This window comes from Tyto alba, unplaced genomic scaffold (genome assembly GCF_018691265.1).
Source record: "Tyto alba isolate M040663 unplaced genomic scaffold, T.alba_DEE_v4.0 Super-Scaffold_23, whole genome shotgun sequence".
In the NCBI taxonomy this organism is placed as follows: Eukaryota; Metazoa; Chordata; class Aves; order Strigiformes; family Tytonidae; genus Tyto; species Tyto alba.
Genome location: NW_024881297.1, coordinates 18,185,250 through 18,329,428, shown reverse-complemented (window position 1 = coordinate 18,329,428; position 144,179 = coordinate 18,185,250). Strand labels below are relative to the sequence as shown.

At 38.6% G+C, this 144,179-nt stretch overlaps 1 protein-coding gene across 2 annotated transcripts; it reads right to left on the bottom strand.

Moving 5' to 3' along the window:
- Window positions 1-28,221: 28,221 nt before the first annotated feature.
- ANKRD50 (ankyrin repeat domain 50) lies at window positions 28,222-71,937 on the bottom strand. Of its 2 annotated transcripts, none has more exons than XM_032997613.2 (5): window positions 71,786-71,937; window positions 69,450-70,724; window positions 45,901-46,130; window positions 33,668-37,215; window positions 28,222-31,251 (listed from the first exon to the last, which is right to left on the bottom strand). In XM_032997613.2, the coding sequence occupies exons 2-4, from the start codon at window positions 69,926-69,928 to the stop codon at window positions 33,671-33,673; spliced, it is 4,254 nt and encodes a 1,417-aa protein (XP_032853504.1). In that variant the 5' UTR covers window positions 69,929-70,724; window positions 71,786-71,937; the 3' UTR covers window positions 28,222-31,251; window positions 33,668-33,670. The 2 variants fall into 2 exon arrangements, with proteins under 2 accessions (XP_032853504.1, XP_032853505.1); XM_032997614.2 differs by having other exon boundaries at window positions 71,722-71,796.
- Between the last annotated feature and the right edge of the window lie 72,242 nt (window positions 71,938-144,179).

The following is a 144,179-nucleotide window of genomic DNA, read 5'->3' as shown; positions in this document are numbered from 1 at the left end:
GCCAAAAATGCTTTCAAGAAAACAAATGCAAACATTATCTGTTTTATTTTCACCCTTCCACAGAGCGCAACCACCTCTCTAAGGAGCAAACCTCCTTTTGGGACTAGAGATATTAGAGAAACATTAGGCTGCCTGGCTCAAGCAGAAAAGCAGACAGACCTTTAATTTCTCCTCCCTGGAAGAGGAATCAGTGAGAGAGGGAACCCTTGAGAGGCAGAGCTGTGTGCATCAGAGTGGCTGAGGGGTTTTAGTTGGAGCAACATTACCACCTTTATGCAGCTGCCTTTTGTTGGATCTTGCTGGGTATCAGGGAAAGCTGCCAAGCGGATACAGGGCTTGAAGGGCACCGAAAATAAGGCAGCTTTCACAGCAACCTCATAGTTTGCTACGTGAGGAGATAGGGATGAGTGATGGCATTCCTAGGAGGTGTATGAGGGTCTTAAAATCAACTGCTGCAATGTAAAAAGCGGAGCTCAAGAGTTCAACATAATCATGGTGTGATGAGGCAGAGAAAGCATGCTCAGAGCAGTGGTGGGAGTCAGAGAATTCAAGATTAGATTTTGCCAAAGTAGCAATTAATATACCATCATTAATTTTCCTCTAAGTGCAATGGTGTCATTTGTTGAGTTGTTTGTATTTTACTGGTCCTGAGCCACCCTTACCTGTCTCTTGAGTGAGACGCTTCCCTAGAAATTAAGTGCAGCATTTGTAATTGCAGTAAATGAGGGCCTGTGAGATTGCACAGGCACCGCGGCCTCCCATGGACAGTACAAATCACCTACCATTCACAATCCCAGCTTCTCCATCTGAAAAAATGTGGATAAAGTCTCAGGCACATTTCAATCCACTGCCAAAAAATTACCTTTAAATCCTAGACACTTTTATTTTTAATTACTCTCAGGATAATCCGGGGCCCCGCCTTCTTTCTGATTTTTTGAAGAGATTCCCATTTCCCTGAAGTATGTAACCTTCCAGCTGCCTTAAGATATTTGGTCCATTTCTATTCCTTACTAAATCTGCCCTACAACCCAGCACAGCTCCAAGGTACTCTTGTAGAGCTGATGACTCACTTGTTACATGTAGCTGTATGAGGCAGCTGCCAAGTGGTATATCCTAAAAATTAACATAAATTAAAAAAAAAAAAAAACAACCAAAAAAAACCAAACCCAAAACCAACACAACCCCCCCCCCCCCAAACAAACAAACAAAAAAAACCCACCCCAAAACAACAAACCAACCCTCAAAAAAACACTTCAGACCTCCCTTAGGATCTCACTGAACCTTGGAAAATGGTGTCTTGTACTCAGTATCTTGTCTGATTGTCTTTAGGCAGACAACTGAGGGACCTTCTGTGGTATAACGATCAGGGTCAGTGCTAGATTAAAACTAAGAATTTTCATACAATAAATTGCATTTAGTTTCTGCTCTGTATATGCCTGTAGGAGGTTATTTACACTATTTGATTGTATTATATTTTGAGATTACTTAGTCCAGACACTGTGTTGCTGTTACCCCTGCCCTCTATAACTTCTGATAAGAGCAAAGATGAGATAAATTCACACTTCCAAGAGCATACACTCAGTGATTAAATAGTCTGCTTGGGTTTTCCAGCATGTATTTTTGCACTTTAATAGAAAAAAAAATATGCTGAGGTTTCTAAACCCAGTTATTTAATGATACTTGTTATCAGATGAAAACATCTAATGTGAGCCTATATCCCTTCATAAATAAGAGAGTTTCTCACTTTCTAAAGTTTCTCACCTTGTGACCTCAGAAAAAAATTCAGTTTCTCTGACAGGAACTCTAAGTCATAACAGCATATTTCCACAGTATAACACAGCTCTTGCTACCATACTCTCTCAATATTTCCTGGCTAGTACGGATTAAGAAGCAGTGAAACAAAACTATTTTTACAGGTTTGGTTGTCTGGCACATTCACTATTTACTTAAGCTGGCAATTTATGAGAAAGCAGTCTCTCACACCACCTTGAACAGCATTACTCCCACCATCCCACACTGTTAAAAATGTGCATTTTTAGGTCAGGAGAACCATGCTAGATTAAACTCTAAGCACAAGTTAATATCTATATCATAATGTAACGACGATAAACCAAAGCCCTTTTCCTGAGGCACCCCCTTTCAGCCCCTTAAGCTATTGGAAATTCAGCAGTTCTCATGAGGAAGAATGTCACCCTTCGAACCCGATCTAATCACCCACAGTTCTCCCATCCTATAAAGTCCAGAAACCTTGCTCTACATCAGGAAGATATCACTACCTAAGTAAAGAAATGCTTGCCTCTTGTGAACTCTTACCAAAGCTGAGCTGCATGTGAGAAACATGAACGGAGAGTGGGATGAAAGCTCTCAAGGTCTTTCCATCCCACTTCGAGTTCTGGAGGGGCTGGTTGGTTTTATTTTTGTTTTGTTTCTGCAGGAACAGACTGCAATATCCATGGAGATTACATTAGAACGCCAGGAAATCCTAACAAAGATGACTGTTGTGGCTTGCTCTGAAAAAAGCAGATGTTTATTAAAATGTCAGCCAAATTACTTATGTGTCACTGACTCTGAGGACAGTACAGCAGGCCTGCAATGTTTAAAAAGTAATAATAATGAAAAATGGTCACTAATTGATATTGAATGATAACTGGGATGCTTACCAAAATGGTCATTTTTGTTCAAGTCTAAACAGTGGGGAGATGGTTGGCATCTCAGTGGCTCAAGACTCCTATTTATTTTCAGTATTTAGAACCATAGGTCAAACTGGTTATTTGGAAGGGACTGAAATTGATATAGGCTACTTTATAGTTCTGACATTTCTATTTCTCCAGTGGATTGCATTAAAGGTTATTGACCTGTTTTGGGCTGAGAAAGCCCATAGAGAATGTGCTCTGGGAGACTTTGGCACTACAAGCTGTAACATTTCTTCACTTTAGTAACATTTATCAGATAATTCCAATTACTGGTTACTTTTGCACTTTCATACAGAGGGAGAAAGGGATTTATACTTACAATTCAATTCCCAGCATGCTTTACAATATATGCACCATCTCTATTATTTATTATGTGTCCTTCGTTTTCTCCCTCTACTCCATCAGAATGATACTATTTGATCAACCATAGTTTTGCAGCCTGACTTCATCAATTTCAGCCACTCTGAATTCGTCCAAATGTGACAGAAGAGCTGAGAGTGCTTTCTGAACTGTGAAGAATCAATGTTTAAGCCATAGACTGATGTGATGATGCATTTAGTAAACAAAACTAGACTAGAATACACCAGTAAACTCAGGCCCCTGATGTCAAGAGCTGCAAGCACTTGGATTCATGACTCATGACTTGTGAATTAAGTGTGTGTATATGGTCTGGAGGACAAATGGGAAGATCACATACAAAAGTAGCTTTTTCTCTGATAATAAGTGAGTAGAGGCAGCAGCTAGGGAGCCCTCCTGCCACAACATACTACTGGAGGAGAGTGCCTCAACAGAAATATTATATTGCTTACAAAATACTTCAAATTTCTTAGATTTGAACTGAAGGAATTAGATTACCAACAGTGTATTGGCTGTTAATTTCAGATACCTTCTCTGAATGTTTCTCAAGTTTCATATAAATACATTCATAAAGATGCAAGTTCCACCTGTAAATTATCTGGAAATTGATACTCCCATTGAATAAGTTAATACTCCTATTATTAACTAAAACAACAGTATAACAATCTCAAAGTTTTCTTGAGAGGTTCATAAGCAGCAGATAGAATCCTCCATTAATTCTTCCCTGGACACAGCAATTTGGAAGATCAGTAAATTAAGTGTGTTTTTTTCACAGGCAATGAAGTTTATAGTTGGATACCTTACTTTCATGTCTCAGTGATTTGGATTTGGTTAGAAACCCCAATAGACAATAATGCAACAAATATTTTTTTATACCTGGGAGAAACAAATCAGTGGTTATTGAAAGGTAAATCTATTCAGATGTGTTTATCAGGCATTCGTTTGAGTATTCAAGTGTAAATAACTAATTTGTTTTAAGTTACATTTCTGACTTTTGCCAGGAATCACACTGGCAAGCTAAGGAAGTTTAACAGTTTTGGAATGGTCACAGGAGATTGCATTTGCTTATGTTGAATATTCAAGTGGGTACATAAAATTGTGCTTTGCTTTTGTATTCTTACCAATCAGTGCCTAAAAACACGAGAGAATCCCAATGAACAACTATAAGAGCATAGAGAAAACCAGGTATGACTCTGGATAAAGGCACTGTGGCATTTTCAATATAATTAGTTGACACTGGGAACTGCAAGGTGGTCAATGTATTTGCACACGTGATTCAGTAGGAATAATTCCAACCCATTCACCCCTTCCTGGTAACAAATACTTAATTTCCTACAACTAAATGATTGAAAACTGCATTGTCACCAGAATTTCACAACACAAAGTGTTAAAATTTCTGGTTTACTACATTTGTACAGATTAAAATTACTTTAATAAGATATCCACATCTGCTGAGCTGTCTCCAAAGCTCAGGCTGATGATTAAAAATATTAACTAGAATCTTCACAAACAAACAAAAATGAAACTGTTAAAACAATGTCTGTCTTTTTCCTTTTCTTCCTCCTCTGCCCAATGAAATGGAAAGCTCTATTCTCAAGGTTTTTTCAGTTCAGTTAGAAATAGCATAAACTGCAATGGAAAGGCTGAGTTCTTGATTTTTTTTTTAGACAAAAATCCCCATTTTGAAATTGGTTATAGTTGCACAGACACCCAATTATGTGAATACCTTTGACACTCAACATTTGGTGGAGAAAAATCCAACTCTGAAAAGGTGTGCTTCAGATATATTCAAAACCAATGTCCTTATCAAAGTTACCCTGATCTCGAACAAGTCATATTTAAGCAAAGGAAAAAGACACTACAATGAGATTTACATTGAATTTTGAGAGTCTAAAAAGTATAACAAATAAAAGCTGCTAGATCCATACACTTACAAACAATCATGAGTGCAGCTATTATGGTGTGAATGGCTTTTCCTTGGGTGGATGTTTGGTTGTTTTAAGATTCCATCTAGGAGGATATTTTAAGATGCCAAGTAGGTGTCATGAGGACAAATAAGAAGCATAGTTCACAGCAAGACCTGCAATTCATATTTCTGTCTGGAAGAAATCTCAGTTAATGAGAAGTTCTTGATTACTTTTTATCTGTAAATCATTTGGAATACCTCAGGCTCCCTCCAGAATCAAACATCAAGGCAAAAGTCTGTGGTTACTGCCATCAGTCCCAAACTATTCCTAATCCTTTGGCCAGTGACTGACTAGATGTTTTGTGCTTGGGCTGTACCAGGGAAGCTGTTCTGCTTTACACAATTGGTGGGACCAAAGGCTAGGGCATGGCATCAAGCCAGTAGCCTAAATAAATTAAAAAAAAAAAAAAAAAAAAAAAGGTTAAAACAACTATTCTCTTTCTTTTACACCTATTATAAAGGAGAACAGCTTCACTAGGATAAATAGGAAGAGTGGAGTACAAGAATTGGACATCATATTTCTTGGGAAAAGGGCTCATGTCCAATGACCAAGGAGAATTTTAGCCACAATCTGTCACAACCCTAGTGAGCACCCTTGAACAGGGAGTACCTCCCTCCTAGTATTTTGATATGGATGTTGAGAAAAATCATCTCAGTTGCAGTGATTAACTCCAGAGAAGGGTTCACAACTGTAATTTCATTTTGGGGTTAAATGCATCTGTCTAGGCTGGAATTAGGTTTCTAACTCTCTTTGAAAGATGGACTGCAAGCAAAAACTTTCCTCTTGGCTTTCCTGATACTACTTAAGAGACTCCTGGATTAATGCACAACCTTTTTTCAATTTACTTCTCAGATATATAACTCTTCCTATCCACCACAGGCCATATATAGGCACCTACTTAGTCCATGAGTTGGGAGCTCTAGGTGTTCCTGCTGCTGATGCAAGGTGTATTGCAGCCCTGAGCCTACAGCCTGATTTATAAACCATGTGAATTTAATGACTTCTCTTTGAGTGGATTGAACCTATTTAGGTAAAAGTTTCTTGGTAAAACAACTGGCTCCAGCAACCTAAATGCTGTGCGAATCTGGGCTCACAGTGTGACTGCTCAAAGCTTCTATGTTTTATTTGAGTCACTAAGCTCCTAATATTCTTCATGGGAATCAAGGCACTATTCCTGTAACTTGTGCTGTTTTCCTTTGAAAAAAGTCAGCATAAGCTCCCTCAGCAATCAATAGAAACTTTTTAAGTAGGATGGACAACACCTACTCAGCTAATCTTGTTTTAATCTCTACTCAGGGAACAGAACTACTGCTCCTCCTCGTCTCTGTTTTCCCTGAATTAAGCACATCAGATTCATTCCTAAGCTGCTTCATCAGCCTTAGAATACAGATGAGTAAAGCCTAAACATAAATTTTTTTAAAACCTCATTTTAGGTTCACATAAATATGCAAAAGCTTATCCATAGACAATATTTCTGTGGAAAAAGTGAATTTCAATTCTCCTTGTTATTTTATGTGATTTAAAATATAAGAAAAATATGCCAAAAAAAAATCTATTTCTATCAAAAGAATAATACTTATTTATTCAGGTCTCCACATATGCCTCATACCTAAATGAAACTGCATTACTCTTAACTGAGAATTACACTTACAGAACCTACATTTAAAAGAGAGATTATGGTGTTTAGATTGAAATTTGCTATAAGGCTCAGAAGCAATGTTTTTGATCCCAGATCTAAAAAAAGCCCCAAAACCAACCAACCAAATTTATTTAATTTCTAAAAGCTGTGATTTGTTAAGGAGGTGCATGACAATTTCACTGGAGGAGATAAATGAAGTTGCCTGTCTTCAGCAGCTCATCGCTTCAGACATACATTTTGATTCCTTTTCAACTTGTCCTTGACACCAAATATCCAACACCCTTCTTCGGAAGGGAAAACTACAGCCTAATATTTATATAAATATTCAATCTTAAAACCAGTTTGTTTTAGTAAAATATTCCTTTATAAATAAGAGTTTCAAATTAAAGAAAACTTCAAAACCACCGATGTACACTTTGCATTTTAGGAATTTAATCTGCGCATTTTAGTTTGATTTGAAACAACTTTTCAATCCCCCAGATAATGCAAAGATTTTCAAACTGTTTTCTGGCCTTTAAGATTGCTAAATTTTGCACAGTGCACTCATAACTGTTACATGCAACATGATGCCAGCAAAAACAATAGCAGTATTTATGAAATACATTATTGTAGTTTCCAGCTCACAATTCAGACTTCATGGCTGGAATCTAAATTATGTGCCAGCATGCATTCAGTTATTATTAATCCACAGTTTGAAATATAAACCAGTTTTTAGCATGATATATTCTTTTTTTTTGTGAACTACTGAACTATTTTTGTAGATACAAATAATCCTAATACTTTACCCATCCACCGATTTCCTTTGGCAAATGAGCACTGATAAATTGGTTAGTCTTAGAGCTTATAAAAGGTTACTTCAGGTAAGTTTTTACCAGTACATGTGTATACTGGTCTAAGAATTTTTTTTTTCCTCTGTCTTATAATTAATCTTTCAGCGACGCATTGTCTTCCAAAATTTCCTGACACTTACTAGAAAACAATTCTCAGCCTGTCTTACAGGCTACAACATTTCTTTCACTTGCACACAGATTGTACCGGTTTTCTTTCTTTAAAGGTTATGATATAATTATATTGCTCAGTAAGCCGTCATTTCTCTAGTGAATGACAGCTTTCTGGCATGAACTAGTACTTGCTCACTTGAAGTGGTGCTGAATTGCCCATGCCCAACATGGACTGGACAAAGATCTTACAGGGATGAGAGGATGATTATGAAGCCAAACCTCCAACCAATCCTTCATTAGGTCAAGATTTTACAGAAATACCATAGAATAATTTAGGCTGGAAGGGACTTCTGGAGGGCATTTGGTCAACCCTTCCTCTCTCATATCCATGCAACCACAACAGCCAAGCCCAGAAGCATGATGTGGTGCTGCTGCCAGAGGTGCTCTCCTTCAAAACACTCCTGAAACGTGATTCTTAGGTGTCCTGTATGAGATACCTCAGGAGGAGCAGCTTGAGAATACTCTAGATGACAACAGCAAGACTTGATGTCAGAAATAAACCTGTTATCCCTCTGCTGTCAGTAAACTATTCTCTGCCAGTAAGGCCACCAAACCCTGGAAGGCTTCTGACCTATTCCAAGTCCTCAGACCCTTCTTCTATGGGAATCATCGAAATTAAGTGGTTCCTTCTAACCAAATAATCACCCACAGCTCAGCAATCATGAGGATAATGATTTCTCATCTCCAAAACCATTTCAGTAGCAGCATCAACATACTTCGATGCCACTAGAAGACCATCATTACACTCTTCACTACAAGGAGAACTGTCTAAGAAAAAGCCACTAAGTACTGCTGCCTCTCAGATCTACCACGCTAGTGGTTCACATCAAGAAAACCAAATTCCCTGAGTATTGCTAATGACTGCTTTCTTTTTCCATCTCCTTATTATTATGGTAGAAGTCTCTGTAAGAAAGCCTCAAGCTTGGTGAATGGCAAACTTAATTGGATATGCCCTGCTCAATATTTCTATTTTTGATTGTCTAATTAGAGCGGGCAAAGAAAAAACATTTTTATATTCATCTGGCTTTATGGACTGCAGTGTTTTTCTTTTATTTCTCAAAATCATATGTGTCTATTTTAAGCTCTTCTTAAAATACTCTGTCCTGGAACCTGACAGAAGCTTCCTGAAGAAAAATACATAAATGGTAATTTGAGAATTTAGGTCATTTATAATCAACAATTCAAAACAAGACACTGGAGACAGCTGAAACAATAGGAGAAGTACGGAGGAGAAGGGCAGGAAAGGATATTCTTGCTCAGATTTCAATGGAGCAATGCAATGGTACTTCTACATTCAAAATGGGTGTCCATAAAAAGCTGGTGTGCATGAAATCGAGCACTTCCATCTGCCTGACCCAAACTATACATGCAATATTCTCCTTTGCCATTTGAGACAATGAGAGATTTTTCCGACTAATTGTGTATAAAGATAGCATCAGGTAATTCTTGCTCCAACCTTCTCTGATCTGGGGCAGAAAGATACCTCTTTAGTATGTTAATGAAATCTCCATCCCATTATATGTAAACTAACTGCAGATAACAAGCAGATGCTGTCTTGGAATTTCTTGAGGTTTTGTCAGCCTGTTGTAGTTTGAGAATTTGATATGCTGCCTACTCCTTTAGTTTGTGTATATTTGCTATTTTTTGTCCAGGTAAGGCAAAAATGCACAGCAAATGTATTTTGCTTCTTTCTCTCAACTGAGCTATGACTTTAAAAGTAAGTAGGTGTGTTGTGAAAAAAGGAATTTGAACCTGAAATTAATTTGTAACAGGATGTCAAGAATAAATTTTAAAATGGTTTATCCCAAAGAAGAAAAGAGTCTATGTGTTTTTGTTTTGTTTTTTGTTTTTTTTTTTTTTTTTTTAAAGAGTCGTATCTCCTACAGAGCAACAAAGACATTGATAGGCTTTGAAGTTTCTCTTTTTGCATTGGATAACTAAATTTAAAACACAAATGTTTGCAGAAAAAATGTCTTCAACTTTTTTTACAAAAACAATTGAAAACATTTGTAGTTCTGACCAAACCACTACAGGCTGATGAGCACTCTGGCTGCTCTCAGCGCAAAACCAAAATATATCCTCTATGGCACTGGTCTGGCTTTCTCACCCTCCCTTGGCGACTGAGATGATGTGGGAGGGAAGGGGATGCCATCAGTTCCCTGAGGGGACACCGCTGGCCCTGGTGTTTCCCGATGAGGAGCTCCTGTGCTTTCCTGAGGCTGGCAGCAAGCAAACACCCAAGTTCCATGTGCATTTTCCACCACTGCCAGCGGCGACAGGGCCAGACCGAGCGGCACGGAGAAGGTTTGGAGCCACCTGCAGAGGTTACGGCCATCTCCATGGGAAGTGGTGCTAGAGGGGGAACAGTGTAGAACCTCTTGGCCCCAAAGGCCAACTCGATCCTAATGAGGAAGACCAAACACATGTGCTTTCCAGTGTTCCCTAGGCAGGCCGATTTGTCACTGCCCTTCCTTACAAGCAGTCGTTTGCATTTGCACAGTCAGTTATGCCTCCATATGGCCAGTGGTCGCTGGAGAGGACAGCCTTGTGTGCACACTTACTGATGGCATAGGAAGGATTTTGAGAAGTACAGCCTAAAGGAATACTATCACTTCACCAAGACTTCACCATCCCTGATGGTGCCAGGACCTGAGCACAAAATGCTGCATTTGCCCTGAAAAGCATCACGATGTCTCAAACACCAAGAGCTACAGCTGGATCTTTCCTTTGTAATTCAGGTACACGTCGTGCCTCCAGCTGCTGCAGGAGGAACAAAGGACAAGGGAGGGCGAGGGATTTGGGACCAGGCTTTTGCCTTCCTCCGTTAAACTAATTGATATTTTGACACAGCTGACACCTCTTCAGATCTGATTTTAAGTTACTTGCCTATACAGTGAGCTAATTTAATAGATAATTACTGCTGGAGAACACGATTAATTATTTTTTTTATTCCATGAAGCCCTTGGTCTCTGAAAAGCATCTTTGTATTTGACTACTTATTCTGAGAAGATAATAATAAAAATATTGGTCATATTTAATGAACCCAAAACTGTTTTATGCCAGCAAAAGCATAAACATTGGTAAGAAAAATACTATCCTCGTCTGGCCCATAATGTTTAGTTTTCCTTTAAAATATTTTGGGTGAAATCCTGTATTATCACACCCAGAGTGAGCCTGGAAAAACACCAGGAATTTTTAAACGGCTGTAATAAAATGTGATAGTACTCTTGGATGGGAAATATTAGACAGATGGAAGGAATCCTACTAATGCCCAACAATGCAACAAGCAATGTAATTGCATGCTGTAGCCAGGATCCAGTTACTAATGCTTTGCAAGGCATAAAGGTATATGGAATCAACTATTTTTACAGCTGTCATAAAATTGCACTATTCTTAATATTCCTGTACCTTTCTTAAGATGCTCTGTGCATTATGGTAAGTAAAAATTCTAGGTATTAGCAAAGAAAAATCAGAGATTACAACAGGACAAAGTCTGTTTTAAACCTACAGCACAACAGATAGCTCTGTAACAGCATGGTATGATAGTTACAGAAATCCCCTGACTTAACCAAGTAAACCATGTTTATACAGGCCCATCTAAAAAGCTAGAGGCAGTCTTTCCCTAGTAAATCAGCATCATGCCAGCAGAAATCCCACATAAACACACATCACTTGGCACTGCCAGGCTGGTGCATCCCTGGGTTTGTAGGAAAGTGCTGCTGCCCACGTTGGTGCAGGATTCCTCGAGGAATAACCTCCATTTCTATTCTTACATCTGTGTACTGCATAGACCTAAACCATAGATATACGTACACACCTACCTGTAAGTCTATATTGGTACTGCTTGTATAGATATAACTGGCATTTTCCAAAAAACTGTTGTACTCCACTTGGCTGAGGAATCGAAGCTGGCAGTTGAGCACTGCTACTGAAGACTGTGTGGGTCTTGCTGACACATGGCAATCCCTAACCGAGTCAGCCATTTAGAGAGAGAGTATTCATCGGGAATAATACTTGATGCACATAGCCAGGAAAATTGGAACCAGATTCAGAGGTCATGTGCTGGAAAAATAACTGCATTGTGGAAAAAATACTCTTATAGGCTACATCGTTGACTCCAGATTACAGATATGGATTTGCTGCGCACAAAGCTCCAGGGCTGTGATTGCTCGGTTAAGAAAGTGAACTGTATAGCTGGCATTTTAACCAGTTGTACCTCCATATGCAAATATAAGCTTACTACAGCTGCATCTGTTTTGCAAAGCGTATTGAATTATAATTTTTCTGTTTTTTTTTCATCTTTTTATATATCACATATATATAAATCACTTTAAAAGAAGATTTTCTCTTGCAGTTCTCTTTTGCTTACCATTTTAATTTCATTAATTCACTTAGCAAAAGATCTGCTTCAGATATGAGGAAGCCAAGGAAGAGATTGGAAGCTAAAGGCTCAGTACTCTTTATTGCACGTAATAGCATTATTTTCTGGAAGATTTCACATTCTTCTCTTAATAGTTTTTCCATTAATTTCAATCTCATTACAGCTAAGTTATAAACTGGTACTTGCCAGAGTCACAGTTACTCTATATCTGAAGTATATAATGATTCATTATATAAATTTAACAAATAATTACGTATCAAATATACTGTTAGATTTTAAAATCATTGTAGCCTTCCTACATTTCAGTATGCTGCTGTTCTAATTCAGTTCTTAGTGATATAAATGATATTGTCTAATTACTATTGCTAATGAGGTCATGGAACTTGTTTAGATAGTTTTTCTTGGCCATGTTAATGAAAAACTCAAGTTCAGAGGTGAACAAGTGTCATTCCTAACTTTATTATTTTAAATGTATTCTGGCTGACATTGTCTTCCAGCTTATTCACACAACAGTTTTCGTCATTCCTGTTTTGCCTACCTATATAGCTAGAGTTCTTGTTTTGAGCAAGTTAAAAGATACAACTGACATGATTGTTTTATATGATGTGATACTGAAAAGAAATATCTGAACCCTTCAGGCTTCTCCTTGCACTGAACTCTAGCAATATTTTTATTAAATAATTTTCTAGTTGAATCCATGCAGCATTTGTTCCCTTTTAAGAGAAGGGAAGATGTCAGCTAATTGTATGCTTCATACCAGGATGGAAGTGATTAGATAATTACATATTTTCAATAGCAGAATCTTCTAGAGGAGTTTTTTTTTTTTTAATGTGGAGGTACTTTACAAGTCGTCCCTTTCTTTTCAGAGATTTTGCTTAGTAGAAATATATCTCTGGGCTTTTCTTTAACAGGCTGACTGAATATTGGCATTAGAAAGTTGTGTTCCACACGTATCAAGGAGAAATTAAATATAAACAAAAACAGTAGGAAAAAATATAGAAAAAGATTGCATATGATGATAAACCAGTAGCACTTTTGCATATATAGTACAAAGTACACCCTGCACTAATGCAAATGCCAAATAGAGCAATTTCTATAATCCTTCAGGCATATTTATCTCATATTTTTTTGGACCTAGAATTATCTTGGATAGTAACAAAAATCAGAGGTTTTAAGTCAATTTCATTTGCAGAGATTAAAGCAAAAAGATTAAATGAATAGCAAACATTGCTGAAATTGAAGTTTGGATATCAACATTGTCATTCTTGCAAATTTTCCAGTGCTATAAATCTTCCCACATTATGCTCAAAGAATTTTTTGCAGTGACTTGATGAAAGGTAGCAGTACTTTATAGATATTATAAGTTGTGTAAAATAATTGCTAGCCTTGGGAATTCTCCTCTCTTTGAATGACATTTAAAATCCATGAAATTTAATTAAAAATACATATATCATAATTGCTGTGCCTAATTTTCTTCAACACTTTGCTTTCCCATCTAAACCATCTAATTTTCTATTTTTCCTACACAATGACCCTCAACAGGCTGGCATGAACTATTGTGTCTATGTCAAAAGTAGTTGGTGCAATGCCAAAGCTTTTTTCCTCTGCTAAACCAAGTCACAAGCAATTTAGCACGATACAGCTGGGAGTTCATAATTCCTAACACAGAGCACTGTAAGCCTTAAACTACTGACCAGAATTCTCTTCAGAGATAGTCAACGTATATAATCTTGAAGATAGTTGAAGCCTGAAGGCTTGAAATCTGTTTCCTAGCAGACCAGAAATCCCCCTTGAAGTGTATTTATGAATTTTTTTTTTTTTTCACCTTGTAGTTGTAACAATGTGGATCACATTTTATAATCCTACAAATAAAGATGTTTTCTAAAAAAGCCTGTGTTTTTGCACAAGAACGTATCTCCATTACAAGGATGAGTGTGTTTTGGAGAAAGCATGTGATATTAACCCTTTTCTTTTTCCATCCAAGGAATACTGTATGCACAATAGCAGAAATAGAGAGATTGCAATATTGTTGAGCAGCATCAATAAAATAAATCTGAAAACTTTTCCTGGATATTGGTTTCCATACCATAAATCTCACATCTTTCCTTGTTCTACACCCAAAAACTTTCGTAGAAACACTAAATGTAATCCATTTTATAAGATTGCTGCAAAATCTCTTGCTATGTGTCAGAATCCCTGATAATCCTCACTGGTATAACAAGTCCATGGATTTAAAATAGATGGAGATCACACTGATATCTTTTCCTTCGTATTGACACAGTGAGAACTTGCTCATTTGTTCTTACCTTAGCATCTGGACGGGATGACTTTGGTAGCACCATCATCACTGTAGGGCAGCAGTGCACCCAAAGCTTTGTTGTTTCTGGGCTTAATATCTTTGTACCAGTATAGGTGAGGGGAGGGAGTCTGGACTGGGGCACGGGAGGCCTGGTGTCTGCTCCTGGGTGTCCTGATGGTTGCTGGGGCAATCTCACCCCTCACCTCCACACTTTAATTTTCCTTTCTGTAAAACAAGAAACACGTTACTGACCTCCTCTGTGGTTTGTGTTGAAATCTACTGATACAGTTACTGCTATCCTCAAAACCACTTTAAATCTGAAACTATTACCTCATTTAGTTAATTTTTAAAAGAGTTCTTGAAAATAAGATTTAAAAAAAAAAAAAAAAAAAAAAACCAAACCAACAGTCCATTTAAATTCATATTTTATGAGTTCCTTTAGCTTGAATTACCAGAGATATTGCTTCTCTTTCTTAGCAATTCTTGAAGTGGTAAAGATATTGGGTAAGTATTACAAAATAACTAATTAGACCTTCAATTACCATTAAAATTGTTTTTTAAACAGCTGTCTAATGAAATGAGAACCTTTTGATCCTATAGTAGGGCATGAAATATCTCACTGTTCAAAATACACAATCAGGTTACTCTTACAATAAATGGGTCTATTTATATATAAACTACTTCTAACTAAATACTACAAAGGAGTTTGTTTTATCACAAGCAATTATTTTAGAAATAATCAAAAGACTTTTTCTCTTCAGAATGAAATTTGAGCCTAGTTATAATCAAAACACTTCCCAACTTTGTTTTTGTTACATTAGGAAAGACTTGTTAAGAAGTCACCTTCAATAAGAATATCTGTAGAATACCTTGTATATATTTAAAAGGAAGGTTATTTTCTTGTGGAAAAAAAGCTCTGGGAGGTGTCCTAATTAAAAATATCCCCTCAAAACAACTTAACAAGGAGGAGGTCTCCTGTTCTTTAAAAAGATACTGCTGTTGGTTGATTGCATTTAAAAAAAAAAAAAACCCAACCCTAAATGGCTGCCTTAATTACAGTCTGCAGTAGCTTCTCCCCAAATTAAAGGTTATTGTCAAACATTCTCTGCAAGACAATGCAAACTGAAAGATATAAAAATACATCCCAGAGTTTATGCAGTTGAGACCTGGAGGCAATAGGCCTAGTTTTATGGTGAAGAAAAAAACATAGTTCTCATTAACACTCATTGTGTCTGCCACTTTCTGAATGGAGCCAGTAATTGCACAGGAGTCTATATAATTAGCTTTAACACTACCTTTAGTAAAAAAAAGGAATCAGAAACAGAAGGATGTGAACTATCATCTTCTGTAGGTTTTAGACACACAAGAAGCCTCTAAATTCCTTACACTAGAAAGAAGGACACATTTGTGTCCTTAACTAAAATGACCGTAATAAATAATAATAATGTCATTAGTGACTAGGTTTGCATTGGCAGTGAAATTTGTGTCTCTCTCTCTGTCAAAAAGCTGGTGGTGAGCAACCCAGAAATGCCAGCAGGGAGCAAGGTGCATGCCTTCTCCTTTCTGGGGGGCGGGTCTGCACTCACAGGGCATGGGGAGGACAGACAGACAACCTCCCCTACCAGAGGGGGAACTGGGAGCTGCTGCTTCCCTTCGTGTTGCAGTGCTGAGCGGTGCCAGCTGCACTCGTACTGATCCCTCTGTTTTCAGCCCACTCCTCTGTTTTGTTTTGTTTTTTGCTTTTTTTGGGGGGAGGTTGTTTTTTGGTTTTGTTTTTGTTTTGTTGTTGTTGTTGTTTTGTTGTTTTTTTTTTTTAATTCTTGGACATAAGTCTGAGGAGATTCAAACCAACAGCTCCTGTCTATGGGGAAGAGAGCCCTAGCTACAAAGGTAAAAGGAGATTAAAAGGACAGAAAAGAGAGGGAGCATTCCCTGTACCCTGCTTACTGCAGCTGTACTGTGTGAAGAAAATAATTGTTCATCCATCTAGAGAGACCCCCAAGAAGCAGCATAACTGTCTAGCTGAGACTCAGACGTTTTTGCCTGCAGCACTAGATGTATTTTTAAGGACTTCCATCCACACACAAATCTGGTGCGACTGTTTAACTTGTGAAATCTGATCACAGCATAAGGTGATATGACTTAAGGCAGAGTTCTGGCTTTAAGTAAGAGAGAAAAATTATTGTAATGCAGTAAATAACAGCACTAGAAAGTCTGTACAACATAACTTTCAGTCAGATTAAAGCTACCTTAGATTCCAAATTTGTATGATCTTCTACCAGTTACATTAACTGTTTGGAAGCTGCTAATGACGGAGTCTTTAGGACAAATGTAACTCCTGAACATTATCTCCAGACTACTGAGATTATAAGAATGGATAATTAGGTTTATTTTAGAGGAACAAAGACATTATTTTCATTATTATAAATCAAGTCAGCAGTTTACTGTAACAAATTCTTAGAAATAGAGATTTCCTTTCTTTTCCTGACCACTGATTTTGAATGGTGGTTCTAATCATGCATCAACCTAAAGTTAACTTCAGTGAACTAGTCTAGATGTACAGTAGTGTAAAGGAAATTTGGTTATACTCGAGGATTATAACACTGGTGAGTTTTCCTGGCAATTCCAGACGATCTCCCCCTGTACCATTGTCCCCGGTCAAGGCATCAGCCATTATACTCTCTGCCAGTTGGACATGCCAGCTTCCAGGCTAACATATTTTTATGGCCATGAAACTGACTCTCCTCGGCTTGACCAAGGAGGATAGGAAATGCTAAAGGAAATATGAACTAATATATTCTGGGAAAGTACACATGCTTCAATTTGTTTATGCTGAGCAGAAGCTCTGAAACCTTATACATGAGCAGATAAGACACCCATGCTCAGATTTTATATGTATAGGGTCCTTGGAATGATAAAATCAAGATAAAAACATGCAAGAGGAGGAAATGAGTTTCCTCCCCCACACTCTTTGGTCCTGTCTCACTTGCTTCTGAAACCTCACCACAGCTTCCCATAAAGCCAAGTCGTATCTGTGCCTCTTTACCTCTCTGTAATGGATGCTGGCCAGAGGGAAGTCAGAGTGCAGAGCAATGAGAGACTAGAATATGCTTGTTCATACTTCCAAGCAATTTGGACAAAAAAAAAAAAAAACAAACTAAAAGGAGGCAAAAACCTGCACTGTGTAAAACCTGGCACACTGTAGATTTAAGAAGTCCATATGGTGAAAAGACATTAAAATTAAAGTGGGGTGCAGATTAAACTTTTGGTCTTTGAAGACTTTGGGATCAATATCTGAAAGCTATCCTGACCCTGAAATCTAAAGTGGAGGAAGCTGCATCAGATCAGCTAAAAAATTCTGATTGCCCATCTTAAGTTCTAGATTTTTATGTCTTTTACTTCTTACTTTTTACTGTAAGTTTGATTTAAAAAAAAATAAGTAACAAAATTACAAAAGAAAATGTTTTGATGATTTAAAACTCTGCATAAAAGTAAGCTAGGAGTTCTCTCAATCTGTGCTTTCCACTGAACAGTCACTTCCAAGAGAATCATGTAAACAAACTAAATCTTCCCTGGGTTTTCCAGGAACCCCAGTGTTTTCAGCAACAAAACCTGTCTGAGATGTGCAGCTTTTCAAGTCTTTCTGACTGTACTTGAATCAAGATATAATTTCAGGAACTAATCAGTTTTACCTAGAGGCATTGTTTTAATTGTCAGCGTAACACTCTGTTACCTTAACATAGTCTATTGCTAGTTATATTAATAAAACAGACCACAAGGACAAATGACACTCATCTTTGCTGGTCCCAAATGCCTCCTCGGAGCAGTTAGAAAAGAAGTGTTTTCTAGTTTGGAGGTAAAGGTAGAGTGAAGAAAGCTTCACAGAGCTCTGCAGTGGGATTGGTACTGCATTTTTCAGTCAGCACTGCAGCAGGGAGGATGGATTCATACTGCAGTGTGGCAGTGGCTGCACTGGATGCTCACAGAGCTAATGGGGAACATGTTCAGAAACAAGCTTGCACCACAACAAAGAAATTAAATGCAATTTGTTGTCATGAGTCTGAAAACAATTTCTCTGGGCCTGTATTGACTGTATTATATTTGGCTTTGAGTCCCATCAGCATTTATATCTCTCGAGGTACTGTAATATAAACATTATTTCAGTGGGCCAAACTTCCATTAGATTTAAGGTCCATGAAAAGAGAGAGTATTTATCTTTGAAACAGAATCTAGTAGTAAAAAGCAGTAGCAATTTGCCAGGGCAATCTCTGATACCATGTGGTTAAGAAAGCCTGCAAAGCCAGTGGAGCAAAACCAGAGTAAAAACGGGATGGAGCGAAGACTCAGGGGTTTGCTCTGTAATCATGCCTCAGGATTGGGATACACCACAAATTTAGCACAGTGCCACAGCCGGGGCTAACTAATGATTACAGTCTGAACATATTTGATCTCTTAGACACAAGCATCTTTTCTTCTCCTTAAACTCAGCTTGAGTACAGGATGGGCCGAACAGCATGAAAGGATAGCAGTGAGAGAGCCTGCAATCAGTTTTTCATCTGTCCCCTAGGATGAAAGAGGAATATGTGAGTCATTTTCTCGTACAATGGAGAAGCCCGAATCCCACTGCATCTGGTTAATACCAAGGACCGTCCAAACAGTATTCCATTGTAATTTGTCACAGACTAAAATACGATCATAAATGTTTCTCAATGTATTTTTTCATGCTTTTTGAACTCAGCAATAAAATACTGCTCTTTCTGTTGAATTTCAGTTACAGAACTCCCATACTAATGCTCAGTAATAAAGTAATTTCACCTATAAGTTATAAATGAGTGTCATTATTTCTGTACCTATACTTTGAACAACAGAATACTGAAGCACAGTGACAGAGTCATTCATATGGGCTTGAGTTTACTGTTTTTTGTGTCTTTTCAGACTCATGTTTTGAGTGTTTTTACACTAATATTTCATATGCTGCTATTGCAGCAATAAAAACAAAGATAGGGAGAACATTCAGGATTTACGCCTGTGTTCTTACAGATGATATTGCATTGTTCTTTTATGTGTGCAGTCAGGTGGGAGGAAAGGGGCTTGGGTTTTGCTTCCTTTTTTTTTTTTTTTTTTTTTTTTTTAAACCCATATGGACATTCTTGCTGTATAAAGGTTTTAAAGGTTTTTCAGTCAGCCTGTTCCATGTTTGTAAATATCCTTCCCCCCTGCCAGCTGATGACAAGTTGATGTAGTAACAGTTAGCTAAGCAATATTTAAGCAATATTCAATCACGATCCATTTGGATTGCTTTAAAGTAAACTGATTCTCAACTTACAGTAAACTCAAGTCTGAACAGATATTTGGGGATTTAAGTGGTGTGTAAAATGAGCAGATACCTTGTTCTGGTATCTTCTAAACAACCTAATGATAGAGGGGAAGTTCTGCCAAGAAGCTGGTAACTACCTACCTTGAAAAGAAAGCGGAGACAGGCACCGGGCTAATCACAGCACTTACCTCCCACTGGAAACTAATTTTACTTGTGAACAACAAAAACATGGGTGAAACTGAGACAAAAGACCTGGTGTAAAGCCTATGTGAGATGGAGGCAGTGGGTCTTCACTCTACATCAGGCCACCGGGGTCCGAAAGGGGCTCAGCAGTGATGGGGCCACTCCGGGCACCCCATGCTGCTCCACCACCCCGAGATCAGTGCAGCCAAGGCCTCATTGCTTAAACCTGGTCACATAAACAGGGCTGGCAGGCACAGAGTGCGTGTAGATGTGACAGGGGGTGTTGGCCCAGGCAAGGAGCCGCACCAACAGGTCTCCACCACTTCAAAGGCCAGCTTTGGAGCACTGCCCAGCACCACCTTCATCCAACGGCAGGCAGGCTGTCTCCCTTTTCAGGAGAGGGAGTGCAAGGCATTAGCATATAGAGAAACACCTGAGGTCCACGGGCTCGCTAGCCCTGACCCGGCACTGGCACCACACTGCTGCTTTCCCATCTGCTCCGCAGCAATTCTGGGAGCTTCTCAGCTCTTGTGCAGGGACCTACAAAATCCGTCCAGGCAAGGCAGCACGAAGGCACCCAAATGCCTTTGCATGGTGGTGATGTTGAGCTGGAGCAGAGAGGCACTGGGGATGGGCCAAGAGACATGTGGTGTCCCCGCTTGGTCTTCTCTCAGAGGACAATCTGTGAGTTGAGGAGCAGCCCTGGCCTCAGCTTCCTCCTCCTGCCTGCTTGGTGTTGCCTCGGGGCTAATAAACTTGCTGACCCTATATGTGCATGTTTACGCACTGCGCTCCCATGCACATCCCGCAGTATTAACGTTTGAGGGAGTGCACCTGGAGAGTCCCAGTCTTTTATTAATCTCAACTAGCAGAAAATAAACTGTATCACAAGCTGGCTGCATTTCATATTGAGAAAGAGACTCTCTTCGAATAGCCCTGAACGACGGGGCGCATTGCCAGAGAGCCAACCCTCCCCTCAGCCTGCAAGGCGGGAGCTGGCCTGGGAGTCACTTGCAGACTGACTGCCTACCTGCAAGGCTGCTTGCTCTGGCTGCTGCCAGCACCAGCTGCAGCAATCACACTGCAGTCCCAGCCATGCAACACATGACAAGCTCTTGCTGGTCTTAGTTGCACAATAGACTTAGGTAAACATCCCTGAAACAGAAGAAACCCACTTAGATAACCTTATTTAATTTCAAACTAATGAATGCGCAGATTAAAGTCCACATCTCAAGGGAGTGGTCACAGTGTGATAGCCTACTTTCTACCCTAATGCTATGGCAGCACCCTGATATCCAAACAATGTCCTCAGACCAGCCGTTCCCAAACAGGGGACAGCCCAGACTACATTAGTAGCAAGGTGTACACTCCTGTCACTGACTTGGCCTTTAACTCAGACCGTTTCACGACTTCTTCTGTCAGTCTCAGCAATCTCTTGGAGAGATGAGCACTTCTCTCTTCTCACAAGGTAAAACTCCCATTTCTCACATCCTGTGATATATCCATCCTCAGCCAATGTTCAAGGACAATTTTTCTGGTATGGCTCTTGCTATGTCACCTTTCTCTGAATTGGCATCCCCTCTTCTGCCATATTAAAAATGAGCCATTTGTGTTTGTTTTTGAAGGCTTTGATTCCCACTCTCATAATTTGTTAGTAGGACAGCTCGCACTCTGAACAGCCTTGTGCTGCCTGCCGGGGAGCTGGATGTTCAAACAACATGTTCTGCACTTCCTCCTGGACTACCCGGGACAGCAATAAACATTCACGTAAAAACCAAAGCTCTTTCTTCCACATCCATTCTTAAAACTCTTTTGTATCTCGAAGCACTCAAAATTTGAGAAAACTTCAGCTGTTAGGAAAAAATATAATTAAATACTGTTATCGATTCTGCTCCTTCAATGTTGCCTTGTCTAGGGGCTGCCTACATGCTGCCCAAGGTTGGTACATACTGCTGCGGCAAGAAACAGCATGTTGTTCAGTTTGTCCAGCTCCATGCTCAGCAGAACTTTGCCCCATAATTAGGATGCCTAAATGAAGGCCAGAACAGGTCTAATTGAGACTGTGGTTTTGCTGTTTAAGGAACAGTGCCCACAGCCTAGCGGTCCTGCTGGAGTGGGAAAGCTGGAGGAGACATGGAATACTTTGACCGTGGTGTTATCTAAGTTGTGGAAACTTGTTTTATTTCTAAAGGAGTAGATTAGGAGTGTGGGGAACATCAAGTCTAAACCAGCTTGAAGTTACTTGGCAACTTCTAGTCATTGTCCACATGATCTATGAAAATCATAGAGTAAAATTAAAACAGCTGAAAAGACAGTCATTATTTCTGCAGGGTAAGAGCCTGGTCCTAGGAACACAGTTTGGCAAACTGGGAATCTAGGAAATGCAGGAGGGAGTAAATCTGCTAGATTAATTTTCCTTTTCACCCAGGTATTATCATGCTGCATGGCAGTACTGATGAGAAGTGAAGGTAATAGTTTCTTACACCTGTGCTCCCCTTTGTGCATACTTTTAATTTTGAAAACACTAATTTTTGAGAGTATGCATTCCTTATTACTGACATCTGATGGCTTTGACTAACAGTTGAAGAGATGGTGAATCAATATTCAAGTTTGTTCATGTTGTTAACTGGTAATAAAAAAAAACAACTCTGATGTTTTCACTCTTGGGGCTGCTTGTCTCTATGCAAAAAGACCTACTAGCTTCTCTACAAGGATCTGGGGTAGTGCAGTGTTTTTTCTTGCTTGTTGCAAAACAGGTTTTTAGCAGATGTGAGGAAGTTATTTTGTCTCAAGTAACATCTTTACTTTCTGCATTGTATAATGTTAATATCAAGTGCTCCATGTTTATTCCATACCAAACAAGATTTCTTTGACATATAGTGTTCTGGTATAAATCTACTTAGGGGTTAAAACTTGTGTTTGGTAGCTGATTGCCCAGTGGTCTTACCCTTAAAGAATAAATATTAAATATGTTCTAAAAATTACAATGTGCTTTTCCAACTCAGCCACTTGTTCTTGGCTGATTTAGTTAATATTGACCAACATATAAAATACTAAAGACAAAGTCTCTGGGTTTGGAAATCCTTGAACCACAAACTGCTGGAGAGAATTGAGGAAAAAATCATTAAATGTTTACCCTGTTCTCATAGTCTTCTCTTCACATCGGATATTGATCATTTCTAATGACAGATTGGTGGGCTTGATGAATATCTGATGTGTCCTGAAATGGCTGTTCTTAAATTCATCATCCCATCTTGGCAAAGGGGAAAGACTTACCCTTTATAAAAGCAGGTTTCATGTAAATGAGCTGGCAGTGTGAGCCAAAAAGCACTGCAATATCATTTTAGGTGCAGATTCTGCTACCTTTCCTTCAAGTGAAGGGAACTGCACTCTTGAAGCACTGCTATGGAAATCAGTGTAACTGCTCAAGGGAGGAGTCTCTACCCCATGTAAATAAGAATGTCCCTGAATAATTTTGTTCATTCATTTCACATGTTAAAAAAGTAATTAGCAAAACCATTTCAAGGACAACTTAATCCAGTCCTCTTGTGGGAAATCTCAACAGAATACAAGTAGACTGAATTAAGTACAGTGTTACAAGGGCGAACATCGCAACAGAGCCAGAGCAAAGGCACTTCTGCTTTGTCCATGGTCTGCAATGAGCACCTCCTGCAGACAAATAAGGACTCTTGCTCTTAATTATGCACCCACTAATAATCTCAAGGTTTGTTCTAGTAATAAAGTTTTTTAGAAGTGGCAATTAGTGAATTGTGTTTTGAAGACATGAGATGACACGAACCTTTCCCCCGCTGCCATGTTTTCTCTCACACAACAAATCTTTTATGTGAATGTTTCTTGTGCTTTTGCTCCTGCCTTTCAAAAAATTATAACTGGAAAGATACGTAGCCAGCTTGGTCCTATCCAGCTTTTGAAAAATATCTACGCTTTGCACATTGTGCCTCTAAAAAGATCTTGCCTCTCAATACCATGAATACCATCAAATGACAGCCTTCAGAAACAGGCAGCCCCGTTAATTTGTCAAAAGACGGTCAGTTAACCAAGGCACAAGGGAGACATGAAATCTTACCAGAGATAGAAACATTCATGTTGCTTTATTTTCCATTCAATTCAGAGTATTACATTAGGAGAAAACTGGCACCAGAACATGAAGGGTGGGATGCGTGATCAATATTGCTTCTCACAAAGTTTGGAGAACTCTGGGGTCTTTCCATATCTGTCAAACAGGTTCCTGAATAATCCTTTTTTTTTTTTTTTTTTTTTTGCTTTCCACTAGGGGTTTTTGAAAGATCTGATTGTAGTAGCAGAAATGGATGTGTAAGCTCTATACACAGATCTTAGCGAGCTCTGCCACGTGCTGTGCTCCTCAGGCACACGCCAGATGCAGTGAGGAAGTCCTCTGCCCAACCTAACACAAATCTGCCAGCTCAGAGGCCTCCGAATCGGAGCTGACTCATCTCCTACGGAGCTCAAACGGATGGCCAAAGAGCTTGAGCTGGCGGCACCCAGCTGCATGGATAGCCTCCAGTGAGTTATACTGCAAATGCAGAAAAAGCAACTAAAAAAAGCAGGATATGAGTTAATGCCAGACAACAGGTTATTTAAGGCGGCAGAATTGCCTAGTGCTGGGAGAGACCCAGCGGCTTTTCCCGACTTTGTTTTTGGCCTGTTAAGTGACTGACAGGGCAAACACTTATTTATCTCAATATTTCTCTTGTATTTTCTGTAAAGTGTTTTGGATTTACTGGTAATAAATAACCCCTTCTAGAAGAGCAATATGAAAAAACAGCAATGTAATTATTACATTATTATTATTATTAAAGCAATCTCAAGCATTGCAGCATTGCAATTTGTCCAGACATACTGCTGAATAAGACTGGATTGTTTTGTACTTGGGGAAAATACCATGGTAAACCGAATCACCAGTATAATGGAAGAAGACAGAATAAATTGTAACAAAGGTCCATTCTGTCTTTGTCATCTATGAATAAAGCTTTGAATTTTAAAGAGTCTCCCTATGAGGTTGCTTAATTTTCACCAAGACATAGCAAGTACACAACAGCTGTGCTCACAGCCTTACCTCGTAACGGAAAGAAAATAATTTTATTACTTACCTGATTTTTTAAAAAAAACCCAAACCCTTTCCCCTATGAGACCAAAAACAAGTTACATAAAAGAAATTAAAAGGAGGAAAAAAACTAAACCAAAACAAAACACCAAGAGCTTATTCTATTCTACCCCACAAACTCTCCTCTCTAGAATATTAGAATTTTCAGAGTATCAACTTCACCAAGAAATCTGTAATGTCAACGGAAATTGGGAGGTTCCTTTGCTGGCAAGCTCCTTTAATAAAGGCACTAAGCATCCTGCAAAGGATTCTTTAAAAACTTCCTGCCCTCTCTAGCAGTTCCAAATAAAACAGACCTTCACATTACAGATCTGGCAATGTACATTATCATCACTATTCTAGCAGTAAAGAAAATAGAAAGTCTTCAATATGATCAAATCAAGTATTATGAATACCTACTTTAACTTATCATGGTTTTGCCTTTCCATTAAACCCCTCACCTGCTAATCTGACCAACATTTTTCTGTATACTTTCTTCTCTTTTGGAAATACTAGCTTTGCATGCAGAAAAAAAAAAACAAACCAAAACAAAACAAAAAAACCAACAGCCCATGTACAGGTTCTGTTCCCCAGCAGGAAGTGTTTATGATTTGTCCTAGGTCTGTAGTGAAGAAAACAATTAGAAATACAACCATATCTTTAGCATTGACTGGAGAAACTGCAATAGGTGCTTGGGACAGCTTTCAAACTGCTTGTGCTTTTATTTGCTCCCAAACCAACTTGTGAATCAAAAATTTCTAGCCTTAAACCCACTTACTTATTTAGCTGAAATTTTAGAGTTGTGGCTTTTCAGGCTTTTTGATCTGCAAATGCCTCAGGAACCCTTATGTATTCAAGTTGTCTGATAATAGGTTTGCTTTTTTTGTTACCGTTTTATGAAGCCCTTAAAATTCATTCATGAATCATAAGGGTTTTGCAGACCACAGTTGGAAAACCAGTTTAATGGGCAGCAGCTTGCCCACATTATGTGAGTCAGACTTATCATCTTAACTCTGTGACCTATCATCATTTAAAAAACTAAACAGTAATAGTAAAATTTAGGAATAATAAACAGAGATGAGCATTTCTGGAACCCAGGCTATTTAACACAGGCCAACAGCAAGTAAAACAGAAGAACCTCTGTAGCAGACTAACATGCAGGAAGAACAATTCTGAACAGTTATAGACTTGGAAGCTAAAGATTTTAGTCCCCTCCAAACAGACTAGTCAACTGAACTGCATACTACTTCTTTAGAAAACAATTTTCTTCAAAAAGTTTCTCACAAAGAATTGATTTCCCCACCGAAACAACAGGTGTTCTGAATGAATACAGTCCTTCAGCAAAGACTTTTACTTGAAATGCACGTCTACCCAATACAGGCTGTGGCACTGGGTCGCCTGCCCTCTGGCCAGAGATCCAATGCCCTCCTGCCAGGGATTCAGGCAGAAAGCCTGAGTTAGTGCTTCAACTGAAAGAAAGCGTTAAACCAGAGATAACTGCTTGAAACCTTCCAGATTTGAAGACATGGCCATGATTTTTCTGATGAGCTCTATCTGGCATAGCCATTTCCTGCATCATCCATGTCCCAGGTTTTTTGAGGATACACAAGAACAATGGTGGAAGCTACCGTAGCTCTGGCAGTCCCTACACAGACGCTGGAGCATACCCCAAAAGGCAGCTTCAGAACAGACTGGGGACTCCAAAATGAACTGATGAGGCACAGAAATGGAAAAAAAAGTCCCTAACCAAATAACAGAATCCCTTACTATGTTCTTAATCCATCAGAAATGGTTACAGGATGCAGACTAAATTCCCAGAGACACAAGATTTTATCTCAGGAGTCTGTTAGATGTTATTTTTCTCTAGCTTAAAATCTACCTGTAATTATAGTTCTGTGACTCAGATGGTCTAATACAAACTTACAAGAATAAAAGTGAAAACAGTAGGTCTTCCTGGGACACCAGCGAATTAGATTTTCATTCTAAAGGTCAATTTGTTTATATTACCTACATATCCATTTGGAGACTTCTTTAATAAAATGATTTGCCAAGTAGGTTTCTCAGTCCCGTAGACTATTTCTGTGACTTTTTGTAGCATGAAATGATTAGGATTTAGGTCAATGCCAAATTCGCACTGCTGTCTCTCAAAGGGCCTCCAACTGAAAAGCTTTAGTTCATTGTGCCAACAAGTCCCAGATTTCTTCTGGAAAATACATGTAATACACATGCCAAATTGTTGTAAAGGTCTCACAGAAGATGTGAAGCATTATTCAATGTGACTGTATTCCACAGAATAAGAGATTAAAAACAGGTATTGAATAATTTTATTTAAATATTATTACAGTGATTATCTGAAGAAAATGTGTGTCTCTGGAACACAATATAACTTACTCCAAGATTAATTCAGTGAAAATGATTCTCTGCTTCAATAAAAAATAACCACTGAACTAATGCATCTTGTACTTTGATATTTCAGACATAAAGAACTTAACAGTAAGAGGGACAATAATTATTGTGAGAAACCACAGAAATATACAGAAAACAAGTCAACAGTTACCGACAACTTTGTAATTCTCCTAATCTTAGAAATCAGGTGACCCATGAGCACCAACAGCTGGAACAGTGTGAACCAGAATACACGGAGGTAAACCTGAACCATCATTTGCAGAAGGCACAGTCAAACTCCTCCTTCACACTCAACTCTCTGCAGAGAAACCACAATGGATTTATAATCTAAAGGAGAAGCGAGACAAAAATCACAGGGGCAAATGGAATTATTGCAAAGACTGAAAACTTCTCTGTTCTACTTTTTTAATAACAAGTTCGAGAAAAATGAGTAGCCACCATCAGCAAGCGAGTCTTTACTTAAACTGAAAATACTACAGAGAAACACTGATCAAAGAGATAATTAATAAATACCATCTGAAGTGGTAAAGAACTTACAGCAACTGAAATATTGAATTTATTGGCCCTCCTGGTATATATATGGTATATAGTGGTTATTTTAAACAAAAAAAAAATGCAGTGAATTTTCTCTTGCAAATGCTTAGGGTTGACTCGCATTAATGTGAAAAAGGTCAGTTGAGTGATAAGCAGGTTCATAGGAATTAATGTTGGGGTCTGAGTTTTGCTAGCCTAGACTGCCTACTGCACACATACATCGTGTTTCATTAAGTACTACACAAATGTTAATCAAATTTAATAACCTTTTCCTGGGATGTCCCAGGAAATGAGGTAGTAAAATTAAAACAGTTAGATGTCTGCTGAAAAGCAAATATATTTATTATGCACTTTCATATACACAGGGATTTTCGCTTAATATAATACAAGGAATAAAATAAAAATTTTACAATGTGAAATTCATTCAATGTACATTAAAGGCTATTTACAACCCACTCCAGGAAAAACAGTCTATCTGCAAACCAAGTTAACTGAGGAGTTCAGATGGGGAATATTAAGCATAACAGACATTTGCATAGCAGAGTAACTGATGAGGGAAAATAACTTTTCATTTTTAAATAGTAAATGGTAATGTTTTCAATACTGATCACAGAGAAGACAACAAAAATGCATCAATTGTGCCTCTGTATCTCTTAATGCATTTCTCTTCTGAAGAGTTTTTCCACATGCATATGGTATTGATATCTGTGTCCACAAAACAGTCTTTTTCCCTAGCTCTCCCAACAACAATTTTAGATGTCTTGTGGAGATGACCTCGGAAGGACCAGTGAAATGGGATGTAGAGAAACAAGATTCATGTTTTATTTGGGTTTTTTAGGTTGTGAGAACTGTTACGTTGCCAGAAGAAACCTTGCCGAGTCACAGCTACCCAACTCCATTCACCTCCGCTTGACTGTACAGATGTGAAAGAGCAGAACAGAGCAAACAACAGGGGGGAACAGCAACTTTTCTTTGTATGCAAAACCCTCACAAATTATATTTAAAAAAAATCACACACAACAGCAACGTGGAATTACATAGACCTTCTGAGAAAGATGTTCTAAAGCAATTCATGCTCTGTTCCATAGTGATACTCAAAATCTGTAAGAATTGTCATTCTGAAAACATTTTCAACAGGTTTACTTTCTTCCGAGTTGGATATAAGATTCCCCCAGCAATTGTTTCAAACGTAAATATTATTCACACAAAAACCATCAGGCTATCTATAAGTTGTGGCCCCTTGTGAAACTGGCCATATTTTTACGTTCTCTGTCCACAAGGTGCAATTAATAACAACACAATAAAATTAAATAAATATAATCCCAATGACAGTCAAGGTCAGTAGAAAAATGTCAGCATTCAGGGACCCCTTTCTACAGAACAAAACGTACATCTAGTAACTAAAAAAAGGTGTATTCTTGCACAGTATTGCAAATGTACTATACATGAGGTTCAGAACAAGTTTGCTGAGAACATTTTGGTACTTTCTCTTTACTGAGTCACTAACCCTCTTAAGGCCATTCTGCCAGACTCCTGTTATGTTTATTTCATAATTGTCCCACGGGGACAAGAAATTCAATACGTGAAACATTCAGAATAATCAATATTGCCGTGTGTCAACTTTTAACATCTAATTTTACTATGTGCTGAATGCCTGACTATAAAAGATTGTTTTTACATTTAATAGCAAGCAAATAAGAATGGAGGTGCAAGATACTAAAAAAAAAACCAAAAAAACAAAACAGTTCTGATGACTGTTAATCATACAAGACATGGAGCCCTTTGGTGCCTCAGAATATGCACTACATATATATCCAGGGGCCATTTATTGAAGTTTAAGGATAGCCATACATCTAATTAATCTTCTATGAAAAATACCCTCAGCTTTCTATCATCTTATTTGTGGAATGATCAGAATTAGAGTATGAAAAAGATGAAACTCAAGCCTTTAGAAGAAAAACTCACATACAAAAATAGGCTTATTTTCTAAAGAGCAAGGCCGTGTAATGGTGAATAGTCGAATATAGCTTGCATTTGTAGGAGAAAATAACCCACTTCTTTCATTTCATCACTCAGAGCTGTGCAAGTATAAGATGTGCACATTCAAAGGAAAAATTCTTACAGTTCACTTTCACAACAATGGCCTTGATTTTGCTCTCTTTCATATAAGTAAAATTCTTCTGCTGTAAGAGTGGGCAACCAGCTTTTGGTTATCTGCAGATGGACTATCCAGACTGCCCATTACCCATGCTCCAGGTACAGAGATACTCACACTGGCTCTGCCTAATCCATCTGAATCAGTAACTGCATTCATACAAGTTTGTGCTTTAACGAGTTATTGTCTCCGGACAGGGCTAACTCAGTAATCTCTGTACTCCCCAGACAACGGTATGACTAACTGTTTGCTTCTCCACTGTTACTCTCACTGTATATTCATTCTCTCAGCCTCATTAACGAAGCATCTGTAATTTCCATGGTTCTTTTTACTGACATTCTCAATACAGTCTTTTACCTTGGAAAAAAGAAAGAGCTGTTTCTAACATATAAAGATATACATAAAAGCAGGATCAGACCTTTTACTTTAGCACCTAAAACATACCCATATTCAGTTACCTCATTACCATAACAATAACGGAGGCTATTTAAGATCAAGTGTCCAAGAGCAAATTTGCCTATTGCTTTCAGTGGTCACAGTCTGCCATCCAGATTTGGTGCTGTAGTACCAGATAGTGGATTTTGCCTCCTGAAAATCCCAAAGATGCTTGCAGTCCAACTCCTTTGCTACCACTGAACAGCTATTACACAGACAGAACACACAAGTACAGTATTTATAAAATACTGTTACAAGACTTGTATTTCTGGAGAGAACTTTTTGAATTACACAGGGAACTGACCATACATTACAACAATGCAAATGTGACAAACTGTTTGCTTATTTTCTTTAGCCACAGGAAAATAAATACAAAAAGCACTGCCTTTCCATTCACAGTTCACTGTGGCACATGCACCTTTACCAAGCGTTCTGGAATACGAAATCAGAATTCCTTGTTCTTACCATTTTCAGCTGTTGTCAGGGAAATACAGCATATATCTTTCTGCAATTAGAAAAAGTGCTCATTCTGTGTATTAAATACAAAGTACACAAAATAAATTTTTGAAGCACAGAGGGTTATACTGAGAAGGCAGCCTGAAAATGTAGGCACGTTACAGTAATTAAGGTAACTGTATTGTAGTAATCACATTCTTGAATTTCTAGGTGGACTAAACAAGCATTGTATGCTTTCATCCCAGCCAGCTGATAAATCATTCGGAGCAGAAGCGCTTCTGTTCATAGCATCATGGAATTGGCCTAAAAGTACAAAATAAAAACATTAAGTTTTGAAATACTCTGTAACACGAACAGAGTTGCCAGAAAAAGAGCTGTATCATTTCTAATTAAAGTTAAAAGCACACACCAACATGCCGATGATGAAAAGTATTTCCTGCCTAACTCCAATCCCATGATTGATTCCCTGTGCTCTCCGGCATCCACAGCAGCTACGAGGTCCTCGCAGCAGGAAAGCTTCCCCAGCAGAGCTCAGAGGCGGCAGCCAGGGAAGGAAAGCTGTTCCTCAGGTGCTCCGCTACAGTATTTCAGATGTGATTCTCCACAGGTGACTAATTTATTCACTGGTCAGGGAAATTACTGTTTTTGTGCTCAAGACTTGGCAGAAGAGGAGGTAAATTATAGCCTGCGCCAAGCAACACATAATCCACACAAAATTGTTTTAAACTTCCATATTTAAAATGAAGCTATGAAAAATTGTTAGAGAAAAAGCAAAAGGAACCATTTAGCTATCCACCACTTCATATACTTAGCCATTTGCATAACTAAGTACCTCGCAGAGAAAACTCCTGAATTTTCAATAAAGCACTATTTGTGCCAGATAAAGCAAAGCCCAATTTGAGTTTTAAAATTGTATGTGGAATGTTCAAATTTTTTTACATGCTTTGTTTATATTTTTAAATGAACAAAGAAGCAAAGCCCAATTTGAGTTTTAAAATTGTATGTGGAATGTTCAAATTTTTTTACATGCTTTGTTTATATTTTAAAATGAACAAAGATGGAAAATTCATCAAAACTAGTCTTTTGGTGACAGCTCAGGTCAAATCAATACATCCTAGGTCAGAACCATACAATTTATTTATAATAAAGTGTAACACGAAAGCAATCAATGAACATCTGGCACAGGTACATAGGAGTTAGGAAATACAGTTCTTAATTAGACATAATATTTTCTATGGAGGCAGGAAAAAAATTACAAACAAATTTAAATCCTGTTTGGACATGATGTAGAACTATGAGAATCTAAAGTCCTTTTGACTTTTACGATGATTTAGGGCCCATTCCCTCTCACCTGCTTATTCCTCCCTATGCCTGCTCCTGTTGTCCTGCCTCTTCACTTCTGCCTGCCCCACAGCTCACATGAACCTTTGCTAGTATTTGCATTTTACGAATGTGCAGCCACTATTATATAGCTTTTTGAAACACTGTATTGTTTCAAATATTTTAATTTAACCAAAATACCAACCCCAAGGAAACATCTTAAGAGTCCTGCACCATATTCTAATGCTCTGCAATCCACAGGAGACCTCAGCTCCACCTAGAGCGATGTATTCCATTAAAGTGAAATCCATTTCCAGGACATTGCAGGAAAAATCCTCTCTATGTGTTTTTGACAGCTGAAAACTTCCCATTTGTGGATTCTGTACCACATGCAATTGTTCTAGAAACACGCAGTCTTTGATGACTTGCAGCGGAATCGAGTCAGCTAGCAAAAACATTCTTGTTCTAAAGAGCAGCAGTCTGATCTGCCAAAAATGCAGCACACAAACAAAAAATAATGCTTTCAAAAATAAGCAAATCAGTAAGAGATGCATACGTTTCATAAAGAATGTGCTTCTTTGAAATTCAAATAGAAAAATTAACACATTTTCAATACCTAAAAAAGATGAACCTCATCAGGAAGAAGAAAAAAAATAGTTCTATTTTAGCTAAAAGAGACACTGACAATTCAGGTCTGAAAAAGTTACATAAAATTCCTTTTTCAGCTTAAAATTCAGTATGGGAGAGAAGGTGAGAAATCTAAATGAACTCCACTGATTAAGAACTGCAGAATGGTCATAAAATTGGTACCATAACATAGGTTCCAATCTTGCTCTAAAGAACACCATTTCTTTTATAGGACGGTTACCTTCACAGTAACAGAAATGTGAAATCAAAGCTTTAGTATTTAACTTCTTACTTTGTAGATAATGATGCCAGTGAGATTTCACATTTAAAATACAAATTCACTAAAGTGGTTGCCTGTAACTTACAAGAATCTTCAGAAGCTTCCCAAAAAGTATTTATGTAAGTAATGAAATAATTACTGTATCTGAAAATATCATATATTAAAATTCCCAGCTGCCTGTATGTTTGAAAAGAAAATTCCAAATCAATGCTACATGAAACTTGCTGTTTTATTCAGTCACGTATCAGACAGTGGGGTATGATCTGAGCAATTTGAATTCAACAAAAAATATGATGGTGATCCAATTCTTCTACGGATGATGCTTTTAAACAACAGCAAAACAAATACTTGCCAGGTTAAGATTTTAACATTCATGGCTTTCATTAAGAAAGTAATTATGACGATAAATGGCAATGAAATGTAATTCTAGTGTATTTAAATTGCACATAATGAAATACATGCATTTGCTTCCTTTGTGACTGGATAGGTTACCTTTTATAATGGTGTTTCCTTCTTGTAGTTGAAACTTGGGTCACTACCTTCAATCTGAAGTTTTAAGGCTTGCTTAAGGCTGAGTTCTGTCTCTGCAGGGGGATAGCCTTCCAGAACTTCCTGATGACCTCTTTCCTGCACTGTTCGTGGGACAGAAACCCTACCGAGAAAAACCTGATTGCTCTGAAGATGGTAATTTGGATTTGTCATAATTCCATTTCTCTTCTTCTGCTCTCCACTCTGTTGGTGAATTAGGAACTGTTGCTGAGATCGACCGACTTCTTGCTGAGCTGGTGGGACCAAAATTTTGCACTGTGGTTCTGCTGACATTGATTTAAGTGGCACACTCGTCCCAGATTTGGCAATAGGTACTCGTTTATCAAACTGAGTCATTTCATACTCTAACACTTTTGGCTGGGAGGAATTACTTTGTTTTATTTTTTTTCCAGCTGACCCAGATTTGCTGGAGTTGTCCGTTTTCCCCCCTTTGTTAGCTTTAGTTGATTTCAAACTAGGTTTTACTTGGCTCCATTCAAATTCACTACTTGGTGAATTATGATTTTGACTTAAGGAGTGAGTGGTAGAAGAAGGAGAAACAATAGACTGCCTACTTCTGCTGCGTGGCAGGGAATGCTGCTGTATTTGCTCTGTGAACGTCAGGCTGTGGAAACTATCAATGGGCACGGTCTGAGCAGTCGCGGTTGACGACGTGGTACGGAGAGAAGAATTTTTGGAACTTTTCAGGGAATTATTTGATAAAGATGACTTCTGACGGTCAACCGTAGAATCAGGCGACTCTGAAGGAGAACTGAAGGCATGAGCAGGCCCATTAGATAAGCCACGCATACTAGGCTGCATATCTCCACCAGTACTCCCTGAACTATTTGACTTCATTGTTAATGACTGCATTTTAGAGGAGACTGACTGTAAGGGTTTTTGCTCCATTGTGTGGACTGGAGATGGTGTGCAACCGTTCAGAGTAGACGCACCGTATTTTTCCAGTAATTTAATAATCTGAGAGTGTCCGTTTTTAGCCGCAACACGCATAGCAGTGCGCCCGAACTGGTCAGCATGATTTGGATCAGCACCGTGCTCCAGTAATATCTGGACAACGTCAATGTGCCCTTCTTGGGCTGCAATGCAGAGTCCAGTAGCACCTTGATTACATGTATGGTCAACCAGAGCTCCATGCTCAATGAGAAGCTGCACTACCTTCACATGACCTTGCCATGCAGCAGACTGCAAAGCAGATCTCTTCTCATTATCTGCAGCATTCACATCAGCATGGTATGTTATCAGCACCTGTACCATCTCCAAATGGCCCTGCCAGCAGGAAACATGGAGTGCTGTTCTGCCTTCGGCATCACTTGCTTCTACGTTTGCACCATTTTCTAAAAAATACTCAGCCATTGTAAGCTGGTTTTCTAATGCTAAGATATAAAGTGTTGGCCGGCCATCAGCATCTTTGTAGTTTACATCTGCTCCATGGCTGAGCAGTAGTTCAACTATATCTCTGTGACCTTCTAAAGCAGCAACCCGGAGAGCATTTCTCCCATCATAGCCTCTCTGATCAATATTGGATTTATTTTCCAGTAATATCTGCACACAATCATAGTGGCCTTCTTGTGCAGCTAATATGAAAGGTATACGTCCATCGTTATCAATTTCATTTGTTCTAGCACCTTGTTCTATAAGAGCTTCACATATCAACCTATGACCTTCAAAAGCTGCCATATGCAAAGGCGTCCAGCCTGCATCATCTCTATGGTTTTCATCTAGACCCCTGTCCAGCAGAGTCCTTACTACTTCAACATTGCCTTGTGCAGAGGCTATGCTCAGAACTGTTCTCCCTTCACTGTCAATGCTGTCAACAGCTGCACCCCAAAATAAGAGAGTATTTACAACTGAAGCGTGGCCCATGGAGGCTGCTGCCAGAAGTGGTGTACGGCCATTGTTGTCTGTGTGATCAACATCAGCTCCTCCTTCTAGAAGTAGATCAACAACATCTACATGTCCTTCATAAGCAGCTACCAGCAGTGGAGTCATGCCGTCTTTGTCACAATGGTCAACTTCAGCACCACGGTCAATTAGAAGACTAACCACTGAGGCATGTCCCTTACTGGCTGGTACACAAAGCGCAGCAACAGACAGAGCAGTCCTTCCATCCACATCCTCGTGGTTTACCTCTGCACCATGATCCAGCAGGTGCTCTACAATCTCTTTATGCCCCATGTACGCGGCTGCAATCAAAGCTGTTCTGCCCTCATTATCAGCCTTATTAACTTCAGCACCATGTTGAAGCAGATTCAGCACAATATCTTCGTGTCCTCCCCAAGCTGCTGCTCTCAGCGCTGTTCGACTATCAGCATCTGCACAGTCCACTTTGACTCCAGCGTAAAGGAGCGCAGAAACCACCTCCGTGTGCCCGCCCCACGCTGCAGATCGCAGTGCTGTCCAGCCGTCATGATCAGTGTGATTAACATTAGCCCCACATCCGATCAAGCAGTTTACAACCTTGGTATGTCCCTGCCGAGCAGCTAAGGTAAGTGCTGTTTGCCCATGAGTATCTTCTATCTCTAAATCTGCTCCCCTTGAAACCAGTAAGTTAACGACATCGAGGTTGCCGCTGTACGCGGCGTTGGCCAAGAGCGTTCTCCCATTGGAATCGCACTGGTTTACCGACGCTCCGTTGTCTAACAAAGTGCGAATGGAATCTTCTCTCTCCAGGGCCTGCCGAACAATGCAAGATGTGCGGTCATCTTCACTGTTGACATGAGCACCAGCTTTTACCAGCAGCTGTAATACTTCTTGTTCTTTAGGGATTAAGGTTGACAGGGAGTCTTTGACAGGTGTGCCATTCCATATCATCCATAAAGCCAGCTCTGAAGTCTCTAACTGTAAATTTGAATTAATTAGATGCAATGCAAATTCTTGAGCTTCTAATGGTGTTAGATCCTTTGCTCGGCAAGTGTAACTCATTGCCAGCATTCTGTGCCCCTCTGCTGCATTACACAAATATTTCTGCGTGCAGTGCTTTACATCTAGCAACCACTCTGCAAAACTGTAATGAAACAAGATTTTTGTATTTCCGAGTCCATCAATAAGGACTTTTGACAGGACATCCAATTTGCGTTGGAAGTCTTCCATCGTCAGCGTCATATTTTTGGTCCACACTGCATGATACAATTCCGTTGTGGTTAACGGCCTACAGGCTGCAAGAATTACATTAAGAATAGGCTGGACTTTTGCAAATTGTTTTCTCACAAAAAGTCTCTGGCAGAGCCAAAGGTATAGGCCATTTAATGTTCCTGGAATATCACGGATCTCTCGTAACATAATGAAGTTCTCCACAACTCCATCTAGGACACGTTCAAGATATAAAAAGCAACCGCTGCTTTTGATGTGAAGCTGATTCAGCATTTCTGCAGTTTCTTTTGTGAGATGTTGTCTCAGTGCTTCTTCCTGATCTAAACGATGCAGAATATATTGTTGCACATCTTTCACAATGTAAGCCTTTCGTAGATCATCCAGACTTATTTTTCGGAAACCTGTTAAAAGGGAAGAAAGTTATTATTATTTCTGATCTAGTTTGACTTAACTCAATGTTAAAAAAGAGAAAAAAGTAAAACAAAACAACCAAAAAAAAAAACCCAACCAAAAAACCCCACCAGAAAACAAAAACAAACCAGACAGATATTTCTGGGTAGGGAATACCCATAATAATATATTCTGTATGTGCACATAGTGAATGTAAATTGATAATAATAGCAGAGAAGTTTGAAAATAAGCACATTTTTATCATCATCTATTATACGAAGAAATACATGCTACTAACGAAGATGATTTTAAAAATCACTTTGAATTGGGCATTGTGTGTCTACCTTGGACAATACTAAACATCTATGCAAAACCACAAGAACTGCAACCAAAATGAGATTATTAAGTATTATTAAATTAAAGGAATAATCCCTTCTACCATGTGGTTAACAATTCCGAATAATTTTCAGCTATTCAGATTAAGACAACTATTATATGACTATAATTACAGAAGAGGTTATTCATACACTGTGCATATGCATGATGAAACACATAAATCATTAACTTGATCACTTTAGTTTCTTTTAAAAGCTTTTATGATATAGGAGAGACACTCAAAAATAGTTTTTAATATTTTTACACTTCTGTGCACTGAAAATTACCCACTTTTTTTCAAGAAAGGACTGAGTTTTAGACAAACACCCTGGTTCTTTGGTAGGTATTTCATTGTATAAGGAAAGAGGTTTTCTCATAGTCATATGATCTCATTGTTTTTCCAACCTGTTTACTCTTTAGAGGAAAAAGGGAAATTATTTCATACATGCATACTGTGTACATCTCCTCCCTACATGTGCACACGCACACCCCCCACTCCCCCCAGGCAAAGTTCACTATTCTTGGCAGCATGTGCACAGAAGTACCTAGCACAATCTCGGTGGCTGTAAGGCTCTCAAGAATAAGGCAGAATGAAGATATAGTTGTATGGACTGCAAACTATCTCTGTTGTTTAAAACATTTGCTTTAGTAGTGACAAGTTAAGCATTTGATGAAGACCTACCCGCTTTGATTAATGACACATTATGTTGTCTGAACACTACTTTTCCTGAAGCTATGGGAAAACCACATACAACTACTGTGTTTTAGGCCAGAACTGTACCTCATTTCTCCAGGGACGGGCTGTAATCTCCCCTTCCAGTGTAGCAGATTGCACGTATTTCCTTACAGTCAGCTTAACTAGTCATAAAAAAAAAAAACCTCCAACTTTGCTTTTCAAATCAAAGCAGTTACTAACCTCCAAATTATCCTGATGGAAAAGCAACCATAGAGCAGTGCATTCAATGTGATTTTGGCCTTGTCTCCACAGAACAAATAATTTTGAGACTCTGAAGAATGTTACTTTCAGATCTGTTTTTATTGTATTTAAAAATTCTGTGGATCAACTGTTCAGTCTGTGAGCTTGTTCTAACTGAACATTCAGCCTGATAACAGAGCTGTGTTTTCTGTTCCCAAGTGTCTTCAGCAGAGGCTCTGAATGTCATATCAAGCTCACTCTGTTAATTATTTAGTCTACATGAGCACTGGACAAACACAACAGATTAGAACTGAGAGGCAAACTACGGCAGTATTACTAAAATATTTCTGCTTCCCTTATTAATTGTTGTAGCATTACAGATCTAACAGGACTAAATCAACAGAAGACCTAAAACAAAATGATGCCTCTCCTCCAAATAAAATCACTGGATAGGACACTTTTGCACAGTCACTTCTCAGGCTAAGACCACACTCATAAGATTGTCTACTTGAAGATTTTTGAATGAGAAGGCCAAGAGGCAGAAAATTATTATTTTGGGGGTATCTTTCCCCATTCCACAGTGGCTTTTTTTTTTTTTTCTCTCAAAAGAAACAGAACCATCTTTATCCACAGTCATTTGCCAAAACTTCCCAGTAATGTCCTAACCTGACCTGCAGAATGGCATACCTCATCGATTTACTATGTATTTGACTAAAATATTATGTATGTAATTTTGTAAAGCCCTTAATTCTTGCATATCAGCACATAAAAAACTTTGCTGAGTAAGAACAGCCAGTGCCCTGAGATTCTGCAAATCCAAAGCTTCCACTTCAAGTGAAAGGCTGTTTCTAAGTTATGATCCTTCAGAAGATACAGAAGTAAAAACAGAGGCATTAAAACGAGGGCACTGCTTGGTTCACGCATTCACAGTTGTATGCATAGAGAGAGCTGTAACCAGACACAAGTGTCCTTTTGGTTGTCTCGTGTGTGCAGGGAACAGCTCTGTTTTGCTCAATTCGAAGCAAATGCAACCACTGCATTCACTCACCTCCCACTTCTTTGAACCTCTCTGCTTCTCTCAGTACAGATTTGTACCTGTCACTTGCCTGAATGAGAACAGGTACAGAACTCTGCAAATTCCTTCTCAATGTGATTAGTCATAAGTGACTCTGCTCACAACACCCTCAGTCTCTCACATTATTCCCATGCCCACATCCTTCCTTCCAATATGTAACTGCATATGCAAGTTATTTTTATTTTTAAATGACTCAAATGTTTTTTCAGTTTTTTACAGTCATTGACTCCATTTCTCCCCCGATGAGAAAACCCCTGTTTGACTCACATGACAGCAATCCTGAGTTTTCAGCTAATGTTCAGTGTTGCCTGATTAATGACTACACTTCACCTCCCCTGACTCCCAGCCTTCGGAGGAAAGCTTGCAGAGTGATAACTGTTTAAGAGTCTCAGTCCCTGTATGTGTGCTTCAAAAGCAAAACACTTTGTTTAACTTGAAATGTTCTTTGAATATCAATGTTCATCTTGCTTACCCAAAATGGGTAGGAAAGTGACCAAAACCATGTTGGGTGTGACAAAACCCCCAAGCTCGCTAAAAAAAGTAAAAAAGGAAGGGTTTGTGTGTTTGGCTAGGTGGTTTTGTTCTCTCTAAATAAGGCTGTATGACTACTTTGTTCCATATTAGGGTTAAAATATATTGCCCTACTTTGTACTTATCTGAGACATACCAAATGTCTAAGCACTTCAGCCAAACAAATAAACTTCAGAATATTTCAGAGCAGAGAATATTCCAGAAGTCAATAATTTAAACAACTTGATTGGCTGTATGTTGGCAGAAGCTAAAAATGGTTTCTTTCCTTTTGCAATATTTCCAAATATTCTTTGTTAATGAGATCCTGTATACCCTATCTGAAGACAAGTTTGTAAAGCAAGAAGCATGCTACACTCGTACAGATCACACATCCCAGGGGCAATATGCTCTCTAGGGGCTGGCATTAACAAACTGCCATTGTAACAGACTTTCAAACAGAAATAGGTTGTTAATTTTAAACACTGCACCATGCTATTCTATAAGAAGCAAATAATTCAAAAAAGGCCTTATAGATAGAACTATTTTTTCTCTTTTTAAATCTCAAATTCTCATTGCTAGCTTGAAGGAGGAAAACAAAGCTGTGTTTTTTTTTCCCAAACATCTATCTAAATGAGGTCATTTTACATTTCCAAACAAAGATCCTGCAAACTTGCTTTTCAACCCTACCAGATACAATAACTCATTTTCATGGACAAGAAGCACCAAAACATTAAGAGAAAGCTCATTTTGTTTCAGATGCATTCCCATGAACTACTTAAGCTCAGCAAAACAGGAGTGCAATACACAGATATTGCAGTCCCACGACCCTGCTTTTTGCATTGTTAAAATTTTTCATACAATCACTTTTAACCCAATGGGAGCTCCAATATGGATTTTCCTGATTTATTAAATTCCTGGCAGTTCTGTAAACAAATCAGTTCCAAATGTATTTCTTGGCAAGACCTAGGGTCATTCAAAGGAGGAAAAAAAAAAAAAAAAAAGTAGTATCTTTGCTATATAAATAGTTTTACAGTATGTCAAACTTTTCAAACTTTAATAATAAAAAATAAGCTATTAACTACAGTTTCCAGTAATTACTTTAAAATATCCTTCTACTTTCATATCTTTAAATACATTTACATAAGTAAATTACAGAAGTTTTAAATACATTTTAATATATTTAACTGAATTGTTAACTTTTAAGTAATCTAAATTATTAAAAATATGGCAGTGTTTTGGCATTAATAACGTACACTGCTGATCTAGGCATATATCAAATTAGGTTCCTTCTATGGCCATTTATGCACACCTGCTCAAAAAGAGTAACACATCCAACAGAGTAAAATGCACCTGAAAACTCAAGCAGCACACTTAGCTCTTGGTGCATTTGCAGTATACTATGAATTACAAATTTCACTGCATCTACCCCAGATGTTAAGAGACATTAAAGCTGAAAACTGCTGCTCACACTGGTCTGTGTCACTGCAGAGATATTTATTCAGTTAGATTTACAGGTAACAGTCCATTTAAAACAATTTAGTCTTCCCTCTTTAATTACAAAGCAAATAAGTTCAAAATTCATACACAAATTTTTACTAGGAAATATGAAATTCCCTAGCATCATGGTTTCAAACTGGCAATCGGAATAAAGCAATAATAAGAAACGAAACAGTAATTAAAAGCTCCCAGTTTATTTCCCATGCCTTCTAAAGATTTTTTTTTTTTCCAAAAAACCAAAACAACAAATACTTTTCCAAAGCTTTAACACTGTAGAAGTAAATTTTACAACTACATAAATATATAAAAATTATCTTTTATAGTGAAAAACCCAACTCCCATAGAACTTCAAAGTAACATGAAACCACTCAAATTCCAACCTACAATGAAAAATTAAAGGCCAACTTAGATTTTCTTTTTTGAGGCAATCTCTCCTGATGTGCTCTCATGCCATTTACTTTCTGGAATGACAGCTAATGAGAAAAGGTTCAGTTCCAAATCAGGGAACTGATTTGATTTGGGGATTCAGCAACACAACTACCTGAGCAGCTTCAATTACCAAACAGTATGAGTTTTCTGAGTGCAGAGAAGGTAGGTTGTAATATATTTCGCTACAGTTTTCACATTTTTGCTTATTTTCTAATTTTGGGAAAGCCTACAAGAAAAACAACCCTCCGTATCTATTCAGACCAGAACCAGCAAACAGCAGAAATTTGAGACAGGCTTATGCTCCAAAGTTTCTAATCCAGAATAAGTTTGGATAAATATCAGCTCTTAATAATATCTGGCTGTCTGGAACTGAATGACATATAAAAGAGAGAGTGAAAAACGAATGATAGATTGTCTGCTTTTGCCTACAGATAAGTGGGTGAATGGAGTTTAAACTGCCGTTGAGGCTAAACTGAACCCTTTTACATCCACTTATGATTCTTTTTACTGTAGTTTCCAGTATCTTTCTGGTATCTAACATGAACTTCATGGAAACTGCAGCTCCCCGAGATGTGACATCTGCATGGGTTGTACCACACCGGTGCACTCATGCCTCACACATGAGAAGGAATTCTTTGGATGAAGAATGTCAGTGTTTAATTGAGGGGTATAATCAAGCCAGATGCCACAGATATTTGTGTGTGCAGCAAAAAAGAAGAAATTAAGTAAAGGCCTATTAAAAAAAGATTCTTTAAACCAATAAGTAGAGCATTTGTACATATGCATTTTTGTCTATTTACTTTTATGCTGTTAATGAGAAATTAACTGCTTTTCACTCAAACTTATCTAAATAAAATTGCCCGATTTTAAAATGCCTGAAGTTTTTAAACTAATATGATGGATCTTTAAAAGAGGAATTTAGTTTTGAAAGAACAACTCCTATGCTTTCAAGATTTAGTCTCATTTTAGAAAAAGCGTTTTTATAAGCTAAATAGCTGAAGCATAAAAAAATAAATGTATGATCTGTGACACTTTCAAGTTAGAGGGCTTTTTCAGTTATTTAGAAATACAAGGAAACTTTTTCTAACATTATAATACAAAGACTGGAACGACTATGTTTAATGCAGCTGCTTTACTGTCCATACTTGTAGCCAAATAAGAACAAATGATGATGTGGGAGATAATGTGGATAATTATGGGTGCAAGACAGAGAATTGTTAAATCTAGGGAAAAAGTCTGTAAGGAAAACCAAACAGGAATGATGTGGCAGTTGGTGACAGTGCACATGCAAGAGAAGGCAGGAGGACATGCATTATCTGTTCCCCTTTGTTACTCAGTTGGCTGGCTTTTGTTCACTGTGGAGGGTGACCACAGACTCATGCAGGCAGCATTTTACATTTGGTTCATATTTTTGAGGTTGTCTCTGCAGCCACAAGAGGCAAAACTTTTTTTTTTTTTTAATTAATGAAAGCTGAGAATCTGAGTAAGGGGAAAAATCTGTAGCACAGTGTGCTACTACTACAGAATCTGGGAATGCAGAAGGGCCCAGAACACAAGATGCAGCATATGAAGGCACAACTATTCAACTTTCATAAGTCACCAACAAAAGTGAAGAAACAAAGAGAACCAGAATAAACACCCCTCCTCCTTTTCTCATTCTTAGAGTGGTAGGGATGATGTATTCACCACTGGCAGTGGCAAGGTGACAGTGGATGAGAAAGATTCAACTCTCTCCTCCACATCATCACTATTTTTGGTGAGGGAGGTGCTTGCAGAATGCTTATTTGTACTGGACACTCAAAAAAAGAGCACCATCAGGACCAGGCCACTGCAGCAATCCTGATCCCACTCATTGATAACACTGTGACAAACAGGTTTAGCTCTCCTTTCAGGAGGTAACTGGAGAAAGTTTTCACTGCATGAAAATTTCAAGTGAAAATGGATATAAACTGACTGTAAACTAATTGATACTAGTAAATGTATATTTTGTATTGTACTCTAAAATTTTTAGCAGAAAAAAACACAGATGGGATATGTTTTCCTAAAATAAACCTAAAAGGATTCCAATCTATTTTACTAAGTTACAGCGAGACTGGTTTGTTGTTTTTTTTTTGGGTTTTTTTTTTTTTTTGGTTCCAAATTTAAGAAACACATTTGAAGAAAATGTACAGTGATTATATTATCATTATGGTTGCAAACATTTTCTGGGAAATTGGAAGTATCAGAAATTCAGTACAATAGTGTCCCAGAGTGCAGCGCATGTTATACACCATTTATTTCTTCAGTCACAATTGCAAAAATACTTATTGTTGAGCTTGAATTCTGCCTGCCCACTAATGAAACAGCTTTATAAACTGGCTTGGCTAAAAGTAAACATTCAAATACCACAAAGAAGGAGAAGACCTTGCCCCAGTAGAAGTGTTAATGACCATCTATCCTTTTTGGGCTAGAACCAGAAAAGAAATCAACATTATCATGTATCTGAAGCTAACAGAAGCTTCAGTCATGCTCCTCACATCCTCACTACAGCTTTCCCAAGCCTGAATATTAGCTCTAAACAGGAAAATCATCCAACAGTGTATTAAGCAGGCAGCCATCACACTGGCTGTAATGTCACAATTTTCTTTCATAGTGGATAAAACACCACTTCCTCCATATAGACTCTAAAATGTCTTCTCAATTTCTATCCAATTATTTTGGGATTCATTCTTTCTTTGCTGTACCTTTTCCACAGTGAAGATGGGATTATAGTATAACAAACCAACTTCCTTTATGTCATTCATCAAGTCATTCTCTGTGGAAATGAGAAATTAACTCATTCAAATTAAATTTATTTTAAAGGCATATCCATTAGTTCTGCTGATTTTTCCTGTCAGGAATTCCATCTGGAAACATACTTAGAAGACAACAGCGATTTTTTAGGACTAGTCTGAAACATTATATGATTCAATGGAAAGGAAATAAAACTGCTCTGAAGAAAGTTTTGTCTGTTTTTTTGGCAATGACAATGTATCTGATCAGCCAAGCTTTGACAAAACTATTCCCATATGAATGTCCAAAGGAGTCCTGTGAAGCTACCCCAAAGTCTCCTTTAGTTCTTACATACTCCCAAATACCAATCCTCATGTCTGCCACTGATTAATACAGTACTTCATTCCACAATGCAATTATCCCATTGACCTTTTGCTACTGTGAAAATGAGCAAGCCTATGGGTCTATGTTCTATAATCACATTTTTGTCCTAATTGTGTTCTCACTACACACAGGCTTTATACATAGGCCTGGAATCCAGTCTAGATATTGCCCTTTATTAAATTTCAGAGAACTTCCAGTAACAATGTCATTATAGTGAAGAAATGTTCTCATGACACAGTAAAGCCTGGATGAAGAAGCTGTAAAGAATTTTTTTACTATGCAACCTTTGCCAAAAGTATGCCTCAAGAATCCCCATCTATATTGTTCCCCTTTCAAGTTCCATTTTCAAAGATTACTCCTCACTTTCTGAAAATAGGGGGTGAGATTTTAAAGGGAGATAAAAAAAATCTTCTGAGGTTGTAAGGAATGGGTGTATGCAGCTGACATACTCACATACTTACACATCACTCACACTGTTTCAAAGCTTATTAAAACTAGCAAAGCAAGAGAAAAACTCAAAGCAGCCATGTTCTTTGCAGATGTATTGCAAAGACATAATTTACCTCTACAATAGGTGGCGATTTTAAAATTTCTATAGTCCTCAGTAAACTGGAATGTGTTTTTCAGAATTACCATTTTTGTGACTGTCATTTTTAAGAAGTAAGCACACATCAGTATGTTTAACCACCACTGCGGGTCTTGTAAATAAGTGCTAGTTACAGCTAGAGGTAACAAATACTTCCTATGCTCAGTACTCACCTGTAAACATTTTTGTAACAGCTTTACTTTGCTTGCGGGCAGAACACAGGAGGAGCAGCCAGGGAGGGAAGAACTCAAAGTGGCCTGCTAAAAGCTCTGCTATCGTTCCAGATAAACTTGTAGAAGTCTGTTCACCCTCAGAAACGTTACAGCCCTCGTCAACCGAATCTATGAGCAGGAAGAGGCTCTGCTGAGGGGGCTTCATTCCCAAGAGAGGGAGCAGAACGCACCTGTAAGGAACACAAAACAAAATCTGTATTTTAAATACATTTAACAATACACTGACTATCATATAGTCATTCAAGTTGAACCTATGATCACCTTAAAATGCAAAGTTATCTTTTAAACAGTGTAAGGAATTTTAAATAATAACCACAGAAAATGCTGAGGTATACTGAACTAACAAGTAGTTTGAACAGTGATGTAATTCTTGCTTAGGCAATATTACTTTTAATGACCTCATAATTTATAACAATACTTTAAAACAATGTAAAGTTGTTCGAGGCTGATTAGAAGACTTGGAAAAATGTTGCTTCACGAAGGAAGAAATTACTTGGCCTAAATATTAAGAACTTCATTACTGTTGTCTCTGCGAAAGCTGCTGCTATTGCTCATCAGAAACTAATAGCAAACAATAGCTGGTCATGAAACAAAAGTCTAAATAAAACTCATGTGAAATATCAAAGCTCAAAGAGTTCAAGTCTGAATGAGTAACCGTTTTACAATGAACAGAGTTTCTGCCATACCTTCACAAATGAAATGCAAATTAATTTAGTAGCAGACTGAGGCATTTGGTAGTGATTTTTATGTATTAATTTTTATTTATATTGAAGTTGCCAAGTTCCTATTACTGGAAGAGGATTATCTGCATCCTCAGGATGCTAGCATCTACACCAGTGAACCTGGCTGCACAGCTAAAAAAATCTCAACTCTGCACACGTTTTTGCCAACCTTAACGGTAGTCCTTAAAATTATATCCAATTGCACTTACATGTATCTTTAAATAGCTACTACATAACTGTCATGCATCTATCCAGTATTTCCACACTACATGTTTTGGGAAACTGCATAATGATTTAGACCGGTAAGTTTCACTGACTAAATTATCTTTACATACATTTGGCAAATAAACTTTGACTTTATAGTAAAAAGATTCAGAAAATAAAACAAGGTGAGAAAAATATGTATCTATCAGTTTACTATCTTTTGTAGATTAGTTATTTGCACATGTCCAGAAGATATGTACATCATAAGTATTTTCTGTTATACTCAAGACCATAGTAAGTTTTTGCATTTGTTTTACTGAAAAAATTCATCTTCAAAAGACTTTGGTCAACACATTATTACCTACCAAGCATTCAAATTGGAATATAGACAAATCTTGCCTGTTAGTGGAAGAACGCAACCCACTTCAGAAATGATTCGTAAGCCCCATTAGTGAAAGGCTTGTTATTTTCTGACTGAGAAAAATGCAAAATGGAAACAGTGGTGCACCTTTCATGTCTGATAGTAACAGCAGAATCTAGCAGAGCAGAAGAGATAACATATTACATTGGAGAAATTTCCCCAAAAGTATAAAAAGGCAGTACAAAATATTTGTGTTCTGAAAGTATTCCATATTAGATAGATTTTAAATCCCTAACACTCCCCCCGCCCACTCCTTTTTTTTTTTTTTTTTTTCCAGATGCACAAGACTACTGAGAATTCTCTGGTACTTCCACAGCTAGTTACTCTTTCAGAAGATGCCCGAAGTACAGCTAAAATCACAGTTAACTAAGCTGGGAAGTTAAGCAGCTACCAATTTACAGAACAGGAAATTAAAGTAGCCATAAGGTTAAAATTACTCTCCTAAATGATGCCAATTCCACAATGAAAGGACGCAGTTGGAAATAACCACATTTTCCATCCCTTCCCACACCAGAATGCTGTCTTGCCCCTCAGCTATTTATGCCAAGGCATTTTCCCTGCAACATTTCTTTTTCTATCAAAATCAATTTTCTTTTCACACAGTTCTCAATATGAAATTATTTTTTAAGTATGAATGTTACTACGAGATATGAAGAAATGGTCATGGTATCTTAAATTAAAATCTCACTTAAGATCTGTGTGACTCTAGTGAAATGCCTACAAAATATCTCCAGAGCATCCAACAACGTTCTTGTGTCAGTATTTACCTGTTTGGAATATCACCAAGAAAAGCTAACCGTCATGTCTGGGAAAGAGTCCCAAATCATTCTGCTTAATTCCTGTATTATGTAGCAGTTGGCTGTAGTAGGTCAAATCAAAAGGTTCTCTCTGGCTCCAAACAGGGTTGAAAGCAGATGTCTACGGAATAATATAAGCACTGGGCAAGCACTAAACTATGTTTTCCCCAGAACTCTCAGGGCCTGCAGCAACCGTGCTTCCAGGGTCTTCCTGAAACAAGGATTCAGTCTTTGCATTTACCATCCCTTAACTGACCACGCTTCTACGGGATTGTCCAAATATTCTATGAATTGATTTAAACCTCCACCATCCACAGCATCCCACAGCAAGGCCTTCTGCAGCCTAGTTACACACTGCATGTAAAAAACCCCTACTGTTCATAGTTTAAAAGCCAGAATGTCCCTGTTTCATTTGATAGCCTCCAGCTTCTGTACTGGAAGGGAAGGTGAGCGATTATGTCATATTTGCCTTCTCCATGCCATTTGTTAACTTCTGACTTGTACCACCGCCCCTCTGAGCCATTCCTTTCCAGGCAGAAGAGTCCTAGAGTATTGATGGTACTTCATAAAAAGCTATTCCACACACCCTTGTCTCCCTGTACTCCATTTTTTTCCACTTCACAGTACTTATATTTCTGAATCTTAGCATAACTTTATTTCTCCTAGTGGAATTTTACATGCGTATACATATATATACATGCATATAAGAAACAAGGCACAACGACTTCTCCCAGCTTACAGCAATATTATTAGGAGTGTGGCACTGACAAGACATTGATGAAGCTTTCTCTTAAAGTGTCCTCAGAAACGGTTTGGTAAACTTCCATTCTTCCTAGCCATTTTGTATCTCTTGAGTTCAAAGTAGATGCCAAGTAACATAACTGGCTAACTTGCCAGAAGTCACTCCACTCCCCTACAATTTCTTGCTTGCATAGGAAAATTACATAAATCAACACGGAATTAGCAATGTCTTGAAGTACTTCCGTAAACGGTGATTCATCTACAGATTGTTGTACAGATTGTTTAATTTGCAGAGCGCCTCTCAGAAGATCACCTTCTGAAAGCATAACGGCTTTATTTTTATAACTTTTACATTCAATATAGATATAAAAGTGGTTATCATTACAGAAAATTTCTGAAATAGAACTTATAATTTAAAACAACAAAATTAATTAGACAGTAAAAACACAGAATCTCTAGAGAAAACCACACAATTAGGTATTTTAAATGACAGAATTCATATAACATAATTGAATTCAATGTAATATAATAACTTATTTATGCAGAGTGAGGATGTTTTACATGCTCTCTAGCAAATAAGGAGTCCTCAGAACAATGAACCATCCCACAAAATTCTTTAGGATTGCTACTGCGTTGACTGAACCCACGCAAACACAATTTTCCACATATGGAAGGAATATATACAAGCTATGCTGAAGTTCTGCTTATGATTATCCTTGAGATTTTTAGATTGGATCCACAAAAATACCAAGACACAACAGAACAAAGTAGAAAGATAGTGACATTGTCCACAATGGCTAAAAAAAAGTCAGTGGAATGCACACACTTGTTAATTAAAAAAAAAAAAAAGGCAGACACACATGTCAAATAACAATAAGTGGTTCTAGGAGCAAAAGAAGTTATAAATTCCTAGCCTCTTCTGAATGTATTCCTCATATTTGTTTGTCTCTGCTATCTACGAGATTCAGTTATGTCCCCACATAAATCGTTTGATGCTGGCTACAGCATGAACGTAGCTTATCCTTAAAAGGGCTCCTTTCTCTACCTGCTAGGATTCACTACTGACAAACACACAGAACAAGTGTGTAAAACTCATCTCCTAAGCACGCCAAAATAAGCAAGGAAAAAAGGAAGGAAAAAAACCCAACCGCACCCCACCCCCATTTATTAGAGTCCAACCTCGGTTACTTTTAGCAAAACATAAAATACTTTGCATTTCATGACAGAAATTACTGATTTGGAAATCTGCTTAACTACTACTACAGCTCTTATGTTTTTCTACATCAGTATGATAGCTCTTTAACGAACTGCCTTTTGAGTCATCTTCTCACCAAACAGTTGTAGTTTAGCACTTTTTCAGTTACAGCTACTGACGCCAAGAACGGTCCCAGAGGTCTGTGTCAGGAATTTACAAATTCTGCTCTTTTCAAATAAAGTTCATAAAAAAAGCAGACAATACCAATATCCCACACATAGCTTTCTTTGCTTTCTCCTCATGCTTTTTTGCAAATGCTTCTACACCAGATTCTTTGAGCAAATTCACTAGCTATTAGATGTATTTCTAATCCCTATGTATTCAATTAGACTCTTCCCCCTGCCCCCTTCCTTCCTTAGTTATTGAGAGGGTTAACAATTCCTTTTCATTTTAAACTATTAGATGCCTCCAAATATTTCTATTCAGAGGAAACAATACCTGCAAGCTACAGCTAGGGAGCCAGCTTCTGGATTCATGCCGATAGTGGGCACGCACCCTGCACTCTCACAAAGCTAGCACGCAGAACTGATTTTGCATGTGCTAACCAAAACCATCACGTTTTCAACCGTGTTACAGAGTGAAGCCCACTGTCCTCTTCTAAGTTTCGCTGGTACTTTTGCCAAGCCTGTGGTGAGCCTCCAAAACTGTGTAAATGCAGTCAGAGTGGTACGGTGCTTCAGACAGCCCATGGATCAGGTCCCTGCTGCAGCCCGGCAGCCCCTCCAGCCCGGGGAGCAGAGGCTTTTCTACACCGGGCCAACACTGCTGGATGGGTCAGGGATGATATACTTCTGCCCACACACAAGTTACACGAGTTGCTTTGGGCTGGCTAGCAAGAAAGAACCTCTGTTGCTCCCAAGACTGCAAGACGCAATCACTTCATGCTCAGACTTTGCACATGTTGTCCTCCTCGCCTGCTCTGCCTGCTGAAGTTTTTCTCATGTACCAAGAGAACGACACTGTGCTGTGTGCTTGTTCTGGTCTGGGCCCTGTGCAATGTTATCACTCTGAATGTGGCTGGATCCACTGTTTGGGTTGTGGGGTTTTTTTACAGTTGAATTTTGTCAGGTTGGAAATAACAATCTCCCATTGGCAGCATTGCAAGTCAAAAATACTTCTACAGGACAGGAGCACAAGAAAAGGAAGGCAAACATCCCAAACTGATTTTTAAAAACAGTGCCAGATGCTCCAAGTGATGTCTACTGCCGTCAGGTAAGGTTGCCCTTATGCTCTACTTCAGCTCATCTGCCTGTTTTGGGGAGTTGAGAAATGTGAGGAAGCTGGCATTCTCCTGCCTGAGTTCACCAGCACCTCCCTGCTGAGATTCCGTCAGAACATCTTTCCTAAAGACTATTTGTATTTCAAAAAGGAAAGCAATATTCACTGCCAGTGAGACAGTTCATATACAATATTTACAATTAAGTTAATATTAATGCCACTATTTTTGAGTCATAAGAAATGGTAGCAGGCAATCTCATGGAATAACAGAAAATAGCTGCAAACTCCACGAGGATTATAATACCTCGGAATTGAAGAAATTCCTTGATGATTGTAAACATACACTGAAAAATGTATTCATAAACACCTTGGATGAATAGCCTTGGCAAGAACTAGCAACATGATGGAGCTGATCAAACTGCTATCTGCAAATGAGTTTACATAGAGTTCTACCTGAATTTATTATTCTATTGGCTAAAATTTGCCCACAGAACTTCATAAATTGTTCACGTTACAGGAGAGAGACAACAGTGCTGTCCTCTGTATGAGATCTGAATATCTTGTAGAGTTTACAAGGAAATTGCTCACTTGCACAGTTGATCTAAAGAATTATCGAAGAGTAAAGTAACAGAGGAATATACCTGTGTATATATATAGGATGGATAAGTGCATATAAAGAGATTAACAATCCTAAACCTACTGTGTAACAAAATAGACAATTCTTCAAACACTAGTCTCAATCTTCAGAAAAGCAAACAAGCATCCTCATTCTTATGGGTGGTTTCCAACATGATATATCATAACAGTTTACCATGTAATTTTTAAGACGCTCATCTCCATTTCTGTTGTATCAGAAAATACAGAAAATGAAGTACATAGTGAAACTAAAAATAAGCCAACTATATTTACATAACATTGTAGAAATTTCTGCTAGCAACTTAAGTAGTAGTCGGATTTTTTTATCTAAAAAAATCACACACAGAGATCTAACAAAAATCCTAACCAGTATGTGGAAGCTCAATGCTGCCTCTGCCAGCTCTGAATGCGGTGCAGCAGAAGCTCCATCCTTCCCAGCCCACTGCTGGGGGGACAAACAGGGAAGGAGGCAGCTCTCTAGGGCAGTTAAGACTTGGAGCTGCTGCATGACAGAAAAAGGGGAAGAAATTATGTTATACAGGCATTACAGAGGGGAGCCCAGGCCACTGCAAGATACCAAAGGACAGAAATCTATACACAGTTGGGTTTTCACTACTTCTGCTGCACAAGAAATAAACGTAACAGCTTTTGTATAACAATAAAAACCAAAATGTGAAAACCCAGATTTTTTTATCATCTGTACTTTAAAAATTCTCACAAATGACAGTTAATACCCCACCTTGCTCCCCACTGACTCACAAATTTACAGACACATGTTCATTTGTATATTCTAATAATCCCGGGGTTGGTTAGCAGAGTATAATCCATTCAGGTTGTCTCCCTGCCAGTTTCCAATTTGCATTTAAAAGAACGAAGCCAGTGGAGATAAAGCTGTTAAAGACTATTAGAAGCTTCAGCAGACAGACCCATACCAGTTGCTTAATTTTTCTCTTTTGTTTTCCAAACTGCATCTGGGCAGAGGTCACAATAAAAGAGGAACAGGTAAATTTCACTTCTGATAAAATTGACAATTCCTGATGCTCAGCTGATGAAATATTATCTTCTTTCCAAAAAGACTTCCAGCATCTGTATTCACACAGAAAATAAAACCAGAATATCTTTATGATTTACTTGCAGTACTGTTTGTAGATAAGTGAGTTTTACTTTGTCCTATGACAAGGCATTTATGTCTTATGGATGACTGATAGCAAACAGTTTATTCATCTGTCTCATAATGCATTCTGGCTAATGATTAAAAGGGAATTCTAATCCAATAGCTGCTTTCGGTACAAAATCACCCCAATTCTTAGCACTATATACATGCACAATACAGGCCTTTGCTTCTTACTTATTTCTCAGCTGCTCATACTAGTAATAACATCCTGAAAAACATACACACAGGACCCTTAACAGTGGAAATACTTGAGAAATACAAAGGCTGTGAAGCATATAACACCTCTACACTTAAAAAGCTGCAAAATAAAACATATGGCAAAGTATGGCGAAAGTGAAGTGACCCAGTTTGATGTCTGCACACCTGTGTACATACTGACAGATTCGATCAGGTTATCGAGGTACCTGTTCTGTAATTTTTGAACATGATAAAGCATACTGCAACTGATTACAACTTTCTGCAATACTGGAATTATACACACTGATGGACTACGTTCTAATATATTCTTTCTAGTAAATTATTTATTTACAGCCTGCACAGAAAGACAAACTGGCTCCAGCAGTTCTACCCAACTACTGTCAGTCTTATGAAGGAAGAGGCAGAAAGGAGAAAAGAAGAAAACTCCCTGAAAATCACCTATTGGAAAAGCTCTGGGTATAGTACATGGATGTAAATCTAGGGGGTCTGCTCTTTTCAGCAGCAGTGAATTACAAACAGGAGGCAAGTCTTGTGCAATTCAGTACCTGATTTTGCAATGTCTTGTATCAATCTGAATTTTATCTGTAATTGTAAAGCAGACTTGCAGTCCCACAAGGAGAGCACAAAAGCTAGCTCTAGGACATCAGGCCAGACAAAAGCAGAGTTTATCGTAGAACCTGTGCCATGGTTCACACATTAACAGAGCATGTTGGACCCCTGTGTACTGATTAGAGATCTCATACTGTCTCATACAAATATATAGGTGATTTTTGTCTATAAAGAACTGCCAGTGAATCTACTGGTGGATTTACTTGAAATCTCAGAAAATAAAAACCTTAAGAGCAAATATTTTGGTGTAATAGTTGGACTGCCTAGAACAGTTTGCAAACAACTCTGCTATTATAAAGGACAGACAACTGTAGCTGAAAACCATTCACACCTGCTACCATGAACAGGTTGACTCCCTCTCTATTTTTAAATTGAATATATCTGCCATATGTGCTAACATATACAATATGTTCTAAACTACTCAGAGCCTGACATAGAAAAATATGCATCCCTACCAAAGGCAAAGAGGAGGAGAGTACAGGAAACAATGCAAGCCTTTTCCTGAAGATGTAATGTAAAATAGTAATTTATTCTACACAAACTCTCCCAGATTTGTTCTTTAGTGATGGAGAGGTCATCTAGTACACTTCCCTGCCTACAGTCGGGTCAGCTCCACATCCGTCATCCCTAAGAGATACTAGTCTAGGCATTCCTAAAGATTTCCACTCCTCAATACTCTGTCTCCCCAAGTAATCTATTCCACCCATTGCTTCAATATTCTTGCAATTGGGAAGCTTTCCTCACCCCGTCATGTGCCTAACCTTAACCTGTTTTCTTGCAATTTAAACCTTGCACTTCTTGCCCTATTACTTGTGTCCCATGGGTAACACATCGTTCATTATAAGGAAGCCAGTACTGTCCAAAATTTATAACCATTTCCCTCTGATTAGTCAGCCAAACCATTAAGGAACAAATGAAAAGAGAAAGACACTGGACAGACCTCTGTGAAACCCAATGTGATGTGCTGTGTCAGTTTAGAAATGAACTACTAGATAATCAGTCTTTAAGTACAGTTACTCAACTCATTTTATGTGTAGCCAAATATAGTTCTACCTTGCACATAGCCTGTTTACACAAGTCTCATGTAAGCATCAAAGACTTCCTGGAGTCAAAATTACATTTACGGTTATCCCTTATCCACAAGTACTACTACTCTGTCTCTTAGAAAAAGAAGTTAGATTAGGCCTGTCAAAACCAAACTATGTCATATCATGTTAGCTGTTTTTCAACTCTGTTATCTTCCAGCTGCTTACAAATAGTTTGTATGATTATTTTTTTCTGGCACTTTTTTTTTTTTTAATTTTAATTGACATGCTTCTAGTTCCCCATGCCTTTTTATCCCTTTTTAAACAAGACACTTGCTTTAGAAGATAATTAGTAACTGTTCATAGGCTGAACAGTTTGCAAACATCTCACCTATTCTATTTATTTTTTATTTCTTTTGTTGTGGGTTATGTTTTTCTGTAATCTTCTCTGTTGCTAGTTTTAATTGTTAGCTGACTGCAAAATGATTTTTTAAGAAAGGGCAATATACCCAAGCACTGAATATTTTAACTTTCCCAGTGCTTTCAGTTCTTCCTCCCCAATGAACAGCAGATCAACACTTGGTGGATATTGTCTTATTTCTGCTAACATATGTATGGAATTATTTATTACCAAACAAAACACACCTCGTAGGAAACATGAACAATGCACCTTGAACTTTCAGTTTTGCCCTCATTTTCATTTTACACTTTTACTTTCATATTCAGTAGTTGATCTAGATTTTTCTGCAGTCTTCCTCCTAGTGTTTAACACATGAATGATGAGGAGCTAAGTTTCACTGAATTGCACATTCAGTACACTGCCTTGAGACCTCACCATTCTTTCCAGATAATTTCTTTCATTACACCCGTCTTCATGAGATTTTACCCACAAATTATCTGAGGTCACTAGTATCTCCTCCTCTTCTAAACATCATGCATTTAAGATCATTTCATAGTCACTATTTCCAAAAGCTGTCTTTTATTTTCTCAGCTGGTTCTTTCCAATCTGATTGAAGCAAATTTATGTTTTCCCCACTAGCTATTTTCTCCTCTTTGACACGAGAAATATGGTCACTGACAGACTCCTGCTTGTATCATGTTTTCCCAGCTGATGTTCATCTCCTAGCTGTTTTGTTATTCAAATTTTTCAAGAATGTAGACATCATCATCATCATCATCAAAATTCTATGCCTTGGATAATCCCATTTGATAACTTAAAGAATCTGAGCTTACTTTATCTTGCTGGTTTGGTAGAGCAAAACATTTGGATTTTAGGAAAGACATGGTTTAGAGGTGTGGGAATCTCTCTTAGTTACTGACAACTACTATACTTTGCCAAAGCAGGTAAACTTTTAAATACACAAGATGGTCTAATAAGGTAGTTGGCAGGTAGTTTTATTTACAGTCCATAAAAGGTAACACTTTTACCAACAAACCTTTAAGTAGATATCACACGTGTAAAACTACCACCACATGTAGTGTGTATCTTTTAGCCACAGATTTCTCAGTGGCTTTAACTACTTTTGTTTTTTTCTAGAACTACAAGCAAGCATAGAATACACAAAGTAACTCCTAAACAAGCTACTTTTTTTTTTTTTAAAGATACCAGTTATACAAGTTATCCTGACTGATCTTTTAGAGCATTTAAATCAATCTCAACAGTGTAGTAATATTTCCAGTTCTGCTTGTTTACCCCATATCTTTTTTCCATTAGTATAAAGACACCTAAGGCATTTGATTATTACCTCACTTATCTTCCTCTCTGTCCATCCCATGACCCTATATGAATAACCCCATTTCCTCTCCTCCTCCACCCCCAGTTTTTGAGCTGTTGTTTAAGTTGCTGTTATTTATATTTACCCCTGGGATTTGTCATCCATCAGGTGTTGTTTAAAAGCTGTTTTATTAGGGTAAAAAAAACCCCAAACCACTCCTTAGCTTCTTATTAAACATCAATTAAATATTCATTGTTTGTTTCCACAATTCAATTTATTTCTTATAAAAAAAGGTAGAGGGTTTCAAAGAAAGTACACTTTACATCAAATGCATGAGATGAAAGCATCAAATCAGACTCACTGAAAACTACTGTTAGTTGAAATGAGAGAATTATCTATACCTCACCTGACTTTACATGCGTGTACAGTTAGGATAATAACTTACATTGTATACTATTCAGAAGTCTGTGGTTGAAATGCAACATGTAGGAGTGGGGTACCACAATAAGAGAACTAACAAGTTCATATATGCAACAGAATGTATTGAAATTATAAAGTTAGTTTTAAATCAGTTATGAAACCAAAGGTATAGCGAAGTGAAATATATAGTCTTTTCAGCCTTCGTTATTAACTACCTGGTTCTTGAGCCATATAAAAGCCAGTATTTATTTGTTAAACAAAAAAAATACCTTCTTCCATGAGCAGTGTTATCTGAACAAAGTAGTATACAACTGAATTGAAATTCTTGTAGCTTTACCGGCATTTTAATTTGTTGGCATTCTATGCCTTGGAGATAGAAGAAATCCATTTCTTCTGTCCCAATTTATGCAGAGCTTAAACAAAACTGAAGAAACAGATATCGCTTTCTGTGTATTCAGATATATTTGTTGACATGAGTTAAATGCTAGCCATGAAAAAAAGAAACAAAAAACCCTCAGATGAGACAGGTAGAAAACTGCACTGAGTACATTCAATTGTGTGGCTTTTGTCAGCCTATATTCGAGTTTACTATCCAGCCAGCCCCATGTTCTATTGTTACATGACCTTGTAAAAGACAATAGCATAATGCACATGATACAAAAACAGTCACCGTTATTACTGCAGTTCACTCTGACAATCCCCAAATTAATTACATTTTTCCTATGCATTTGATTCCAAAGGAAAAAACAAACAAACATACATTACTGATGGGGAAGCACAAAGAAGAGCTGCTGCAAAGGCTATTTCAGCAGTGAACTGTTTCTTCAGAACAGGGAGTTCTTAAGTTGCCTGCTTGGATGAACCAGGATAAACAACAATATACATTTTCAAATCTTGATCATTCCCTAATCAAGTTGCTCTATACCTGTCTTTCTCATTCCTTGCACATCAGCATAAAGCACCCCACACTCCAACGGTTGAACTGATTGCAGGATTATACTGTCCGAGCTCATTTTCAGAAAATCCTCTGCACAAATACCAGATGAAAAGCTGTTAAGATTTTACCTTACTAGTCAAGCACTTAAGACAGCTTTCCTACTATGTTTGCATTACTACGTATCTTTTCTCATCTTATTTCCTCAAGTAAAAGGGGCTACCCCAACCTTTAATTGCACTGTCTTAGTTGAAGAGGCAACAGATGGAGCAGCTTCGTGTGTCCCATTCAGAATTATTCTCCCATACTCCCCAAAGTAGAATCCACAGCATATGTTCCTCATGCATCACTCAGGGTCCATATTAGTTACCTTGTGGTTTGGTTTTTTAATTTTTCCTCCCCTGGTCCCAAGCCAATACAGTTTCTCTTAATTTGACGGTAAATCTCCTATTGATCCTTTCTGTATATTCTCTGTAATTTACTTTAAAAAACATTGTCAGGTTAGCACCTTGTGAACCCGATTCTATTATCTTACAGCAGTGATGCATTTAACTTTGGAACAGATTCTATAGCTTTATATTTAGTAAGATCTATTTTTAGCCTTAACTACGATAGAACAAGTGACAGAAACTATATCATTCTCTCTTTTCCCTGCCCCCCACCCCCAGAACAATTTATACACAGAATGTTTACTGTGGATGGCAACTTTATTATAATTTGAAATAGGAGATACTAAGGAAAAAAGTATACCTGAAGTCATAAAAATCAAACTCCATGCGCAATTGCTGCTGCAAGTCTTCTGGGGAAAAAAAGGGGGTTTTCTTCATTTTTTCAAAGAGAAAGTAAGTGGAACGAAGCTGAAGCAATGGAAGTGGCAACACTCTCCAATACAAAATAAAGCAACTGAAACTGAACTGATGCATACAGTTGTCAATGGAGTGCAGTAAAATTTTGGAAGTGTTTCTAGACTAGTCAAAACTAAGGTGGGTTGGTACCACTACCATCAGGTACACCCCTGCAACAGGGACTCAATGTAACAGAGGAGTTCCTCACGTTCCTCTTCAACTCTGACTACTTCAGTTTCCATCTGTTAGAGAAGGCTGAGTTGATACGCCTTTGCTAACTTAGGGTAATTTAAAACCATATAGGACACAATTTCCCTTTATTGTGGATCAGCTGTGCTTTACCTACAAACAGAGATTTTCTCCAATGTCCTATATCATGAAGCGCAGAAAAAGGACAGACAGCTTAGTGATTGTATCATGCTCAACATCACTGCAGGAGAGCTAATGTAGTTAAACCAAGATTTGTTAATTAACTACTTTAAGATGCAAATCAAGTTGTAATCCCATTCTTATCAGCTTTTCCTCATGAGGTTCATTCATATCTGCCTGTTGCTGTCATCTCTATACTGATATTTTCCTTAACCAACCTAGAGCTTCTGAACAGTTTTCTGTTTCTTCTAGGACAATTCCATGAGACTTCAAAGAGCCCTAAATAAGATGCTGCCATGCCCCCTTCCTCTTATCTCTTTTGGCTACTAGGATATCATGGATCTTCAGAGCACAAACTTGCATCTGTGCAGCCAGATGCTCATCTCCCCTTCTTTGCACACACACCAGTATTACAAACTCTTATTAATACGTGATAAAAGGAAAAAAAAAAAAAAAAAACAAAAAACCAACACATAAAGAAAAGACATCATTGATGGGACAAGAACCGAAAATCCACTCACATATAATCTTTTATTCTTATTCTTCCTCTCACTCCCATCAATTTAAACAGAAGCATCCAAAACTGAGCCAAGAATTGTGATCACCCTCTATCAACAAAGACTTTTTGGTCCTTGCTTTGTGTGAAGGTATCTGCAAACATACAAGACAGAGAAGGCTTTTGATTGCAACTGGTTTGCCTCTTTCACTTTATCAGCTATGTAAATTTCCCTATCTGCCGCCTTCTCTCGATCTCATTTTTAGTTCCTTTTTCATGCCATCCCATAACATGTTCAGGTCATCAAGTGTACCAGGAACCTACCCACCTACATTCTTTTCAGCACCTCTGCAATACCTGTGAACACCTATATACAATTCAACCCTGATTTCAACACATTTTTTGCCATCACACATGCCTTTTTCCTAATGATTTCTTATTGAGCTGTACTTCAATCATAAAGTGTTCCTGCATTAACTGTTCAAAACTTTCCCACTCCTAGACGAAGACAGAAGATTTCTCACCATTCCCAGTGTATTGTACACACCATCATGCAGAAGAAAGTGAAACCTCTTCAATGCATTTCTTCACTAACATTTTCAGGAGGCGATATTTCAATACTAACTTTTCCCAGTATACTAGACACACTAAGTCCTTTCTACTTCACAATCCAGTAAATCCTTTTCATTTTTTCATTAAAAAGGAAGAAAAGAAAAGAAACTTAAACCCTTGCCCAAGCTATGAACATGTGCATAGAAAACTGGAGGGAAGGGAAATAATTAACAAGTGAGAATTGCTATGAAGGTCCATCTAACTAAACAGCTTATAGGAAAACCTGTAAGATTTAAGTCTGAGCCACATAGATTAAAGGCAAAATGTTAATGCCTATAGAAGTAGAAGACAAAAAGGTCTATGTAAGTTGTCATTATTAAAACGCCTTAGGGAAACTTTCTTATGGTAATTTAAACTGAAAAGGTTAAAACCTTAAATAGTATTATGTTCAGCCTGTATGTAGTGCTTCCATACAATGAAAAATGAACATACAACTTGCTCTTGCAGAAATACTAACTTGCTATGTGACCCATTAACTCCACAGATTTAAGAGAAAACCCTAAAGAGAAACATGCCACAAAGTACTTAAGCTTCAGGCGATGCTCAACTTTCTAATGGCCTAAAGAGCACCAGAACACAGCATTTTCTACGAAACCCAGCAGTGGTTAAAAGCCTAAAGCATCAGTTACACATTACATATCAGAAGCTCCATCAGAGTCAAGATGCTCTCAAAAGAGTGAGTTTATGAAACAACAATTTACCTCCTGCAACTTCACTTTTGCTGGGCTGGAAATACAAGCGAAGTTGGCAGATTCTTTTTAACCTCTTGTGCACGCTCTTACAAAAAACAGTTTCTCATCTCAACCATGAATTGGTAAGATTTTCAATCTGTGTCCTGCCTCTATCATTTTTTAGTACAAAAAATCATGCTACTGAGTAATTAAAATGTAGACAAATGTTGTATTTACTAGAAATCTCTACAATATACATGAAAAATATGTAAATGCTTATAAACTAAGGCTCGTGCCACATAAAAGTGAGAGTCAGTCCAGAAACTGTATTCATAATTACTTGAACTGTTGTAACTAGTAAGCTACATTGAAGACAAGTAGCATTCTACCTCACATTTACCGTTAATACACTGCAGTTGTTCACACCTTCACGATATACCATCACACAGAAGACAGTATTGAGGTTCAGCACAATACATCTTTTTTGTGCTGTTCCTTCTTTCATACAGACTGTTTTGTTTACCATTTTTCTTCATTACATCTCAAAAGATTGTTTGATCTTGCAGATTTCAGCTTATATATAGCTGCTTCCTCTAAAGAGTCATAAAAGGCTTTGTGCTGTTTCTGCTATTTTTTAATACTTTATGTCTCTCGCTACACAAAGTACAAGCCTCCGCAGTATGAAGATCAACCTACTAGGGAGCTGAAGACTGTAAAACTGTCCAGTCCTTCTGATGAAATCCATAGGAGTAAACTTTAAATTAAGAAACTATCTCAGCCACTTGATGGTGGAGATACGTATTTTTGACACAAACTTTCTTCACCAGAAATGACATTAAAGTCAAACTGTAATTATTCCATCATGATTGAGTACGTAGTACTGTCAGTGATCAAGAGAGACACGTGCTCCTTATGTTTTGGCATGACTATGTATGACAGTTAAGCTTTTCAAGAAGCAAAGAGACTTAAATCCTTTCATGAATCTAACCTTAACTCACACAGAATTGAGCGCTTGTCATTCAACATCTAACTTCTGTTGGAATCTCAAGCTGAGACTAGAAACAGGCAGAAGACTACATCGGAGAGACCACTGAGACCCTCTTTTGCTAGAGCACTGCTTGCACTTTGTCATGCTGTAGGCGCTGAGACCTTGAGCGCATTGATGCGCCATAGGAAGTCTACAAAAAGGTACCTAACACAAAACAACTTGCTTTTAACTGAAATGAGCTTGCTTTTAACTGAAAATTGTTATGGCTCCTACTAAAAGCAGAATTCAATCTTGTACCAGATCAAGCTCCTCTGGGCTAGGATCCAACTGGCTTCAAGATGCTAGTCAAGCATAAGTGAAAGATGTAGGAATGGACAAAATTCAGGGAAAGTACAGAAGCAGTGTTGCATATTTACACATCTAAAGTGTTGCTAAGAAAAATTCCCTTTAGATACAGAAAATTTTATTTAGCTAAGGGAATTTTTTAATGTCACATTCTTAGGTATGACCTCTGAGGAAAGACTAACAAGGTGGAATACTTTAATTTAAAGATGACATGAAAGAGAATAAAGCAGTATTCAAACACATAAAAGGCTGTCCCAAAAGGGAAAGAAAGAATCTGTTCCCCATGTCTCTGGAGAATAGTCTAACTGTAACAATCTTAGATTATAGCAAGAAAAATAAAAACTTCAGGTTAGACATATAGAAATTTTTTTCTGATAAGAATTATAAAGCGTAAGAGCAGATGAAACAAGCATCTTTCAGAAGCAGGCTTGGTTTCTTCCGCCTGGGGAAGGAGATGGTAGACTTGATTTTCTGAGGTCCCCTTCCAACCTTCTCTCTCGAGGTCAAAATCAGTCACTTGCATGTTTGAACTGTACATGTGGTAAATGAATAAACACACTAGAAGTTTAACAGCTTTCTTCTTTAAAGGGTCTTGTAAATTAATTCATTATGCATTCAGATCTTTCTTCACATGAAATAGGATACAGTTAGTCCTTGGCTTTGTTTCTACCATTTATAGCTCAGAGAAATTAGAGAGTCTGACAAGATCTATGTTCACACCCTCCTTGTAACAGTTGCAAAGCTACAGCTACCAAGATTGTACTGGAGCTGCAGAAGCAGAGCAAAAGGCTGTGTAGCAGCCCCTTCCAGAAGAAAGAAGACTAGAGAAAAAGATGTAGATTACTTCCAGACAGTCTTTGAGACTTGGGTGAGAAAAGTGAAGGCATTTCTTTTATATAAAAAGATGAATACTGAGTTACTAATGTCTTATAGAAAAAATTGATAGAAATCCCAGCAGCTTTCAAGTTTCCAGTAGCCCAAACTCAGGCATCTATAACTGCCTCCAATGTGCTGCTTCTAAGTGTATCTTATTTCAATCCCTCCTAAATTCATAAACAGACTTTTACTAAATGCATTTCATTAAAAACAAACAAAAAAAAAAAAAAAAAAAAAGAGAAAAGCAGCCCAAATATCACATGCTACCACCTTAACCACCTCCAGAGCAAAATTAATACTGCTTATTTTCACAGCAGTGACAGAACTCTGGGTGCTGCAATCAGCAGCAGAAGCATGTACAATGGTTAATTCACCAGCAAGAAAAACTCAGTTTGTACTGTAAAGTATTAAAGACTAACCCCATGAAAGTCAGGATACTCTAATTAATCTCTGGCCTCAGTCATTAAAGTGGATTTGAAACTTTCTGTTAGCTAAAGACAATGTGAATGTAAACAGTTGAAAGGAGCTAAAAAAAAAGGAGAAAGAAAATGAAAGAACTAAAGAGGAACTAGCTTTCAGCTTACCAGATTTACTCCAAAACCCACTTAATTTTTTGCAATTAAGAATAAAATACTCCAACACAGTTAAAAACTTCATTAATTAACTGTTCAATAAAGCCTACACAATCCATGATAATTTTAATTATATTACTGGCTTCAGAGATCATATAAGAAGTTTTAAAAAGAACAGCTTCATCACACTTCATCTGCTACGACATACAACTCAATTTCTAAAGAAAAGTGGCATTACAGTACTGCAGATTTAAAGTCTCTGGACAACAGTCACAGAACATCACTGAACATGTGCTGACCAAGCTTGTGACTGTGGATTTTTTTTTTTTTTTTAAACGCTGTCAGATAAACAATCCAGAACTTGAACTAAAACTTGTTTCCCCTTCCTATTTAGATAAAGGTAAAAACTCTCAATCACCTGCGATTTGCAACTTTCTGATGATACACCACTCTTGAGGGAAACAGGGAAGAAAAAAGAAAAATAAATTAGTAGCATGAAAAGCCAATACAGGTAAAGGGCTGTTGGGGAGGAAATGCTTGTTAGCATTGGTTGACAATCCTAGTTTTTTCACGGCTATTTATGAGATTTCCATCATATTGCCAAACATGAAACACCAGAGGCTCGATCCTTTGGAGTTCTTCTCCAAACACGTAGAAGTAACTTTACACAGATAACAGCTATTGGCACAAGATTTGTTGTACTTCAATGCTGTCCAAATGAATGACTCATATAAGAACGCTTTCAATTTTAATCAACATAAACCCCTGCTTCAAACTTGCAGTCAGCATAAAACCTTACCTGACCCCTCACACTTTTTACAGTCAACTCTACAGATATTAGCATATTTGGAGAACTATAAAACTGGTTTTCTTTTTACATCGCTTAACATTATTGGTCATATTCCATTACAATGCAAATCTGTTTTACACACAGACACATAGAACTATACCACAGTTACTTAGTGAAGCTTTGCAGAGCACTAGGGTATGGAGAAACTGCAACACCCCACAGTTCTTCACTGACATTATTTCAAATGTTTGGTGTGGATGCCTCTTGTTCCCTGTCCAGCTTCCAGCTTAGTTAACTCTCTGGGGTTTTGCTTTTCAAATATGAGTAGCAGAGATCAGGAGTTAGAAATACAAGAACTGTGATTGTCTGGGAACCTGCAAAAGGAACCATGACACTGAATGTAGCACCAGCATGCATAGAAAAAAAAAAATAAAAAATCAATAAATCTGGTGTCCTTTCTGAAAAAAGGATACTTAAGTTCTAGCATATAGTTTCCACTATATTCATTTTTAGTAAAGAAGATGTAACATCAGCTTTAGAAAATTCCTATGAAGTTCTTCTACAATCACAAATTTGCTCAGCAGCTTTTTTTTTTTTTTACCTCCTCTTGTAAATTGTTCTTTTTGTGGGTCCCTACTGATCAGGGACAGCTACTTGTAAAGGAATGCAATTTCAGCAATGTAAATAAGTGGAAATCTGAATTCATAGCTTCATTTTCCCCAAATAAAAATCTTTTTGATCAGACCATCTTACATGAAAGTAACTGTATTAGAAACACTTTAGTAATGAAATTTTAGGACACTTCACAAGTAAAAAACACTTTAACATTGTTGACTCAAATACAATATGTAAAAAATAAGTATGTGAAAAGCCTCACAAGATTTTAAGTTTTTTAAAAAGACATGCAGAAGACAACAAGAAACCTGTGAGTGACAGCAAAGCAGCTCCATCTGCACCAACCTGCTGGGAGATATGGCAATTCACCATCCTTGGGGGGTTTATTAATTTCAGCAACTCACCTGAGCAAAATTCAAATCTTGCTTTAAGTTTGTACAAGACCAATGCACACTAAGCATGACTTTAGTGCAGGCTTAAAAACTTCAAGTTATTTAACACACATGTTCTATCTCTAAATTCTCCGAAACTGACTCAGGAGCTCCGGTCACGAATGTCTTTCAAACTCAGAGCAATGGCTGAAGAAGAAAAACTCTGAAGGGTAAACTACGTCTACACAGGTAGTAATGTTCTCTTCCTGGGCTGTGAATTAACCGAGCTCAGCCTTCCACCACTCATCCTAACTGTAGCACAACACATGGGAATTAGGTACCTTCCCCTCCTGTCTGAAGGTGTTCAATATCATCTCCTTTGTCTGAAAAACATAAACCAGTATCAGAAGGGTAAACGTCCTTTTGCAGGCTAGTTTGCACAAATTTCAGTATTATCCATGGTTTATATTAGAGTTCCTCTACATCTTTATGGCCTTGGATAACTGATAGCTGCCTGTATTCCTACCAATCACTGGAAATATAAACTTGCTGCAGCAAAACCAAAATCAACCCCTATTCATAATCCTAGAGATAGTATTGCAAAATTTGGGTTATTCTGATTTTGACTTTTCTATTTAAAAGGGGAAGAATAGTTTAATAGACCTTTTCAATTAAATTCTTTCAGTTTAACATATCATTCCTTCTTACTTTTGTAGTCTGTAACACTCTTTGCTATTTCCTTTATATTTTCTGCTTCACCTTCACCTAAAATTTCAGTGTGAGGCTTCAGCATCCTCCCTAAGACTGCCTTCTCCTCTAGTACTGCATGCGCGAAAAGCGAATGCCTCAGAAGTGGTGCTGTAAACAGCAGTTCTTTCTCTCAGCTGTCAGAGCAGCAACAAATTCTTGTTAAATACATTTGTATAGATCAGCCTTTCCAGCTCCTCAAATCTGCAAGATCTGTCCCTGAAAGAATTTTTAGGGCATGTTAAGATTATAAATACGTGAAAAATTTTTAGGCGGAGACATTCAAACAGGTGGAGAAAAGTCTTAACTCTCCAGGTCATCCCTTGCACATGTATCACTATGACCATCAAGGTTGCTGAAAAATCTACTTCAAAACATTCTTCAGAAAAAGATTCGCTATTTTAACTAATGCACTTTATATTGTTTATAAACTGCCACTTTACAAGGCATTTGAAAATTTTTCTTTCTTACTATTTCTAGGACAATTAGCACAAAAATAGAATGATGTAATCTTAGCACTTATGAAGAGAAGTCTTTCCATTTTAGGCCATGAATACATAGCTGGGTCTGGAGCAGCTGTGCAAAGCAGAGCAAAAATTTGATAGTGTCTTTAAAGAAAGATCTTTCCCTTCTACTGAATAGACTAAAATAAGGTAAAAATCAATGGAGCATTGAGCTGGGAGCTTTATGCTGGTTTAGTGCCTTTACACAATGCAAAAGGCAACCAGCTGACTTAAATCTTCCTAGAACTCATTTCACATTACAACAAAATTTCACTTAAGAGAAGGCATATATAAACACAGCAGACCAGAATACTGAAGTGCTCAGTGATAAGTCTTAGAAACCATGAAAAAGTACTAACTTATATTTTTGTTAAACATTTCTTGCGTGCTTTATATCTGTTAACTGAACTTCTGTTAATGTGATGGAGGCATTGATGGTAGGAAGGGGGTTACCAAGTTCCTCTCGTTTGCGGACAATGATTATGTCATACAGGCAGCAGAACAAGCTCACAGTACTGCTGTCAACAGCCATCTCGTGGTCCCCCGCCACAGTGCTGAAAACTTATATTCCCAGTACAGCACCTTGTTGCTAACACCTCATCTCCCTTAAATCTGAAATATGAGAATGAAGGCTATCTACCACAGCTGCTTTTGAGAGCAGGAAGTCAGGGTAAGTGGGCAGCAAGGGAATACATGAAGGGGGAAAAAAAAAAAAAAAAAAAAAAAAAAAAAGAAAATCTCCTTAATTGATGCTGTTGTACTACAACATAAGTATTTTTAGCATAACTGTAAGAATGCATAATCACTGCTGCAAAACTTGAGAAAGGAAAGACTAGTACCAGATGTCGGGTCATATTTTCTTTTCCCAGTACAAACCCAAGAACCCTCTATATTGACCTAATACTCACAACAGCCCATCATTAAACCCCACATTAATAAAGCAGTCTTAACTAAAAAGCTGAGTAACTTGCAAGTATCATTTATAGTTCTATACTGCACTCTTCTCTAAAGACATTTACCTAACTTTTCTTCTTTGGAGTAAGGCAATCATGTTTATAACCGAGAAGGATTCCAGCTCTGAGAGAAAATATGCCTGTACTAAACTAGTAAGATTTCCTTATAATAGACTTTTAAACATAAATGGGCTCTCTTTCACCAGATTAATCCATTTCCATGATTTTGAGACTGCCTAAAGCTAGATTGCCATTCTGCTATTCCATTTATAGACACTTATTTTCACCCAATTTTTAGTCATTTGAAATTGAGAGGGCTTAATACTTCTGAAATTGGGACCTTAATAGCTGCTAGAAGTTCCATCTTCACTTAGCAACACACAAAAAAAATCCAGAATTAGTCTTCATGTAGACTATTTGTTTTAAGATACTACACTGAGAACAATATAGACATGCATCCTGTTTATTCAGTGGGCAAGGACGTAACAGCCATCAGAACTGGAAGACTCTTTTACACCACCATGACAATATGAGCAACCACTACAGTTCACTCTCAGTACTTGTTTACCCAGTCTCAGTAGTCAGGAAAAATGACAAAAAAAAAAAAAGATAAGAGACAGGAATTTTTTTTGTATTTCAAACATCATCCAATAAAACCTTAAGTACCACAAAAAGTTCCATCACTACACAATACTAAAGAACTTCAGTTTAACTAATATTCCAGACAAGTTCTATACTGGCAACACAATCAATTGAAGCTCTGTTGCTAGAAACAAGCCTTATCCTTTCTCAATTTTCCTTCATTGGGATCCAAAGGAATAAAGAGCAGTAGACACATGCTTGTGAAGACTGTGCTCAAGATAGCACATTGTTCTAAGTGATCTATGGATATACATGCTTACATACAGACTAGTATTCTTACAGAAACAAAATTCTCAGTGACATGCTGAAGGGACTTGGGTTTGATAGGGAACACAGAGTAAAAACAATAAATATTTTCACGCATCTTAGTTGAAAAGCCTTCTAAGGAGCAGGGTAAGCCCTCTTGATAAATTTCTGATCCGCTTAACACTTTGGAGTACTTCTAAGTAGCAATAAAGATGTGACATAATCTGTGCATGTTGTGAGAAGTAACATAAGGAGTTAATTGACATTTTCCTACCACATATTTTTAGACAAACATAAAACCAATGTGCTGGATCAGACCCAGAGATCCATTAGTCCAGTTTCCTTTCAGACAGAGCACGATACTGGAAGCTTTTGCAAGTGTTCTATAAGGTCTGTTTCAGATCTATGAAGGACAACTGCCCTATCTTTATGACACACGAAGGCCACCGACTGGTATCTTCCACTCTGAAGTCAATTACTTTAAAGTCTTTCCAAAACACCAGTTACAACTGAGGGTATTAATACACAGATGTAAATAAATTCACCATTAATAATAAATTTTGTTTAAAAGGTAAATATTTATTTATGTCAGCTATAAGGACAAATTTAGGTTTTTCCATGGTAGGTCTGCAAGCTCTAACAGAGGTAACAAGCCATGAAACAAACATGCTTTAAACTGTCTACATCATAGACTCTTCTGAAGGAAGACCTAAACAGAAGGCAGCATTGTTTTTATTTGGGTTTTATTATGGATAGGGTTTTTTTAATTTGTTTTTTACCTTTTAAATGCTTCAGCAGGGTTCCTCTCACATTCCCCAGGTTGCAAGAGACTTTGAATAGCCGGATCTCTTAGTTTGTCCTCATATCCCTGGATCAGTCCACTGCGGCAGATTTGTGTAACTAAACCTCTAATAAACCCTCCAACACACAGTGTGTCAGAGTCTTGGGCCCTGCAGAAATGGAAGGCTAGAGCCTGACGATGTAAGCCTCTCTGCAGGTTTGCAGGTGAGCTTGGCCACAGTAACTCAGTACAGAGAGCCGTCTTCCCACTACCGGGCCCTCCTACCAACAATACACCCCAGGCAGCTCCTTTCCCAGAGACAACACCGGTATTATTCCCAGAATTTGCTACAAGAGATGGTTTGTTGGCAGCACTGCTGCTGCAGTTAGCTTTCTCCTGGAGGCAGTGCTGAAGCTTGTGGAAAACCCACTCCCTACAGTAAAACTGTTTTCCCTGCAGCAAGCTGGTTTGAGCCATTTTGTAAAGCTTCTTTTCTTGGATTTGTCATAAGCAGCAGTACACCTTCAACATCTCAGAGTGGGGAGATACGCATTCATCTTGCACAGAAAAAGTCTTCTGCATGGAACTTGAAGGGTTATGGTCATCAGTTAACCTTTCTCGTAAAACTTAACAGCCTCTTCCCAGGAAGGGTGTCACTCCATTTGTATGCGTTATTATGATTAGCATAGCACAATCACAGTTCAGCTGACATCATGAAGTGGTGTCTGGTACCAACTCTCAACAATACTTCTCATATGGCTCAAAAGTTCATACAGCTCCATGGCTGCATCTGTAGTTTACTCAGTTGTGTGTGATCCCAGTATACAGGAGAGACAATACATCTGGAAAAACTGAGGGGAAGCCAGCTTTTCAGTGTATACTAAACGCCTTTCAACTCTAGGCATTAATCTCTCTGGATATACATCCAGAAAAAGCTGTCCATAATAAAGTGTTCCTTCTGGGAATTTTATAGGGAAAGCAATTTTTCTTCACAGTACTATATACATACCACAAATGGGGATAAGTACCACTTGCTAAGGAACAGTCAGTTTGGACACCAAGCTTTGCAGTCTTCATACATCTGGGCAAGTGTTTGAGAAGTGCTTCAGATTATGCTTTCTTATGCAGTACAGACAGGGAAAAAAAATGTTTACAGCTTCTTATTTCAATACATTCGTAAGCGTCTTCTTCAGGAACTTGGATTCTTACTGAACCTGTTCTCAGGTATCTCAATCGCAAGATGTCAGAAGAGACAACATCTTCCCCTAGAGCTCTGAAATAAAGTAGACAGTACTTTTAACCCTACATGCAAGTCATAATTCAGTCAATTGCAAATGCAGACAACAAAGAGCAAAGACAAGGGCTCTTATTCTTTATTTGTGCTTATGCTATTAAATCAATCTAAAAAGCCGCTTCAAAGAAATTTGTTGTTACAAGGTACGATTAGCCTCATATAAAAAAAACATCACAAATCCCAACAAACAGACATGACAGTGGCCTCAGAACACCAGGAGCCCTAAGTCTTGAGTTTTCTCCCGAGGAGAACCGACTATACCCCTTCATCATCGAAACACGCTTCCTAACAAGGCTTCACCACCGAATTCTCTCTTCACCCAATTTTTCTACCGCCGGCCGCGGGCTGTTTTCGGTTTGGGTTTTGGGGGAAGTTTATATCACACGGGAGAGCAGCCGCCGGCTCTTTGCACACTTCTTTGTTCACGCTCGCCGGCAGCGGGGCGCCCGGCGGGCTCCGGGGTCACGGTTTAACACCCCCGCCGCCTCCTCGCCGCCCCTGTCACCGCTCCCCTCCCCTCCGCCGCCACCGGGACCCCCTCGCCCCAAACAAAACCCCTTTTATCCCGGGCTTTAACCCCACGCTCGGGTTTCTTTTCAGCCGAGGCGCACACACACACACACACGGCTGGAAAGTCACTTTGGCAGCGCCCAGGCAGCCCCAGCAGCTCCCTCTGAACCCCCCCCACCTCTCCCCACCCCGAGTCAAGCGAGCAGCTGGGCAGCTCCCCCGTCGCCGCCCGCCCTTCATCTGCTTCTCATCCCCCCGGCGCGGAGCACACACGCCCTGTCCCCGCTCCCCTCCCCCTGCGCGCACACACACACACACACACACACACACACCCCGGGCTCCGCACAAAGATCCCGGGCACCGCACCCCCACCCCGGCACTCCGCAACCAGACAAACGCCCCCCGCCCCCAACACCACCGCCTCACCCCCTCCAGCCCCGCACCGCGGTGTCAGCCCCCTGCCCACCTCGGGCGGCAGGTACAGCCCAGCCGCCGCCGGCCGAGGGGCCTCCCCGCCGCTGCTCGCTCACCTCCGCCGTCGCCCCGCCGGCTGCCGCTCCGGTCCCTGCCCGCGGCGGCGCGGCACGGCGCGGCACGGCGCGGCACGGCGCGCCCCACCTCTTCCTCCAGGCGCCGCCGTGCCAGGGCCGCAGCTGCCTCAGCCCGTTTGGCACCGGCCGCCGCGCCGCCCTCGCCCCCCTCCGCCCGGCCACGCCCCGCCACGCCCCCTCCGGCTCCCGCCACGCCCCCTTCCTCCCCAGCGCGTGCGGCGGCGGCGGGGGTGGGGGCCGATGCCGCCCGACATCTGGAGCGAAGTAGTCCTAAGGCGGAGGGAGACGGGGCGGCGCGGAGCCGGGTGAAACGACACCCCCCCACACCTCCCGCTCCGCCACCCCGCCCGGTCCCCGCCGCCGCCCCCGGCTTTGTCCCGGTCCCCGCCGCCCGCCCTCAGCGCCCGGCGGCCCCTTCCCCGCCCTCAGCGCCTCCCGGCGCGGCCCTGCAGGGGGCGGCAGCGCGGCTCGGCCGCACCGAGCGCCTCGGGGGGCGGCGGGCCGGGCCCGGGCCCGCGGCCGGGGCGGAAGGGGGGGCCCGGGCCTTCCTTCCTTCCTGGCTCGGCCCGAGAGCAGCAGAACTTGAAAAGTAAAGGTTCTGGTCAGAGAAAAAGCAGCCGTTTAATCCGCCCCGGGACGCCTTGTGTCAGAGCCCAACTCCGGGGGAGAAACCGTGCGCGGGCCCTCTAACGAAAGACCTTGTTGTCTTCTTTTTTAACCAAGCACAGGCCTAATAGCTTTCCTCCCCTTTATTTTATTTTCCACACCGTTGCATTTTCTCATTTTGCCTCGAACTGGCCCATTTCGGACAGAATTTCACTACACGACAGAGGAAGCGCGGCCTCACAAAATAATGTGCATCAATTTTAAGCGTTCTGCCCTCCCCCCTCCACTCTTCTGGTGATGGATGCAAGCAAAAATCATTTTTCCAAGGCTGCAGAGAGCACCAGGGCTCAGCTATAGCCAGGGGCAAACGGAGCAGCCCGCACCCATCTCGTACACCACGCCATTATAGTGACCCTCGAGCTTTACAATGTGTGGATCCCTACAAATCGTTGGAAAGGTGGACCAGAATACGGAAAAAATCGGGGTAGAACTTGTTCCTGGACACTTCTTGGAGGTCCCTGTGAAGCCCCTTCCACCCATGACAAGAAATGGAGAGCTCTCCTTTATTTGGGCTGTGTGATGTCAAGGAAGGATTTTCATTAAAATTTGCTCCCCTTGGAGCTGAGTGCATTATTTATGATAAGGCACTTTTCCATTAACTGTTGGATCAAGGTCTTTATGATTACTAAATACTGCCTTCGTTTTAGCACGGCTCTGTATGGTTTCATATACCAGGTAATTAAAGTATTGTGGAGTACACACTGAATATATCCATATGATACAAGAGTGATTTAGGGCCCTTCAAGGAGCGTCCTGAGATTCTTTGTAGAGAGCAAAATGAAAAATTAAATAAATTCAGTTGGTATACTGAAGAGCTTAGAAAAACAAGTCTGCCTGCTTTGAAAACCAGTAGAACAAGTTTGAAGAACCTTTGGAAGCAGTGAATTACAAATTTGCAAAGCAATTGGGAGTGGGGGAGAAAGAGAAATAAGATTAGTAGTAAGAAAAAGTTACGTGGTTGTTTTGTTTTGCTTTTTTTTTTTTTTTTTTAAGCTTTCTTATTTGGATGGGATTTTTTAACCATACACTTTAGGCAAATAGTCTTCTCTAGGCTTTTTTTTTTTATTCCCCAGCGGTACCTCCCTTCCATTTTTGAAATGCAGAAACTCAAGACTTCCAAAACTGATGCTAATACAGGTTCCAAGAGACTGAACCGTAAAATCTTTTTTTTTTTTTTTTTTTTTTTTTTTTTAAACAGTAAAGGAATAGAGATAATATTTGGAGTGATGGAATTGCAGGTCTGGTCAGCTTAGTCAGCTGGAGACAAAACAGAGGGTGACAGAGGGAAAAAAAGTGTAAAAATCCTACAAGTAATAATTGCAGCTTCAACACCTTAAGAGACACATCTTAAACATTAGACTAGTGAATGACCCAGGGGGTGAAAAAAACCAACAACAACAAAACCAAAAAAAAACAGAAAAACACAAAGGGTGAAATTGGACAATGGTGAGACACAGGGGAAGGTTCAGCTTCTGCTTTTCTGAGGACCAAGACACAAATGAAAACCCAATTTACATGAAAAGGTGCTGTCAGATTTCACAATATCCGATATGAATATACCACAACAGGAGAAATAATAGCATGGTTTGCTAAAATCAGAGATATTTAAGTGTAATCATGATGGATTTCTAGATAATTGTGAAAATATTAATCTTTCCATGCTAATACATACATCCTTTACCCAGATGACAATAATTTGATTTTAGCATGGGACAGAGGACACAGAATAACGACCCCCACAAAACTAACTTGTGGGTACTGCACCTGAACAAAGCTTCCTTCAGGATATCACTTCTACAGCTAACATGAGGAGTATTAAATACTTGTGGGAATGACAAGGGGAAGAAGGAAAAGGAAAGGTCGGGGGGAGTAGAAGTAGGAGAAAATTGCAGCAGGCCTACAATATAATCATACCCTTATCACTGGTAGGATTTTTAGTCTTTTGTTCAAAAGAAGGCAAAATATTGCAAGATCCAAAATATGACCTGCGCACTTCTTTCTACAAGGATGTATGTATGACCTAAAGGTGAAGGTTGATAGTGGCCTTGGTTTGACCCCCCCGAACTACTATTAGGAAGCAAAAGTATATAGACACTTTCAATGATAAATTATTCTTTCTAAAAAAAAAAAAAAAGAAAAATCCTTTAAAAAGTTCAAAGGGTTAAAAAAATGAGATTGTCATGAAGTAAGAGGCACAGCCGCTTAGGCTGGGATCTTTCATCTGTACACAAAAAACTAAGACCCTGAAGTCAACCTTCAAAAGCAAGGAAGGCATTTTGTTATCAAGTTTATTTGCATAGTACCTCCTATATATAACATGACAGCTTAGATGACATCATCCTGGTGAATTATTATAGCTAAGGGTCAGATATTACTGATACAATTGTGCAATGTTGTAGTTAATGAGACAATATCAGGATAAGAACCAAACCTTATTTTGTGGTTTTGTATAAGTTAGTTGGACATAGCAAACCAACCACGATATAATTGGATGAAACCTTGCAGGCTACAAGACTGACAGATAAAACCTGAAAGAGACAAAAAGAAGATGAAAGAGATCAAAATTTCCTACCTGAATAAGCCCTCTCTCTTCGTTTAGCTTCAGTGGTCTGAAGCTGTGGTAACCTTCCTGTTTAACCTGAGCCATGTTGCAGCACCTGGTTTTAAAATGCGATGGGAGGTTTGTGTCATGCATGGTTTTATGTGCAGTGTTATACTACTTAAGGCCAAGAAAATCAGAATAAACATTTAGCACGAAAAGTTGTAACGTTACAAAGTCTGTGGTGACATTGAAAAACCTGAGCGGGTGCGCTAAACAAAAATCTGTTATGCTTTCTAAATGATTTGCTGCATCTTCTTCAGAATACTAGAAAATACTATTATGTCTTTTCCAATTATCTTAACAGTTTCAATATGATGTTATTTGGATATGAAAGTAGTCAATCCTGATGGGCAAGAGAACGTAATTGATTACAATGAGAAAAGCAGCAGCAGGAGGCTGATACTTAAAGTCATCAAAACCTGAGCCGTCCTATGCATATGTAAACTTTTGTTTGCTTTGTATGCAGTTTGGAGCCCTGTTCTCCATTCCTCTCTCTTCTGTTTCGTGCATGACTCAGGCCTGCTGCAGGTCCCACCATCCAGGTGCACGCACGTTCCATCCCGTTCGGAGCCGGCTCTGCGTGCGAAGGGAGGGGAGCTGCAAATCCTTGCGAGCTTGTGATGTCTTTGGTAAAGCCTCTGGTAGGCAGTGACTCACATTCAAAAACTAAATGTTTTGCAAGGGTGGGCCTGAGGCGTCATTATCTACTTAAACACGTAGTAGTCATTTTTCTAACTTTAAGTTACTGATTTTCATGCATAATTGTGTATTAATTCAGATACTTTCATTCTCTGAGAGGTAAAATTAGTGAAGTTGATAGTAAATAAAGATAGTGTAAACTTAGTATAACGTAAGAACATCAGCATAAACGTTTTATAATTTCTCAGGCAAATAGTGGAAGTATTATCACATGAAATATTTAGGCAAAGGCGTATCTCTGATACTGGTGTTTCAGGTCTCAGTCCCAAAAAATCTGTCTAGGGCGATTTCATCTTGGGCCCTTCAGAATCATGTAAGATGTCTCCACAAAATCATCTGGAAGTCCTGGACGTGGGCAGCCCGTGTTCGGCCTGGCACGCCCTGCAGTGTTTGTGGTCCCTTTCGGCAGGGCTGCTGCTCCACTGGTTGCCTCCCAGCCTGGGGAGATGCCTGGGGTTGCTCAGTCCCACGCAGAGCTCTGCACCACTCCTCATGGAACTTCAGGTTGCTGCAGGCCCGGTTTTGAAATTCAGCAAGCTCCCTCTGGACTGAAGCTTGCTGTTTGCCATGCCAGTGACTTCTGCTGTGTAGTGCAAGTTGCACTGTGTCGTCATCCAGGCTAGCAATAAACGTGCTGGAAAATGTCAGCCCCCAGTATTGATCTTGGAGCCCCTCCACACAAGTGGCTGGTTGCCACAGGGACGTTGCGCCACTAGTTGCCGTTCTCTGAACCAAAATGTGCAGCACCTTTGCAACCCACCTGATCATCCATTCCTCCAGGCCACGATTCCTCAGCTCCTAAATGAGAATGCTACAGGGGATGTCAAAAGCCGTGCTAGGGTCTGGTTAGGTCACATTCACCACTTGCTCATCATCTGCACAGTCAGTCAACCTGATGACTGTGTCACATACTTGGGAATGGGCTACAGGAGGATGTGCTTCATGAGCTCCTCAGAAACTGAGGTGAAGCTGACCATCTAGTTCCCCGCATGCTCCTTTTTGCCTTTTTTAAAAAGAAACATAATGCTATTTTTTTTTTTTCCCTAGTTATCAGGCACTTCCCCTCATCATTGTGATTTTCAATAGATGAAGGCAATAGTGTTCTTTTACATAAGAATATAGCTAGGAAGTATAATAGTTCCTTTCAGCTCCTTCCTCAAGCCTTCCTCATTACCCAGTAATTTGGGTAGGTGTACTATCTATCCCATCTATTGAAACTGGATCTCTGTGAACAAAGGACACAAGAATGATTGAGCTGAAGCAAAATTAAACAAAAGATCCTGGATAGGATAATGTGGTAGCTGGAACACTTGGCCAGGAGAAGAGGGAGCTGTATTCTCATTCGCCCTGAAAAGGAAATTGTTCCCATTTCCAGGCTGACAGCATTAATTTCTAGGTCATTACAGAACTGCCACCACAACATATTCTAGTTGCACTTTGGTAGAAAAATGGCTACTGGGCTTTGGGCTAGAAAAGGCAATTATCTGCTCCTTGATAATCAAGGGCCAGGATCTGTGCCCTCTTTCAAATAACGGCATCTGTCCCGTAGCCATAGAAAAGGGAAGGGAGGGGGGGTTTGCATCCACATAGCCTCGTCCTTTGTACAGATACATAGGGGCATCAAATACCCTAGAAATGGTGGATGGTCATTTTGTAACTTAGAAACGGAGTAGAGACAAACTCAAAAGACCTGCTGCCCATGCCTGGAAGAGATCGTGGGTGGGAAGAGGCACTTCCCGGCTGGCAGCTCACCCTCCTCCACAGCACAGGAGCAAAGAGGCAGGGCTGGTAGGTCCACGCGAGCTGGAGCACCAGCAAGAAGTAATACATCAAAGTACAGCCAAGCTGAGCTGCCAAAACCAGTGAAACACAGCAGCAGTATTGCAGATACCATAATTATATGAATGACTGGTATCTTTTGTATCATGTGTAGTTATAACTGTGATTATATCTACTATATCATACTATCACCCTAGTAGTACAATTGCTTATCACCACTACACTGTCAAGAAAAACACTTCTCCAGATGGCTATTCAAAATAGGATGCAGGTTTAAATGCTCTGAGTTGCTTCTGGAGTAGCCTTTTTCTTCCTCTTGACACGAGAGCACCATCCTCCCAATGCAGGCACTGGGATTGCACACTAAATTTAGCCAGGAGACTAGGAGACACTTTTATGCCTTTTGGGCAAAACCCCAGGCACTGGCGCTCAAGATTTGCTGCAGCATCTTTTTCTTACTACATATATGCACAAATATGCATCTGCACAGAACTGGAAAGAGATGAATCTTCTATTTAATAATTGATGCTCAACCACTGATACTTACTGGGCATGGGTTTAGCTGGGTATCTGGAAAATGCATTACAATTTTTAGGCAGCTAAACAAACAAAAAAAAATTCAAAACTACTGGTTTTAGTGTCTAAGAAATGCGTGTTGATGCAGCGCTCTGGAGTCCTATAGTCTGTCCAGCCTATGTCATTCTAACCTTGAATATTGCTGCATATACAGGAACATGAATATACTTCAGCTTCCTCCTATCTTGAGGTAACATGTTACCCAGTATTTGCGCAATATGATTTATGGTATAACATTACCATTCTGTTTCATAATAGTTGACAATGCAGATGGCCAGTCAAAATTAATAGTAAAGTATAATATTCTGGAAAACAGACACTGCAGTTGATAACTAGTTCTGTTGGAGGAAAACGTATGAGGAACTAGGAGGACTTTAAATGTCATTAAATGATGGCATGAAAACATCTATGGAGTGGAAAGAAAAAGTCTGCCGCAGTAAGACATAAGAGAAAATGAAATCAAGAAAGTGACTTTTTATGTGAGTTGGACAAGAAATATCTTCAGTATCATTCTCAGACTGGGTATGAAAAAGATAATCAGATGCCTAAGAATATAACACTTACATGAATAATCAGAATTACTACAATAACAGAAGACTTTATGCTGGAACAAGATTTTGTATAAACTTAGTGAAATTAACAAAATATTTGATTTATGTGAGAAATTAATAAACTGTAAACTTTGGAAATTTTGTGTGCAAATAGCTTAAGTACATACTATATATTCCTCATCTAATCTCACTGTTTTCATCATTCTGTGTTACAAGCAGTGTCTGAATGCTTGCCTTGACCTGCTCTGTGATCTTGAGCAACTCGTGTCACCTTACCTGCTTCTATTTCCCCATCAGTACAATAAAAATAGTAAATCTTTCCTATCTCCTTTCTTATGCTTGGTCAAATGGCAAGCTAAAGCAAGATTTGCCAGAATATTTTGTACCCCTTCAGTAACACAAGATAGCCATAAACTTGCTCTAACTGGCTAAATTTGACCGATGTGTCATTGAATCAGCGTGAACTATCCAGGCTAACTGTAAGCAATAAATAACCAAAATACTTTTTGCTGTATATGCTCTTCCAAACTTCTGCCCTAAGCCTATAGTAGCTCATAGGCTTTTATGCAAGAAGTCATGCTGATATACTATAAAGAGTCAATTTAACTCATTTTCTCTCCACGTAGTTTACCCTGTCTCAAGACAGTTTCTTGTTATTTGTGAATTCATGCATATCAAATGTTACACTGAAATCCTTATGCAGGCAGGCTGCCCGTTTGACAGAATTCCCAGGTCAGTAGGCACTCACTGTTGCACTTGTGCTATTCCTCTAAATTTGTGGGTGCTCTGCAATTCATCATTTTAGAAGTGAGAAAGTGGCAGAATTTGACTTTGTCTGTCTTTTTAAACAAACTTCACCCAAACAGGGAGCAGCTTGCTTGACCTGAAGCTGGGTGGGCGTTCTAGCATTCATTGCATTAGCTGCAAGACTACTACATCTATCAAATGCAAATTTGGCTTTATCTATAAGCTAAGCTTCCAGAAGTATCAGCATTTTGGAAAATGATATGGAATGCAATCATGCCTATCTTTATTCCTTAACATAAGACATGCTTAAAATAGCAAATACAGATCCTTCTTTCTTATGAGGACACTCAAGTAACACAGAGCACGTAGGGCGGCTCCTCAAGAGTGCTGGAGGAGCCAGGAGCAGAAGAGAGCAAGCTCAGGGCTGTCTTGGTGGCCCTCGCTGGCAGCATTGCTCAGAGATTCACAGGGCAGCTCTGGCCTTTGCCCTGCCCAGGCTAAGGCAGGGAAGAAAAAAGGTAAAACACTGCTTCAACACCTTCCATCGCTGCACTGAGGTCTATTTGAAGAGTCATACCCATTGTTTGTAGAACTATTTTTACAGTTACAAAGTTAGTAAATACAGATAATCAACATAATCCTAAAAACCCCTGTAATATAAACTTCTTTTTTACAGGCTGGGGCCACTAAAATGCTGTAGACGCTTAGAAAATGAAATTACAATTTGTCATGAATAATCAACAAGAATAAAGTTACGAGAGATTTCTTTTTTTATTTGTTTCACTGCATCTGTGAAATCACTTGATTAGTCCTTTTCTACCACATTTCTAAACAGAGAAAATACATACTGAGATTAGGAATTTTTAGAGTGCATTTTGGATTAGTTTGCTTAGATTGATTGCAGATCTTCTGAATCTAGAAGAGGAAGCTAAAATATATTCCTAGAAATGTCTTATTAGACTTCGAAAATAAAATGAGAAAGATAAATTAATGTTGATTGAAAAATAGCATTTGCATTTTGTGTGGAAGTGAATTTAGTTTGATCATTAATGTCCTTTGATAAGCAGAATCTCATTCACTTCCCCTAAATAAGAAACTCTGTTTTTCATCTCCCAGACTATCTATTCTAATGGATTTAAAAATCAAAAATAATTCATTTTATAAAGGGAACAAAAAGAAATGAATCAAAGTATGTTTCCTCAAACAACACAGAAAAATGAACTCAAAACTTTAGATGCATACTGGAAGAGAAGACTTGTATCAAAGCAACTAACTTTTCCACTTGCTGTTTTCCAGTGTGACAAAAGTTGTGGTTTACGAGCTAAAATTTAGCTTGGCACGTCATAATAGTAAAATTAGATTTTTCTGCACCTACTGAACACAGAAGTCACGTGGTTTACTTATGCTTTGCATTCAGAAAGTACATAAAATTGATTCAGTGCAGATACTAACTTTGGATATTAAATGGTATATGTAGAGATTCACCAACCCCACTGTTCTCCGAAGGGCAGTGCCTGCAGATACGTGGATAGCATCAGTGAAGATACAGATAGAGCTGCATTAAACACTGCAGTATGAACTAGAAAATGCAGGTAGCTTTCCTCCACAGAAACAACAGTCAGAGCAGGATATTATTCTTTTCTGTGCCTTTGGGGTGTGCGGTAAGCTACCACAACCTAAATAGTGGTAGTAATACCAATGACAGCAACAGCTTCTACAAATACCCTCTTTTAAAGTAAATGGGAGAACATTTTCCTAAGTCGAGACACACAAACTTTTCCAAAGTAGTTTGGATTTCAGCGGCGTTTGTTTTGGACCAGTCATTGTACCGGGAACCTGGAAAACAAACGTGATGATGGCTGTGAAACAGCTCTTCAGCAGCAATGAGGGTGATGATACATTACTGAATATCTTACTGTTCACTATCTGCTGCTGTTCAACTTTCATTACCAAATAACCTGACTTTTCTGCATTGCATTAGAACACTGCACAGATCCGAACTGAAGTCAAGATCCAGGTCACATCTTTAAAGCTCAAAGGGTTTGGGTATAGGTTGTTGCCATGAGTGCGTCATTGTCATAAAATCCTGTTAACAGTCTTACGAAGCAGACAATGAAATTGAAATCTGTGAGAAGAGATGAAGACCTGGTTTATGCAGCAGATGGTTTATGACTATGGAATACACTGCCCAAAAGGATTAAAGGATATTTAGATGTAGAGCAAGACTCATGTTACAATTTTAGCTTTCTCTTGAAAGGAATTAATATTAAAAAAGTCTAAAAAAATACAAAAGGAATTGAGGTTGAAAGAGAAAAAAATTAATTTGATGATACCATTCATCTGAAAAATTAATACTAGTCTGTGTTGAAAATGATATATTAAACTAAACAGACTACCAGTCTGACCTATTCACCTCCTTGTAGGTGAATTCCTGTGATCCTGGACCTGCAGGAAGAGTGGAAGAAAAGCACAAAGTCCATTCTGTGACATAGTTGTAAGCAGCAGACAAAGGGCAGAAGATAAATTGTCTCTGCTGGCTCTACTGAGTCTTAGCAAGAACACTCTGGTGCCTTAGTGCTGAATATACTTAGAAATATTAAGGGATGGTACATAGGACTGTGAAGCTGAGGATTTAGCAGAAGAAAAAATAATAGAAGGACTTAAATGGATTAAGTGGGTGATGGGACTCAGGCAGAAGGAGGTGTAGATAACTTTAGCTATCTAGCAAATGAGAAGAGGGAGAGATGATAAATGGAGTCCTGAAGCTTCCACAGCTTAAGTTATCTGGGTGGGAGGCAGGTGTGAATTACTGGGGAAGTGCAGGGACTAAAGGGATTTCTGTATTTTCTGGTGAAAGGTAAATTCTGCTTCCTGTGACATAGTCACAGCGGTGGGAATTCTTGGAGCTGTGTCTGCCTGTATATGTATTAACTAAGGACTGGGGAATAGTTCTCAGCGCCAGAAGAGGGGGAACCTTTAGTGTCTCACTGGAGACTCAATGAAGTGAAACAGGAGGGCAGCAAGAGGGTAATACCTTGCCATACACAGGAAAAAGTCATTTAGTCACCATGGCAAAGACAATCTTACTATGATTGAGAGGACTGAAAGTAGTCTGGAGAAGACTGAGGGACCTGCCTATGTAGCAGATAGACATGCTGCAAATGTTGCTAGAAATCACTTACATATTCATGACATCAACAGCTTTTCAACCTCATTGCTGGGAGTCTCATTTTAAAATACTTTTGCAACTATTTTCAGGTCAATTTGTATTTCTCAAGTGGTAAGAATGTTTGGTGGCTATGACTCTGTTACCATATCTGCCGTGTTTTGCTGCAGTTTTTAGCATGTATTTATTTTCTTCCCCTTTGACCGCTAATCAAGAGCATAATCACTATTACTGTTAGAATAAATCAAAATGAACATATTAAAGCCAGGTTTATCAGAAGTTCTGTCAGGTTTTATCAGAAAAAAACCAGAAAATAAATTCAATGACTTTCTAATTAAGAATGATAAATTATGTCCCCATATCAAACCACTGTATGAACTACCCATGTTAAGACACTAATTAACGTCATTGCCATGATGGAAAACCAATAATTGTTTCCCTCCTTTGACAAGTGTTCCAGCTTTCAGAAATCACTGAAAGTCAAGTAGACACTTTCTACTTTGCAACAGTTTTAAGAAAAGTGAATAGTCAAGTGGCTGTTTTCAAGGAGTTTTAGACTTGTCCATGTTTTCTCTTGTACTATATTCACAGCATTAAATTCAGTGGAAGAGGATTAAGTATTTTACTACAAATTCAGTCTTATTACTGTAGGTCATAGCACTTGTGTATCAACTGCTTTATAATCCTACTGACATAAACCAAGGTCAGATGGGAGGAGTGTACCAGTGTGGTGGCAATCACAGCAGTTGTCCCACTTTTATCATCTAGCAAGACTCTATGCTGTCATTTAGTAGAAATATTATTTCAGTCATTTCATACTTACATTTTCTTCTCGTTTAAGCCATGCATCTTAACCATGTGCATGGGCTGGTTATGTTCTTTAGCATTTTGACTGCATTCTTAACAGAAGGTTACAACCACTAAATCCCCTACTAGCTTGTTAAGTAGCTAGCTTGATTATTCTAAACACTCCTTGAGATCCACCCACACCATGAAGAGTAATTCCCTCCAAATGAAATCAAATTATATTTAATCGGGAAATTTAATTACACTGTGGCAATAGGTATTTTTTGAATGCCATGGATTAGATGGATTAATCAGATGCTCAGGAGGTAGGCGGTTGATATTGAAAAGGCAAAATTTGTTTGCACTGTATGTACAGACAATTCTGAAACTGCCATCCAAATCAGAAAGGAAGGATTTGCATTGGTACTCTTAATGACAAGTAGATTAGTAGAAGCTGTGCAGTTAAGAAAACAAAACAAAACTAAAACAATCACCATTTTAAGCCGAGCAGAAAATGCAAAACCAGTGTAAATTTTTAATAAATACAACATCACTGAATGCTGACTGACAGCTTCAATATTATGTCGCTATAAATGTATATTAATTAGCTGGGTAATTCAGCTTTCTGAGGAACATTATTAACTATATTAGAATTGCAGTCAACTCAGGGAATCAGATTCCTAAGTACACAGAAGCTAATGCCTGTTTTTATACACAGCATCAGGGAGGGAGAGGGATAATGAGCACAAGTGGAGTTAGGACAATGCAACGCAAGTACTTTAGGAACCTGGGCGCAGATTTTCCGTAGCTTGTGTGTGAACTGGAACCGGTTCCAGCTCCACAACAGGGCAGGACCCCAGTGTAGGAGCAGCCCCTGGCCTGGGAGGTGGCCGGCGGTGCCACAGGGAGAGCGCAGCAGGAGCAGGCCTCGTGTGTGTGGAGTCAGGAGTGCGTGCGTGTGTATAATTATGTTCATGTTCTGATTACATAGCCAGATGACTCAAACACATGTTGCTGCTGTTCCTAGGAGCACAGAAAATTTGGACCACACAGTCGCCACAAAAAATAAAATATAATGGCTGTCATCATGCTGGTTGGTAAGCAAGGCACATTGTCACCTTTGTGAAAATCTACTTCAAGAATAATATCAATGTGACATTTCCATTTAATCCTAATGACTGCATAATATTAATTACAGTAGCTACAGAAGCAAAATCCCACAGAAGCTAGAATCTCAGTCATGTTGTTTTTCACAGTTGTTCGGTACTTTTCAATTATTTCACCCAGAAAAAAATCAGTTAGCCATTATTTTTGAGAAACAGTCATGAATACAGACATTGTGCCACAGTCACTGAAGCTTCTTCTGTGTCAGGCTTAAAAAAATTATAAACAGCATTTCTTTTAAAAAATACTACATTATGACAGTTCAGTTTATTCAAACCACACCCTGAAGTTGTCAATATATAGAACATACACATCAAATAATATTGTTTAGCATTGGACTAAATCCTGCTGAGTTAATAAGTAAGCATGATTCCCATTTGTCAGTGAGTTACAAAATTAAATTCTATTACTAATAGCATCTATGCTAATTTAAATCTGGTTTCTCCTATGTAGGATTTTTGTATTTCCAATATTTCATTTAAATTAGTGAAATAAAACTAATTTTTCTTTTGTTTTAATCAGTTTCAGATCATTTGAGCTGTGCTCATTGCAATTAGAAAAGCCCCCTCTCAGCAAGTCAAGGGAGAAAAATTGAAATTGTCAACCACACAGTATAATTTTTTAGTTTTTTAAAATTATAGGATGCTCTGAGAAGAAGGCTTTCTGATGCATTTCAAATTTGTCAACATTTACATCCATTATTGTTTTTGTTCTTTTTGCTGCATTAAACAGGTGATTCATTTAAAGTAGAATTTGAAGCAGAGGGGATGGTGTTACTCCAAGTATTTTTCCCCATACTGAAGTATGGGCCAGATTACAGAAAACAAAGAGGAAAATGGATGAAAAATGGATTAAGCTACACTAGTCATGCTCAGAGTGGTGGTCTGAAAATATATAAAGAAATACCATAAATGCAATTTTTTATAACAGTTTCACATTAAAATTGGCATTTTAAGACCTCTTTGTGGAGTTAATTTTGAAGAACGGCAGCATTAGCCTGCAGTAACCTGCAGCTAATTTTCAAGCTTCCACTTGCATATTTTAGATAGAGCCATGTTTCAGTAGCCTCTCTGCTTTAATCCGTACTCACACGTCTAACTGTACAAGTGGGTAGTCTCAGAGTCCTGTTGGACAACCAGTGTCTTTAAAGCTGAACATGAGGTTCACACAGAAGTTTTTGGATCTGGCTGTGTACCCTAAATAACTCTGGGCATATTTGTCTCTGGAGATAGATCTGGCATTTGCAAGCATGTATGTCTATTCGTGCCAGAGGAAACTATGCAGACAGAAATTTAATGCATCCTTATCTACCAGACAAAGATGTCTGCCTATGAGAACCCGGGTTACTTATGAAATACTACCTGTACTGAAGATACTATGGTTGATTTAGACACCTATTAAAAAGTAGATCCTTAAAGCAGAAGTGTTTTTCTTTTGGTATTTAGCATATGCATCTATTCAGATTTATGCATATTAAATATATTCATACATAAAATGCTATGAATCTTCATTGAAATTTGAAGCCCTTTAAAGCTTCACTTAATATCAAATTTGTTCTGTCATGGTCTATTAACAATATGAATAGGAAAACTTTATGAACTGCTTGGTAAAGAAAAAAGATTATTAACCAGCAAATCTTTGCTTAATAATGAGTGTCCTTTAACATACCCATATCAGCATTGCAAAATTGAAGAATATGTATGAACCAGCACTCAGTGAACACCAACACTCCTTTATTAAATAGATGCTGGTAAGCATAAGTATATCCCAGCAGAAAATGCTAAGGGTATGCAGTTCAGTAAGGCGTGATACAGCAGTACAGCATCAAAAGCAGGGACATTTTTAAAAAACATGGGCCTAGGAAGTCTATGACTACTGTTATGGATCTAGGCAAACATTTTGATGAATTATAGAGAAGCTAAACACAGGAATATCTGGAAAGGTGGTTTTTATGGTCATAAAATGGCAGGCAGGCCTGCTACAGGGGTGTCTGGGCAAGAGCACTGTGCCAATGCTGTTAATATGCCTAAGAACACTAAGCAGTCATAAAATCAAGAAGGGAGAAAAATTAGGAAGCCTTGCTAGGGAAATGTGAAGTCTCTACTAAAGGACATGAATGAATTTGCAAAGCTGTATTCTAAAGGTGAAAAAGCATGGTTAATAACATTAAGAAACAAGATCCTGAAATGGGGGGCTTTAATTACAACACCAATTGTATGCTCTGTAAAGAGTTCTGGGACATGGAAGACAGTATAGTGAAAAGGAGGACAGTGTAGGCTTTAATTAAACACAGAGCATGGAACTGGCCCTCTAAATCAATCATTATTTCTAGGAGGCAAGGACAAGTGCAGAGCTGTGTAAAAGTGTGAAGAGAATTTTGGGTAACAGCCCTTCAGATTTCTACAAGGGAAATAGTTTGACAGATGCCGAGTGGGACTACTCCTTATGTTGAACCCAAAGGCAACAAAAAAAAATAAAATTACTTCATGGTATCCAAGAAAAATCTAAAAGAAATCTTGATATGTAAGGCTTAGAGTTTATTTTTTGCGCAGGTCTGGAGTGAGGTGTTGGAAAGAAAACGGGGACTAACGGTCTGATTCAGATAAAACTCAGGCACTACTTTTGGCAATTCAAGACAGCTTGCTTCCCATGCAAAGACTCCTGCTCTTGTTACATACCTAACCACGATTAAAGCATTGATCCAGCTCTTCATGCGGTTTAAATGGGTCTACATCCATAAACATGAGCAGGAACATGCTTACTTAACTTTAGCCAGGGATCTTAGTCCACTGCTTTTAGTGGTAAGTGGTCTGAAATGTCAGGCCGCCAGAAGATCAGAAAGTATTCTCGCTACCTCTATGCAGAAATCATATCTGAACAGAGTTCTCTCTGATAAACCATTGCTGAGACTTTTCAGGTGAGTTGTCAAAATAATTTATTTTTAAACTATGAAACAACAGGTTCTTGGTGATGACATTTCAAAATGCCTATCACTTAAATTGCAGAAAAGGAAACATAGTAAAGGTTTGTTACTTGCTCGTCAACTCTTTGTGTCTCACTTTCTTGGAGTAATATTTCCATTCAGTATTTTTCATGAACCTTGTCCTAATATAATGTGACAACACCAGTCAGAAGTAGCCAGTGGTCCATGACTTGATTACACCAACCATGACAGGAACAGGCTTTGGTCGGGGAAGCAGATGAGACTTAAGATAAAATAGTTCTGGTGATGACATCAGGAGACTGGACAGATCCCATGAGCCACGCACATCCTAAATCTATCAGAATTACATGGATAAGGCTGCAGTAATGAGAAGGACACTGACCATCAGTGAATGCAACAGAACTAGCACAAGAATATGTGCAAGATTTCCTCAAGTCCACTGTGAGTGGAATGCAGTAATCTTTATAACTTTAAGTCTGCTCTGGAAGAAAACCACCCTTGCATTGTGTCAATAGTACAGCTGACTGTGACAGAAATACTTGCGAAAGGACAGTTGCACCTCTGAACACACATCCAGCATCAGTTTTCTCAGTTGTCTTTGCACCTCTAGGATGCAATGAAAGTTGTTTGGCACTTTCTGAATAGATCATAGGGGGTCAGAGGAACAAAACTGTTGTTTACCCCCACACACATTTCAGTCTGGGAAGGGTATAAAAATGTGTACATTTATAACCTTGTTAGCCCTGAACATATTTATGGTTATTCATGAATATGAAGTATTTTAAGCATGTAAAGTGCTTAGTCACATTCTTAAAAATTCAGCTCTCTGTAGTAGAATCAACTTTCTGTTTCTCACCGATGTGAGTCCTGTCCCATGCAAATAGCTGTGTCCAGAAAAATACACCTGTAGGTAAGAAGGCAGCCTCTATATTTAAGGTTTTATATATAGTATCTAACATCAGGTAGTGGTATGGCAATATTTGCTCACAATTTTTTTGTTAACTTGTGTCTGGTTGGCTGCTCAGTGATGACATGTATGTTTAATTCTTAGAAAGAAAGAATTATTTGACTGGACATAGATTTAGTGTTAGAAGACTCCACATTTTCCAAGAAAGCGTTCTATAACCCATTTATTAAAAAAAAAAAAATGATCAGGAAACCAGTCAAGTACTTCCAGGACATGCTGATGTCTTCTTTTAAGCCTCGTTAGTATTGCTAGTTACTGGGGGAAAAGGCTTTAAATCAAACATCTGGAAGCAAATCAATCACAACATTCCTGCAGCCTTTGAAGCAAAATGCATAGTCAGAGTAGAAGGCAGGAGAGAAGAATGAAACCTCAGAGAATGAGTTACCCTCTTATATTCATCAAAACCTCGTACATTTAATTTGTCCCAGTTGTGCTGGTCTGCACAGTGAGAGTAAACCACACTAAGGAATCCTCCACAACTGATCACTACAGATAACTGTAGGTATTATGTCACATCTCAGTTACAACTATCTATCTTTCAGATCGCTATATCTACTCATCTGATGGCACAGGTGTTCTTGTACCTACAGTCTTCCACAAAAATTTTCCATTGTCTTTGAAAAAACACTTTCTTCCAAACCCTTTTTCACCGTAGGGGACAGGGTTGGAATGCAAAGCTATCACCTCCAGTCAGAGCAATAGCTGGTATGCTCTGGATGACTCTGAAGTGGCAGAGACCTACATGCTTTGCAAATGAGGAGTTTAATACTTTAATCAACTCTCTAACTGCACATATATTAAAGCAACAGAAGAAGAAAACATGGTTTCTTATGGCTCTGCTTTCTAATAAAATGAAATAAACAATTAAAGGCTTCCTCATGAGCTAGATATTCATGTTTCTCCCATGTGAATCTATCTGGGTTTCAGTTCACACTGTAGCCCTTCCTTCAGCACAGACACTAATACTTTATTTGCTATTTCCACAGAACCTGCAAGAACACTTCATTTCTAGGGCTCTATATCAGATCTGATGGAAGAGTAGAAGTGGCAAATGGATTCACAAGTGATGAACTGGGAAGAGGCACATATATATACACGAAGATTCCCTGATTACATGGAACATGCTTGTCTTAGGAAGCCTCAGTAGGAATAAGATACATAATTTCAGAAATATACTTCCTCTTTCAAGGCAAGCAGCAAAACATACTCCCCAGTTTCAGTGTGAATAAAGTATTTGAAGATAAGGCTGAAGAAACATGTAATTACATAATATCAAGCAACCATCCAGGGATATCTAATCTACAGCCATATATAGAAGAATGATAGATGCATTTTAAAGAACTTTAGTTTAAGAATTGCTTCATTTTCTCCATTTGAAAATTAAACTTGCTCTGAAATAATTTTTTAATGTGACTTACTGGCTTGACAGTGGTTCCCGAGATAAATATCTTTAGATCTTTACATTTCCAGGATTTCAAGATCATACTTAAATCTTCTGTTTGCTTTTTCCCTGAAGATCTGAATCCACTTGTTACTGTGTAGCATGTGAATTAAGCTTCTAACTATTAGATTTCTTACACCATCATTAGATCTACCAGCTTTTTTTTAAATAGTAGCCAATCTTTAATTCTAGTAAGTGTATCATAGAATGACATTTTGTGAAATGCAATAGTGAAAAGAGCTTGCTAAACCAATATAAATGTTAGCTGTCATAAGACAAGCTTTACTAGTACAGTTATACCCAGCAGTTTTTAAGGGGTAAAGGACGGGTAAAGACTACCATCTGCCAAGGAGAAGCACTTTCTTCCTGAGAAAGAGCCCTGTACAGCTAAATGAGTAGGAATTCATAGAAATAATGATCCTTTTCTGCCTTGACACTTTGCATAGCATGGGACAAAATATTTCAGACAGGTTATTTTACAGCAATTTTGTTACATTTAACTGAATAATTTTAAAAAAGAAATCTTTTCTTTCCATTTATTTTAATGTCTACAATCTCCATTGCTAATAGTCTGAGTTTTATGAGTTTACTTGCAGGGACAGGTGATTTAATGCTATTATATGGTGCAAATCCCTTTTCCAGGATGAAAAGAATCCCCAGGGAATAACGCAAAATTCCCTTCCTTCTTTCCATTTGTCCTGTCTTGTTCCTGCAGCATTATAAAGTTTCACTTTACAGAAGTATGTCTGAATACCTATGATCACATAAGAAATGAATTAAGATTACAGGCTCATAGGAATTATATATTACCAGTACTTGAGCTCTTTTATATCTTCCTGGGGCATACTGGAAAGTCCACTGGAAAAGTAAAAAAAAAAAAAAAAAAAAAATGTGTTTTGAGATTCCAAAAAAACATATCAGAGAATGGCTGTTCTTCTCTGTCTACAGAAGCAAGTCTTGAATATGACTAAGACAGTTAAAGTTTGACTTTAATAATCCTTCTGTCAATAAATTGCATTATATTCTACACATGGCTCCACTGAAGTGAAGTATTACATACTCAGAGGTGTAAGAACAAGCTTTAGGCCTTAACTCTACCTCAAATTTAGAGTAACTTAAAGAGGATATTAAATATGAAAATTCAAAGAGTCACAACAGAATGCAAGTTAATCAGTTTAGCTTTTTCACTGGCAGCATAAATAAGTAATTAGTATTACAGATTTTCATATGTACCCTTCTGTATGGCTTCCAGCTTCAGAGATTATACTGAATAGCTTATGTGAAAGGACCAAATTAAACATCTATTGCAAGACATATCTCATCTTTGGTCAGTCAATATGTCAACCAAAATATTGTTCAGGTTTCTAAACCTGCAATTTTAAAAAAATATTTATATTACAAGTTGGAATTTTGCCATGAGGAATAAATTAAAAGCCATGAACTGTTTCAAGCAGCGTTGTGGTAATTTGCAGGAGCACAATAAAAGTAAAGACGCCTGAATGTTTCTTTTTAAAAAGCAGTAAAAAGGAAAATTATAAAACATAGATTAAAATATTTCTAGAAAGATCTAAATGGTTTACATTTCTGCATCCTATTGAGAAACTGCCTGACAAATCACATTCTCAATCAATTTTCAAATAATCACTAGAAGGGTTAACTCAAGAAAGTCATGTCCTGTACATGATGTAAACCAGATGCAGGTGTATTACTGACTTATGTCAAAAGAAGAATTGGGTTTTTCGTATTATCTAAGGTTTTCAAAAAATTTTGTAGAATTTAAAAGATACGAGTGAATCCAAAGTGGAACGGGTAAAATTTCTTCTGCTTGTTAGTTACCTGCTTGCTTTGGAGTTTCTGTGAATTCATTAGACGTCCATTTAAGCTTCTATGTTCCCAAGTGCTCTTGCAAACGTGGTCTTTCATTTTCAGAAATGCCTGACTGAAATATCAATGATTAGACTCTTTTTTAAGCGAACATTTGCTCTTTAACATAATTACTGTATTCAGAAAAGAGGAGGTATTCCTCACTGAAATTACTACCTTTTGATTCAAAAAATTGCTGATGTATCTCAAAAAGAAACTCCGCATGAGGAATAGTCACATTACTTTTTCAGAAGTCCTATCTGGCAGGTTGAAGAGGACAGATTATATATCATATGGCATTGCTTCTCATTCTTTGGCTGCCTGAATCTACCCTGTGAAATCAGAAAATTAGCAAGAATTACTTTAATTGCATCTCAGAGGACAGCAGGAGGCATGACGTGCTCCTTCACTGACCCTACTTGCAGGGCTGTAGCCAAAGCCAGGGGAATACATAAGCAGGAGGCAGAGCACTCCGTTGTACCTCTTGTGCGTATGATCGGATCTTGGGAAGGTTGAGCCCTTGGGCTGCTGTAGCTCTGTACACATAAAGGAGGGTCAGCCTTCCCTGGCAGTCACCAAAAGCATCAGGTCATCTCTTTCCTAATAGAAATATTCTAGGCATGGAGGGATGCAATTAGCTGAAGACAGGCTGGTTTGGTAGGTCCTCCAGGTTCAGACAGCCAAGATAAGCATCTCAGTGCTCATTCCCTTCTCTCCTACTGGAACCTCCCCCAGCCTGTGGGTTTCCCCTTGCCCTGGCTGCCTTACAGCATTTTTTTGGTGGTGGTGTGGCAGATGCCTTTCAAGGCCTGCTGCAGACGGGTGCCACTCAGCACCTTTTGGGTGGCTGGGTGCTGGTGGGAGTCACAGCAAGGGTATCTGCAGTATCTGCACTTACATGGCAGGAGCCACCAGCCACTACTTTGTCGGCTTCCATCTTTCTTTGATTAGGTTACCTCAAATTCAAATTAGAAGCAGCTTTCCATATGTTGACATAGCATTCAGGGAGTGAGATATTCCAGGGGAAGGACTGATGGCAAAGACAAAGTGCAATGGTACTATTCAAAACATGTGAGGAATGAAGTAATATGGGCTATTCCTCCCACTCCTCACAGGCTTTCATCATAACTGCAGCCAGCTGGAGACATTGATCTCAGGCTGCAGTCTTCTTGGAAGGTAGTCCAAAGAGAAGGGAATTAATTTACAGAAAAATTAAAGCCTGTTTCAAACCTCAGCACTCTTCAGTCCAAGCACTTTTTACCTTTTTGGCAGCCTTTGCTTCCTAGAGCCACACAACTGAAAGCAGCTCAGATATTTTCCCCTGAGGAATGCAGAGGAAGACACTCATTACAGATGTTATGTAGTTTTACCATCTATTGAAATACAATAATTTACCACAGCTATGGCTGTACAAGAAAGTGAATAAAATTGACGTCCACTGGTTAGCCTTCTAATGAACAAGGAAAGGCCCAAGCCATGACTGAAGTGCTATGGCAGGAATACAGTATTTTGCCCTTCCACTTACTAGAAAGTTCAGGTCAATGACAACCAATCATTTAGCACCATGCTTTACCATTTACAGCAAGGAATACAGTAGCTTTCAAAATACTACTGTAAGTATTGAATCCCTATATGCATTTTAGTCATTCTGACATGATCATAGAATGGTTTGGGTTGGAAGGGACCTTAAAGACCATCTAGTTCCAATCCCCTTGCCAGGGGCAGGGACACCTTCCACTAGATCAGGCTTTTCAAAGCCCCATCCAACCTGGCCTTGAACCCTTCCAGGGAGGGGGCAGTCACAGCTTCTCTGGGCATCCTGATCCAGTGCCTCACCGTCCCCACACAAAAGAGTTTCTTCCTTAGATCTAAACTAAATCTACCCTCTTTCAGTTTAAACTGTTATCCCTCATCCTACACCCCTTGTTAAAGAGTCCCTCCCCAGCTTTGTTGTAGCCCCCTTTAAGCACTGGAAGGCTGCTATAAGGTCTCCCTGGAGCCTTCTCTTCGCCAGGCTGAACAACCCCAACTCTCTCAGCCTGTCCTCACGGGGGAGGTGCTCCAGCTGCCTGAGCATCTTTGTGGCCTCCTCAGGACCCGCTTATGTAGGTCCATGATGTTTGACAACTACTTTTCATTTATCTACTGTCAACAGGACCAACATTGCAAAGATCATTAAATGTGTGCATTCATGTGAATAAGCATAACATCTCAAACAAATGCAGAATATATAGCAACAAGACTGCTGCAGCAGTAGATATGTAGCATAGCTATCAAGACTCCAAACCTCTCTTTGATCACACTCCCCTCCCACCCCCCCTTACTCATATATATATGACTGAGTCAGCTCCACTGCATGAAACAGTTAATCCAGTATTTACAGAAACAACATCCCAAAATGTTATAAGTTCCAGGTTTAATACCATCATTTAAAAAGCACAAAATATTTTAATTTCTAAATCTCCATGGCTCCTTTTCAGAAAGTGTTTCTGATGATGTCCCATTGATAGTGTTTTGCGTTAGGAACATCTTGAAAGCAAGCAATATTTGCAATACACTTTCTGCATGTTTTTGTCTTTGTACTAACCAACCATCTGCATTCACAATCTAGATATTTTATCTCTCATATTCTTTTATCGTGTCTTCTGGTTTATTCAGATGAGCAGATGATGACATCTTGGTTCTTTTCTATGAGACCTAGCAAAGCATTATAGCTACATAAGGTTTTAAATAATTCTTTGTATGATTCACCAGTTCATGACATCCGTAGATCATTACTTCTTAAAGCAATTTATGGCAATAATATGATTGTGTTCTACATTAGCAAATGCAAGTCAAAGGAAAACAAAATAAAACCCACACAGAATGAAAAAGATCTTAAAGCTACATATTTTCCAGACAGAAGATTGGAAGATCTCCAGTGGAATCTTGATTTAATTCAAGTACTGGAGACTGTACAACTTGGGTTGCTACTCCTTGCTTCCACACAAAGTAAAGCCTTCAGCCTGACCTTGGAAAAAACATCTAAAGAGGCTTTTGTCCTTTAGAATACAAATAAACAAGATTTTGTAAGTTGTGATTATTTTTCTCATTAGTCAGTCTCGCATTTAAAAGTAATCAACAAAACCATAACTTTCCCTTTGATGCTTCGGAGTGAGAAGAGTAATGATATCAACAATAATTTGATCTTGTACTTGTCAACATTTGTCTTTATGTGGTTTGAATTTGCCTTCAGCACACTCCAAGCTGAGATCCAAAGAGTCACTACTAGGAGCTGCAGAATTCAAACAATGTGTGAATTCCAGAAAGGCCTTCTTCATGCCAATAAATAAGAAATTCTCCGAAGAAGCACATGACTATTCACATGGAAGGTCTGTCAGGTTTCAAGTGGAAGAATGTGTCTGTAGGATTTATCACCTTGAATATCAGGAAGACTGTTACGATGAGAGCTTGTTTAAGGTCTTTTTTAAGGAGCCACCCTAATTTAGAAAGTCAGACATTAATTCGTCAGAAAACTTCACAGAATAAGTTGCAAATACTTAAAATATATTGAAATACTTAACCTGTAAAGTCTTGCAAGTCAATCTTATGCAAAGATAAGAAATTTAAAGAAATACTGGGTGCTTGAGATGTGCTGCCCCTCTAAGCCTGAAAGGCCTCTCAGTATCACATTGGGATTGCATCAGGACCTAGAGGTTGCCTCTTTCTTTAAAAGAATAGTAGATCTTAGATGCAAACATGTAGTACCACCAGTTACCCCTACCAATTTTTATTGCTGGGACTTACCACAAAAAAGACAGCAGTGGCAGCAAGTTCCATGTTTCATGAAGGAGCTGAGAAGAAATGATGTACCACCCTCAATTCCAAAGGGAAAACCCAGGAGCTTCCAGAGAAGAGATATCCAGAATACTGCTTCAGGAGTACCTACCAATAATTTAGGAAGAGCCCTAGGAGCAGACACCCCTATAGTACTGCTCAAACCAGAGCTAGGGCCAGGGTTGGGCTGAAATACTTCCAGGGGCAGGAGTGGGTGGTGGTCTCAAGTGAGGCTGTTTGGGCAATTAAGGCTATTAGTGACCTCAGGGCACCAGGGCTCAGTGCCAAAGCTTCATAAGATGAGGAAGGTGGTCTTTTAATGATATGAGCTGTATAAAGTTGATTAAATGATTTTTTTTTTTTTTTTTTTTTTTTTTTTTTTTTTTAATTTTGGACCATTCTTCATAGTGTTGTGGTCTTTGCCGTATCCTGTGGGACTGCTCTGGCCCATCCAGGAGGAAATTACAAGAAAAAAGCCCTATTTCCCTTGAGTTGGTCATCAGCCCAAAGTGTGTAGAAGCTGCAGAAAGGAGAGTAAAACACAAACTGTGCCTGTAACATGAATTTAGTGTACCAGACCTTGTTCTGCTTGACAAGCAGTGGCTCTCCAAGGCAATCCCATGCGTTTATTTTTGTGCCTTCCAAAATATTCTGGACATTTCTGACCATTCTCTTCTGGAGAGTGGTTTGATCCACAGATAGCAAAGCCGCTATGTGGTCTTGAGAGGTGTAAGGCAGTTAAAAATGGAAAATAATGCTTTATGTATTGTTATCTATTCATTTATCATTAGACTTCAGGAAAAGCTCTCTGTGCTCCCATGGATTAAGTAGAAGCATTCTTTGCCTTTGGCAAAATGTGTAAGGAAATTCCCGTCCAAACTTTCCACAGGTCTAAGTATCTCTCTTAAAACTGTCAGTAATTAAATTTTATTGCACAACAGAAATGCTCTTAATCTCCCTCTATTGCATTGTAATGAAACTTTGTGAAAGACCCCCAAAATGAGGAAGAGCTTAAATTTAACTGGGATAAATGATGGATGTATTCACACAAAAACTCTAAACTTCTAAATTTTCTTAAACAAGATGCTCACTGTCTCTGTAATCTGTGGGGGTTTTTGCTTCTTGTTTTGGTAGTGGCTGTTTATGTAGCAATGTTAACTGAGACTTGATCATTCTTCTGATTTTAATTACTCTTGACATATTTTGTTTAAAATTCCACACTGCTGTTGTAAGATAGTTTTACTGTAGACACTACTTAGTGATATTTTTCCCTGATGAAAACATCACAGTTAGGGGTCTATTAAGGTCAAATATTTCCTGCTGCAGTTCTGGAAGTTCAGGAACTTCCCACAACATTTGTTAGTATTCTGTTTTCAGATAGACTTCCCACAATAAAAAATACAGGCCTTAAAAATTAACTCATGATATGTCATCAAACAAATCTTAAGGGATAATTTGATGAGGAAAATTGGTAGTTTTGTTTCACTTTTCTTACTTGTTAGCAGAATGCATAATCTTTTTTAGGTTAATTTATTTTTATACTCCAGTTTCCAGCTTCAGAGGACTATAGAATAAAATAGCATGCAGCTGGAAAAAGTGATATGAGTTATTGAAATGAGTATCGTATTGACAATAATCCTGTCATATATCTTCCATCCACTTGAACATGATGAGGTGTATTTGTGTGCAGATGCAAGAGTGCACAGAGGGACAGCTTCGTCTAGGCACTGCAGTGTGAAATCTTTCAAGTTTCTCAGTATTTTCAACAGTCTTAAGGGCACCTGGGACCATTCATTTCATCTCAGGGTCCTATGAGGATACTTTACTGTATTTATAATACAGAAAAATTTTTACTTTTGTTAAAGGAGCTCATTGCTTCTGCTTTCCAAAGCAAATCTATTTTAATTTCACTGGACATTCACATTTATATATACCTCACAACAGCCATGAAAGACATTACCATAGCACCTTGACAATGTTCCTAGTAATTTGGTTCAGTTTAGTTTTCCTATACAAAATTTAAAAAGTAGAGTCAAAAGAAATACAGTAGCTTTTAAGTGTTGTGTGTTTACAGTATTCTATTTTGTCCATTCATATGTATGTCTGTACTACTCACTGATGGTAAGGATCTCAAATGAACAATAGAAAAGACTGAAGATAGCTGAATGACTATAAGAAACATTGAAAAATATTATTGTATTCCTGCCATACACAGCTTACAGCTTTTTTTTTTTTTTTTCACAAACTTTATCTTTTATTACATATTACTTACCTAATTTGTCCAAAAATGTTTGATATAGTCATGTTGGATTTACTATGTTCATGTCTAATTTTCTTAGTATTCTCTTTGTTCTCATGGTTTGGTGAAGACACTCACTAGCATACCACTCCAATTCTATGTGCATAAGCATTTTATTCCATGAACTTTCCTCTGGACAAAACATCAGTGAAGTGGATAAAGTTATGATTAACAGAGAAGTAATTTTTTTTACTAATAAATAATATCAATAAATTCTTTATAATTGACCAAGTAATCTTGAACAGTTTTTGTGTGGTATTTTAAGCTTTTCCAAAGAAATGTGCATGGTCTTCATATGTAATAAAGTTAACAAGCCTTAGTTTTGGCTGGATAAATACATCTGCTCTTATTCTGGTCAAAAAGTAAGTTCATAGTGCTTTTTCTTCTGTTTAGTTTTGGGAAGCAGAAGTAGTGCCCCAGCAGAAAGAGCTTATAACTTTGGCATTGACAATATCTGTCTTCTCTGAAGACAGCCTATCATACGTGCTAGTTAAAATCATGATTCACTGAAAATATGTGTGCGAGTGGGCTCACATCAGTGTTATTTCTGGAGGAGTTTATAGGCTGAATGGAAGAATTCTTGTTTTAATCCTCGTCTGTCTTCCTTCGTTAGGCACATTGTAAAACAGTTCAGCGATGTAAACAGATTTTCTATTATTGTGTCCTAAAGCCTTGTTCAGTTAGTAGGAGTCATTCCATGGATTTCAATGGGGATGAGGCTATGGTAGAGAAACCTCTGATTGATTGGGAATTATTTCTTCCGTGTTTATTTTGTACACCATGTGGCATAATCCTATGGACTACACTACAGGAAAAAATAAGAATAATGCATGTTTGCATCTACCACTTGAACTGGCTTTGTAACTTAAAATTTGTTTACTGTGAAATTGCATAGGATGGAAGTAACTTTCCTTCTGCAGACTGTAACAACAGTTTCTATTTTATCCTACTACTGCATCATGAATTAGGTTTGAGTATTCATTTATTGAAGCAAAGGATGTTCAGAGTCAAGTGTATTTTACACTATTAATTTTGGGCACAGGACCACTCAGATCCAAGTGAGGGATAAAAGCATCTACTCTTCAAATTCACTTGTTTTGAAAATGTAAAAGACAAAAGACCTAACTTTCTCATCTTCATTCCTTAACAAAGACTGCAGTATCTGAATTGAGGATCGAAGGATGTTAAGTCCCAGCTCTTCACTGTAAATGTTAATTGAAAAAAGTAAATGTTATTTAAAGACTTATGTACACTACTGTACTATGTTTTAGGATTAAACAACTGTTTACCTTTAAAAAATCATATATGTACAGTTTAGAAGAATAAAGAAAAACAACTAACCACATTATTTTTAGTTTATTTTGACTTTTCCTTGGTTTTTCCTTTAATGTGCATGCAAGTGTTTATGGAATGTTATATTGCTTTGGCAGGTAGTTTTACAAGTAGCTAACCAAGTGTGCTTTCCAGTATTGTTTCATATTTATATACTGTCTGCCATCCCAAAAGATCCCATAACTGTTTTTTGCAAACAGCAAAAGTGAACTGCAGCTGCCCTGGTATAAAATTGTCAGACAAAAAGCACAAAGTGCAGTGCAAAGCTGAGAAGGGAAATAACAATGCCATTTAGAAAAATGCTGAGTCTTATAAAATGTTCTGCTGGACTGGAGATGATCTGCTGGTGGCCAAAAGACAGCAAAACCAGTTGCCAGCTCCAGTCTTGGGTAATTTAAGAAATTACTTAGCTAGTCATAAAAGCAGGTGTGAAGATCCACTGAGGGACTTGGGGATGGTGGCGGGGAGCCTTGCTGCGAGGAGGGTTTTGGGTTACTGGGTCCTGGATTCAGAATGCAGAGTGAGATGCCAAATTCTCTGCATAACAACATATGGCGAGTCCTACACAGGGTGCAAAACAGCTTCTGCACTATGCAGAGAGAAACTTCAGTCAGTCTGATGTAAAAAGCTGGACAGAAGGATAGCTAAAAACTCTCCTCTCTCCTCGTCTTGGGTATTTACCTATAGTTCTTACTTATGTGCCTTTGTGAATTTGAGTTAGAGTCTCAAACAGCTTCACAGCTGGGGTCACTGCTCTGGGAACTAACCGTTTTCTTTGGAAATGCTATGCTGAGGTGGGATCTACCTCCCACTCCAGAGGAGAGAGTGACAGTCACTGAGATACAGCTTAGATTGTCCTACAGGAGGTGGGGAACGTTCTTTACTCTTCAGCTTGGAGGTAGAAGAAAATAGCTTGAGATTTTTGGGACATAAGATAAGGGAAACCATGGCTGAAGGCACACATCTGGAGGAGGAAAAGGCTGGAGTCTGGTCTCTGCTTCCAAGATGTTTTTATGCCTTTTGAATTAAACAAAAAGAAAGTCCCCAACTGTAGGGATTTATATTTCTGGATAGATAGACAGATAGATCCTGTCTCATAGGTTTTTCATTCTTATAGTCTGTCACTGAGAATAATCTTCTTTCCCCTGTATCTTTATCCACTTGAAAGGCAAGTCCCTTGGCCCAGCCAGTGATTTAGGATTTATTTAAAGCTGTTTGAGCTCCCTCAGTAAAGAGAAATGTCCAGGAGAGATGCATTTCACTTCACTTAGGCAATTATATTTGGATGGGAAAAAAATCCTTTGGAGGCACTTCTCTGCATGCCCTTCTGTTAGCTCTGAGAAGGAGCCTGGAAAGCAAGATTTCTGTCAGGACCCCTGTGCCAGCTGATGGGTCCTCTCTCTGGAGACCAGTGGAAATCTCAGCTATTTCTTTGCACTTCTTTTCTACAAGTTGTTTTTATTTTTATTTATTTATTTATTTATTTATTTTTATTTTATTTTTATACCTTTCATAATATGCTTCAAAGCAATTTCCTAGCAGCATGACATCTTTGTGGAATGTATGGTGATCTTCAGCAGTTTCCTTCTACGTTCAGAAGAGGCTGACATATCTCAGCTGGATTTGAAGCCAGGCCTAGATAATGATATTATGTACAAAAATCTGTTTTCTTCTGGCTCATTTATCTGTTCACATTTGGTAAGCAAGTTTTATTTTCAGCTGAGATTATGCAAAAATATTGTGATGAGACACAATTTAGGAACAAAGTCTTCACTTTGGTGGCATTATCCATTAGAAGTCCACTTTGAATCTCATTTTTCCTAAGTATACTCGGGTGATTTAAATAATTAAAAAACAGCATTGTTGGAGAATGGCTCAGAGACAAGGGTCCTGTGCCTTTAGCCAGTAGATTGTAAGCCTGCATGCCTAAGTTGTGCCTTGTCATGTATTAAGAAAATCTTTGAACAAACGTTGGCGCAGGCTCTGCTCATACAAAAAGAAAAAGGGGGAATTGTTGGAGAATGGCTCAGAGACAAGGGTCCTGAGCCCACCGAGCAATTGTATGATCAGAGCCTGCTCTGGCTGCTGATGCTGAGCCTCACTAGGGTTTGCCTGCAGCTGCGCGCAGCTGCTGATACAGGAGGAATGTCAAGGACGCTTCGGCCTTGTGTACTATGGTGTGTCGAAAACAGGTTGGAAATAGTGGTCTGAGAAACCCAGTGTTTTGGTAACGATGGTTTGAGAAACATTGTGTTATGGTACTGTTGTGTATCGAAAACAAGTCATGAGGAATTAGAAATAATAGCTTAGTGTTATGAGAAGCTTGTGCTGTAAGCTAACTGCAAGTAGGTGGACCGTGTGAACATGACCTTTAGAGCTTAAGCCAATCAGCTAGTGACTAGTAGGCATAATAATTAGTATTGTCTGTATAAATATATGTACCCTGGACCAATAAACGCACACGTTGATTGATGCTCTATCACCCACACTGAACCCGTCTCGGCGTGTCGTTCGTCCGCAGCTCCGCATAGCATAACTTCAATTTCTATGTAGAAGTCTTGAAGAAATTCAACCAATCCAACTGGTGAACAGAAGCAACATTTTATAAGTAAATTCACCTATCTTACAGTGAATATTAGAAAGTTAAAATGCATTGATCAATATTAGAATCACAGATTTTTGCAGAAACAAAAAGGTTAACTTTGTCAGAAACTTATAATTGGATACAGGATAACAGGAACAGCTTTTAAAATCTGTACTTTGTTGGATATGTTGTTATGTGTGAGCTACTTACTGACCATACCATGCAGTTATACCTCTAACATAACACTACATAGCCAATATATTTCTACTGCCTTTGAAAATTCTTCTAAAACAAGGCACTTGCTAAAACTGAAAAAAAAAAAAAAATCAATTCTCTGACCAACAAATCAATTATAGTATAACTGGAAGTGCTAACAATGAAAAGATTCCTCAGTTACAAAAGAGAGATTAATTTAATAATAATAATATTGACTGCAATACAAAGGGATTCCCGTTTGCTTATGTAATTACAATACTTACATTTGCATGCAATACTTTAAGAATGCAAAATTCTCAGAGGCACGATCAGAGGACAATTTAGTGATTCTTTAGCTAGTTCCTAGAAATATATACTGGATACACAGTTAATATTAGATAATTGTGAAGGCCTAACTAGTACATGTGTAAACAGAAGTCACAAGAGTGTCCTCAATTACAGACTTTTATGACTTCTGAAATCATAATAATAATTTAGAAAACCGAGAATTTTAACTTGATTAACTGTGACAGGAAATAATGTGCTGAAACTGGAATAAGAACGAGTCACATCAGTCAATAAGAAAAGCTTACCATTAGTAAAGTTTTGTAAGCACTGAAATAGATCACCTGGTCAGGGTTATAGTCCTTATCACTGAATGGCTTGAAGAAAAGGTTGGATAAACATGTAATGGAATGTATATGAACCTAACTGGTCTTCCTCAGATGGAGAAATGGCCTCTGAAATGTCTTTCACTCCTAAGATGGTATTGTACAAGAATTACACATAGCTACTCGCTACCTGTAATGTTTATCTCCGGATCTGAATCCAGACTTGCACAGTGGTTTAAAAATGTTTGGATATTGTGTTAGGCAAGGTATTATCTCTGATAAAGACAGGATTTGCCATGTTACAGACTGAATTTAGGTAACACTGATTTGGCCCGCCCATCAGTAGACTTGGTTTCAGTATTAAAAAAGAAAGTGTGTATTAAATTGGTTAAAATTTACTTGAATTACTTTGAATTTGAGGTTCGCTGTTCTACTTGCTATAATGAACTGATCAAAGGTACATATTGCTTTGAAATGTACTTGTGAAATATGAGTACCCATCTGGAAAGTTTAGAATTAGCCAAAATATGTGTGGTTGCATGCACCTTTGACTTCAGTTCAAAGCAAAAAAAGCAAGGAAAGGCCAGGTGATTTCTGACATGAATTGGTAAGCTCCAGCTGCAAAATGTACTGTAAGGAAATCAAGGTCTCAACTCCATCATTCAACCAGTGATCCCACTGAATTGAGCGAGAGTACTTGTACAGAGTGACTGCAGAGAGTAGAGGTGGCAGAATCATGCTCCCTAACTTCTTTTTGCATATTAATTTCTTGGATAGAAAAACCACACAGAGTACATGAATATGATTAATGAGTTGGAACTAATTAATAAGTGCCTAAATTTTCATCCAGGCATTGTGTCCATGTATCTATTCCAGAGAGACCAGTAATCCAGCTAGCTAACTTTGAGCTTGGTAAAACTTGTTAAAAAGTAAGATTTCGGGTATTTTTAAAATTAATAAACTGTGAAGGCTACAGCAGAGGTAACTATTACCAGAAGATATTGTTTAATTATCTTTCAGAGGAGAGAGGAAACATATTTGAAGTAAAATTTGCAGAACGGTAGACTGTTGTGGAAGCAGCAACCATCTATTGGTTGCATGGTTTTCCCATAACAACTGCAATTTGAGCCCATCAGCCCGAGAGTGACCTGCAGGCAGTTAGCTGGCCTGACACAGTTACTAACCAAGCTCCCTGACCTATTGGCACCTTGCCTAATTATGTTTTTGATAACAAGCTGTAGATATAATTAGAAGTGTAAGTGCAATATAAAGAGACAGTGTGTTTGCTTCACACCCTCTTATAAATGGGAAGATAATTACATTCAGGATACTGCTACATACCATGCTGTGTGGCTGATTTCAAAAGCACTACATTATAGGAAAGTAGGATTGCCTGATTGACTCTAGAAAATTGTGTTCAATCCCCAGGCTCTTGGAAACATAATTTCCTTTTTTATATGAGAAATTTTAGCAATAACTAGGGGGAATTTTTATCCATTTGGGGAATTATGCCATTTTTATTTTGTGGAGAAATATGAATGCCTTGGTGTCTTAGAGGAAAAAATAGTGAGCTACAAAGAATGTGAGTAGCTTTAATCATTCTGATGTTATGAAAAGGAAAGCCTAATCAATGAATATTTATTGATTCTTCAAATGTAAGTGTCACACCAAATATCTGTCTTCATGAAACAATCTTGAATACCAGTCCTTATGGACTCATCCTTGTTTTGCTATTGCACATGGCCAGTTGTTTGAGACAGTGCCATGCTTCATTACTAAGCTGGGCAGCTTTGTGGTTCAAACAGATCTGCAGCTTAGAGACTTGTTACTTAAATGCATAGAAGAGGGAATGGGCTGCCATTTCTCCTGAGGGAAGGAGTGTGGCAAGACATATTGCACTTTTTTTTTTTTTTTTTTTTTTTTAACAAAGCTAGCAGGTATAATGCTACTCATGATAGCTTTTGAGATCATTTTGTCTCCTTGGTCAGAACTGGGCTGACTGTGAAAATACCTGTGAAAATTACTCCCTGAAATGTAGAAGTAATGATTGTGGAGTAGCGTCTGTGAGAGGTCCTGTAATGGAAAAGAAAAAAAAAAATAGAGAAAATAATGTGCTCTGATTAAAAAAAGAACAGAGGAAGGAAAAAATTACTAAAACCAAACATCCATAGCTACTAACATCCTGCTCTAGACTTGTCCAGGGACTGTGACAGTTTGCAGAGTTAGAGTATCCAGTCCTTGATCAGCTGAATTATACTGACAGAAACTGCTTAGATACTGATATGTAATAATCCTTTTCAGCATGGAGATTTAACCAGAAATGACAGCTTTCAAATGCTTATATCATTATCTGTGCCGAGAAATAATCTTGGGTAAAAAAACATCCCTACCAAAAGCATTTGGAAGCAAAAGAATTGAAAAGCAATTTTGCATTGCTAAATTCTACAGAAAAATGCTCTACCTTATATTCTGCACATATGTGTGACCTGCACACATTACATATACAGTAGATACATCGGTCACAAGCAAATCTCCATGCTATCATGTTTCCTGCTATATCAATAAAAAAGATGTGAAAACCAGACAGGCTACTATAAATAAGCATTGTCCCAGGGATCATAAGAATGAGTTATTTGATGGAAAATTTCCACAGGTTCTATCATCTAGTATAAATTATGACCCAAATATATTTGTTTGTCTTATTTAAGTCATATAGTCCTATTCCATTTTTATATGTTTTACTAGTCTCTGAGTGTCTCTAGCAGAATGTGATTGCATGGCATGATAAAATTAAGGACAACAAATCTGATATGCCTCATAGCATCTTACGTATGGTATTAAGGAGTTCATCTCCCTCATAAATGAATAATTTATGATTGTTCGTACTTCCTTTCTTTGTCACAATATTCAAAAGGATTCATGAACCAGGCAGATATGTCAGGATGCCTTCATTGCTCTCGGTGCTGAACAGGAATAGAGCCCAGCCATCAGAAAGCCTTCATGCAGTGCTCTCTTTGCTCCCTGCAGTACTCGGCAAGCCATAGCACACATTGGCAGCATTTTGTGTCATTTTTATCTGATAAATTAGTTTATCAGGCCCTGCTGCCTCCTTACACCTTCAGAAACAGATGTTTTTATACCTACAGTTGCTATCTGAGATTCTCTGCATGTCACAAGGGATTTTTGACGTAGCCTGGAAGTGGCTAAGTGACACAGTGGAGAGTCGGTCAGAAAGAGAGGAAAAAAAATGTTCCTTAGGGGAAAAGGTACAAATGGTAAAACTATTGACCCTTGAGCTTTGTACCTTCTTCTTGAACTGCCCCACCACACTAGGAGTTTACTACAGTGTCCCTTCAGCGTCATAATGTGGCCCAGACGTCTCGTCTGCCAGACCTCGGTGTCAGGACAAGACTCAGTGGCTTGGGACGGTGATCTGGTGCCAAGGCACGAGGCAGGGAGCAGCAATCCTCCATACACGCACGCTGGTCACCTTTCTCGGTCTGGAAGGAAGAGCTTTGGCTGGGTTTTAACTGGGATGTGGTCGTGGTGTGGAGAGGTGAGGGGTGAAGCAGGGCAGCGGTGCCTGGGGTAACAAGGCCCTTGGGGGCAGGCTGCAGCCCTGGCTGCGTGTGTGGGACCTGCTGCAGGCACAGGGGTTTCTGTAATTGGCCCCAGGTCTCCTTAATAATCAGCAAGATTTCGTCTGGATCCGGCAAGAGAGTTTTTGCTTTCTGGTCCAGCACCACAGACACAGCCTTACGGGTATGAGCACATGCAAACTTTTGCACATGCAGAATTGCTCGTACATCCATTGGAGCTCCTTCTGTGACCATGCAGGGACAGATCCTGTGATGGTGGAAATATTAATGGCAGTGGGACAATGGGAACTCAAAATAGCAGAGAATCTGCAAAACGCTACAAAATCAATAATCATGCATTAGCTCTTCTAGTTGTTTTCAGCTTGAATGGTCTTGCAATTTCTTATTTTGATAGGACATCCACATTATCACTGTATCTCCAGAGAGGGAGTTAACTAGCAAACTTAAACTATTTAAACTTTGAACTCAGTAAGTCTTAAAAATAATTCTTATGGTGAAATATGAACATAGGTTCCCTTTTATTTTTGTGTTGCTGGCTTCTGTGGGAATGCATAGCATTTTATTAAGGAGATTAATGCCTCAGGACACTGTGTATAAGAACTCAACCTGGCAGATATTTAAATAAGCTAACAGAAAAATAGGTTTAAAAATACTGGCAGGCATAGAGTTTGTGCTAAAATACCCCTGCATTGCATATATTATTTTTATTATGTTGGACTTTTTCTGGTCTGAATTCCAGAAGAACCCTGCTCCTCAAGTTACATAAGTCCTACAAAGTTGCACACTGTGGACCTCCATCTATACCTTTCCATCCGTAGGTCTTTTGTGACAGTGATCCAAAGAGCAATCAAGAAACCAGTGATTAGATGAGATCACCTATCCCATGTCTAAAAATCCTAACAGAGCTAAATACAGGACCAGCTTTCATACAAGAAAACCAAACCAGCAATATTTCCTGCTTTCCCTATCAATTATGCTATGCATTTCTGGATGCCTCCCACAAATGTTTTACATTGCTTCCTGATTTCCAGTCTTATTCTCACCTGGCAGAGCCAAAAAATAAATGCCCATAACTAAATAATACATATTTATAAATGCATCTTTATCAAGATTAAGGAGCTGGTTGATTATATTAGAAGATACCTCACCATATCCTTTGAGTAAAGCTGATGTCATTGTATTCTAATAGTCAGGCTGAAATTTGACAGTGTCTTGGAACAGAAGATTTTTGTTTGTTTTCATTCACTGATGGCAATAGGTAATTTAGAAACAGAGAGGCTGCCATGCAGAATCAGCATATCAAACTACAGCCAGATACATGAGAAAATGTAGAAAATATCTCAGAGGGATTATGAGTGTCTGAGAGGCTCTCATCTTAGTCATTCTGCTATTTGGAGACTGCCATAAACTTTGAAGTACTTGTATTTTTTGCAATGCTTTTTTTTTTTTTTTTTTTTAACCAAATCTCTGTTATCAAATTTCCAATATTTGCTTAACCTATGTCACTATCAATCCACCTTGCCAGATTAAATTTTCCAATATACCATTTTATGCAATTTGAATTATCTGCTTTCCATTTTCATAAATTGTCATAGCTTTGAACACAGAAAAAAAGTAGAAGTGTCTCATATATTTCTTTACCTATGACCCCTTACTATTATTGTGTCCAGTGTTGTTAAACTTCTTTAATGTTTTAAAGTATTCTAAACAAGAGGTTTTTCCATGCCATTGACCATTCTTATTGCCCTTCTCTTAATATCTTACATGTTTAATCTGCGATATCTTTTCTAAAATGACCTAATGAATATTCTACTCAGCTTTTTTAGCTGGAGCCTTACTCTGAATTCTAATATAATTATTTTTCCCTGTGTACTTCATCATCTGACCCACTTGTTAAATTATTTCACTTCTGTACGGTATGTCCATATATAGGAAGAAAAGGATACCTTTGTTATTAATAACTCTTGTTATTAATCACAGCTTCGTAGTGATTATCAGATCCCTTTCTTAAACTGAAGCTTTTGGACTTGGGCAAGTGAACGTTTCCCTCCAGCACTGAACTTTGTTGCTTCTCATATAATAACTTTCTGTCATTAGCAAGTAGTCTTAATTCACTGCTCACCTTACATTCAGATGATCAGTAAATTTATTAAGCATTTAATGTAACACAGAGCCTTCTAGTACTTTTAAGAAGTAAATATAAAACACTACTTAATTTCCTACCAGGTTTCTGATTCATCAAAATGCTTTGTCTTTACTGTGATAAATACTTCAGGACAGGAAGTTTTGGTAAACATGGGAGGTTTGTGCCAACCAGTTCTTTTATGATTTACTTGGTTTTTCCAGTTTGAAGCTTCTAATAAAAAATTAGATGCTTTTTTCCTTCCAAAGACCATTGGTTTAACTTACTCCTGCCACGGTACCAGACAATTTGTTATTCTCTTTATAAGTAACAATTCCACCAGATTTTTAAAGGTACAGATGTAAAGGTTACCCAAGCTAATGCTTTTGATTACCTCTGTATTCTTTTTTTAAACGTTAGCTCTCTACCAGTCCTCCAGAACAGTAGTTGTTTTTAATGAGAGATCGCATATCTTTGCAAGCAGCTCATCATCTTTATTTCCGAACTGCATCAGAAGTCATAAATATATGACATCTGGGTATCCAGAGTGATAGCAGAAGACAGCTTGAAAAAATTAAAATGAGCCTTGTCTGTAAATCAGTCTGGCAAAGTGCCACCACGTCAGTTGTTCTGGAAAGCCAGGCTTTTAGAAACCTTGCAGTTCAAATTTTTCTTACCCCAGTGTGTACCAGACAGTCATTTCTGCTAAACTAGGCTTTATTCTAACCTATAAATGGATAATATGTATAATATTATAATTCATATATATATTCATTATCGGTTAGATCTATGTATAGGTATATATATATAAAGAAAGAGAGAAAATGGGGAGGAATGTATTCTGTACATCTTTACATCTCCATTTCTGTAATAGTGGTCTTCTTCTGAGAGGAAGTGTAAGTATTTTTATCCCTGAAATAGAAATGACATTTTAGCTTTGCGTGTTTCTGGGAGGAAGCTTTTATTCTTCAAGATAAAAAAAAAAAAAAAACTAAAAAGCCCCTGTCAAATGTATTTCCTGATTTTAGTAATGCTAGGTGTTCAGTTTGAGAAAGTCTCTGTATAGAGACATAGATTTTTTAAATAGAAGGTTGATAAGAGATCACAGTACAAACGTCACTGTGCCCTGTGCGTTGTTTTGCACATTAGGAAAAATGTAAGATTTTTCCCATTAATTAAAGACACATGGTTTATTTTCTTTCCCTAAGCTTTCTTATATGCACAGGTATAGTTTCAAGTAGATGAAGCTGGTTTTCATCCCTTTTCTCCTTCTGTTTCATTGCAGGGCAGGGGAGTGACTGTCTACCTTCCCCCAGGAGAGGGACGGTGGCTCCCACACTGGTGGGGAAGGTGGCTGAGGACAGAATCACTACACCCGCCAGCGAGGAGTCACAGGGCCATTTCTGTGGTGAGCTACGGATGATATTTTTACCCTTAAAGCACTGGAATTTCACTGCTCTCTGTATATCTCAGGGTTTCCTGGGTGGGTTTTGAAGCTCCCAGGGACTTTGAATGATATCAGGAGCCCAGAAGACCTGAGAGAGGATATTCAGAGGGCAAGCCTATGAAGAGTCTAGTTACTGGCAGCACTTATTTTAAAAAAAAATAAACAGGTATAGCACGTGCATGGCAAAAACGGTGAAAAATCATTCAAGAATGCAGAATTGTGCCTAAAGATACACTCTGTGCAAGGCAGTTCAAAAATTAAAAGCAACACCTGGATTAATGGACCACAGTTTTCCATTAGAATATTTTTTTCCAGTGGAAAAAGATATTTCCACTAGAAATTTCCATTATTTCCATGAAACTACAATTCTCTTATCAAAAATACTGCCAGGGAGAGTCTAGATATTCACCTTCAGTTGCATCAGCATTAAACCAAAGAGGAGAGATCATTGTTTCAGCTGTCTCCTGTTTTGGAACCAACAAAACGTCAAAATATTAAAATTTCCTGAGGCGCACAAGTTTTAATTTCAGTCTTTCTTATAGGAGGCAGCTATATGCGGTCAACCAGATGTCTGCAGGCATGCATGGTATGATCATGTGGTGATTAGAAGGTCACATTTTTCTCATGTTTGCAAAGCAGAGCTTCCAAGTCTTTCATATGTCCATAAAGCTCCAAGAGCTCCCGGTTTAACCTGCAGATTATTTTGTGGTTGCTATTCCATTTGGAAGAAGGGATAATTGATTGCACTGCTTACTTGAGAACGAACTTTTGGCCAAGTATCTGCACTTGAGCAGGAAATGGTCTTTTGCTGAGAATATCAAGGGGATGCATTCAGGGGATGCGTTTGGAAGGATACGATGCAGCACACAACAAGGACCAGACTGCAGCCTGAGGCTTTAGTGCCAAAAAAATTACAGTTTGTACAATAAGGTCAGTTCAAGGTTGAATTTAAGTGCTCTCTAAATTCAGACAATTTAAACAAAGCTGCTATAAAGCCCTGCATTTGAAAACAGAAATCAAAAGTTAGTAGACGAAGACCATTAGGTTTTTAAAGCTTTGCAGTCAAGCTTGTGGACTGTTTAGATAGAGTATTTTACCAAAGTTTAAGAGACTGGATCATGCATAACAAGTTAAATTGAAATGGACAGGGAGATCTGCTGCTTTACCACCTCTGAATTAGAACTAATATTAATGATTATAATTAATCACCCCTAAGTAAATAGCTTTATTTCTGATAAAGTTTGAACTGTTTAAGTAGTAAGAACCTCCCTCCCCTGAAATGCCATACTCTTTCTTGAGTGATCACAGAGATTGTTTGTGCTTTTGCAGTGGGAATGGCAGGTCACCGGGCAAAGTGTTGTGTGAGGTATTTCCGATCCAGCCTGGAAGCCTGTGATGGAAATGTTAAAAATCTTCGGAGAAATACCATTTATTTTAGATAGCAGTTTACGAGGCAAAGCTTAGCTAGAAACTGTTAACTGTAGCTGCCAGCAGCTACCCACACGTCTAGTGATAGCACACTTCTTCCCAGTGCTGGCGATGCTGCGTGACACTGGCTGGGAGAGGCAGGAGCTGAATCCCACCCCGGGAAAACTCTGGTAAGCAGGGTATTGAGAATACCTTTTTGTAAGGCTTGGCTTCCTCATCAGAGCTTCCTATTGGGTGTGCTATAGGGAGCGAGCGATGAGGACCGTGACTCACTGAGGTCGAGGCTAATGACCTGTAGGGCTGCTTTTCCATTTTGTAAACCCAAACGAGTAAAGAACAGGTTGAGATAGTGTTTTGTTTTCAAGTCCTTTTGCTTTTGTTAAAATTGAGTGTATTTCAGCTTAATGGATTTCAATTTTAATGGGTAGGGAAGGGAATCTGGCAGAAGCCACAGTGTCACAGCAAAAAAAATCTAAGGCATTCCAGTTGTTTTCATTATGCCAACTATCTCATACCCAAATTGGATGCAGGTGTACAGTATTTTTCAACATAAAGCATTGAAAGAGATACATATCAAGATGGGTGATTTTGATACTGAGGTACTTGTACTATAGTAACATTGCAAATCCCTCAGATGGGATTCGAAAACTTGATACCAAGCACTACACAGAGGCATGTTAAATGGGATTTGCAGCTAAGCAGACAAAAATAAAAATGAAAGAAAGATAAAAGATGGAGAAAAGAATATGAGTTTTCTCTCAATATAGATAGGCAACTGAGCCCCGGTGAGATTGGCCTAGATTTTCAGAAAGCACGTAGGAATGAGGAGGAAATCTGGACTGCCCAAACTGGAGACAAAGGGACCTTATTTTGGGGGATTCTCAGTGTTTCCCAGAAAATCAAGGTCCATTAAATTGTCTCCGGTTGGGCAACCTCAACTGGAGGTAGCTGAAATAATTCATTGCTTCTGACAGCCTTTCCCTAAGTAATTTGCTTAAGAAACATGGAAATACAAAACTCCTTGCAATATTCAGGAACTGAACTTTCATCCTCTGAGTGTGCAGCCAGTTTCTTCACTATGGACTATCTTTCATCCCTGCCATAAAGCAGTCCACTGCAGGAAATCAAAGGGTAGTTAATTTTTTCCCTTTAATTCCAGAGTGCCCAAAGTGTTGCTGTACAGCTGCATAAAACTAAAATTTGATCCTCAGCTGCCTTTTTGCTGTAACCACAGAGCCACAAGATTGAAGACTTGCTCCTGAACTCAGCCACAACATAGCTAGCTACCACAGGAAACTAAAGAGTGAACAAATATAACAATGCTTTAAATAGATTGTGCTTGTATTTTTAGGTATGGTGCTCCATAGCTCTCCTGGTAAGAACAAATACAATCTTGGACCATCATTGCTTTCTGTTTGCCTTGTCTAAATGTCCTGAAGCTACCTACAAAGTTTCAGTTTTAAAATTAAATGGTGCTTAGAGTGAATTGAGAAGAGATGAGTCATAAAAGGTGGATGCATTTGTAAAAAAAAAGAGTCTTTCTAGGATATTTAACTATTTCTGTCATGCAGTTTCCCAGTATCCAACAGGCTTGGGAGTTCTGCTAGGGGAGGCTGACAAGAATCTGTTTATGACTTTTGCAACAAAGCTGTGGCACTAACCTGTAAAAACAAGTCACAGGGAGCAAGATGAGAACCCCCTGTGTAGCAAAGTGATGTGTTATTCCACATTTCACATCTCCTTGCAATTACTCCACTGCTGTAGTTTGAGAGTAAGGAAGCGTGAAAAGGCCCTTGAATTTACCCTAGAAAATTATAACAGTGCTTTTACTTATTTTTTTTTTTTCCCATCATCTTTGATTTTTGCTGAGCTATGGATGCAAGCCTGGATCATGGTTGTATGTTATCATTGTGAGGGCTGTTTCCTTTTTGTTTCTATGCTTGTTCAGTGTAGGTTGCAGTCTTTAGCAGTTAACAAGTCTATTAGAGGTGCTTTGGAGAAAGCAGTCACTAGAAATTTCTATGGGGTTATGAATGCACTCAGTGTCTGAACATGCTCCTTGGCTTCTACATAATAAATCTGAAAAAAAATAAAAACTCCATGTTACTATAGTAACATATATTGATATATACTCAGTAGATAGTTTCCTTTATGAATGACAGATGCAGGACACTGGTAGCTTAGCTTTTGTCACAGTGCCTGATTGTGCATATGCCATACTGTACATTTCTGTCAGCAGTACTTCACGTTTAAAAAATAAATATTTTAGTGCAACATGGCTGGTTTCTGCTTCTTTTCTTTTTTTTTTTTTTTTTTTTTGAGTCCACATAACTCAAAGCACTATTTAGAAAAAAAGAAAACCAAATACAGTTTAGACTTACCCATAGCAACTAAAGCCAGCATAAATATATGTCTATTTTTAAACCCTAATACTGAGCAGCTTTGCGACATATGCTCATCTGGTTAGATTCAGTAATAACCATGGGTGCGTTGCAACTGTCCTTTCACTCCTCCCTAGCCAAATAATATATGAGGTGTTGTAAAGTTTTCCTGTGCGGCTGTGTAACTGAGAGGGACTGCAGGAGTGGGAGCCGGACCAACCTTGGGGATGCTCAGGCCCTCCAGCGTTCGGTGAAGCAGAATGGGGGGGCTGAGCAGCTGCCCTGCCCCGGCTTTGGCCGTGCTTTCTGACCACAGGCTTGAGTGCGGAGCTGCCGCGTCTCAGCTCCGGAGCCCTCAGAGGGGCTGCGACCTGCTGCTTCTCGGCATCAGACTTGTGCTACGACTGACACGGCCGCTGCGTTTCAGGGCGTCCGTCTCCATGTGTCCATCTGTCTGTCCGTCTCAGGTGTTGATTCAATGAAACGTGCAGGCTTAAGTGCAGCTAATATCAAAATACTAAGTAAAAGTACTGAAAAGGGGAGTTTAAGGTGAACCACGAGAGAGAGAAAAGATGCTTTGAGTACAAGCCCTTCTGTATATTAACTGCTTCGAGCAGTTTCTCAAAACCAGTGCTTAATTTCTTTATTGGTTTCAGGCTGACATGCTCTATCTGATGCCTAGGACTCCACTGAGCTCCTGCAAAAATAACCATTTAAAACTGCACTGATACCTGGTTTTGGTTTTTTTTTTTGCGTGGTGGGGCAGGGTGAAGGAAAAAGAAGAGCGTGGTTAAGCTCATTCCTCCAGAGAGTTTATCTTCCTGGAATTTGTTTATTCACCTTTCATCAGAAACAATGAGAAATCTACATATAATGCTAAAAATTGCCTTGACACTAGTCACCAGTCACTGTAACAAGTAACAACTGACACTGTATTGTGCAAAATACATGTTTAACTAAAAAGCACCCTACTCTGGAAGGAGTCAAGGATGAAGTGAAGGCAGGCCTCTAGAAACACTGAAACGTATGTGGGAGGAAGCCCAGTAATTTAACTAGTATAATTAATGCTGCAAATTGTTGCAAAATAACCAAGTGGAATGAGTGGAGGTTATAATGTTCAGCAATATTAGGTATGACTTGTTTGTTGCTTCCAGTTAACAGCTGGCTCATGGCATTGCTTCCTACTGTCACAGCATCCTTTTTCCACATAAGGATGCTGAACAGAGAGTAAATTCCTTTACTGATACTAAGCAGACAACAGAGGTGCTTGGCTTCTTCAAATTAGGCTCATGGATAAGCTGTGCTTCATTTATGTTCTCGGTGGCCTTTTTTTAAAAGTTAAAACTCAAGAAGAAAAAAATGAAAAGGAGTTCGGAGAGAAAACCACAACAGAAGGAAAAGGTAAATAAATAAGAGCCCTGCATAATTTAAGGCCCTGACTTTGTAATATCATGACATAGTATCCCACATCAGAGAACTTTCTTATGTATCTTTTTGGGTAGCTGTTCTAAGGGATATAACATGGAGCCAAGGTAAGGTTTTAAACAGGAATTATTTCATTTTTTTTTGTGGTTTATTGTGAAATTTTGTTTTATTTTAACATAGTTTTCCTATTTAGATTCTTTCTGGTTTGTTTTTACAGCAACTACCATGAGACACATTCTTGTCACAGCAAAGACATTGCATGTATTTGCTTTTTTAAGCATCAAAAAGACAGAAACATATAGAATTGAATTATAATCAAACAACATCCTCTTTAACTAGTATGTTAAGTCATAATACAGATATTATTTTAAGTAAGTAAAATTCCTGACATTTACAATGTCAGATTCAATTAAACTCACAAGAACACACAAAGTACAAGTTTGTTATGATATAATATAGACATTTGCATTACAAATTTTGCTTTTTAGTTAAGCATACGTGATGAAAATTATTACTGTTGTTTATGTATGGTATGAAAAACAGTAATCCTTTTTCTCAAACACTTTTGAATTGTTTCTCCCCTTAAAGGAACACAATGAAGTCTTAGTGCTCTGTACTTAAGAAAGCCTAGGCAAAATAAGACCTTGTTCTTATAAACATATGAATGTTTAACTTCATGCACATGAGCATACCCATAGGGTCTTAAGAAACTACTCATAAATGTAAAACTAACCATGGATAGATGAGTTTATAGGACAGGTCCGTGCCATTAAGATAAATTAAGTAATAAAAAAGATTGGTCAAAGAAGTTCTTGTTAAAATCTCCTCAATCTGAGCCAGAAAAGCAATAATTAAATTAAAAATTGATCATATTTTAAAAGAAGAATAAAGAATTGACTGTTACTGACTTTGAAATTGACTCATGAAAATATGAGTGCTTATATACATATAAAATACATGTAAAATTCTAGCCTAAGTCAAGTAAATGGCTAGACAATAAAATGCATACTCCTAAAAAAAAAGTTCAGAATTGACTGCATATCTGCTACCAAAACCATACAACTAAGTAGAATTAATTTTCTCTCTACAGTTAATAGTTAAGGAGGAAAAAGATACTTTGTCTTCCTAGGTGCTGAAGCAGCACACTGTTTTATATACCAATACAAAGAAAATTGATAGGAGGAGGGGGAAGCACATTTCTTTTATATCACAATAATTTTCAATAATTGCTGTAATTTTCTGGCTGCCTTGCAAATGCCAACTGAAATCTGTACAGCACATGAAACATAATGGAAGATAATTTAAAATGCAATGCATATCATAATCATTGTTCAAGTACGCAGTTAAAAAATTACATGGACAAGTATATATTTCATTGTAGCATGTAATCTATCAAATGGAAGATAAGCTGTATAATATAGGTGACTGCAGTTCTTTTCAAGAAATTGATAAATACCCGAATGTATTTATACGCAGCAATACCCAGTGTCTGAAGGCCTATATGCCTTACAGAAAACTCGTTAAGTAGTTTAAATTCCAGAGAGCACAGGGTAGCTCTGAATATCCCTGATGAGCAGGTTAAGATGTGTCATATATTCATATATCCAACTGTTACATTGACATAAGTCTTTATTTGAGAAAACTTACAAAACAGTCTGACTTTTTTTTTTTTTTTTTGAGCCAGGCAATGTGCTATACTTACTCATGAGTTTAGTGTAGCCAGTGGCATTTCCCCTTTCCTTAAGTGCCTTTCTGGCCTGAATACACAAAACTTTGCCATGCTCACTGTTTCCCATCAAATCCTCTATAGAATAGAGGTGTCAAATAATCCTATATTGTTAAGTAACTCTGAAACATGGTGTAGTAAAGCCAATCACCTGCACGTGATGTGGAAATCCAGGGTATGGATGTCCAACAGGAGACCGTTTTTTTTGGCAGTGACTGTTACTTTTGTTGCTCATATCAAAATTAAGATGACAAGGAAGAAAAAATTCCTGTAATCACATGCAAAAATATTCATCTGTGTCACACAAACTGTCATTCTTCAAGCCATTCACAAACACTGAGCTTGTCAAAACTTCTTATCAGGTAAAGTTACTGTGCAGTAGTGGTTCCTGAAAAACGAGGATTTTTAATACTCAAAAGATCAGGATTTGCAAAGTCATTTTCTCTAAAAGGGGTAGTTTTTACCAACTGTCATTTTTGGCAGTCTGTTTTTGCTACAGACATAGTAATTGCCTGAAATGGAGTGCAAGAAAGAGACTGATGAGAGTCTCAAGACAGAAATGATCAGTTCAGAACAAGGCAAGAGTTCCCACACCAATCAAAATCGCTGATTGTGTTTGAATTACTGAAAACTGTATCAATTTTTCTGTAAGTGAATCAATGGTGCTGTTAGTTGTTGTACTGTTAATTGAACAATTGTAATTGTGCAGTAATTACTGCAGTTTCTTCCCATACAAAATAGTTTTTGAAACAGTTTGCCTTGAGGTACACTCTCTGGTACCACTGTGCTTATTTTTTTCAATTGGACATGGAAAGCATACTTTTGATTGTGTATCTGGTAAAGTCTGAAGCCTCCGTAATTTCATTAGTTTCTCAAACTGATAAAACTAATGACAAGCATATCCCTAGCACTCCAAACTGCATAAGAAATCAGCAGAGAAAAAACATTATTGTGGGTCTTTGTCTTAACATATTTTATAAATTAAAAAGACCCTTGACTGTAAAACCAAATAGGCGTTGTTATTGTATGAGCCTATGGAGCAGAGGTCTGAAGTCGCAAAAGCTTTAAGTAGTCAGTTGTTGTATTAAACTTTATTTACTGTATTTTGAATTGGAATTTTAAAACTAGATGGCAATTCCTCACATTCACTGCATGAAGTATGTGACATCTATTGCTCAGGGTCAAGAGATAATCTGTTAGCTGGTATGTTCGACTGATTTTTCAGCAACAACAAAAATTAACTTCAGAAAATACTCTCAGAAAGAAGAATTTCCAGTCCAATCCACCTAGGCAGAACAGAATAGAGAATGTGAGTTATTTGTTAAGAATTGTGCCTCTCCATTTCCACATGGACATTTGCTGAGTACAGGGAATTGTGTAAAATGCTGTCTCATAGTGAAACAATTAATTTTTTAGTATTAATTCTCTCCCTGTCTGACTGCTGACTGTAAAGCACTGCCTACACATAAAAATAAAATGTTCCGTATTCCCAAAGTGTTTACACTTTAAAAATAGCAAACCTTGTCTCTCACACAGTGCAAGAACTAGAACTCCTAATGGCCACTGCACTAATATAACATCCTAGAGCAAAATTTCTTTTATTTCCTGCTGCACCCATGTGGGATTAATTATGGATCCAACTGTCTGCAGACCATTTTGACTTCTTTGAAACCGCAAGAACCAAGCAAGCATACAGGTAGTCTAACTGAAGGGGAGAGTAAACCCATTATGTTTTATTCTGTTCATGCATTGCTAGTGTCTAATGTCACTTTGATGTCACATTTTTAGTCACAGTTGTAAGAGAATGGCTAAACAGTAGAGATATAAAATCATAGGTAGTTGAATGCAGATACTCTATGGCTATACTGTAAGTGCGTGCAAGGTACAATGGTACGATGTCTTCTCAGTATGGGGAAGGGTCTGGTAAAATCAATCACTGTTTTGGGTTGCTGATGCTCATTGCCAGTTGAATATTGTGGTGAATTTTTCCTCATCTCTACTGAAACAGTAAAACTTCATCTCTGCCTCCTCTTTCCTCCTGCCTTCAAATCCCTTAGCTCTATTTCTGCATCATCTAAGCCTTTGCTGCCCACACAGGCTGCTCACCCATCAGCTGTCTCTTCCCCCCTCACCCTTTGTTTTTTATGGATAGTTTCATAGGCTTTTATTGACCAGAAAGTACAACCAGCAGGTAAAAAAGGTAGAAAAGAGAGGGTGAGTCAAATTGATGGTCAATGTAGGCTACACATGGGAGAGAAAATGGTGAAAGTGTAATTGGTCTAGGGGAAAGAGGTGGCCATAGGGGTCTGCATGAAAGAGGTAAGAAAAGAGCTGATATTTGTGAAATGCAGTGGAGTGTTTTCATGCTCAAGTACAGACCAGGGTCCTTTTCACAGTTCATTGCATGATTTCAGGGTTATTTTAGGTCACTTAGGGAGCAATTAATGAGATTAAATGTAGATCCTATGTATCCAAGACATCTCCATGAGACTGGTAAATATAACTATGAAGCCAGAATATAACCCTGGGAAACCCAGGGGTTGTGGAGCATCACTGTGAGATTTCTAAAATAGTACTAGATGCCTGTGTTTAGACAACCGAACCACCCTTGCTGCCTCTGTCATCCCACATATAAATCAGGTATAATGGTTCTTCTCCATCACAAAAGAATATTATGAGGTCACTCAATTATTTTATGTAAGGTATTCAAATGATTTTGCCCAGAAATATTCTGGTCCTTCTGCAGTGAAGCTGTCAAAATAATATCTGCAGTCCTTTGCAACAAAATCTGTGTCATAACCTCTTTTAGCTTCTAACGGGTATTTTGTCATCAGTGCTGTGCAGGGGCTGTTGTTGGCTAGAAGTGAGGTGTCTGTAGATTATATTGTTGGTGTCTCTCATTTTCCATGTGAGTCATCACATCAGTAAATCCCCATGATTTCAACCCATAATTTCTGCAAGCAGAAGGGAAAGGATTTTGGTCTAACCTCACAGAGTAACCCATGTTCAAGTCATAACTGAAGCCTAGGTGGGAGGCACTGGACTGGATTTCCAGGCTGCTACTCATGGATCTTCTGCCAAAAAGTTGTGAAAACTTTAACGAGGGAAACTACTTCTCATGCTAGTGTTTCTTCTTGAGAAGTTGCATTTTGTTTAATTAGGAGGTGAATGCTTCATGGCAGGAGCTGTCTCTTACTTTGCTTTGATTCATCTCAGTGCACTGAGACTCTAATCCCATTTGTTGGGATATCTCATTACTGCTGTATAACATAAATGCAATGGTCATCCTCAGAAATAGCCTCTGATTCAATTGAGGGACAGTAACTGCCACTTACTGTACCAAATTTTGATCCTATGAAAATCAATTGCCAACAAGACAACCCAGGCAAATTCTGACACCTAGCATGCTTTATAGTATCACAGACTTGACTGTATGTTCATCCTGATTTACTGTCCTCCAGTGAGTCTCGAGTTGAGATCATGCAGTGCCTAAAAGTTACCAAAATTCTTGATATATAGTGCTAGAAATATTAGTTCATTATTGGCATTAACATATAAATTAACACTTCAGATTGAACAGTCAGATAAAGTGTCAATGCCCCTTGAAATGGAACTTACAAGCATGCAATCTATAGCAAAATAACACTCTTAACACAGATTTTTATCAGGTTTCTAAACAGCTGTATTGGAGAACTGCAAGTGTGCAAAAATTTCCAAGTTGGTCTTGCCGCTGAGATAACATCTGTCTTTTTAAGGCCTGCTTTGAAATAACTTGGCTGCCCCTCAGCTTATAGGACCCTAATTTGACAATGTGGATGGTGCACAGTCCTTTGGCTCCCTGCTCACACACACTCTGGTGTTTGGGAAGTGGTGAAAAATGAATTTTGAGTAGGGTAAAGATATAATAGCAATGTGGTGACCAGATACACTGGATGCTTACACCAGACTTCCTCAGCTTTAAGATCTCATAACCAAATCAAACAGAAACAAAAAATATCTAAAAGAGCAGATTTAAATTGACTTGTCTGTAATTTCTTGGCCAAACAGAACAGTAGCCTGAAATGAAGACAGCCCTCACTGATGTGCTGGATCCTGTTTTTATCAAGTAAATACAAAAGCATTTTCCTTCCAGTGCTCCTGTAGCAGTTTCCCCACATGTACTGGATCAATGTTCGGTGGTCACGCTGCTGCCAGACATCCTGAAACATCTCCTGCAATGAAACAATACAAGGCTATTCCCAAACTACCAGGGTGGAGAAATTAATCTGGCCTCATTGAATCATCTCTTGCTTGAACATTTGTCTACCCAGGAGGACTGTGAAATGCTGGGTCTCGCCTCTTCCAAATGAAGAGGGACAAGGTCACACAAGTCACTGCCACAGTCCTCAGTGACCCCTGGGGGGGTTTATAACCATTTATTTGGTTGCTACAGTGACTGTGCAGCACCATCTCTAGTGACAAAACACAAGCTGTCTATTCATTTTGGCAAGGGACAAGAGACATGGTAATTTTAAATATCCTCATTTAATACAAGGCATACATGTCTGGCATCAAATCAGAGTGAGTGGTGTCTATAAAACAGCTTTCTCCCATTGACTGACAATGGATAAACCTGCCTAAACCAATCATTAAGTATGATCTTACTAGAGCATGATGCTCTGAGGAATTCTTAATACAGCAGACAGCAATTCATTCTACTTACAAAGAAGCAGACATTTAGAAAAATAACTCACGATAAGGCTTGCTTAGTCATAAGCTTCTTTAAAGACCCAGAAGCAAAGGTCTTTGGTAGGAGAGCTATTGCTCTTTCAGTATATTGGAACAGTATCTTTAAAACCCGCTGGTGAGTATAGTCTTTGTGAAAGGTAACAGGCTGATAAAATTTAGTCTCTATCACTTTATAAAACAAATTAGTACAGACTGAGCAATTCAGCAGTATGCCTCATCCTTGAACCAAACAGTCATCTTCAGGGTTAGAAAACAGGTTAGTGCCTGCCTTTTGTTTCTCCTCTGGAACAGTTAATTACCAACTTTTTCCAATTTCTGGATGGATTTTTTTTTTTTTTTTTTTTTTTTTATTATGCTACTGTGGATATATAAGGACACCTTTTCTGGATGCATAACAACAGTCAGCTAAGCCAAATGGGATATATGAAAGTAGAATGTAATTACACATGATAAAGCAGTGGCACATAACCATTTTGCACAGCATTGAAATTTCAGTCATGTCCTGTGACTGAAAAAAGAAGAATTTTAAATAGATCCAGCATGATTAAAGACACAGAGGTCTTCTATGTTAGAAGTAACTTAAAACATTAATATTAATTACATTTGGAGAGGAGGAGAGGTATAAACTAAAGGATGATATCAGAATTGAGTCATGAACTCCTATTTTGCTTAATAGGAAACTATTAAATTTAAGCAATTAATTTAGAAGAGATACGGGAATTATTTCTTTATATAGCATATCACACTATAATGTATCACTCTAATGTATGTAAACTGGGCAAATATCTTAGCAGAGCTAAATGAATCATCATTGATTTGATTAAGAATGAATATTGCTTTTACATTATTCGGGTTAAAACAATATTACCCAAGCCACCAATCACCACATTTTACACATAGAGATTGTTTTCAGAAGTTCTGAAAAAAAAAAAAAAAGCCCCAAAGCAAACACACACACACACAAATCCCTAACACACACCTACACACACCCACCCCCCACCCCAAATTCTTCTATTTTTATAGCTTGGGATAACACTGAGGAGTTGATACCCCACATACCTTCATACTGAAGGCAGATGAGAAAAGGTAGTGTGTACATATTAGTATCTTAACCTTGCAGTGAAACCTATATCCTAAGGGACCAGTTCAGGCCACACTGATATGAATGGGAATTTTACCTTTCCATAAGGGATAGGGAGTAGGAACCAGATGGGAACTGGGTGGAGGCTGTAAAATAATCACCATTAATTCCCTCTTGTTGGCAGCTGCCAGCCAGGGTCAAGGGGATGGCAGAAGAAGGTGAATGGGTGATGCTGACAGGGAGTTTCTTTTTTAGTCAGTTGGACAGTAGAGTTAGAAAAGACGCTGACAAGTCACTTATAGGATTCTAGTTCAATAATATGTGCCCAAGATTTTCTTTCACTTGGATTTAAAATCAAATGCAGAAACTGAATATAATTTGCCAGAATGTCTCTAAGGAATATCTTCATAACTGCATATAGGCCATGCAAAATGTAGAGTGTGGAGTACTCCAGATAATGCAACAGAATATATTTAGGGCTTGCAAACTTAATTTTACCAAAATCGATTACACAGAAATGAGCATTTTCTATTGGGAAACTTTAACGGTTCATAGGTAGGCTTGCAAGAGAAGTGTTGGAATTGATTGTGCCTAGCGGTCACTTAAAATGGGCACAAACTAAAAAAAAGGCACTAACAAAATAACAGACACATCCCTCTGCTGCTGGGATATGGAGCAGACTACCTAACAGTTCTTTTCTGCCTCTCATTGCTGTGGTTTATTCTGTGCAGTGGCTTCATGTTGGCAATGATTGTGCTGTGCTTCATTTTCATCATCTGTCTTCTCTGACAGTAATTTCTGACTACATACTACAATGACCTGATTTTGAGCTGAAAGACTACTGGGTTTTTTTTAGGGTTGTTATTGTTTAGGGGGCTACTAGTGTCTAGCCCAACTTCACGGTATTTTGAAATTACCAACTTTCTTATTAGTCTGAATCCTCTCCTTATCTGTTTCGACTCCCATGCATTTCAGCATCTTTTATGACCTCATTACTATTTATATTTCAAAGCGTATTAAATCGAGCTTCCACATAAGAAAAAAAAAAATCAGAAAAACAAGCTGCCCTCAAATTTTTCTATATGAAAATATTCACAGAATCTGACACTACATGGAGACAGTTTGTTACTTAGGTATTAGTGCTCTATGCATATTGATTTTTTTGAAAATATTTATAGCCTTGCTATGAATCAGGGTTTAAAATAAAAATATAGTTATGGTTTATTTTCATTTTAGTATCTCCTGTCTAAATCATCATTACTTCAGAATTTAGCATAATTACATAGAAATAATTAATCTCCAGCTGAGATTTAAGCATGAGTGAAAACGAAAAAGTGTTTGATTGCTACCTTTTTGCTTTTCTCATCTTAGGAGTGTCTGAAGTCTAGGGTGGTCTCTGGAATAATTATGCACTTCCTTGAGGCTGTTGTAAATTGGGCTTACCTGCCTGAGTCTTCAGGGACTGTGTGCACAGTGAGAAGTCATGAAGGATAAATAGAGGTTGAGCTGTAACTCCTTCTGTCTGGCTGCCACCCTCTCCTAGAGCCAAGCTGAGATAATGTAAGGTAGATCTCATCTGTCCAGGGAATTCCTCCATGTTTGGCAAATCCTTAGAAAATTGGAGTATATTGGAGTTTCAGGTCTACAGAGCTATGGAAATGTTATTCTTGCAAGGTTAAAAGCCTGAAGTCTTAGCAACAATGAAAGTGGTTCCATTAGACCTTGAATATAATTTGTTGTGTAAGCTCTAATATACTGTATTGCTTAACGATAGCCAAAATGAGAAGAGATGACCACAAAGTCAGGGGTGGAAGACCTCAGTTGGTCCCTGCCTTGCCCATGTGGTGTTCGTTCAACAGAAGTTATCTGAGCCATTGAGTTTCTAGTGCATTTGTACTACCTGGCAGAATTCACATTTAGGAGATACCATAATGTTCAGGTTCATAGGGTTACAATGAACAAACATGCATGGGGATCTCTGTGCATCCTGAAAGTCACAAAGTTATGTTCTTTCAAGTTTTCTTCACGCTGTGCTGGAACAGGAGTAGTGGAAGATCTGTGGTGGTTTAAGGTAAAGCTGCTGGAAAAATTTCCATCCAAGAGTTTTGGGGATGGAAAACAAGATTTTTTACTGATACTATTTTCAGAATGCCGGCTTTTCCTTAAAGACTTTTACTTGTGAAGAAAAAAACCCCAGCTTTTGAAATCTGAACATAATTTGGCTGAAAAATAATAACTCTCCTCTGTGAGAATAGATTTTGGAAGTTTTGTTTTATTTCAGAATCATAATTAGAAAGTTCCTTCAACATAAATAGGATGGTGCTTTTCAGGAGACTGAATTGGGATGCCATCACCTGGGAGAAATTAAGATAATCCTTAAAATCCATGTTGAAGGCAACTACTGTTGTTTGTCTTGTCAAGTTAATTTTAATCCAGATCAGTTTTCTGATGCAATTGAATGGCCACCACAAATGTTTATTCTAATAAATGTTAATTCATCTTCCATGACTGGGAGAGGGACTACTTCATTCAGAAGCAGTTGTTCTCCTCTTATTTTAAAAGTGCTATATTTATTATGTATTACAATTTTCATGCTACACAGTGTACATTATCAGTTGATATTCTTATAACAGAGTTGCCTGAAATTCCCAAGATGTCTGTGAAACTGTTTTGTTAGACAGTAAGAATACGGATTACTAGGGATGAAGAAGTCATGCAAAAGATAAGTCTCTTTAATTAGTCTTGTCTGTTTGTTCGCAGGTAGCCTGTAAATTAATGTTCACTGTTGACTATCATGATCTTTTAATCAGTAGATCATTCATGAACAAATCTACTGTGAATATTAATTTTTTTTTTACAGCTGAACTAAGTCTTGAGTTGTAATTGAGATTATCAGATAGGATACTGTATTTTTCCTGTACTCTAGTGACATTAATGAAATTTATTATCACAAGAGATTGGAAAACAAAAGTATTGGGAGTATAATCTCTCAGTAAAGGTAGCAGGAAAGAAAGGACTATCAGGTGCTTCTGTTATCAAAAATTGTTTTATGATAGATAGAAAGATAGATGAATAGATTGATCAATCTCAGAGAAATACATGGCTTCTAGCAGAGGTCCACCCCTTTTTAGAAAATGCTTACACCACCAGAAAAGCCCATTACCTTGTGGAATCTGTTCTATTTTAGTCATTTCAACAAGAAGTTGTTGAATTACATCACATAAAGTACACAAAGCAGGGAAGGGGACACCACTTACTTGTTAATTGTTCTGGGTGAGATGTTTACCAGACTCCACTTGGAAGAATTTCCAGGAACATCTTGGGCTTTTAAAGTGTTTTCAGATTACATGATCCTAGTTACGTTTTTCCTCTCCATGTTCACATAAAGTAAACATATGCAGGTGGTTTTAATGCCATTTATTCAAAGTAGCATCTGAAATTTTGAACAACCTCTTTATCCGAGCTCAGTCAAGAGTTTATGGGAATCATATTCTCTTTCTATTCTTCACAGTCAAATATTTCATAAAGCATCTTTGATGCTGCAGGTTATCATCCCAATCATTGGGATAAAGTAAATGAGTGTGATTTTGTGATCCAAGCTGAGAAATATATGCTCAGCCTCTTGTCTTGCTGTCTTAGTAAAACACGTCTTCTTGGAAATGTTTATACTCATGTACAACTAAAAGACTGGAACATTCAGTAAAGGGGATATCTGTTATTTGTATCAAGTCACGATTTTGTTCAGAACCTCACAATAACATTTTTTTTTATATAATTGGTGCTGTGGTTCTTATTAAGATGTCTGTTCTTGCCTTCATTTTGTGTTATTCTTGATATGTCATATCTCATTCGATACTATTTTACTGGCATTAATGAGAACACTACACTGAATTCTGAAGCTGCTCCCTTTGTCACAGTTTCTCTTATAATATTAATGGCAGTTAAAAATAACTAGTTCTGTTTTATCTGTTTCCTCTGCATTGCCTCCTGTGTGTGCTGGCTGCATTTTATTTGTGGCTGTGGCAGACTGTATAGGTCTCCTATAGCGATGAATTCACTGACTGAATATTCTGTTCTTTCAAATAATAACTTCAGTTGTTCACTGCTGAGTGCATGATGGAGATTTTTCTTTCATTATTTATGAAAACAATCACGCTGGTGTTTTCCACTCTCTTATCTCTGATAAAAGAGTCATTTTGTTCTTACATGTGCAGAATAAGCTTTAGTAAATTGTGGTTTGGTTTAAGTAGAACTGAATCTTATCTGCTCTGTTGGGAAATCTGGGCAGCGGAGCTTTTCTAGTGCCAAGGTTGCCAGAGAATGATGTCCCAGACTATCTACACAAATGTTTCTAGACCTCAAACTGGACATGGGATCTGTCAGAAATGCTCGTGCTCCTGTCCAGCCTGGGATCGGGATCAGCTGTCATCTCCTGTTGAGGGTCAGGAACCATGTGAAATTTCACAGCTGGGGGCATCTCCTGAGCAGCCAGAGTTCAGCCGAGATGTTGGAGACAAACGTTTCTTGGTATTACCTCCAGAAACACTTGCGTAAGTGTCAGGATGCCATTTAATGACAGATGAATAAACTGAACAGCAAGACTCTCTTAGCTTCCCAAATCTTGCAGTCCACAACAAAACCAGCAGTCACCAGAAAGGCTGCATGGAATACATGCAAATTAATGATTTTGAAGAAGCCTTTTTGATAATGTATTTCTGCATGCAGAATTGAAATGATAAAATAAATGTTGCAAGCCTAGCTATAATATAACTCCCTGTAATCATTTTGGGGAGGAAGGACATGCAAAATCTGTGAACAGAGGTGTCTTGTGTCAGGACTGGTGCAGTTTATCAGCTTTCTTCATGTTGAGTCTGCTTTCACGCCACAGCAGCTCAAGTAATAGCTAAAGGATGTACTGTTCTGCATTGAACAATACCCTTAAAGTATTTCTGCAGTTATTATTTCAAAAACCTCATGATTATTTTGTGGGTATGCATTACTGCTGAAAGATAATATATTTGGAAACAATGTCTACTTTATTTTGCTATGTCAGCCAGAATCATACCGGATGACCCCAGTGCACTTCCCTAATCTACAGCTGTAGATGTCTGCAAAATGACTTGAATATTTCAAAGCCTGAAGTCATATATTCCCCTCTTATATCTTTCCTTTCCTCCCTCAAAATACCCTTCCTATAGTTTTTCTAGAACAGATTTTTTTTTAATTGATCTTCTAGAGTTTTTGCTCCACGCTGCAGCAAAGGAAACCCTTAGCAGCATATGCAGTTCATTAAGCCCTTTAATTCTGTCTGCTATCATGCTGCACAGAGCTTCACATTGCCATTTGTGGAATAATCGGCACTGAAGCAAACTAAAAGAGGAGGGGGAAGGGTGAGCTAAAGTCTGACACCAGTGACAGAAGACAAGATCAAATATAAATAGATGTGAATCACCACTGTGGCATCACTATCGGAGAAACATGTCATTTTTTTGTTGCAGAAGACACAGCAGCTGCACACAGGGGGTGAATTCATAGCAAACACAAATCCCTTCTTGGACAAAAAAAAATAATAAAAAAGATTGCTTCTCCATTGTCCAGGTGTGGTCTTCATATTATTTATAAATAATATGAACATTACATACGTACAGACATACATATATATATATGTGTGTATATATAAATACAAGTATATATAAACTAATATAATACATGCAGACACACACACATATATATTTATATACATATAAAGTCCTTAATATATATAATCTCCTTAATCCCATACACTACAGAAAATTTATATCAGTTGGAGATGGAAACACCAACACCATTTTGGTGACACAGACTAAAGCTGAAAAAGAACATACTGCAATTACAATGGGGGTGGTCTCAGAAAAGAAAATTGTATTCGTTTTCCACAGAGACTGAATGTATAAACATTAGGCAGAGACAGGAAAAATGCTCTGCATGCTGAAGTAGCTCAAGTATATATGAGAAATTTTAATTAGAGAGCAAATTCAATGTTTCAGTAGGCTGCAATTGCAATTTTAGAATTTTCTTGCTTCAGCAATTCCAAATATAGCCCTCAAGACATCCAGTTTCTCTGTAATAAGCCTATGTTGAAAGTTAACAACGAATACATATAGTAAAGCCACAGAGCATCTAGGAATAGAGTCTAATAGCATTTCACCAAGTCACTCCAAATCCCCCTCTCCTTCCTGTCTGCTTTCTCTGTCTCCATGGGGTCGCTGGGAGGGCCGGGGCAGAGGGCAGAGCCTCGAAGCCATCATTTGGGCAATTGCCAAATAGACAATGTCGTATAAGGGGAAAGTGGTCTGGTGGAGGAGGATGGGGTGGTATTTGAGGGGCGGCTGTACAGTGCTGCCTGCACAGCCAGGCAAGGCAAGGGAGCACCCATAGCTGGTTTTACTCTAGCGAGGAAGTGGGCAGAGTTACCTTGATGTAACTGAGCTGCTGAGAGCTTCCCTTGCGTGGTGTATTACAGAGCTGAGAGTCCTTTAGTAAGGGTAGTTCTACTCTGAGTGCTTTAACATGTATGTTTTAATGCACTGTGTTATGAATTCTTACGTGCCTAGAACTTCAGAAGAGTCCTTGATATCATGCACTTAAAATAAAACCCAAGCATTCGCATAGTCACAAAATGATTTTTCTATTAAAAGCAAATGTTCAGGTCTACATGAGCACATATCCAGCCTGACCCATGTGTCCCTTAACCCTGCTCTGCACACTTCAGCAGCACCGAGCCCCAGTGGGAGCTCTCCCGGGGCCAGCCAAGGCTCTGGCTTTGACGAGGGGGTGAATCTATGGGAGGCTTTGAGTCAGCTTCTGCACCAGTCCTCCCTCAGCCTCCACATCAGTCCTCCCTCACTCTGTGTGGAAAGGGATAGACAGTAAAAGACACATAGAGGAAACTTCTGTGCAGCTTTGTAAGCCTCAGTCGTATTTTGTGTCCCTGGGGACTGGTGTTTTTGACATAATTTAAGGCAGCTCAGCTATAGTTTGAAGGCCAACAAAGTGAAAAGCCAGCTTACAGCCTGATCCTGTCTCTACCTCCTGCATAGATGATGAGGGCCAGATGATGGGGTAGGGGGGAAATGTTCTCATTCCCAGTTTTCCCAAAACATCCGTTCAAAAATAGCAGCATATTTACCATAAAATGGTTTGTGCAAAATTGGCAATATATTTTTCACTTTACACATTGAAGTTGCTATTAGGAAAGAAAATGTAATTAATGGTTCATTTTCATAAAAGGTAATTTGCAGCAAAGAGACGATGTTTCTTCATAATTCTTGAAGACTTCTGTGCATTTCTAAAAAAGTGCACTTGTATTTGTTGAACCCCCTTTTCAAAAGCAGGTGACAAATGGGCACTTGATTTTGCAGCAAAGCTTATGTTTACATTCTTTTTTTTTTGTCATAGTAAACATTACTCTTTCAGTCTGGGTTTCCTGTGGATGGGAACTCATAGTCTGGCTCCTTGGTTGCACTGGGGAAAGTCATTGGTGCCTACTGAACGTTCAGTGGCAGACTGGGCTCTGAAGCTCCAGTGCGGTGATTGGCATGGTGAGCTGAAGTAGACTTGATAAAGGGTGAGAGGACAAGAAGAAGAAAAAGGAGGTAGTCTGTTATCTCAGGTATGCTAGAAGCTGGTATGATCTGTGTAGAATAGTTTTGCAAGCTGTGCCTGGGGTCTGATCCCAGGTTTCATTAATGGGCATAGCTTCCCAATCAGATGTCGTGGAGAAATCGTATGGGAAGGGGATGGGGATTAGTTCAGCTTGGAGACAGAAAAGTCTACAGAGGGATTTTACTACTGTCCTCAGCTTCCTAATGGGGAGGTTACAGAAATGATGTGGCCAGTCTTTTCTCAAGAGTGCTTTGCAAAAGGAGGGGAATTGATGGTGGGTCATGGTGCAGCAAGGGCAATCCCAACTGGATGCCAGGAGGACAATTTTCATAGCGGTGGTGATCAAGCGCTGGAAAGGGTCACCCAGAGAAAATGTGGGATGTCTGTCCTCAGAGACTTTCAAAACCCCTCTGGACAGGTCCTATCTTCAAAGTTGGCCCTTTGCAGGAGGTTGGACCAATTGAGCTGTAGAAGTCCCTGCCAACCTGAATTATTTAATAATTTTGGTATTTTAACCACTGTGAGGCTGCATGTCCCTTACTTCTGCCAGGATCATACCCAGTTGTCTGCATTAGAGGGAATAACATTGCTACACATTCACATCTATCAAGTGGTAGAGAAGAAGGAACAGTGTACCAAAGAGACAATATCTTTCCTGTAGCTATCACACTCGTATGCTATAGCAACTTTCCGCCTCATTTCAGGAGCAATAAATGTTGTTACAAAAGTAGTCTGCTTTTTTCCTTATCCACAGCCAGCATGTCAACATCGTATTTAATTTACATTGCTCTGCATGTAGCATTTCATCTTAATGAGTTCTTTTCCCTCATATCTTCTCTTTATACTTTATGGGAGAAATGATTTTGATCCATTCCATTTTCTCTCCGTGACTGCTGGCTGTCAGTGTCTGTTGTAGCTTAAATGGTGTAGGACAAGGTAAATTTAAATCCAACCCAGCAAATGGCTGTCATCAACAGATGACAGCCTCCAAGTAATTTAGTGGATTCAGAGCAGCCTAACAACAAGCAATGTTTAGAACAGGAATCAAGAAAAAATCAAGTTGAAAATAGCACATGTTTTGTGAAGCCACTAAATGTGACCATACGTTGGTCACCCCATTTTTATGTGCGCCATCTTTGTTAACAGAGGAGAGCGATTTTAAATATACTGTTGACCAGGATGCTGCATAGCCATTGCAACACACTGGCTGTTGCTCTATAAACTGTATGCCCATATTGCATATTGCATGCAATGTGCTAAGCTCTGTGAGGTTATTTTTTATTTAAACCTGCAGGAGAAGACCAAGAGAACCCAGCAATTCATTTACTTGTACGTTTTTTTGGAAGAGAGCCACTACTTGTGTGATTCATCTGCACTGCCCAGACACAGTGTTAGGTGCTATTGTTCTGCTGCACTGGGCAGGACTAGGAAAGGCTAATACAGCAGTGTAAATGTATGACAAGGAAATTGTTTTAACACTTGAGCTGCATAGACTGAGAAGGGTGGGAGAGTCCTTGTTAAACAAGATTGCTTTTTATTCTGGAATGGTACACGTAGTGTCCAACATAGTTTGAAACAATTTAGTTGTGGCTTTTTCTACTCCTGACTCAAAGCACATCCAAAATGAAATTTTTAAAAAATGCTGAATGAAGTTTAAAAGCTTATTTAATGCATATTCCTGACAGAGGCTTCCTGATTCTTCATCTTCTCCCATGTGTATGAGTCAGAGTACTAACATTTTTGTAACCTTGCCTCTGGTTACTGAACAGCTTTGCACCATCACTTTGAATTCACTATAGTGAGATGAATGTGCTTACATGAAATATAAAAAGCAATTAATGCCCAGCCAGGTCAGTAGGGCACTGATACATTACTTTCAGTTTTACTTTGGGGACTCTTCAGGAGAGGTTATGGACTGAAGCAATATATATCCTGGTAAGGAACTGCTAGCTCAGAGGAACAGGACATTGCTCTGCCTCTGGGTAATGATGAAATTCAGCTCTGCAGAGCTAGCTGTAAGCGTGGTATTTGGGCATGAATTTCCTAGCCTGTTGTGTTGCACATATGCAAGATGTACAGGCATGGACACGCTCTGGGACTATCCTAAATTTAGAGTTTGGCAGACTTTTCTGCATGCTACACTATATTTAGAAGCTGTGCCTCCAATAGCAACTCCTTTCCCCTCTATTCTCTGCTTTTATACCTTTGAGACGTATTTATACTTTGGTCTATACTACCTATTGACTAAACACGTGGAGGTATACTGCTTTCATGGTATTTTTTATAGCAAACTAAATCTTCAGATATGAAACTACAACTGCTGTTATAACTACTAGCATAAATATATCATCGAGATCTTCTCTTGGTGTTTGGTCCATTAATCCATTGCAAAGACCAAGAGGCCTTTGAAACAATAGCTTTTGACTTTGAATTCCCAGTTAATGTAGCTTAGGTAGGGCACTTTTGCATATCCAGGTTGTTTTTCTCAATACTGCTCCTCATGTACTAATGACAGAAAAGGTTTAATGACCAGCTGGAGTCCATCCCTGATTCGTGCTTACCCTGAGTGCCACAGCTATTTACTTGACCCAGTTACAGTAGGAAGTGTTTAGGCCACCGAGAGTGGGGGGAGCATCTTCAAGCCATTTTACAGGACAAATTCTGGTGCCTCTGGTTGCAACTCCTTTCTTCTCACATCACACTTTTCCCTTCCCTGTGACTTGAGCTGTTTCCTGTGCTCAAATGTGAAAGTACTGATGGTTTGACAGGTTTTGACTAGAAATATTGCCAATATATTGTGCAGATATATTAAACCAGTGTTTTGTTTAGTTTAATTCTTTTAACTGAATTGGAGGGCCAACTTTACATCTTTAACCTCATTTAAAGGCCATCAGGGAAACTTGGCTCACATACTCCCAGAGCACCCCGGAGCTCCTTACAGCATCTGTTTTTCTTATGAAGACAAGGTAACAACCACTGGGAAAGTCTGTGCATGCCAGAGGAGAGCACTGGGCATGTTTCTGAGGAGTCCCTACCCCATACACTGGGAAGAGAGCTTGCTGTGTCCCCAGGTCCCCTCCAAAAACCAGTGTGTCAGAGGAGCCTGCACAGCCAGACTCTGGTGGTTCTTTTAAGCTCAAGGAGACTGAGCTAGGGTGGCTCTGCAAGGAGGCCTCTTTCTGGTGTGGCCAAGAAATTCTCCTTTGGCTCTCTCTTATTCTCTCTGGGATTATCTCATTAGGGAATAATAAAGAGGAGGGTGCCAGCAGGCTGTTGTTACACGGTTTGGGCACGTTGCTTAGCCTTGTGCCTCAGGTACCTGCAAAGGGTGCCAAACACTTACTAATGCTCATCTCAGATTAGGTACTGTTAGCATGAAATAGCTGATTAAAGTTATACCTCGTTCCTTTCTCATTCAACATTTCCTTCCCTGAGGAAAAGAGTCTGTATTGATATACCACTCTATGGGGAAAGCTAATATTCTTTTCTATAGATAGCTTAAAATATTTAGTTCATTTTTCTTCTCTCATTTTTCTTCTTCTTCAAACTCCCAGGGCTGTATGGGGCCCCACAACATGTATACTTCTTATCTGCTTCCATGGAGATCCAGATACCCTTTAAACAGTGGCCGGAACATTAACAACTCACAGCAGAGCAGAGGAGGGCAATTTAACACAGCAAACAGATCATGCTTGAAATCTGTGAAAAGCTAGCTTGTCTTTTTTTTCTGCTGCCACTAGTCCATTTTTCTGCATTCCTTTTGCTCACAAGGGGGAGGTACCCATTTTGGAGGATGATATGGAAAAGTTCTGGAGGATAAATACCAGGTAGAAATGTAATCTTAAAACAAGCATTTTTGAACTTTAAGCAAAGTCCTTCACACAGAAGAAACAGCATCTGTAGGCTTTGTCAAAGCAGCTTTCACTGGAGTCAGGGGACACTACTGGAGAAGTGGGTGCTACTGCCTCCAGGTTGTCATTTCCTCCTACCCAGGAGCATCCAGAGGTCCCAGCTGGTCCTGGTCCCAGTCTCCTGTGCACCGCCTGGGAAACACAAATAAACCCAGGCTGGGTCACAGTGAGAAGTTCCCTTCTTTACATCTGGCATGGGAAATGAAGTTTCTGCATTTCTCAAGAAATACATGTCCTTGTACAAGGAGGAAAGGCTTGCAAGGAGGGTTGTTAGCAGAAATGGTGCCTGAGCTTGCTTTGAGAGAAGCTCTCGCCCTGTGCCACGGCTCTCCCACCAGCACTGCCAAGACAGGTGGTAGAGAGGTAGGATGTTCAGTCTCTAGGAGGCTTCTCAGCTCTCCCCAGCCCAACCAGCACTAGAAAATTACTTCAGCTGCCACCTTCCTTGCTTTTGAGGAGATGATCTTGATGAGACAGAGGAAGTGCAGGCCCCATACTTGCTACTGAAAAGCTGTGGCTGAGGGTGGTCCGGAGGGCATGCAGCACATGTTCCAGGCAGAGAATGAAGGATTTATTTTCTTCTGTCTCTAGCCCAGAAGTTTCACAACTAATAAATTAAATGAATACTTCCAAAAATGAAAAATAAAAAAAAAAAACCTCTGGCCCACAGAGCTCTGAAAAAGAATCACACAATCTTTCAAAAGATTTTTTTCATAGTCATTTATTCAGATAGCACCCAATAAAAATGCAAAGCTGGATTGTTTTGAGTGGTGGGAAAAGTTTTAGCTTAAAATAACATTAAACAATCAAAACACAGTAAAAGATAAATACCTGGAGTGCAATTACATCTTGCCAAATGCAGACATGGTCATATATATATCTGACACCTATAGCAGTTTGGAAATGTATGATCCTGTAATATTTCCCAGATAATTAAGTACAGCCAAGATTTGTGCACTACACAGCAACCTGAGCCCAATTGCTGCTTATGTACTCCTGGATGCTAGAGGGGTGTGTGTTTTCACAATGAACACATAAATGAATAATCATAGTGGTCAATGAAAATCTGAAGATGAAGATAGAAAAAGTCAACAGAATGACAACTTAAGCTGGCACTTAAGTGGTCATCTTTAAAGTTTTTTCTCCTTAAAATAAAGGAGATAAGGAAAAGAAAAATAGGTAGGATAGTTTATACTTTTCAGGTTTACTTCTTCAGGATGATTTGGAATTCAGAGGGGAAAAATCCCAAACCCTGCATGGGTCTTTAAGTTCTTCAAAGACCTAAGTCCTGATACCACAAAACAGATAGATCTGGATATGAAACAAAATGAAATTAATGTCTCTGCATTATTCCTAGGTCCAGAACCTGAAATTCAGAAGACTCTTTATCATCTGGGAAGGGAAATCTCTCTGGTTAGAGGATAGTTTCTGGATTCAATGTGTATCTCCCACTCTATCTGTATTGCCCTTTGAGTGAGGACTGCATTTCAGGTCTTCCCATTTTATCCCGTAGGTAAGAGCTCTAATAACTTAGCTACAGTCATACTTGTTCTGTGAAGAATAAGGAGCAAAGACAAGAAGCAATGCACCTAAATTATAGAAAGGGAGATTAAACATTAGCAAACCCTTTTAAATATAATACTGGTAAAGCACTGGAATAGATTGCCTCAGGAAGTTCGGAGGCCTCCAACATGAACAATCTTTCAGAGCATCTGCTGGAAGCACTGTTGTCATATTTGGTCCTGCCCCAGGGTGATCTGTGAGAAGGTGTGGAGTAGAGTAGCTCAGTAAATTAATAAAGGTTGTCTCAAATCAATACTCTGTGTAAAGTTTGTTGTGTGTCTTTTTACTGTTGTTTGTATTTTGCAGTCTTTGCATTACTAAGGTTTGAAGAAAATTGCTTGAAACAATGGATTGGGATTGTGCTTTCAGAATCTGTTATAAAACTGTTCCTCCACTCTTAAGTGTTGTCTCAATATGTTTATATTTGTGTGCGATATATTGAGAGATTTCACCTCTAAATACACTCAAATGTTACTCCTTATACATTCATTTCCCCAGAAAGTGGTTGTCATCAAAGGTGCAATTTTTTTACAGTGGTTTCCACAAAGTGGCTATTTTCCATACAGAAGCTTGATGCAAGATGCTAACTTGGTTGACACAGGCTGTCAAATTACTACCAAATGTTTGGTTACTACTAAGCTGTGCTGAATTAGATGCTGTGAGACAGACGTAAAAGCTCTCTTTCCAGTCATTCCTCTGTCTTCCAGAAGACAGGCAAAAAACACAGAGTGCTTCAGAGTGGTCCAGGAGATTTTTCTGTTTAAGTTTTCTCAGGAAATGCAGAGATGACACCATCATTTCTGTAAGAACACATCTTATCATGTGAGAACAAATCTTATCCTGATATTTCCTAATACTTTTCCATAAAGCTCCTATTAGGAAAGTGGAGATGAATGAAAGTGAGGAATAAGTAAGGAACCTGTTGACATATGAAAGCATTAACTACATACATAGCTACACAGACTTTGCTGTGTTGGCCCATGGAAAGAGAAGGGATGTGTCTCTCTTCCTTTTAGCCTATAGACATTTACCACCCTTCAGTCAGATTTCAATACTCCACCTTACAAGGGTGGAACTTCATTGGCTTCAGTTAAATTATTACTGGTTTAGATATTGCTATGCTTTTGGTGACCCTCCAAATTCAGTTTAAACCACTGAGTTTTACATGGCTTCTACTCAAAACCATTAACTGGCATATATTCAGTTGAAACTTGGTCAAAGCTTGACATCACCTTAGCATACATTTGTGAATTTGCAAAATATGAGTGCTGGGTGATACATGTCCTCATCATTTCCATTACTTCCTAATGGTAGGCATATAACAAGCCAAATCTTCTGTATACAAGTCCAAATAACTGTATTAAATCAATTTATATTTGATGCTATACCTATACATTTTTTTCAGACTATGTTATTGGTCTGCATGCCTTTTAAGGCATAGGAGTATTGGGCCTATGTTCTGAGTGCTTATTGACCAAATACGGATCAACAGATGCTTAGCAAGCAGCTTTTGCCTTTTGTCATTTTTCTCCAATTAATAATGTTCAGTTATCTAGAGTCTTCCAGAAAAAATGACACTAAAGTATATGTTTGAGGTGTCAGAGCTCTGTAGGAGAGAACATTTGACAAAAAGAAAGAGAAGAGCTCTTCTTTTAAATGTATCCATTTAAAAAATGGAAGTGAGGCATCCAAAATGTGCTTGAGGAGCTTGCTTTCTTGATTTCTCTTTGACTAATGGTGCTAATATCAAAGATGATACTCATCATGAAATGCATAACATAAAAAACGCAGTAGCAGAACAACAGCCCTGGATATTTAGAGAATTACACTCTATTGTTTATTGAGTATGTTGCAACTATTTTTTTCACAATGACTTGGAAATATTTATGGAAAGCTCGGTAATTTAGTCAATTAATAAGCCTCATCAGAGATTCCTTGATAAGTGTATGAATATAGCAAGGACAAAATTAAAATCCCAGGGGCATAAATGTTTATATTTTCAGTCATTATGGAACAAGAAAATTTCTACTATGTTGTATGGAAAATACAGTATTGCAGATTAAGAAAAATGGCATCTATCAACTCCACTTCTGTTTTGATTGAATATGGTCAACAACCTGTGTCAACTTGGATGAAAAGCAAGGATTATACCTCTGTGAATATTTTAGGCTCATTTCTGTGCAAGATATCTTGGCTGCATGCTGTTGAGCTCCCTGCCTAATACGTGTTATCTGTTGAATGTATAGACCATTCCCCTTCTCGTGACAGAGTATCTGAAGTAGATCTCAAGGCATAAATTGCTTCTGAAGACTTCAAGGAAGAATGATTATGCCTGCTTCTCTGGTGGCTTCTTTCCCCCAATACCACCGGCCAAGCAAACTCAAGGCTGTGCTGGGTTTAGCACTCCCACTTCCTCCATGGAGCAGCGCCACTGGGAGTATTGGGACTGAAGGATGGATCATTCTGGTTGCTGACAGCTCACCAGTGATTCCCCAGCAAAGGTCTGAGTGCCAGCAATGCGCAAGCAGAAAGGTGGTGGAGAAGGACAGTGAGCCTGTAAACAAGGTGGAGATGCTAATAAAGTCCAGAAATATGATGCAAAATATGATGTGGGGGAGAGGTTCTATTAAAGAAGAAAAAAAAAAACGTAGATAGGAAAAGGCTGATGGGGAGTCCAGAATGAGAGCACAGGATCTTGAGTGGCTGTCCAAGTAACAGGGATGCCTGACAGCTTTTGGAGGACCTTCTATCACTGCAAACTGTAGCAGTTTTCTTATTTAGTGCCTGGCTACTTGCTTATTTCTCCTGCTCTATGACTGCTAATTTAGATATATTTTTTTTTTCTACAGTCTGGTTTGAAAAGCTGTGGAATACATCAGCCTTGTTTGAAGAGGAGGATTATCACAAGGATTTCCCTGAAGCACTCCAGTTCTCCATGTGGTGCTTATAATCCTTCCACAACATACAACCTTGCAAAGTATTTCAGAAGTGCATATCATTAATATAGCAAAGTTAGCAAATCTACAAAGAAAACAAATCTCTTTTCCTTTCCCTTCTTCCTTTTTTTCCAACTTCAGCTTTAAAGATAGGTCAAGAATTTTGCAGGTGGGGTTATAAAATTAATGTGAAGCTTTAATCTAGAATATAAAATATGGAAATATGCTTTTAATATGTGTGTGTGTATATTTTTTTTATCAGAGGAAGTATTCTTCTGCCCTGGGGTTTTTGTTTGTTGCTTTGACTGAAGAAAATGAGGCTGTTAATTTTGAAAGCTTTAAATTATGGCCTAAGCCAAGCCCAGCTTGATGAGGAAAAACTTGGTGCTTCTGCTAACCATTCTCCCACAGAATTTAATAATACAAATAATTACAGGAATAATACAAAATGCAAGCAGGCAGCAGCATCTTTGTCAGCTGTTTTTATAAAGAAGCCAGAAAGCTTTGAAAGGAGAATAGCAGAGACTGCTTTAGTTTAGTTTTATGTTAAATTAAATAAAGATGATCTGTTTTAACACTTACTTTCCTTCCTCTTAGTGGTTTGCACCCAATGTTAAAAAACACTAGCTTTATACAACTTCATTTCCTTGGACTCATGAAGGGTGGTCATGTGGCTTTTGCACACTCCATTTTACTAACAAGAGATATGGCTGTAGGTGATCTATGTTTTACTCAGCATATACTAAGTTGAAATCCATTGCTTTTTTTCCCATGCTTAGCCAAATTTTTGGCCATGTCAAAGCTTGGCTTGTGGGTTGAAGAGTATGTGCCTGGCATGCTGGGGAGTGCTGGGGGAAGGGAGGACAGCTGAGGAACATATGGCTTCAAACCACCTTTTTGCTTTCCTTATCCTCAAGAATTGCAGGGGCTGTAAGTTTAGAGCACCCCCCCAGGGCTTCTTTAAATTGCATCCAGCTGCAGTGGCCTCTAATGGGAATAGTCCATCACAGCGGTCAGCAACATCAACACTGCTCCCAGCCACAGTTCCAAAATACATGAGCTGTTGGCTGGATTATGACCATCCCCAGTAGCCATAGGTATTATTTTTTTCTCCAAAGATATTGCTGAATGTTGTGCTATCATAATAAAAATGTAAAGAGGGAGTACTACAAGCACCCCATATTAGCGAACCCTGCAAGGTGACACAAAATTACAAACTAGACCATAATCACAATGTTGTAAAGAGACCTCACTTCATAAAGGGACTTTAACAGTGTTTACAGTGTACTTCGGGATATATTCTTAATGGTATTAAGGTCACCCAAGTGATATGTGTATGACAGAAAGCAGCAAGCAAATGTACTGCACTGTATGTCAAAAACAAATAACATGGGGAATATTCAATCATTTTCAAGAACAAGTTAACAATCAGGAAGCAGTCACTCATTAAACCACTTATAGACTCAAAATAACAGCTTCTTAGCCTACTGTAAACATGGATTTTTTTTTTGCTAAACTGTTGTAAAACATGAATAGTAACGTACACATTATATGATAACTCAGGAAAGACTAATTTAAGCGCCAATTTAAACAGAAAAGGAGCAAATTGAAAAGGTTTGGGTTGTTGAAGCACCATCACCTAAATCTAGCACAGGATCTGAATTAAAGATGTTACAGCGTTAAAGGTCAAAATCATCATACAGCTTCTCAAAAGACTTGTTCTTTATGGAGTATGAATTGTCTTATGGCAGCTTGGAACCTCTTTCCCTCTGTCACCTCCTCCCCCAGATTCTAGGAATATTAAGAAATGCAGAAGCCAAATGACCTATGTAGAAAGATGAATGAAGCTATTATAGAGAGATGATGGTCTGCAGATGGGGAACAGTCATCCTTATTGTTGCTTCCCCCTCACTGTAAAACTTAGGAATGAAATCACGATCCCATTAAAGTCAAAGTGAATGTAGCCAAAGAAATGATGGGTCAGGATTTTCGCCCCTATATGCCAAAACTTGAGAATCTCTCTTGACAAGCCCAAATAGGTCTATATAATTTATTATTCCTGAGCTTGCAGAGGTTCCCACAGCTCATGCATTTCTCTTCACTGTCCAAATCTTTGAAGGCATCTGTCCACAATAGACCCTGGGCCTGCCCCTGTAATCTCGTTCCCTGCTTGTGTGACTGGTCACTTACCTTCCACGTGGTGCCTGTCAAAGGGCAGAGCGAGCATACCCTGAAGTAACAAAGGTTGGTTAAGTCCCCAGCCTTTTCCCACCTCACTTCCCTCAAAACCTGTCTAATTTTAAACTTGTCCTCCCCCAGAATTCATTACTCATCCCACCAGACCTCTGGCTCACAAGAATTTTTCTGCCTCCCAAGTCCTGGCTGGAGGCTATATCAGAAAGCCTATGGACTAGTAAAAGGACAATTAAGAATTAATCTCTGCAATAAATTATTTCACATTGGTAGGCTTGACAGATAAACTTTTTCCGACTACTGCTGAGTTGAAATTAATTTGAAAAGTACTTTTGATCATCAGAATTTGCAAGTGATTAAAAGAAAATAACCTAACACCACACTGATTTATATACAGAACAACTGAAACAGAAATACAGTCTTATAATCAACAGTCCCTGAGGTAACACAAACAAATTCTGAATGAGTGTTGCCTATAAATGTCACACATAGCCCTTTCACAAGTTCCAGGATGCAGGGAGAAACTCCGAGGATGCAATATAGGCAGACTCCATGAGATTCCTTCTGCAGAAAATAGCTCATTTTGTACTGGAGCCTCAGAAACCACAAGCAGATTTTACCTGTGGTTTCACATCTGTCTCATCAGTTGTGGGATGGATCTACCAGGCATCAGTCCTTCTCTGCTTCATGAGATATCACAGGGTTTTCCGCATACTCAGTGTGTTTCATGTGGACTATCCCAAGGCCTGTGCTGCTGCTGAAGGTTTCCGGGACTGTGCAATAATCCACTTGTGTTTAAAAAAAAGACCTTTTTTAAGCTAGTAGACTGACCTTATGCCTCATGTTTGCCATGGGGGGATAACCGCGTCAGATATAGTAGGGAGAATGAGCACTGGTGTTGCTTGTACATAAACAACACTATTGTGTATGAAATACCTATGTTTCTGACATTAAACAGTCACTGCCATTTCTGAGGAAGAACCACCAGTCCCTGTGAAGAGCTAAGTCCCTTTTTCCTTAATCTAGTAGATGTCTGCTGAAGTACAGTATCATGGGGTTTTGATAGCAGTGGAAGAAGAGGCACAGAAATAATCAGCATGTTGGAAAGAAAATTTGACAAGCAACTTTTGGGAGTCATCCCTGACCACCCCCCACCCCCCACACCCCCCCGCCTCCAAGAGCTTCCCATCCATGTTGTGCCTGATTTCGTGATTTGGAAGGTAGACTTCAAACTAGAACTCCTGTATCTTAGATAAATTCCTGCCTTAATTGCCAGGGGACTTGCTTACTTGTTTACTTCTTCTGCCTTTCTCATATTTTTTCACAAGATGCTTTTGGAAGGTAAAGTAAAACAATATGTGTAATTCTGAAAAAAAAAAAAAAAAATCCTGCCCAGTACTCAGGGATGAGAGCATGCAGCTGATGGGAAATAGCTGAATAAATGTATCTTTGATCTGGATATTTCTGTGCCCTTTCTATGTTTGTGCTTCTTCAGCAAATGGGGTTGGAAACACTGAATCTTTTTTTTTTGTTTGTTTGTTTGTTTTTTTAATATTTACAATGCAAACACAACATGAAAGCACTTAGTTTCAGACTACAGTAATTCCAGAAATACCAAATTGAGCATGGTTCACCTAAATTGTAGGCTTTAAGCCCAATGGGCGAGCTCAGCTCAGATTTGAATCTCCAGTGTATTCTTCAATGATAAATAGAAGTGAGAGCAGACTTCAACCCTGTTTTTTTTGAAATTGCTTATGATTTCAAAACCTCATCAAGAAGTAGTGCAAAGTTTTACATTTGCTGATGATCCTCATTTTGTGGAGTTTTACATAAAATAAAATAAAATTAAATAAACAAAATGTCTTCAGTGGTTCAGCTCACAGTATGAGAAGAGTCAACCATAGTCTGATTAAAGGTTAGTTATGTGGTTTTCTTCTCCTTACCTTGGTTTCTAACTTACCTTGTTTCAACTTTGTTCTAGACAATACAGAGCTTTGTGAGACGTGGTTTCCCGAATCTCCTCTGACAGCATTTCAGGGCTCAGGAGGTCTGACCAGTCTTTCCACCTCTTCTTTGAGTTGCTCTGGCATCACGTTCAGTGCCATTGCAACCTAAGTTTTTGTCTGTGCCTGGCAAATCAATCAGACTTCTGACTTTTGATTTACCTCCTTGTGAGAAAGCAAAGGACTGCCAAATTTGTGGAGAATTCAGAATTTTAGCTCAAGTTAAAGAGCTGAGGAGTCGTTTCTCCAAACTTGAATTGCTGTCAGAGTTAAGGCTGGGACTTGCAGTCATTTGTATATTTTCACCCAGCTAGATGATTTCATAATTGAAATACTGAAGAGTAGGAAGTTGCAGTGATGCTATGGGTGAAAGAATCAAGGCATGCTGATAAATGAGGGTGGTTACTGAAGAGAGCTGAGGGAGACTTACAGTCTACCCACACTGATGCAACGTTCCTCTTTAAAACCCAGAGTAAAGTTACTCTTGAGGATAAAGCAGTAAAGATGAAGACCAAGAATGAGACTCTGAGGACCTCTGTAGTGGGTGTGAAGGGCAGAGTATGTGGAGGCGATTGTAGAAACAAAAAAAAAAAAAAACAAATCGCAGAAGGACCAGAGATTGGATTCAGTCCAGAGAAGAGATACTACCCTCAGAAAAGATGATCCAGAAATGTAAGTTATTATTAAACACACTCAGAGATTGCAGTAAGGGAAAAGGAAAGTTATGTGTTTGCTGAAATGAAGCAAGTCACGGGCTGCCTTGAAGAGGTTTCACAGGGAGCAGAAGGTGCAGGAAATCAAAGAGGAAAGGTTATTTTAATATCCCCAGTTCGTTTTTATATACAGTACAATATGAATGAGTCACTTGCAGTATTGAATGCACTAAAAGTTTCAGCTTCTTTTTCTTCAAAAAGGTGATTCATGGAGTTCTGTGGTGCCAAGACAAACTCTTCTATTCTTCTCCATCAAGCATTTCACTTTTCCTGCAGCGTACCCTGCAGGAAATCAAAGAGCTATTGGGACTGCCAGGAGTTCTCTGTTAGGATCAATCCATTTCTATTACTTCTTTCTGTGAACTTTAATTGTTATTCCCTTTTCTGTGCTGCTTAAATAACACAAACTGTAGAAAAGAGAGCACAACACTATGATTGGAAGGGAAAAAACAATGTATTTCCCACATACCCTGCAGGACATAACAGCCACTGCAGCTCTCAGTCACTGAGAGTCACACAGAGTTCTCCTGACTGCAGCATCTGCCTATGCTAAGAGCTCCACATAAAGAAGAAAACACGTCTTCTTGGTCATAGATGATCAAATGGAAGCAATCCATCTCAAATTATTTACTGCTATGCATAAGGAAATACACATGCAGTGAAACAAGAAAAACAGTATATAGTG

Bases quoted from the DNA above. Each gene is read 5' to 3' on its own strand.
- ANKRD50 (XM_032997613.2), bottom strand. From the start codon at position 69,928: ATGGCTCAAACCAGCTTGCTGCAGGGAAAACAGTTTTACTGTAGGGAG. The intron at 46,131-69,449 runs GTAAAAAACAAA...TGTTCCTTACAG, and splicing joins CCTGCTGAAGCATTTAAAAG to GTGCGTTCTGCTCCCTCTCT. The intron at 37,216-45,900 runs GTGAGTACTGAG...CCCTTTTAACAG, and splicing joins TGTTACAAAAATGTTTACAG to GTTTCCGAAAAATAAGTCTG.